Source organism: Thalassophryne amazonica, chromosome 2, assembly GCF_902500255.1.
Source record: "Thalassophryne amazonica chromosome 2, fThaAma1.1, whole genome shotgun sequence".
NCBI classification, from domain to species: Eukaryota; Metazoa; Chordata; class Actinopteri; order Batrachoidiformes; family Batrachoididae; genus Thalassophryne; species Thalassophryne amazonica.
The window spans coordinates 59,412,507-59,556,685 of NC_047104.1; the positions used below are offsets into that span (position 1 = coordinate 59,412,507).

At 41.1% G+C, this 144,179-nt stretch overlaps 1 protein-coding gene across 3 annotated transcripts; it reads left to right on the plus strand.

Moving 5' to 3' along the window:
• Window positions 1-10,356: 10,356 nt before the first annotated feature.
• ube2q1 (ubiquitin-conjugating enzyme E2Q family member 1) lies at window positions 10,357-74,537 on the plus strand. 3 transcript variants are annotated; one of them, XM_034186651.1, is made up of 14 exons: window positions 10,357-11,042; window positions 11,358-11,462; window positions 32,400-32,522; window positions 44,479-44,532; window positions 47,935-48,075; window positions 54,658-54,742; window positions 56,810-56,870; window positions 56,959-57,049; window positions 57,158-57,216; window positions 57,381-57,429; window positions 59,732-59,827; window positions 64,886-64,952; window positions 69,428-69,504; window positions 74,433-74,537. In XM_034186651.1, the coding sequence occupies exons 1-13, from the start codon at window positions 10,884-10,886 to the stop codon at window positions 69,457-69,459; spliced, it is 1,122 nt and encodes a 373-aa protein (XP_034042542.1). In that variant the 5' UTR covers window positions 10,357-10,883; the 3' UTR covers window positions 69,460-69,504; window positions 74,433-74,537. The 3 variants fall into 3 exon arrangements, with proteins under 3 accessions (XP_034042542.1, XP_034042537.1, XP_034042549.1); XM_034186646.1 differs by lacking the exon at window positions 74,433-74,537 and having other exon boundaries at window positions 69,428-73,262; XM_034186658.1 differs by lacking the exon at window positions 74,433-74,537 and having other exon boundaries at window positions 32,460-32,522; window positions 69,428-73,262.
• Window positions 74,538-144,179: the final 69,642 nt, after the last annotated feature.

Consider the following 144,179-nt stretch of genomic DNA (forward strand, 5'->3'; position numbering starts at 1 on the left):
ATGGAAGAATCATTGAGTAATACAACATACACAATGAGTTACATTCAATCAAATCTTTTACTTTAAATAAAATACCTATGCTTTGACCAACTTTCTTTGTTATGTGATCTATGTGGGCTTTCCAATTTAATTTCTCATTTACCACAACACCAAGACACTTAAATTCATTAACTCCCTCCACAGATTACCAAAAATCATATAGTTTGTTTTATCCCAGTTTAAAGCCAAATTATTTTCATTAAACTAATTTCTCACTTTTATCATTTTTATTCTCCTATTACATCTGTTATTTCCAAAACATTACTTCCTGAATAATATATGCTAGTGTCATCAGCAAACAACAAAAATTTTGCATTTTAGAAGATTCACATATGTCATTAATCAACAAAAGAAAAAGCAAAGCAGGTGATTTCACTTATTAACATCACTTTGAGTACATGGGATGACTTCATCAGTGAAATCACCTGCTGGAGTCAGTGGCTGCAAAAAAAAAAAAAAAAAAAAACCTGCACCCGCTTGGCCCTTTCTGGAATGTCTTTGGACACCACTGGTCTGGAGAGAGGAAAAACCTGTAGATTGCTCAGCTCAACTGGAAGGATTTTATACCCTCAGCAGTTTCTTTTTTTTTTTGTTCTGCCCATTTCATTCAAGGTACATAACAATCAAAAACAAGTTTGGCCCACGTTGTTCACTCAACTGCACACTTTGTAAGCTTCCATAGACGTATGTATACACCTTCATCTCTTGGTTTGTGTAGGCAATTTCTTTTTCTTTTTTTCATACAATGTCCATCACAGTGATCTCAGAGAGCGTCAGTCTCTCGTACTTCCATTGTTTCTTGTCAGCCTCTTAGGGTCACATTAAGCCCCTTTCACACTGGGCCTGCTTCGAATTCCATCATGCGGCATCATGACAATGCCAAGTTGATGCAACCTAACGCCACAATACCGTGAGGGACGCAAAGGGCGATGTGAAAAAATTAAATTAAAAATTAAACATGTTCAATTTTTTCAGCGTTGAACACAGGACGCAGAAAGGAAGTTATTTTCTCGCAAGTTGAAGCAACTTAATGGTACTTAACATGACTGGATGCCACACCCACACAATATAGCGCTACCCGACAGCAATTTATGATTCCTGCTGTGCTCTATTGTTGCCGAGCTATAAAACACGCAGGATTGTTGTTGAACTTTTTATACCGTGAACACAATGCAGTAAAACTGTACCGCTTAAAGAGCACATGTGACTAATTAAAAGAAAAAAAAAGCTCATTACAGCCTGACTGCAGCGCCTCACGCTCACCTCAAGTTCTCTCACGATTGTGTTAAAAAAAGTTAATTAAGTACCTCTCACAGATTGACTGCCAGCGACAGGACCTGTCCACATCCAGTATAACTCCTCATGGAGGACATCTCCATGTCTACTCACGGACGGCTCACGCGCGCGTTAACATCGGCTGCAGCTCCGTGGTCACAGGAAGAAATATAAACTAGAAGAGAAATCAGAATGCACACCTGCAGTGCTGCACAAGAAAAAAATATAACTTGAAGAGAAATCAGAGTGCACACCTGCTCATTTTACAGTCTGGCTGCAGCTGAGCTCCTCGGTGCTCTCGCCTCAAGCTTTGCCCCCTCTGCTGCGTGCAACTGATGCAGACATTCCTGCGTTACTAGATACGCAGCATACGCAACTTGAAGCAGGCCCGGTATGAAAGGGACTTTAACTACAAGTGACAGCAAGTGACAGCAAGCGACAGCAGGTGCCAGCTTGCCATGAACTTGTCTACAATCAGGTGTAAAGTATGGTAAAATCAATTTTGATCAATTCTTATTTTTCTATGTTTATAACAATCTGAAACCTACATATTTATGGTAATTAATTGAATTTTTGAGTATCTGAAGTCAGAAATGTTTCTATTTGCTGAGAAATCTGATATATTAGTTTAATTTTATTCATCTACGGACGCTACAACACTGACATATGTTGTTTTCTATTATTTTTATTGAATGAATTATAATATTTCCGAGAAAAATTATTCAAGCAATATTAAATAACATCAATCTTTATATACAAACTTTATACAAACAGTTAGCCAAGAATTTGTGTCTTCTTATAACTTGATAATTTGTTAAGAAGCAACATATAACACCTGATCATGTAACTTTTGCACTTGATTGTAGACAAGCCGCATTCATTTTCAATGAGAGTGGGCGTTCTGCAGTGGCAAGAGACAACGGTTACTCTAACAGCAGCAAGGCGGGGCCAAAATACACCTGAAGTCTATTTTATGCAATACTCAGTAACAAATTTTCACATTTGTCTTGTTCCTGGGTTACAACCATAATTTCCCATTTCTTCACAACCAATCAAAAGAGAACAGAGTGGTCTTGACCTCCAAACTTTGGTTTTGTGGTCAGAACAACGGAATTGCAAATTAACCAGTTTTCGCATTTCACTGAGTGGTCACTAGTAATTTCTGGAAAAGTTAAGTCCATTTGTCAGAGTTGTGGTCATGATATTTTGTTTTTGTGATCATGTCAAAAGGGTTCAAACATCATTTCAAACATAATACAATGTTGACAAAGCAATTATATTTATGAAAACCTTCCTCATTTGTACAGATTGAGCAAGAACTTTCAAGAACAGGAGAGTAATTTACTGATGTTTGAAGAATCTCCTTTGTTCATGAATATTTCACTCTTTAATCAAAGAAAATTAAACAACCTTGTGGAACATTCCAGAAATGTGTAGAATACCAATGAATGTTCTAGAATCTTTGAGAAAACCCACAACAAATCTCATGGAACTTTCTAGAAAATACCAGAAATCTGTAGAACAGTGAAGAATTTTCTAGAATCTTCTGGAATTTTCCATAATGAGATGAGATGAGATGAGATATACTTTATTGATCTCACAGTGGAGAAATTACGTTTACACTCCAGTTACCTCAGACAGCAATTAGTCCACAATTATTACTTGTTTACTGTAATAATGGCACACATCAGAATTAAAGACAGCACATACACATTTGACATTGTTATGTGCACTAAATTTGAAGAAGTCCGTTATCCGAATTGAGGCAAGTGGGTGAAGGTCACGCAGTTAATGGTTGACAAACAAGTTCAGGAATATTCTTGAGAGATCAAAAAGATTCCAGAATGCCATCATGAAAGACTGAGAAAGTTCTGGGGTGTTACGTGACAAATATTTAAACAGGGGTTCGTAGGCCAGCATTCAGTCAAGCTCGGACTACCTGAGAAGATACACCAGAAGAAGAGAGATGGCATCAAGAGGCTGCAATCATTCTCCAGATAAATTCTGCTACATCTGTGGTCAGTTCATCAAGAAAAGAGCAAACAAGGTTTCTGTGACAGCATCCAGCAAAATGTGTGAAGCCTAACCACATGCAATAATATGTCCACAAATCATGTGCAATAACAACTCATTTACAAATCCCTGCACTAATGTCACCTTATCACATCTAAACTCCATCTCACATTTTGTAAATAAGATGCTCCTATCTCTTTCAATCCCAATCATGTTTATATATATGCATATGTACGTACATATATACATGCATACATATAGGTGTATGTGTATAGGTATGTGTGTGCATGTCTGTATGCGTATATGTATATGTATGTGTATGTATATGTGTGTATATACATACTTATATATATATAAGTATGTATGTGGGTGTGTATGTAAGTGTGTATATATATCCATCCATCCATCCATTTTCTTCTGCTTATCCTAGGTCGGGTCGCGGGGGCAGCAGCTCAAGCAAAGCCGCCGCGACCTCCCGATCCACACACACCTCCCCCAGCTCCTCCAGTGGAACCCCGAGGTATTCTCAAGCCAGCTGAGAGACGTAGTCCCTCCAGCATGATCTGGGTCTTCCCCAGGGCCTCCTCCCGATGGGACGTGCCCGGCAACACCTCTCCAGCGAGGCGTATAGGGGGCATCCGGAAAAGATGCCCAAGCCACCTCAGCTGGCTCCTTTCGATGTGGAGGAGCAGCAGCTCGACTCCGAGCTCCTCCCGAGTGACAGAGCTCCTTACCCTATCTCTAAGGGACCACCCAGCCAACCTGCGGAGGAAACTCATCTCGGCCGCTTGTACTCTCGATCTTGTTCTTTCGGTCATGAGCCAAATCTCATGACCATAGGTGAGGGTCTGAACGTAGATCAATCGGTAAATCGAGAGCTTTGCCCCCCTGCTCAGCTCTCTCTTCACCACGACGGTCCGATACAGCGACCGCATCACTGCAGATGCTGTACCGATCCGTCTATCAATCTCGCACTCCATCCGTCCCTCACTCGTGAACAAGACCCCGAAATACTTGAACTCCTCCACCTGAGGCAAGGACACCCCACCGACCTGAAGAGGGCAAGGCACCTTTTTCCGGTCGAGAACCATGGCCTCGGATTTGGAGGTGCTGATCTTCATCCCAGACACTTCACACTCGGCTGCAAACCGCCCTAGTGCACACTGAAGGTCCTGCTTTGACGAAGCCAACAGGACCGCATCATCCGCAAACAGCAGAGATGAGATTCTGTGGTTCCCAAACCAGACCCCCTCTACACCCTGGCTGCGCCTAGAAATTCTGTCCATAAAGGTAATGAACAGAACTGGTGACAAAGGGCAGCCCTGGCGGAGGCCAACGTGCACTGGAAACAGGTTTGACTTATTACCGGCAATGCAAACCAAGCTCCTGCTGCGGTCGTACAGGGACCAGATAGCCCTTAGCAAAGGAGCCCGTACCCTCGAGAGGAGGTAGTGTATGATGTGTTTATAAGCCTGATGGCCTGTGAATAAAAACTGTTTGTTAGTCTTGTGGTCCTGGACTTCACACTCCTGTAACGTCTGCCTGAAGGTAGGAGTGTAAAGAGGTTGTGCTGGGGGTGAGTGCTGTCCTTGATTATATTCTGGGCCCTCCTGATGACTCTGGTGTGATAAATGTCCTGTAGTGAGGGAAAGGCTGCTCCTGAGATGGACTGAGCAGTCTTGATCACACGCTGGAGAGCCTTTCTGTCCTGAGCAGTGCAGTTTCCATACCAGACTGTGATGGCGCTGGTGAGAACACTCTCAATCGTACTCCTGTAGAAGGTGTTGAGAATTTTAGCTGGCATGCCAAATTTCCTTAGTCTTCTCAGAAAGTATAATCGCTGCTGGGACTTCCTTATGATGGTCTGTGTGTTGTGAGACCAGGTGAGATGGTCACTGATATGGATGCCAAGGAATTTGAAAGTTCTCACCCTCTCCACCTCCGTTTCACCTATATACAGGTGTGTGTGCAGCACCTGCTTCTTCCTCGGATCAACAATCATTTCTTTGGTCTTGTCTGCATTTCAAATCAAATCAAATCAATTTAATTTATATAGCGCCAAATCACAACAAACAGTTGCCCCAAGGCGCTTCATATTGCAAGGCAAAGCCATACAATAATTACAGAAAAACCCCAACTGTCAAAACGACCCCCTGTGAGCCAGCACTTGGCGACAGTGCGAAGGAAAAACTCCCTTTTAACAGGAAGAAACCTCCAACAGAACCAGGCTCAGGGAGGGGCAGTCTTCTGCTGGGACTGGTTGGGGCTGAGGGAGAGAACCAGGAAAAAGACATGCTGTGGAGGGGAGCAGAGATCAATCACTAATGATTAAATCCAGAGTGGTGCATACAGAGCAAAAAGAGAAACACTCAGTGCATCATGGGAGCCCCCCAGCAGTCTAAGTCTATAGCAGCATAACTAAGGGATGGTTCAGGGTCACCTGATCCAGCCCTAACTGTAAGCTTTAGCAAAAAGGAAAGTTTTAAGCCTAATCTTAAAAGTAGAGAGGGTGTCTGTCTCCCTGATCTGAATTGGGAGCTGGTTCCAGAGGAAGCCTGCAGTCTGAGAGCGAAGCGCTCTATTGGGGTGATATGGTACTATGAGGTCCCTAAGATAAGATGGGACCTGATTATTCAAAACCTTATAAGTAAGAAGAAGAATTTTAAATTCTATTCTAGAATGAACAGGAAGCCAATGAAGAGAGGCCAATATGGGTGAGATGTGCTCTCTCCTTCTAGTCCCCTCAGTACTCTAGCTGCAGCATTTTGAATTAACTGAAGGCTTTTCAGGGAACTTTTAGGACAACCTGATAATAATGAATTACAATAGTCCAGCCTAAGAAATAAATGCATGAATTAGTTTTTCAGCATCACTCTGAGACAAGACCTTTTGTAATTTTAGAGATATTGCGCAAATGCAAAAAAGCAGTCCTACATATTTGTTTAATATGCGCATTGAATGACATATCCTGATCAAAAATGACTCCAAGATTTCTCACAGTATTACTAGAGGTCAGGGTAATGCCATCCAGAGTAAGGATCTGGTTAGACATCATGTTTCTAAGATTTGTGGGGCCAAGTACAATAACTTCAGTTTTATCTGAGTTTAAAAGCAGGAAATTAGAGGTCATCCATGTCTTTATGTCTGTAAGACAATCCTGCAGTTTAGCTAATTGGTGTGTGTCCTCTGGCTTCATGGATAGATAAAGCTGAGTATCATCTGCGTAACAATGAAAATTTAAGCAATGCTGTCTAATAATACTGCCTAAGGGAAGCATGTATAAAGTGAATAAAATTGGTCCTAGCACAGAACCTTGTGGAACTCCATAATTAACCTTAGTCTGTGAAGAAGATTCCCCAATTACATGAACAAATTGTAATCTATTAGATAAATATGATTCAAACCACTGCAGCGCAGTGCCTTTAATACCTATGGCATGCTCTAATCTCTGTAATAAAAGTTTATGGTCAACAGTATCAAAAGCAGCACTGAGGTCTAACAGAACAAGCACAGAGATGAGTCCACTGTCTGAGGCCATAAGAAGATCATTTGTAACCTTCACTAATGCTGTTTCTGTACTATGATGAATTCTAAACCCTGACTGCAACTCTTCAAATAGACCATTCCTCTGCAGATGATCAGTTAGCTGTTTTACAACTACCCTTTCAAGAATTTTTGAGAGAAAAGGAAGGTTGGCGATTGGCCTATAATTAGCTAAGATAGCTGGGTCAAGTGATGGCTTTTTAAATAATGGTTTAATTACTGCCACCTTAAAAGCCTGTGGTACATAGCCAACTAATAAAGACAGACTGATCATATTTAAGATCGAAGCATTAATTAATAGTAGGGCTTCCTTGAGCAGCCTGGTAGGAATGGGGTCTAATAGACATGTTGATGGTTTGGAGGAAGTAACTAATGAAAATAACTCAGACAGAACAATCGGAGAGAAAGAGTCTAACCAAATACCGGCATCACTGAAGGCAGCCAAAGAGAACGATATGTCTTTGGGATGGTTATGAGTAATTTTTTCTCTAATAGTTAAAATTTTATTAGCAAAGAAAGTCATGAAGTATTACTAGTTAAAGTTAAAGGAATACTCGGCTCAATAGAGCTCTGACTCTTTGTCAGCCTGGCTACAGTGCTGAAAAGAAACCTGAGGTTGTTCTTATTTTCTTCAATTAGTGATGAGTAGTAAGATGTCCTAGCTTACGGAGGGCTTTTTTATAGAGCAACAGACTCTTTTTCCAGGCTAAGTGAAGATCTTCTAAATTAGTGAGACGCCATTTCCTCTCCAACTTACGGGTTATCTGCTTTAAGCTGCGAGTTTGTGAGTTATACCACGGAGTCAGGCACTTCTGATTTAAGGCTCTCTTTTTCAGAGGAGCTACAGCATCCAAAGTTGTCCTCAATGAGGATATAAAACTATTGACGAGATAATCTATCTCACTCACAGAGTTTAGGTAGCTACTCTGCGCTGTGTTGGTATATGGCATTGGAGAACATAAAGAAGGAATCATATCCTTAAATTCATTTCATAAATCATTTAATAAAAGACTGTTGTCATGACACCAGGCCACAAGCTCAGCCACCTCCTTCCTGTATGCTGTCTCTTCTCCGCCAGTGATCATACCAATGACTGTAGTATCGTCTGCAAACTTGATGATACTGGTGTTATTCTGACAGGTCACACAGTCGTGTGTGAAGAGTGTGTACAGGAGGGGACTCAGCACACAGCCCTGGGGGACCCCAGTGTTCACTGTTCTTGTGCTGGATGTACGACTGCCGATTCTGACTGACTGGGGTCTATTTGTAAGGAAGTTCAACACCCAGTTGCAAATGGCAGGTGTCAGTCCAAGGGCAAGGAGCTTCTCTATAAATTTGTATGGTATGCCAGTGTTGAATGCTGAGCTATAATCGATAAACAGCATTCTGACATACGTATCCTTTCCCTCCAGGTGAGTGAGGGCTGTGTGAAGGGCAGTATTGACTGCGTCATCTGTGGAGCGGTTCCGACGGTACGCAAACTGAAGAGGATCTATGGTATTAGGAATGGTCTCCTGGACCATTCCTAATACCATAACATCCTGTAACATGTGAATTTCTCCTCTGTGAGATCAATAAAGTTTATCTTATCTTACAAAACATATTTTGGAATGCCAGTTGGAGACCAAGATAAGAACTGGGCACCTCACTTAGCTTGTGAATATTGCAAGAAAACACTTGAAGGTGAGAAAGTTATGTTTTGTTGAAAAACCCAAAATCTTGTATGGTAAATATTGAATGGTCAGTCATTAAACAAATATTTTCACTCTTTTTGCAGGATGGTACAGAAGGGAAAAGAGAGCAATGAAATTTGCTGTTCCAAGAATATGGCGTGAAACCACTGACCACTCAATCAACTGCTACTTCTGCATGGTGGATCCTTTCAAACGCAGAAGTGGATGCACCTGCTATTCCTTATCCTGACATTCCATCTTCCATTGCACCAGTGCCACATAGTGCTGAGCTTCCTGTACCTTCACCTCCAGAAAGAAAACAACCAGCAGAAGAAGAAAGCACTGAATCAGAGGACGGGGAGAACAGTGAAGTGGACTGTGACATTATAGATACAGTTTGTTTTCAATGGACCACAAGTGAAGAAAATCATAGAGTACCCTGAATTTCCAAAGAAACTGACAGCAAAGGAACATGAGGCATGGAAAGGTTTTATTGATGTTGTCCATGAGTTTCTGGGCAACGACAAGGCTGACAATTATGTGGAACTGGTTGAGACTTTGGAGAGAAACTATGACCAAATGGACTGTAGGCTGTCACTGAAGGTCCACATTCTGGATGCTCACCTTGACAACTTCAAGGACATCATGGGGGCATACTCAGAAGAACATGGGGAGCGCTTCCACCAAGACATAATGGACTTTGAACACAGATATCAGGGATCTTACAATGAAAACATGATGGGGGACTACATTTGGGGTCTGATCAGGGAAAATGATTTGTTGCACATTCGCAAATCAAGGAAAACTGTTAATTTTTAACTTTGTAAAATTGTTTTCAAATGTTTGAAAATAAACCTTGCTGCAGTTATGTTCTGTATTTTAGTTTTATTGTGAAAAAGTCAGAAAATTGTCAAAAATAGCTGTTTTGAGGGAATAAAATTGCTGTGCAGCCCCAAAAAACAAAGTTTGGCATGAAAATGGGCTTTTTCTATTGTTTTGCAATAAATGTAGTTGGAAAAAGACACTTATTTGCCAGGAACAAAAATCATGTTACACAGTGGATCAACATCGCCAACGACCTTCAACTTGTCAACATATTGTTTTCTGCAAATTTCATCAAACGTGTCCACATATTTGCTTATCACTTTTAATAGTTTGGATGATGGTATCTGATAGTAAGTCACTTCGACCACTCCCTTGTTTTTCACTTTGGGACTGAGGTCAACACAGCAGATCCATGGGTCTACATGTTGACTTGGCACAAGTTTTACACCAGATGCCCTTCCTGACACAACTCCACATTATATGGAAAAATGTGGCAATGGTGGGGTTTGAATCAGGAACCTTCTGCACAGAAACCAAGCGCACTAACCACTTGTCCACCCCCACTGCCATTACATGGAATCTGATAATAATAAAACTTTAGAAAAATGCAGAAGAACGCAACACGGTTAGTCAACACAAAGGATATCCCAACAATATGGTGGACGCATGTGTGTCACCCGTATATACCTCGTAGGTCATTCGGTGAATACTATCCATAAGGCCATTGATTTAGTTCAATCACAATTCAAAAGTTCAAACCTGAATAAGCAGTTGTTTGTTTGTTATTAAAGCAAACTTAACACAGAGGATCTGTTCCAGCTGAGTACTGTTTTACACCTTCTTGTCTTCACAGAAAACTAGCAACTGCAATGTATTTATGAGGAAATCATCTAACATTAGAGATATAAACTTTTTCTTTCTTTCTTTGCTCTTCCAAAATAAATTGAAGGCGCGTTGAATGCTGGGATTCTGCGGGAACGGGCAGATCGCAGAACGCCATCTTTAAACCCCACAAGAGGCCACAGCAGCCACAGTTGATGAAAAATACTGTCCCTACGTCGGGATATAAGTTCAGCTCGTGGTAACCGTACGTTTGTCTCTCTGGCAAATAAATAATAAGGACCTGGACGGTGGGACTGAGGAGACCGACGGGAGTTACTGCGACAGCCTTAAAATGTTGTTATGATAGCCCAACAACAACAATAGACGGAAAGACAACAACGGACTGAGCTAGCTTGGCTAACAGCACTGTTTCACATGCTAACGGAAAGCTAGCCGAGGTTAGCCGCTTCATTAGCACATCTGTCTCCCTTTTTATTGCGCTGAAATTTCACTGGACGCCGTGGAGAGTTGGCGGTGGCTATCGGACTACGTTTAACCCGGCTGTCTTCCCATCTTCTGGCCACTTCTAAGCGTTTTTTGTTCTGGATTCTCTGCGCTTTGGTTTTTAGCTAACACAAAGCTAAGTCCCTGCTTCACCCCCTCCCCAGCGGCCCAGCCGGAGATGCGTGGAAGATGTCGGTGTCGGGGCTGAAGGCCGAACTGAAGTTTTTGGAGTCCATTTTCGATCCGAACCACGAACGGTTCAGGATTATTGACTGGAAGCCCGACGAGCTAAGTTGCCAGTTTAATGTGACTGGGGAGAAGCTGCTAATTATCCACTGTAACATAACGGTAAGCAGACCAACAATTCCGTTCCCAACTGCCAGAATTGTTGTTTTTTAGTGAGCTAAAGTAAGCCGGTTGACTTGCTAGCCATGTAGCATGCAAACCCAATCTGATGCTATGTGCTATGCGGGAGAGCTTTTGCGCAGTTTAATTAGCGCGTATGTATGTCTGAACTACGCAGTATGAAATCGGGCTGGTTAATCTCACATGAGCTATTATCTGATGTCGCCAGTTTACGGTCATTGTGCATGCAACCCACGATATGTTGTGTGTTGATCATCAGTTTTTATTTATTTATTTAAATTGTGATTTATCTGCTAGGAATCCTATCCATCTACGCCGCCAATATGGTTCGTAGACTCTGACGACCCGAGTTTGGCACAAGTTCTGGAGCGTTTGGAAGATGTGCGAAAAGGCAACACTCTGGTAGGTACACTGAAGACTATCTACAAAGATTTGGGGTTAGACTTTAAGATTTTCTGATGATCATGGTTTTCATTATGAAGAAAGACTTCCATAAATTATCAAAAGTTGTGTATTTGGATCCCACGCCATAGGTTGCTTTCATCTAACAGCTACATGGTCATTGTGAATCATGTTTATCTTGTTTTGGACTTGGGGTTGTCAAAAGGATGCAAGGCACTTGTCCTGCAGATTTACTGTTTTTATTTATTTTTCTGGGGCTGGGGACTTTGAACCGTGGTACAGGGTGTTACCAGGGTATGCACCTCCTAGGTTTTGTGACTTTTTGCGGAATGTGTAAGGATCTATGCACTGGGGCAGTGAAAATTTGTACTTAGTGGTTTTGTTTTGAGTCCAGTGATGTGCAAGCTCATCATCAAGGAGTTGTCTTGATGCGTCTGTGGGATTGCGATAGAGACTGAAACACACTTGGAATTCCTGTCTGCTTCCTTGGACAAGAGACCTTATCTGCATCATACCAGTCCACACAGCTCTAAATGGGCACTGGTATTTGCTGGAGAAGTAATCTAATCTAGCATCCTGTCTACAAGGAGTTTTAGAGTCTCATCTGCATTGCAGTCACAGACTGTATATATACTGGATAAAACCTGTGTGACATCCCTCATAGGTTATCTATAGAGACCCTGAAGAGCCGGTTCCATGACAAAATCCCAACCCCTTATTACAAAAGTGGACAAAATCCCAGTCTCAGAAATAAATATAAAATATATATGTATAAATATGAAATAACACATATATTCATTCAAAATATTTTCTTTATAGTTCATCACACACTTAATTACATTTTGTTTCACACTTTCAAATAGACTATCACAGTTACTTTAAACAACAATGGTGTCACCTCAAAACAGTACTCAATACTTTGAAAAAGTTGAAACCTCTTAACAAGTGAAATGAGACTTTGCAATGAGACTGGGATTTTGTCCACTTTTGTAATAAGGCGTTGGGATTTTGTCATGTCACCCGAAGAGCCAATAAGAAGAGCCCACATCTGGGCATTGTCATGTTACTAGCACATATTTGTGTACGGTGCATCCAGAAAGTATTCACAGCGCTTCACTTTCTCCACATTTTGTTCTGTTACAGCCTTTTTCCAAAATGGCTAAAATTTGTTCCCATCAAAATTCTACACACAACACCCCATAATGACAATGTGAAAAAGTTTTTAGATTTTTGAAAATTTATTAATCAATTAAAAAAAACAAAAAAAAAACAAAAATCACATGTACATAAGGATTCTCACCCTTTCTCATGAAGCTATAATTGAGCTGAGGTGCATCTTGTTTCCACCAATCATCCTTGAGATGTTTCCACAGCTTAATTGGAGTCCACCTGGGGTAAATTCAGTTGCTTGGACATGATTTGGAAAGGCACACACCTGTCTACATATAAAGTCCCACAGTTCACAGTGCATGTCAGAGCACAAACCCAGCATGAAGTCAAAGGAATTGTCTGTAGACCTCTAAAACAGGATTATCTCAAGGCACAAATCTGGGGAAGGGTACAGAAATATATCTGCTGCTTTGAAGGTACCAGTGAGCACAGTGGCCTCCATCACCCATAAATGGAAGAAGTTCGGCTCCACCAGGACTCTTCCTAGAGTTGACTGCCTGTAGAAACTGAGTGATCGGGGGAGAAGGGCCTTAGTCAGGCAGATGACCAAGAACCTGATGGTCACTTTGTCTGAACTCCAGTATTCTTCTGTGGAGAGAGGAGAACCTTCCAAAAGGACAACCATCTCTGCAGCAATGCACCAAACAGGCCTGTATGGTACAGTGGCTAGACGGAAGCCACTCCTCAGTAAAAGGCACATGGCAAATATGGCTGTAGTTTGCCAAAAGGCACCTGAAGGATTCTCAGATCATAAGAAACAAAATTCTCTGGTCTGATGAGACAAAGCTTGAACTCTTTGGCATGAATGCCAGGTGTCATGTTTGGAGCAAAGCAGGTAGCATCCCTACAGTGAAACACGGTGGCGGCAGCATCATGCTGTGGGGATGTTTTTTCAGTGGCAGGAACTGGGAGACTAGTCAGGATTGAGGGAAAGATGAATGAAGGAATGTACATAGTCAGCCTGGATGAAAACCTGCTCGAGAGCGCTCTTGACCTCAGACTGGGCCAAAGGGTCATCATTCAGCAGGGTAATGACCCTAAGCACACAGCCAAGATGTCAAAGGAGTGGCTTCAGGACAAGTCTGTGACTGTCCTTAAGTGGACCAGCCAGAGCCCAGACCTGAATCCGACTGAACATCTCTGGAGAGATCTGAAAATGGCTGTGAACCAACGCTCCCCATCCAACCTGAAGGAGCTTGACAGTTGCTGCAAAAATGAATGGGCAAAACTGCCCAAAGATAGGTCCGCCAAGCTTGTGGCATCCTATTCAAGAAGACTGGAGGCTGTAATTGCTGCCAAAGGTGTTGAACAAAGGTTGCAAATACTTATGTACATGTGATTTCATAGCAAAAGGTCATTCCATCTGAAATTACCCAAAGGCTCCTAGGTCAACCCTCAGCCCTGTTTAGCTAATTTGATATGTTATTCCTGTTAAAAAGTTACAGTGAAATGACAAATATTAGGTCTGTGTTTTGAACAGTTTAAGTTACAGCACTAGGAAGTTTTAGTGTTTGCTCCTTGCTCAGAGTTGCTCCCAGACACCTCCTGGATCACTCTTAGGCTAAGATCCTTCCAGGAATTTTTAGACTAAGTCAGGAGGTCTTTGAGAGAGCATTTAGTTGCTTTGTGGACACGGGTCCTGATATTTGACATTTCATCCTAACTTTGGAATGTGAGTGACTTATCTAAAGCCCCGTTCACAACCCACCGTGCGTTTTTTTTCGCCGTAAGTTTTCTGCGGATGCCACGGCCACTACGTTTTTGTGAAAACGTACGGAGGCAGTAGCAAGAGGAGGGAGGGAGTACGTTCAACGCACGTCTCTAGGAGTGTAACGATAAAGAGAGTTGACAATAAAGCAGTGTGTGTGGGGGGTTGCTTTTCTTTTTTATGAGCGTGACCGGAGCGGCAGGTGTTTTTTGGCGTCGGCGATGCATGAGCATGTCCAGCCTGCAGCGGTCAGTTGTACGAGTGTTTACTTGCCTCGAAAAGTTACAGCTAGTTAACAGACTGAAGCTGTGGAGTGCGTGTTGCTGACGTTTGGAAATAAAGTCCAAGTTCAAGTGAGAAGCTGCATTGTGCATGCAAGTCTGTCGGCCTCCATAGTATGTGGTGAGTACCGTAATCTGTACTGCCTACGTACGGATTTGGTTAATTCAATAGTAATTGAATGAAAATGTGCTGCTTTGAATCCATACTGAGACAGTACTCACAACGTGTGTCATCTGTGCTGCTGGTGAATCCGCAGCCTGACCGCAGCGAAAGGTCTGCATGCACTAAAACCTCTACGGCGTGTCTGCGTGCTCCTAAATTCGTACTGAGGCAATACTTACGAAGTACGGATCTCCAAATTTAGCCCACGTTTTTGCAAGTAGACTGCACGCACGTGCAAGTACGGCAGGTTGTGACCACGGCTTAATTGACAGAACAGGGCTGAGGAGTGACCTGGGAAATATTTTTAAAATTGGTTGATTTGACATGGAATAACTCCAAAGGTTGTGAGCACATGTGAATTCTCCTTTTTTATTTTTAATACATTTGCAAAAAAAAAAAAAAAAAACTTTTTCATGTTGTCATTTTGGGGTGTTTGAGTTTTATTTTGAGGGTAAAAATTAAGCGCCAATATTTTTAAAGTTCAGGCAGGTTTACATTAGGGTGTGATTCAAGCCGACTTAGATTTCAACGAAACTTGGCTCAAAGATGGAACCTACTAAGAAACAAACTTTCCCAAAATGTCTCGACTGAAAACCAAACGGTGACCTTGCCAAGGGTCATCAAAGTTCAAGGCAAAAATACACAAAAACTGATATTTCATTAAATTCCCATCTTTCAAGTGGTGTAACATTTAGCACTATCAAGTCCCTGAGCTAGTTTAACTATCAAATGACATAGGGAGGCAAACTCTTTCACCTTGTATATGTATTTGGTTGGGGGATTGATGGCGCTGAAAATAAGGGGCGCTCAAAGGCTGGTCATTTTGCATAATTGGCTGTATTTAAAGGCCCATAACCCTCTGCACTATCAAGACTCCAACCAGATTTCAATGTTGTCAACAAATATAGTCCTTACTCTATCAAATGCAACTGAAAAAACATTGGGGTCTTGTTGGTGCTGGCCACCAGGGGGTGCCAAAATACTCGACTTGCCCAATTTTGAGGAAGTTTAGCACTACCTGGTGGCCCGCGTCGTTGGCCTTTTTTAACAAAATATACAGGAATGGATAAACCAACATCTCTACTTTATATAACAGTTGGCAGAATTTTGGGGACTCTTCTTATTTTGATATGTATGTATGTATGTATGTAAGATAAAAGAGTTTGCCTCCATAAGTCATTTGATAGTTAAACTGGCTTGGGGATTTGATGGCACTGAATGTTACACAATTTGAAAAATGGGAATTTAATGAAATATCAGTTTTTGCATATTGTTGCCTTGAACTTTGATGAACCATGGCAAGGTCACAGTTTGGTTTTTGGTCAAAAAATTTTGGGAAATACACAATTTTTTCACTTCCCATCCTGATACCTGAATTTGGATATGTCGTTACCAATACTTTTGCAGATCAGATACCACTGCTCTGTTTGTTTTAATATTATTATCATTATATTGTTGATTTTATGTGAGGATTTTCTTAAAAAGGAGACCTGAAAGTTCAGCTACAATTTGTCAGAAAGTCTAAGATGAAAGCCAAGAATTGATGTTTTGGTGAGAGAAGTACTTTTTTCTCTCCTAAATTTTCAGTTTCAATGGAGCATTTGGAAAAAAGGTGTCATTTGATTTAAAATGGCAATTTGCTCTGAATTGGGAGACATATTTTCATTGTCCACGCAAGTGTTGTCGGTAAGTGCACAATCAGGTGTTACCATTTTAATAATGCGATGTTACTAACCTATATCTCATAAAATAATGTCATTAGGGACATTAGAAGCTATTGCTAAGGACCCTTGGGCATACCTTTATCTGTGCCCTGCTTTTTACAGTTTGGAAATGCATTAAAAAAAAAACTCAAAAATGGTGAATATATGGTGAAAAAATGGAATTTTTTGCATGTTACCTCGTTTCATGTGAAATTTGCTCATTATATAATAAAGCTGATATTTATCCTCTCGAACCTTTCAAAGAACTACACCAATCGGTGACATTTCCAGTATTTCTCTGGTCATGACACAAGTTACGGAATCAAAATATCTTCACTTGGAGCCAAGCAGCAGTCATTTGAGTAAAATAATAGGTTTGTAACCAGAATCCAAATTTGTCAATTCATTTGAGAAAACACTATGTTCTAAACATAAATCCTTTGATTTCATAATTCCTGTTTATTAGATTTGACACCTAAATGGATCCCCTGCAAAACAGTGCTAGTAATTTGTTTCAGTTTTATTGCTGGAACTTCTGGGAAATTCACATAATCAGGCATGTGGATGTCCCCCAAAATATTGTAGTCTCCGTAGTAGCATACTCACAGAGAGGCAACACTAGGTGCAGGAATGATACTAATATATTTCACTAGAGTGTCTTTGTCTCAACCATGATCTAGAAATTGGAAGTGATATATTTATTTTTAGTACCTCAAGAATGACAATTTGTGCCAAATGTAGTCTCCATAGAGCATTGTAGTCTCTGTAGTGGTAGCTCTATACTGGAATCACTTGTAAAACTATGATGGAGGTTTTACAGCAGAAATTTTGGTCCAGTCTTTTGACTCACATTATAGGACACAGAAATAACACCATTTCCAATGCTTTGGTGTGTAACTTTTTGGAATAAGAGTTCTTCACAAACCTAATGTAGTCTCCGTAGTACCTGTTTTTGTTCACAAGGATCAAGCACTGTCTGTCACCGAAAAAAATCTAAATGGTATTTGCTCATGAAATTCTGCATGAAGATCCCTTGGGATGTTGTTTTCATTGTGAAACAAACTATTAAGCATTATACTGAATTTCATTTTTCGCCAAAAGTGAAACACTAGTGGTACACCTGATTGTGCAATTACGGTAAGAGTAAAAAATTTAAAATTAAGTCCACGCTTGTTTGCTCTCTCACTGTTTTCCTGCTGAACAAACTTGGAACTTTTTAGAAGCATGAAGCCTTTCAACTGGAAAAATAAGCCGTAAATTTCTAAATGTGTCCCCCTCGATGCTCATGCGACAAACTGAATTAATACTGAAGGATTTTAATGGATATTTTTTCCCTTTCAGCAGACAGAATCTCTGTTCAGCTGTCTTCCTCAGCTGCACTCTGACCTGGCGTTTCAAAGTATTTCACAGTCTCAGGACGTTGAAGCGGCTAACAATTCAACACACATTTTCAGCAACAACTCAGTTCATTTTTCAGAAAATCCGTGCTTGACGAACAGACAATTTGAACCTAAGAGCGGGGCGAAAAATTTGCCGCTACCCTCAGCTTCGAACATTGCGGAAAAGAGCTCTCTCAAACAGCTCAGCTCCAGAACACACCAACCCCCCCCCCCCCCCCCCCACCTCAGCAGCAAACGAAGCAGAGAGCAGCAGCAGCAGTTCAGGGGCTCTTCTCCGGTATCGGAAAACGTCACGGGTTGGATCAATATTTTCTGATACGTGAATTACGTCTGTATCGGAAGCCGATCCCAGTGTCGGATCACTTTAACTGTGTGTGTGTGTGTGTGTGTGTGTTGTGTATATGTGTATGTATGTATGTATGTATATATATATATATATATATATATATATATATATATATATATATACACACACACACATAATACAAATAATGGATGGTAAGGAGTCCAACATAGAGACATATTGGATGAAGAAAAGTTATATTGGATATATTCATCCGATATTTCTCTCTGTTGGACTCCTTACCATCCATCAATTATGTTCTCCACCCCCCTCCCAAATTAAGCAAACAACAAAGAGTCAAGTAAATTAGATGAATTTATTTTGATGTGAACAGCATATGATTGATTCTGATGTGATGAATGCTTCTAAAATGTCAGTAGGGTGCTTGTCTTCCTTCTTAGTGTTTATGGCATCCTTGGAGTTGAATATTTCCATCAGTTCCTCCTCTGTGAACTCAGCAAACCTCGCTGGCAGACTGTTTTCTGCTGTTGTTGACATGTTTGTTGCCATTTTTTTTTCAACCAGCGTCTGGCATGCTTGGCGCCAGAAAGTTGGGCTTGAGACCAGAAGATCATGGGTTCAAATCCCCGCCTGACTGGAAAATCACTAAGGGTCGTTGGGCAAGATCTTTAATCCACTATTGCTCCCGTTGTGTAGTGAGGGCCTTGTATGGCAACACCCTGACATCGGGGTGAATGTGATTCATAATTGTAAAGCGCTTTGAGCGTCTGATACAGATGGAAAAGCGCTATATAAATGCAGTCCATTTACCAAATCGTTTTTTGTACCAGGTTGTAGACATGTATATTTCTGGTCTGAAGTTGGACACTTTAACACAGAGTCTTAAGGGAGTGTGCTGTGTTTTGGCCACAGCCTCAAGCAGGCCAGTCAAGGAACTGTAATATTTCTGACTTCAGGAAAGGTGTCAAAATACGTCATCAAAGTTTACCGCTTGGTTAGTAGCAGCAGCACTGACTCTGACAACAATACAATGAACCCATAATCAGATAAAGAGGTGGTGCATGGGTGGCTCCGTGGGTGATGAAAGACATCTGAATGCACCTCTATCTTCAAATCCACACCATTTAAGCTAATAGGCTAACCATGGTTCGTGTGTTTATTAAATTTATTTTTTGGCACTGTGGTGGTTATCATAATGGGTTGTGTTTGTGTGAGCATTAAGTTATGAGCTGCTTATTTTCTCAATAATCGTGCATTAACAGGACATAACTGATCAGGCTACCTGTAGCTGCTAAAAGTGCTCATACCGTGAGCGTACATGCTTAAATCAAATGAGAATTTCATTCTGAACGAATAGTGCAGCAGGGACTTCTTAGATGATTTGTGTGGACATTTCACCACACATACTATTCCAGGTTTTTGTAATGCAGTAATGAAAACGGCAGGCACAGCCCTCCATAATAGCTACAGTTGTATGCAAAAGTTTGGGAACCCCTGATAATTTTCATGATTTTCCTTTATAAATCATTGGTTGTCTGGATCAGAAGTTTCAGTTAAATATATCTTATAGCAGATGAACACACTGATATTTGAGAAGTGAAATTAATTTTCCAGTATTTAAAGAAAGTGTGCAATAATTATTTAAACAAAATTAGGAAGGTGCATAAATTTGGGCACCCTTGTCATTTTATTGATTTGAATACATTTAGCACGAATTATTGGAACACAAAATTGGTTTGGAAAGCTCATTGACTCTTGACCTCCTTACACAGGTGAATCCAATCATGAGAAAGGGCATTTAAGGTGGCCATTTGCTAAAGGTTTCCTCTTTGCATCTCTTGTAATGAGCAGCAACATGGGAGCCTGTAAACAACTCTCAAATGACCTGAAAGCAAAGATTGTTCAACATCATGGTTTAGGGGAAGGATACACAAAGCTATCTCGGACATTTCATCTGTCAGTTTCCACTGTGAGGAACATAGTGAGGAAATGAAAGGCCGCAGGCACAGTACTAGTTAAGGCCCGAAGTGGCAGGCCAAGAAAAATCTCAGATAAGCGAAGGATGGTGAGAACAGTTACAGCCAACCCACAGTCCAAAGACCTACAACGTGATCCTGCTGCAGATAATGTATCTGTGCATCGTTCAGCTATACAGTGCACTTTACACAAAGAGTTGATGTATGATGCTGTAATGCAGAGTAAGCCTTTTCTGCATACAGACCACAAACAGTCACTTGAGGTATGCTAAAGCACATGTGGACAAGCCAGCTTCATTTTGGAATAAGGTGCTGTGGACTGATGAAACTAAATTTGAGTTATTTGGACATAAGTGGCAGAATGCATGGCTGAAAAAGAACACAACATTCCAAGAAAAACTTGCTACCTACAGTAAAATTTGGAGGTGGTTCCATCATGCTGTGGGGCTGTGTGGCCAGTGCAGGTACTGGGAATCTTGTTAAAGTTGAGGGTCACATGGATTCCAGTCAATATCAACAGATACTTGAGAACAATGTTCATGAATCAGTGACAAAGTTGAAGTTGCGCCGGGGCCAGATCTTTCAAGAAGGCAACGGCTCTACACACTGCTCAATCCAGAAGAACAAGCACAGCTTTCTGGAATGGCCATCTCAGTCCTCAGACCTGAATATTATTGAAAATCTGTGGTGTGATTTTAAGCGGGCTGTCCATGCTTGGAAACCAACAAACCTGAGATTTGTAAAGAAGAATGGTCCAAAATACCTTCAGCCAGAATACAGACTCTCATTGGGAGCAATAGGAAGCGTTTACAGGCTGTTATTTCTGCAAAAGGAAGATCTACTAAATATTGATGTATTTTTTTTCTCCTGGGGTGTCCAAATTTATGCACCTGCCTAATTTTGTTTAAAGAATTATTCTCATCCAATTACATTTTTTTCCATGAATCTGATGGTTAATCGTGTGTGACATAATCAGGCGTATAATATCTGTCGAATGTAACAAAATATTCAACTGGTGGCCAAAGATGACTCCGTGCCCTGACCAGTGTTCTGACGAGATGTCGTTACTGTTGAATGTGATTCCTGTCCTCCGTGCACAAGCGCACACGCGCAGTATTGTTGGGACGCGGAACTTTCGAGACTCAGAATTTGTCAGAACACCACCTGCATGCTCTGTTAGCGCTGTTAGCTCAGAGTGAGAGAAAGTCGCGTGCCGCTGCCGAATGGGTAAATTTAAGCTACCGTAGGAAAGTAATGTGGATTCTGATACAGAATTACTGTTTCACATTTGATGGATTTTCACATTTGATGGATTACTCCGCACCCTGACAGCTGTTGTAGAGATGGCTCGCTCCTTCACTGTAAGCCTCGTCGACAGAATTATCTACTAAAAATAAACCGTGCAAACGATGAATTGGATTAGAATAGGAATAATCCCCTTGTGTCTGATGATGTGCCAGACGTTCATGCTGTTATATACGGTCATAGTTGTCATGGAGACACCCTCTCTACTTTTAAGATTAGGCTTAAAACTTTCCTTTTTGCCTAAAGCTTATAGTTAGGGCTGGATCAGGTGACCCTGAACCATCCCTTAGTTATGCTGCTATAGACGTAGACTGCTGGGGGGTTCCCATGATGCACTGTTTCTTTCTCTTTTTGCTCTGTATGCACCACTCTGCATTTAATCATTAGTGATCGATCTCTGCTCCCTCCACAGCATGTCTTTTTCCTGGTTCTCTCCCTCAGCCCCAACCAGTCCCAGCAGAAGACTGCCCCTCCCTGAGCCTGGTTTCTGCTGGAGGTTTCTTCCTGTTAAAAGGGAGTTTTTCCTTCCCACTGTAGCAAGTGCTTGCTCACAGGGGGTCGTTTTGACCGTTGGGGTTTTACATCATTATTGTATGGCCTTGCCTTACAATATAAAGCGCCTTGGGGCAACTGTTTGTTGTGATTTGGCGCTATATAAAAAAAAAAAATTGATTGATTGATTGATTGATGGAGGGGTAAATTAGCTATTGACAGTAAACCCGTCTTTGTACCAGGGTGTAAAATGTTTATTTGTGCTCTGAAGTTGGACATTATAACATGATCTTGAATGGAACCTGCTCGCTTTTGTAGCCAGCCTGAAGTGACCAGTCAAGGAACTGCAACCTTTTCTTTATCCAGGTGGGCTTATCTCAGCATATCAGAGTTTACTACTTGGGGGCACTACAGTAAGCACCGGACAGATGGGCCTTCTGGGAGGTCCTGTAGGACTTGAAGCTCCTTCTAATGTAACACCAACTTTGCCAATTCTATGTTTAAAGCTGGGCAGAAACTGTACGATATTTTCAATCATTGTACTTAGCTCCAGCTCAAACTGCGACAAAACCGCAGGGTGTAAAAGTTCACATCGCACGATTAATGTTCTCACACTATACGGCCCTATGCTCTGATGTGATCTGACTACTCACGTTGTATGTTCAAAAACCACACGTCGGACTCATGTTTCCGGAAGCAAAACATAAACAGAAGTCTTTTTCTTTTTTTTTTTTTCAAACTTTATTTACATTTCTTATTTTTACAAAAACTCTCAATGGGAGACATCAATGTTTTAACAAAAAAAAAAAAAAAAAAACTACAAGCGTTTTTAATGAGTTGAAGAATAATGGGGGGAAAAAGAAACAGAAGCTGCTCTCCCAAAGAGATGATCACTGTTTATGCTCTCTCCGGTGTTTAAACAGGCACAGTGCAAGAGATGCTTGTAGCGCTGCTTCAACAGCGCGAAACCCTCACGACAGCCGACCAGAATATCAAACAGGTTTGATTTTCATCTGACTATACGATTGCCAATCAGGAGGTGGTCGTGGGAGGTTAAACGCAGCTCGTTACTCCATGTATACTACATGATGCAGGACGCACGATTAAGCTGAAACTCGGGGCAATCCAAAAAATTCTCACAAGTGAAAAATCGGCTGAAAAAGGACCAAAATTTGCACATTGTAAGCCCACTTAAGCGGTATTTTTCTGTATTTTGCAAGGATTTGTGCAAACAAATACCTTGGGTTTTTGGTTTGCACCTTAACATGGTTAGGATTTGAATTGTTTACAGGAACTTTCTTTTCAAGATTTCTTTTTAAAATCTTGTGATGATGGCTTTTCTGCCTTCCATTGAGCATTCTTTTTGTTTGTTCAGTACTTCATATTCCTCTTTTGAAGAATTTCACAAAACAAAGTGGACTAGTACCAAAATCCTTTCACGAGCTGCATTTACGTCATGGTTCCATTTGGAATGGAATCTTTCTGTTTATTGAATCCTCATACATTGTCTGTATGACATAATAAAAATGATCAGATATTTACTGTATTTTTCAGGGCTATGAAAACTCAGTGGATCCAACGAATTCTGCAGATTTCATCATGGGATGAATGGGGGTGGGGGTGTTAGTCTTGTACTCTGTAATTGTGATCGTCACTGAGTTTTTTAAAATGCCTATCGCAAAGCGTTTTTTTTTTTTTCTTCCTGAAAATTCAGCAAGGTATATATTATATATTATATTCCACTTCTAAGTGGAACTATGCCAGTATACAAAGGTATATCTAAAAAGGAAGAGTAGAAAAGAGTAGGGTCATTCCATTTGAAATCACCCAAAATGAGGGATCTCCCAGCTTGATGGTCTCAGAATTACTTAGTTCTTTAATATTTTGTAGTCTGGGGTAGTAGAAGATAATAGCAGGTGGTTTTAGCTCAAATAGCTCTCTCCGTTCAGAATTTTATGGGGGTTTGAAAAAGGGGGCATGTCAGCGTTAACCATCTATGGCCGTTTGTGATATCATGTTCATTATTCAGAATATGTTTATTATGTCTCAATACTTTGCAGAAAATACAACCCCTGGCAATAATTATGAATCACCGGCCTCAGAGGATGTTCATTCAGTTGTTTAATTTTGTAGAAAAAAGCAGATCACAGACATGACACAAAACTAAGTCATTTCAATGGCAACTTTCTGGCTTTAAGAAACACTATAAGAAATCAGGAAAAATAATTGTGGCAGTCAAGTAACGGTTACTTTTTTTAGACCAAGCAGACGGAAAAAAAAAATATGGACTTCCTCAGTTCTGAGGAATAAATTATGGAATCACCCTGTAAATTTTCATCCCCAAAACTAACACCTGCATCAAATCAGATCTGCTCGTTAGTCTGCATCTAAAGAGGAGTGATCACAGCTTGGAGAGCTGTTGCACCAAGTGGATGACATGAATCATGGCTCTAACATGAGAGATGTCAATTGAAACAAAGGAGAGGATTATCAAACTCTTAAAAGAGGGGTAAATCATCACGCAATGTTGCAAAAAATGTTAGTTGTTCACAGTCAGCTGTGTCTAAACTCTGGACCAAATACAAACATGGAAGGTTGTTAAAGGCAAACATACTGGTAGACCAAGGAAGACATCCAAGCGTCAAGACAGAAAACTTAAGCAATATGTCTCAAAAACGAACATGCACCAACAACAAATGCGGAACGAATGGGAGGAAACTGGAGTCAACATTCTATGACCGAACTGTAAGAAACTGCCTAAAGGAATGGGATTTGCATACAGAACAGCTAAACGAAACCCGTCATTACACACCTAAACAGAAAAAAAGGTTACAATGGGCTAAGGAAAAGCAATCGTGGACTGTGGATGACTGGATGAAAGTCATATTCAGTGATGAATCTCGAATCTGCATTGGGCAAGGTGATGGATGCTGGAACTTTTGTTTGGTGCGTTCCAATGAGATTATAAAAAAAATGACTGCCTGAAGAGAACATGTAAATTTCCACAGTCATTGATGATATGGGCTGCATGTCAGGTAAAGGCACTGGGAGATGGCTGTCATTACATCATCAATAAATGCACAAGTTTACGTTGATATTTTTGGACACTTTTCTTATCCCATCAATTGAAAGGATGTTTGGGGGATGATGAAATCATTTTTTCAAGATGATAATGCATCTTGCCATAGAGACAAAAACTGTGAAAAACATTCCTTGCAAAAAGACACATTAGGGTCAATGTCATGGCCTGCAAATAGTCCGGATCTTTACTCCAACTGAAAATCTTTGGTGGATGTTGAAGAAAATGGTCCATGACAAGGCTCCAACCTGCAAAGCGATCTGGCAACAGCAATCAGAGAAAGTTGGAGGCCAGATTGATGAAGAGTACTGTTTGTCACTCATTAAGTCCATGCCTCAGAGACTGCAAGCTGTTATAAAAGCCAGAGGTGGTGCACCAAAATACTAGTGATGTGTTGGAGCGTCTTTTGTTTTTCATGATTCCATAATTTTTTCCTCAGAATTGAGTGATTCCATATTTTTTTTCCCTCTGCTTGGTCTAAAAAGTAACCGTTACTGACTGCCACAATTTTGTTTTCCTGATCTTCTTATAATGTTTTTTAAGCCAGAAAGTTACCATTTGAAATGACTCCAAAAACCTACATTTGTTTTAGAAGTGTAAGAAAATACACCCCTAAAATGGCTCATTTTACTGACCACGTCGATCAAATTCACTTTTTGTTGGCAACAGCACAGTCCCAAGGGGTTAATGATGCTTTGGGTATTTTCTACAAAGAATCTGAGACATAATAACACTATTCTGAAACAATGGACATACTATCTTGTTTAATTTTGAAATAAAAGCAGTTGAAAATGCTCACAACGGGCCATAGATGGTTAACGCTGACACACCCCCTTTTTTCAAACCCCCATAAAATCTGAACAGAGATATTGAGCTAAACCAACTGATATATCTTCTTCTACCACAGACTACAAAATATCAAAGAACTAAGTACTTCTGAGACCATCAAGCTGGAAGGTCTAATGATTTCAAATGGAATGACCAGTAGAGTAGAGCCACTAATGTGCCTGGTCTTGAGAACCAGGGATGGTTGACATCGTGCACGTTTTATAAATCCGCAGACACTGATCTGTATAACCGATACCAAATTGGTATCCACGGAACTCAGCAGAGGAAAAATGCCTCTCACTCAAGCCTGGCTGTTACGACGTGGCTTAAAGTGGGACTGGTTAGTTGCTACAGCGACGCTGTGTGCCTGTGACAAGACGCTGAAGTTAAAAGTAGCATGTGGACATCGCATACTTTTAGAGCCATCAAGCTTTTTAAAGAAGATTTTTGTGGCCCGTTTGTGCCATGGAGAGATGTTGGACTGGGAGAAGCTGGTTGAAAAAACAGTTTTAAAATTTTTAATAAGGACAAGAATCGATGGAATTATTGCTGGCTTGAATTTAACACATCCGAACGTTTAAAAGAAACGGGAGAAGCAAATTGCATCTTGTGCCCTCAGGAAACATGGTAATAATTTTTATTTATTTATTTATTGTCTCTGGAAGATAAAGATCGTGCTGTTCAAAGAGGATTTCAGACAAGATTGTGTCACTTTTTTAAATTAATCCAGACTTTCTTTCATTGTGAAAAAAGACTGAATTTGAAGGGATTTACAGGAATGTATACAATAACCGTGACGTTTTTGTTTACTATAAGGTATGTTACTGATATTTTACCATTGATTTTTTTAAATATTCTACAAGCTTTGACTGGGTTTTTGAAATGCTTTAACAGTCTTTTCAATCTTCATGAATTTCATGTAGTTTAATTGTTCTGAATTGATGCATAATTACAATTAAAAGGAAAATCATTCCAGGTCCTACTTCCATGTCATATTCTGTTATTCAACATCATCATTGGACAGTTCAAATGAAAGGTTGAATCTAGGCTCATATGCACTTCTTTTGAGGGTTTTTTTTTTTCTTCCAGGAGATGCTGAAAATGTGTCAATTAGATCCAAAATTACTTTTGGTTCCCCTGCCAATTTTTTTCATTTCTCAGCTGAATTTTGAAAAATGAGTTGCACTGGAGTATTATCTTATGTCTATGCAAAATGATAAGGGCCTTTATAAGATGTGTGTGTGTGTGTATGTATATGTGTATATGTGTGTGTATATATATATATATATATATATATCTAATATATATATATATATATATAGATATATATATATATATATATATATATATATATATATATACAACAAAATTTGCCCTCTGCGTGTAACCCTTCCCAATTACAGTTAGACACAGTTCAGTCACTAGAAGCAGTGACTCCAGAGACCACCTCAGATGTAGAGATACTGCCTTGGTCACGTAGATACGGGAAGAACATGCAAAAGTATAAGGGGCATAAGTAATGTGCCCCTTTCGTATAATACCTGTAAATAATCAGTTGTTTCCAGTTTTCTTCAGACAAGTCAGAGGGGATGGATTCATGAACATTTCCAAGTCACTGAATATGTCTTGAACTTTATTTACATCAGTTATGAAGAAATAAAACAGTTTGGCACTCTATGGTAAATCTGCATGGAGTAGACAGTTCTCAAAAACTGAGTGAAGAGGTTATAAGCTTCTGTGGCTGTGATTGGAGAAATTGTGTATAGTGCATGTTCTGCATTCTTTTTTTTAATCCCCAGTTGTACAGCTTCATGAGTGGAAGTGGTGTAGAGGAGGATTTTCTTTCACCAAAACATGAAATCTGGGCTTGCATCTCAGTTTACCTTCTGGTAAAATGGAGCTGAACTTTCAGGGTTTCTTTTTAAATAAATCCTCCTTCGGTTTTACTGTGGGCTTATGTTTTACTGCAGTTTTGTTAACTGCAGTTAAGTTTAATTCCTGAGGTACTTTACCTTTTCTGCATAGCTGAAGTGGGTTGTGAAGCACTATTTTTACCCGAGGGGAATATATGACCATTGGGTATTGTGAAGACTTTGCGTCTGTCTGTGCTCAGTCCAGTCCTATTACTGCCAAGGTCTTCAAATTGGCAGGGAACATTCTTGGGACACAGACCTTGGACAAGTTCAAAGATGGCTAATCTTGACCTATTTTAAGTGGTCAGCAGGTCACATTGTTTCCTGTTTTATGCTCATACAGCCAAGGGTATTTTAGCTTTGCGTTTTCATATATATACATTCAACAAAAATATAAACGCAACACTTTTGGTTTTGCTCCCATTTTGTATGAGATGAACTCAAAGAGCTAAAACTTTTTCCACATACACAATATCACCATTTTCCCTCAAATATTGTTCACAAACCAGTCTAAATCTGTGATAGTGAGCACTTCTCCTTTGCTGAGATAATCCATCCCACCTCACAGGTGTGCCATATCAACATGCTGATTAGACACCATGATTAGTGCACAGGTGTGCCTTAGACTGTCCACAATAAAAGGCCACTCTGAAAGGTGCAGTTTTGTTTTATTGGGGGGGGATACCAGTCAGTATCTGGTGTGACCACCATTTGCCTCATGCAGTGTAACACATCTCCTTCGCATAGAGTTGATCAGGTTGTCAATTGTGGCCTGTGGAATGTTGGTCCGCTCCTCTTCAATAGGCTGTGCGAAGTTGCTGGATATTGGCAGGAACTGGTACACGCTGTCGTATACGCCGGTCCAGAGCATCCCAAACATGCTCAATGGGTGACATGTCCGGTGAGTATGCCGGCCATGCAAGAACTGGGACATTTTCAGCTTCCAAGAATTGTGTACAGATGCTTGCAACATGGGGCCGTGCATTATCCTGCTGCAACATGAGGTGATGTTCTTGGATGGCACAACAATGGGCCTCAGGATCTCGTCACGGTATCTCTGTGCATTAAAGATGCCATCAATAAAATGCACCTGTGTTCTTCCTCCATAACAGACGCCTGCCCATACCATAACCCCACCGCCACCATGGGCCACTCGATCCACAACATTGACATCAGAAAACCGCTCACCCGCACGACGCCACACACGCTGTCTGCCATCTGCCCTGGACAGTTGTGAACCGGGATTCATCCGTGAAGAGAACACCCTCTCCGTGCCAAATGCCAGCGAATGTGAGCATTTGCCCACTCAAGTCGGTTACAACGACGAACTGGAGTCAGGTCAAGACCCCGATGAGGACGACGAGCATGCAGATGAGCTTCCCTGAGACGGTTTCTGACAGTTTGTGCAGAAATTCTTTGGTTATGCAAACCGATTGTTTCAGCAGCTGTCCGAGTGGCTGGTCTCAGACGATCTTGGAGGTGAACATGCTGGATGTGGAGGTCCTGGGCTGGTGTGGTTGGATGTACTGCCAAATTCTCTGAAACGCCTTTGGATATGGCTTATGGTAGAGAAATGAACATTCAATACATGAGCAACAGTTCTGGTTGACATTCCTGCTGTCAGCATGCCAATTGCACGCTCCCTCAAATCTTGCGACATCTGTGGCATTGTGCTGTGTGATAAAACTGCACCTTTCAGAGTGGCCTTTTATTGTGGGCAATCTAAGGCACACCTGTGCACTAATCATGGTGTCTAATCAGCATCTTCATATGGCACACCTGTGAGGTGGGATGGATTATCTCAGCAAAGGACAAGTGCTCACTATCACAGATTTAGACTGGTTTGTGAACAATATTTGAGGGACATGGTGATAGTGTGTATGTGGAAAAAAGTTTTAGATCTTGAGTTCATCTCATACAAAATGGGAGCAAAACCAAAAGTGTTACGTTTATATTTTTGTTGTGTGTGTGTGTGTATATATATATATATATATATATATATATATATATATATACACTGTATTTTCTGCACCATAAGGCGCACCGGATTATACGGTGCGGCCTCAATGAGCGGGTACTTAACCCTTACAAAAGGTGCACGCTAAACACATAGTCTACAAAAAAAAAAAAAAAAGGTTCACGGAAGCAAAACGGTGAGTTTATTTGAACTTTTGAGCTTTGGACTACCGGTATTTAACAATATGGTACTCACATTATTTTTATTATGGTTCTGTCACAATCCATTGAAGTGTTCATCTTCTGTGTCTGAATTGAACAGTTGGTCTTCTAGTTGTGGCCACCTTGCTTTGTTTCTGCGGAAACTCCGTTTGGTCTTTGTAACTTGGCGCAGTTCATTTTCTTGTTTCCTCTCGCAGCTGCTCTATTCCCATGAACAACCGTGTAACTGATAGCCTGCAGTTTGAATTGTGCCTCGTAAGCATGTTTCTTTGCTGGCGCCATTTCGGGGGTCCTTAGACAAACAAATGTTGTTTTGCAGGATACCGGTAGTATACGGTAACTACCGGAGGAGTGGCGGAGGTAAGTGTACATACCACGGACTCACGGACTCTTCTCTGATTGGTTTATCGCTGGCAACGTACGTACTCTATGTTACCAGCATACGTACTTTACGTCTTACGTAATGTTCTCCGATTGGTTTATCGCTGCCAGGGTACGTACTCTATGCTGCTAGCGTACGTACTTTACGTATTACGTCCTTGTGTCAGCGGGAAATGGTCCGATATTTCAACGGTCAAAGACAACGTCGGTCGTTTTTACAGATTTTGGAATTCAGTGCGCACATACGGCGCACCGGATTATAGGGCGCACGGCTGATTTTTGTGAAAATTTAAGGCTTTTAGGTGCGCCTTATGGTGCGGAAAATACGGTATATGAGCATTGTCTAAGCTATGGCATAACTGGGTCTGTTTAGGGTGCTAGCATTAAAATCAGCTCTTGGGGTTCGTAATCTCATAAAACAACCATGTGGGTTGTGATGTCAATTTGGCATAGGGTAAAGGCAAAGAAAATGTGCAAAAGAAAATTAGTAATACAACACACATTAAGCAGTATTAAAAAGCTGGGTTACACACAAACACCACACACGATAATTTATGAATGGATTAAATAAAATTTGTAGAAGCAGTATTAAGCACATAAATAAATATATATATATATTATATATATATTATATTTTGATAAATACTGGGTGTCAGACATCCAGTGTGTCGCTTGAGTTTTGAGAGCCTTAGCGGCTTTAATGTCTGAGCAGCAGAGGTGCATCAGGTACTCAGCACCATGAGACGGAGAATAAATGTAATCTTTCTATCATGAAACTTATGAATTGGATTATGTCTCTTGTCATAAATGTTGGATGAATTTACTCCACAGCATGTTGTTTTTTGGGGGGGGGTCGCACCATGTTTTGCACCCAGGATTTCAGTATTTCAGTTTTAAGTTTTGTTCATTTTTGTTGTGTAATTTATGGCATGTTGTGAAGCATCACTGTACACAGTTCTGTACATCCCTTCCATGAAGTCTTGCACCCACTTTGTATTTACTCATGTAAATGGTACAGGAATTTGCTTTTTGCTAACTGATCATCTGATGAACTGCTTCTTGTGTAATCTTTATGTTTTGTGATTACATCCTGAGCCTTATAGCCTACTTATCTCCTACTTATTTTAGAGCTTAAAATGCTTTTTTATAGATTGTCCGTTTCAGGGACAGAAATGTGTTTTGTGTCATCACATGGTCGAAATACTGTTATAGAAAAGAAAAACTGTCTTTCTGAGCAGAAACGAGTTGATCTCTTTAATCTGCATAGATATATTTTACTACATGTAGTCCAGATTTTTTGTGTATTTGAAGCCAAGAGTAGGTCGCTGAACTTGTTTTTTGTTTTGTTTTGTTTAGTACACTGTGTTTCTTCTTTATAGAGCAGGTACAACAGTCTGACAGAGTTAGGCTACCAGTATATGACCTGTGCTTGATTCTTGGTCACACGACTTCTCCTTGGACGAGGCACCTTTATCCGTATTGGCTCAGTTGAACCAGCTATAACTCGGTCCCGAAGTTGGCTTTGGAAACAACCTGCATCGTACTGGTGTCTCATCCAGGGGGATTTGGAGTCTGAAATATCTTTCATGCTGTGGAATCTGGGATAAGCACCAACTCCAGCAGGCCTTGGGACCTAAATAGGACTTAATTCTTTCTTCTTCCTACTTTTATTCATTATGCAAAATACAAACTATTTGTTTGTGTTACAGTGATTGCTTTAAATTTTTATGTAAATATTGTCTATGCTTTGCATCCATGCAGCAGGGCAATATTTGTGCATGCTGTTCTAATTCTCTCATGGTGAATGAAGATTTTTGCCGAATAAAACATAAATATCTCTGGATATTCTTACATATGGATATTCATGCATATTCTTACGTTTGTCATCTCATTTGGAAAATACAGTTTAAAATTCAGATGTCAGTGATTGTCACTTTGTTAATTTCTCATTGTTTTTGTCTGACTTTGTCACATTTATCACAGATGTGTCTTACTTTAACTATATTGAGTAAATATTATTTTTTTTCTCCCCTCTGTTACTTTTGTCTCTTTTTAGCTTTTGCAGCAGCTCAAAAAGCTAATTTGTGACCTTTGCCGGCTGTACAAACCTTCCCAACATCCAGATGTGGAGATGCTGGACCAGCCCCTGCCTGCAGGTCCTGTGGGACAAGACCGGAAGGTAGGCTTCTTATAATGTTGTCAAATAAATGAGCTTCACGGAGTTCTTCGAGCAAATAATTGAGTTGATAAAGAGCTGATCTGCCAATATATAGACCTGGGTTCGAATCTTGCGCATGCTGTTTGTCTCTGTCTTTGGACAACACACTTAACCTGATTCATGCTTCTACAACTCCATAAATCCGGGGCTGTGCGGTCATGTTAACGTGGTTGTGACCCTTTCGAAGTTCTCCGTCACATCAGTGGGTGTCACAATGCAGTTTACCAGCGGAATTGTTAGGGCAGTGCGACATGAACAAAGTAGGGACTTTCTTTTCCGCTTGCACCGGCACTGCTGCTGGTCTTATTTTTTTTCCCTCTGGACCAAGTTGCCCTTCAACAACCTCCAGATTTTACCTGCACTCCTTTATACAATCATCGACCACCAAACCAATGTTATGTGCAATTTCCGTCAATAAATTGCTGATGATTTCAGTGCCTTTGTAGTTTTTGACGCCGTGCTGTAAAGTTGGTCATATTTACGGATTTCTTCTACCAAAATGCTCCTCCATTTGATCATGATCGAAATTTAGTCGTGTGCACACTGCAAAAGCTTTTAATCCAGTGATGGAAGTTTTCCAGGAAGTCCCGAAAATTCATCTTTTTACTTAAGGTGATAGAGAGAGGTTTGAATGGGCATTAATCCTTGTTCTGTGATGTGATATGTAGCCCAAAAAATTGGTTGGGTCTGTAATGGCTCAGAACCTTCCTAAAAGGCTCTCCGAAACAGCTGTGTTACTATGCTGGGTTTAGACTGCCTTGTTTGCTTTAAATGGCGTTGTTTCGGAGCTTATTTGGCAACCTCATTATGAAATGCACGTAGGTGTTGGTGCTGATCGGTTGCCGTTGTTTGATTGGCTGCCCTTGCTCTCACTGAAAATGCTGCTCAAGAGGATTAGGAAAGTCTCCGGTTTGAACTCAGAACAGAATGAAAATGATCGCTGATTTGCTCATTTCGCTATCAATCAAAATGGATTCAGCCTCAGACAGATCATCCAATCATCATGCAGAAGCTGGGTGTCCGGGCCAGCCGAGGCCAGCCCACTGCCCCATAGACCCCCAGACACGCCGAACCTCTGATGGGCGGGACCAAGCCCAGCATTTATCCAATGACTCGTCTCGTTTTGCTGCACTTGTGTCGCTATTGAAGTCTGTGGACGACGGTTTTAAAGCACTGTGAAGCTGCGGGTTTGAGTGAGAGGAAATCCGAGTCGTTACAGTGAAAAGAAGCTGATTCTGAACAAAAGTTGAGCGCGTGTGTAGCGAAAACGAGACAGTAATCATCACTAACTTATTTAACAGATCACGTTTTCAACATTGCTGTTGAGTGATAAATCTTGTTCCTCGCCCACCAACATGAAGTCAGCCAGAGGCTGACTGTGACATAAAGTCCAGTCACAAAATAATAATGATAATAAAAAAACGATCCGAAATAAATTTAAAAAATTTAAAACAAAAGAAAATGTGATACTTACAGGCTGTACTGATTGCTGGGGTTGATTTTGTCGCAAAGTCAGAACTGACGCTCTACTGAGCATTAAATGCCGACTGATGCCAGCTCGAAATTGTGCAAGGTTTGTGAAACAGTCCTCCGTGAATGTGCAGAGCAAAGAAATAGTCAGCAGTTGTATGTACTGGGGATGCGGTTAAAATTAATAAAAGCCATTGATCGTGCACATTGCTTTCGTGGGAAGATATATAAAGATCGTAGTCCGCTATGACAGCGGGAAGGCACACCTGTAGCCGCCATTGCTCCCTTCCAGGGTAGGACATGGGTGGGCACAACCTTATGAATAATTAATTTCGAAGGGGCGGTGTGTGAAAGGGGGGTGGGTGTGGTTGTGTGTGTGGGGGGGCTATTGGTGAAAAAGTGATGTAACTTTTCTCTCAAAAACGGATTGCCTGTTTTCTAGGGGCAATTCAAAAAGGAGAAAATACTTGAAATCGAGGTCTGAAACTTGCTGGCACTTCGTGTGTATTCCCCACAGCAGGGAGACTCTGAACTAACACCAAAAACATGAAAAAGATGATTTTGATTCTCTATCCCCTTTAAGGCCCGGTCACACGGCACTTAACGAAGGGTGACGAAGCCCTGACGAAACAAGAAATCTGGACTTTCGTTGACTGTTGTTGACATCGTTTAACCTTCACGCAGCCTCGTTCCTGCAGCTGGCGCTATGTCAGGATTTTTAAACTGTTGAAAAACTTGAACGAGGGTCAACAAAAACCTCAATTCGTCTGTGTCTCGTTTAGCTCTCGTTCTTGACGTTTTTTAATCGTTGTTTCGTTTTTCTCACGTTATTTCATTTGACTTCGTTGGAGCAGCTGAACGTTTTCACACAGCACAGAAGCCAGTTTGTGAGCGCGGAGGCTGCTGCTGCTTCATGTACCGTTGGAAATTACAGGGCAAACTCAGCCTGCTTGCTTGGATTTTTTTTATCTGTGTGGGGGGGGCAGCTTCAATGGGCTCAGGCACCTTACATAGGCCAGAATTAATCTTTTGGGTGGATATAATTAATTATTTTGCCACAAGCAACTGTTGAATTTGAAACAACAAAAAATTTGTGTAATTTACGACGATACTTGAATACAACATCAGCGGCAGCAGGAGCTCCTGCGTGCGCTTATTATTTTGTATTAAATATAACAATATGAGTGTAGGAATGACAGTCCAGTCCTTCTGTACATGTGGCAACGGGTAGATGAATCAAAATGATTATATAAGAGCTGTTCTGGAAGGCAGAATTCACGTTGTGGATCAGTGATCAGCTGGTGGAAATAACCGCACATGTGAGTCAATGCGCGCGTTCACATGGACTGATTAATTACTACTCTGATATATTCAATCTTTACACTTATATTTATGTTTATTCTCCCTTTTGACAGTTTTCTGTTAGAAATAAATAAATAAATAAATATATATGGCTTATATTTATATATATTTTTTTTTTAAATTGGAGGAAGACGGAACGTGCAGCGTGTCGACAGAGGTGTGGATTCTGATAATGATGGAGATGACCCTTTTTTGTTCTGGATGAGGAACCAGAGCAGGTGGGCCACCATGCGCACAGATCTTCACAGCTTCTGTTTGCAGTGTCTTCAGGACTCAGGCGCTATGAGCTCCATCCCAGCGCTGAGTCCTGGAACGCAGAGATGCAGACACACACTGCTCCAGCTGTGGCTCCAGGCGCGTTTCGTCGAGATCATGAGCTTCGGTTTTGTTAATTTCCTCTTTCGTCCCTTTTGCGCTTTTGCTTCACAGACTGTTCGGTGATAAAAGCTCTTTCGGCCACCTTTTCTCAACGAATTGTGACGTTTTTTACTTTTTCCCTTCGTTCAGGAATCGTGTGCCGTGTGACTGGGCCATTACATGGTTAACGCCTTCCAGGTTATTTTTGATAACATACGTCATAATCCATTAGTGCTCCACCCAAACAGTTGGTGGGAATAATGTATTGTATTGGTTTGCAAACCGCAATACACAAGAAAGAAGAGGAGGAAGGTTTTTTTTTTTTTTTTTTTTTTTTTTTTTTTTTTTTTAAATATGCTGTGGACACTGCTGATGCTGGTTCACAGATCTGGCACTACGTGCTGGATAATGCTCATTGAATCACTACAAGGTTGTATTTGGTTCTTCTATTTCTGTTTAAGATGTCTTTTTTGTAAGTGCATCTTTTGTGAATCTTATTTAACTTTAATTCTCCTGTTGTGAATCTTGGGAGTGGTTAGTGTTTTTGTTAGCGGTTAGCTCGCGCTGGCTTGGCTACACGTTTTTGTTGTTGTTTTTTTTTTTGCAGTGTAATAGTTTCTTTTATTACTGATACCAGTCTAATACTTCTGTTAATTTTTCAGTGTAACTGCTGTGAATTGTAGCTCATTATTTTACTCCTGTGTGAATATTAGGAGTGGTTAGCTTTTTTTTTTTGTTAGCAGTTAGCTAAAGGTAGCTTGGCTACACTCTTAGATTTTCTGGTGCACAAAGTACACTACTTTACACTTTACATAAATCCTGTGCGATGCTGGCAGATATGGTGGCTCTTTAGAGAGCCATGTCCGTAAGCCAGAACAGCTTATTTGCTCAGTGGAGTTAGATGTTGCGAGCACTCTAGATGAGGCTAGTGTTGGGCCACCTAGCGTGCCCATTAGCATTAGCTTAGAATCGCCGGCTGTGGTTGACTGCTTTTGAAATCATGGTTAGATGGAGGAAGTCACGTAGTGCTTGGTGTCCGTTTGCAGAACCCCGATCACACCCGCCACTGTGAACTGGTTTTCTCTCTTTTGTAGAATAGTAAGGCTTTAGTTTTATTGATAACTGGCCTTCGTTTTGGGGCCGCTGTGGCTTGCTGATGCCGGATGGCCTTCATCCTACTGGGGGAAGGCTCCGCCATCCTTGTCTGCAAAACATAGATAGAGCTCTACAGGGAGGGTAACATAAGGACTTTACAGCAGGCCACTGAGCTGGTGATTAGAGACCCTGCAAGGTTTATGACAAATATGGGTGTGGAATCCATGAGCTTAGCAGAGAATAATGCAGAAAATCCCCTGTGGTGATTGTGTAGTTTATGTGCAGCGAGGAAAAATTCATCCAGTAGAGACTGCGGCCTGTTTCTGTAGATGTGTCCAGAAAAATCATAGAGGGATGTGCTTTGCAAATGTAATACCCATTACTACATTGGATGATGTTGAAATTGATGATGGCCCGCGGCTGTTCCAGTAATATGAAGTATTTTGTGTCTGCTACCTACAACCCGCATGGAATGTCTGAAACCTAAACCTACTTCCAGGCATCTTATACAGTTGTATGTAAAAGTTGTGGGCATCCCTGATGATGTCCATGATTTCCTTATAAAATCATTGGTGGTTTGGATCAGCAATTTCAGTTAAATATATCATATAGCAAACAAACACAGTGATATTTGAGAGTGAAATGAAAGTTTATAGGATTTACAGAAAGTGTGCAATATTCTTTCAACAAAAATAGGCTGTGCATAAATTTGGGCACCCCAAACAGAAAAAATACATCAATATTTAGTAGATCCGCATTTTGGAGAAATAACAGCCTCAAAAAGCTTTCTATAGCGTTCCAGTGAGAGTCTGGATTCTGGTTGAAGGTATTTTGGACCATTCTTCTTTACAAAAACATCTCAGGTTTGTTGATTTCTGAGCATGGACACCTGCTGAAAATCACACCACAGATTTGTCAGGATTACTAGGATTGGCCATTCCAGAACGTTGTCCTTATTCCTCTGCATGAATTCCTTAGTGCAACTTCACTTTGTCACTGATTCATGAACATTGTTCTCAAGAATCTGCGGATAATTGACTGAATCCATGTGACCCTCAACTTTAACAAAAAGATTCCCAGTACCTGCACTGGCCACACAGCAGCACAGCATGGATGGACCACCTCTAAATTCTACTGTAGGTAGCAAGCGTTTGGCTTGGAATGCTGTGTTCTTTTCAGCCATGCATACTGGCCACTTATGTCCAGATAACATCAAATTTAGTTTCATCAGTCCACAGCACCTTATTCCAAAATGAAGCTGGCTTGTCCAAATGTGCTTAGCATACCTCAAAGCGACTGTGTTTGTGGTGTGTACGGCAGAAAGGCTTCCTCTGCATTACAGCATCATACAGCATCTCTTTGTGCAAAGTGCACTGTATAGCTGAACGATGCACAGAGGCACTATCTGCAGCAAGATCATGTTGTAGTCTGTGGTTGACTATGACTGTACTCACCACCCTTCACTTCAGCTTATCTGAGATTTTTCTTGGCCTGCCACTTCGGGCCTTAACTAGTACTGTGCCTATGGCTTCCATTTCCTCATATGTTCCTCACAGTGGAAACTGACAGCTGAAATCTCTGAGATAGCTTTTTGTATCCTTCCCCTAAACCATGATGTTGAACAATCTTTGTTTTCAGGTCATTTGAGAGGTGTTTAGAGGCTCCCATGTTGCCACTCATTAGAAGAGATGCAAAGAGGGGAAACTTTTGCAAAGTGCCACCTTAAATACCCTTTCTCATGACTGGATTCACCTATGGAAGTAGGCCAAGGGTTATTGAACTTACCAAACCAATTGTGTGTTCCAATAATTAGTGCTTACATGTAATCAAATGCAATAAATGCCAAGGGTGCCAAAATTTATGCCCTGCCTAATTTGTTTAAATAATTATTGCACACTTTCTGTAAATACGAGAACTTAATTTCACTGATGAAATTAATTTTGGGAGGTGATGGTCTAGTGGTTAAGGCATTGGGCTTGAGACCAGAAGATCCTAGGTTCAAATCCCAGCCTGACTAGAAAATCACCTTGGGCAAGATCTTTAATCACCCTATTGCTCCCGGTGTGTAGTGAGCGCCTTGTATGGCAGCACCCTGACATCAGGGTGAATGTGAAGCATTATTTGTAAAGCGTTTAAAGCGTCTGATACAGATGGAAAACCGCTATATAAAATGCAGTCCATTTATTTCACTTCTCAATATCAATGTGTTTCTCTGCTATATGTATATTTAACTGAAATTTCTGATCCAGACAACCAGTGTTTTATAAAGGAAAATCATGAAAATGATCAGGGGTGCCCAACGTTTGTATACACTGTATATGCTACTCTAGAACCACCCCTAAATCCAAACAGTCCACCTGTCAATCCCACTGAGGTTCTTAGTCTGTGTCTCATTAACATAAGATCACTGTCCTCAAAATCATTGCTGATTAATGATATAGTTATGGATCATCACTTAGATATGATTGGGTTTTGTGAAACCTGGCTTAAATCTACAGCTGTCCTCCCCTTAAATGAGGCCTGCCCAACAGCGTACACATTTAGACATGTCCCTCATGATGCGAAGCAAGGCAGGGGTGTTGCTGATGCTGTTGTTTTCTGATGCCTTATTCTGTTTTTTTTTTTTTTTTGTCTCTGTTTGAGGTGCGGCTCCATCCAGACATGGGTGTGGTATCTACTTCTGCAAGCCCCCCGTCCTATGCACCGGCATGGACTCCCAAAATTTCCTGTATATTCGTTTTGTAAATTAACCACCAATCTCAATTCTCTTTTGTACCCCTTCCCCTTGGCCCTACCCCTACGCCCACCCCTTTAAAACAAGGGGTAAGGTGAAGGGGTATGCCTCTAGCCCTATGAATTGAGACACCCCTCCGCCTTAGGAGAAAAAAAAACTGCCTGTCTCAAACTGCCGTCTCACTGTTTAACATGGCAACCAAAATGCAACTTGTTGCAGTAGCCTGTTTGCTCTTTTATTTTCTCGCCTTTCTGTGTAAATGCAAAGAAATAAAAGTTGCAGATTTCTTGACGCATCGCAATCATGTCATGTTAATTAATGTAATTATTGTAATTTATAATAAATAAATAATAACAATAATATAATTGATAGTAGTAATTGATTAATTAGTAATTAATCATGTTAAAATAGTAATATAATCAGTATAGTAATATTAATATAGTTTGATTAATCAATAATTGATTGATTAGCATGGGTGCAATTTGGTGGTGGGATGGGGGGGACATGGTCCCCACCTTTTCAAACCGGGGGGACAGAAATATGTATGCCCCCCCCCACCTTCTGACATATATGTGTATTCTTGAAACTGCTATTCCAGTCTTATGTGCAAACCATGTCCAGAAGAGTATCTTTGTTTTTGCAAGTTTGTATTTTAGCAGCATTGAACTTGTTTACAACATGTTTCTTGTTGTCACATTTGGAATTTTCTGGGACTGCATTTGCCCAGATTGAAACCAAAAAATAATTGCCTCTAGGGACTAGGTCTACACATAAGTATCCATGGACCATATGCTAATTGACTAAATTCTGAAAGTTAGAAAAGGAAATCAGAAAAGCTATCTGGGACCATCAGAAAACCCATCTGCAATATTGCTTGATCTCCAAAATCAGTCCTATGCAAGTGAAATTAATGTTCAGCATGAGTGTTGTCATTATGGCACTTTGAAAATTAAATTCATGATAAGTAATTTATCCTAAACTTATGTTTTTTCAAACTTATGCAAAAACAAATCTTGAGAAAAAAAATACAGTATGCGATAGTTGATAATTATCAAGAGCCTGTTCTTCATATTTATGAATATATTTGACCACATTGCAGTTGTTTAATGAAAACTCAACCTATCATTCTTTTGAGTTCTACACATGTGGTGATACCTTATTTACACTAGGATGTTAAAATCAATGCTGGCTATTCTCAGAATAAAGTACTTATATCTACAGTTTCAGATTGCATAAGTCAAATGGTGTCCATTTTATGGTCTTCTCAAAACATTAAAATTACTGTTCTGGATGCTCAGAATACATCTGAGCTTATCTAGAAAACATTGGCTTCTGGGGGCCTAAAGCGGCCCCCAGACCCCCGGCCTATGTGCTTCGGCCCTGCGGCCCTCACACTTTGTCCACCCCAATTTCTAGTTCTAAATTGCGCCCTTGTTGATTAGTAGTTAATTAATTAGTATTAAAATAAATAAAACACGTGAAATATATCAGTCTGTGTGCAATGAATGTATACAAGTTTCACTTTTTGAATGGAATGACTGAAATAAATCAACTTTTCATGATATTCTAATTATATGACCTAGCGCCTGTATGTATGTTATGGGCTGCATCTAGTTCTGTTCACCTTATATTTCTTTTGTCAAATTCCTTCTCCCATTGTTTTTGCATCCACCCTATTTCCTTTAGAAATTTCCTTGACAAATATAGCAGAGTCTATTAGGACGTCAGGTTATGTGTTACACATATACTGTGTGTGTGTATATATATTTCCAACTTACTCCCATTGATGAAACTTCTCATTTTCTGGCTGAAATCATATTTAGGAGACGAGTGAGCTCAAGGGCTCCCTGTTTGTTTTACAAAGTACACACACGTTACAGACCTTGAAATCCAACAGCAGGATCGATATTACCCAAAGATTTATGAACAAACAAATTAACGTGCTTATCCTTTATCATGATTTTCTCCATTGTGAGATATAGTGTCTAATTGTAATCGTTCATGTGTATATGCCTTATACGCCTCACCGCATAAGCAAAGTTATGATATCCTCAGAACGACAATATACCAACATGCATCCAGCAGCATACACGTTGCTGTCATAGATATAGTTTTTGGCAAGTATAACTTTCTAAACAGTGTAATTTGTAAGTGAAAGCCGCTTCATTTATGCTGCCTCTTTTGGCACCATGTTTGGTTTTTTTGGAGACAGCAGTAAGCTGCTCCTACCCCTCCAAACGGAGGGGTTGTTGCCCTCCGCCTCGCTCCAAAAACAGAATTGAGACACCCCCCTGTCTCTCATTCCGCGCCAAACGGGGGGAAGGGAAGGGCTGAAGGGTAGATTGAGACTCAGCCCATGTCTGTAGCATGGGCCAAGCAGAGGGTCACCCCTTTGAGTCTGGTCTGATTGAGGTTTCTTTATCAAATCAACAGAGGGAGTTTTTTCTTACTGCTGCCACCTGTGTACTTGCTCTATTGGTTTGTAAGGTTCGACCCCAATTGTGTGAACGTCTTGAGACAATGTTGTTGTGATTTGGAGCTATATAAATGAAAATAAATTGAAATTGAAAAATGAAACGTTTGTTACTGGGAGACTATTTAAAGTTCAGGAATAAATTCAAATGGAGCTGGTTTGAATAGAAGAACCAAAACGCTTCCCAGACCTTTTTTTTTTTATTTTTAAAAGCGCCATTTATAAGAGAAAGCTAACACTCCTGGTAAATCTTGATCTTATTATATTGTGTGTTTGATAGAATTCATTGCCAATTGATGTTGTTATTTTCACACAAATCAAAATCTATTCTTGGGATGATTACTTCAACTGTCCTCCATGCAATCATGATATGTTAGCCTGCTAAATCTGCATTTTATGTTTCTTCTGGTTGCTGGGTGGAAATATTCATTAGAAGAAAATATGATAAATCTTTAACATGCTCATAGAAGTTAGATATTGATGTGAAAAACTTTGTGCGTCATTTTGCACAACAGTTTTTGCATTGTGTGTATCCCAAGGAGTGCTGACATCAACACTGAGTGGAAATAGCATTTCATTGCGTTTCCCATTTATAGAAGTGAATAAGAATCTAATGTAGACCAAATCAGTGCTTCTGAGAACTACTAGTTATATTGGTGACTTAATGAACAGTTTGTTTCAAATCTATATTATAATAGCCATGTGGTCTCCGTGTGCATGTGTATCGCTTTGATCATGCAAAAACCAGGGAGAGTTGACATTTGCTGTTTGGCATGCTTATGTATTTTGGGTCAAGGATGACACTGCGAAAACGAAAGTTGAATAGGATAAACAGTGGATGCTTTGCTGCAAAATGCGATGGGAGTTAAGAGTTTTGAGGTTTTAAATGTTATTGTGGTTTATGTTAGTGTAACCAGTGTTGCTAGTGTTAATTTTGTGTTTTGAGCTCAGTTGGTTTAGTCAGTTTAGATATGTCTCATGTTGCTATTACCATGAGTGACTAAGTTTATGGTTGGTACCATGAGTGAAATGTTTAGTGGTTTTAATCTCTTCCGTCACTTGTCTTTGTTTGTCAAACTGAAACCACCTGCTTACAGCAGCTGTGCATGCATGCGTGCATGTTGCTAACTACTTTCTGGGCTCAGGCCATTCCAGCAGGGGGTGGTAGTCATCTTTATATTAAAAGCATGAGTGTGGTGAGTGATTTAAGTAACATAATATAATTGTAAATATGTTAACATACATGGATGACACAAGAAAGTGAAAACCTTATTTCCATTGTGTCCATTTAAAAATCAAATGACAAAATTGAAATAAAATAAAATAATTGTGTATATGATAACCAGAACCTAAATAATTTATTGTAAATTACATTAAAAACAAATAATTAACAGGAATGAAAGGGTTGAGTAGTTCTTCTAAAAATTGTTGAGGTCTAAGGTACTCGAACATTCTGGGCTCACACGCCATTCCAACTCCTTATACAACGTTGCTGATATATTACCACCCTTACCACAAAAATGTCAGCTACTTATTTCATAAACACTACCTAACCTAGAGCCTGTATAATAGACAACTAGTGTGTTGCCCACAGGCAAATGGTGCCAAATGTTTAGATAAATGAAAATGCAGAACAGTACCAGTATAATGTCCAAATATGTAGGCAGATAACGGTGTAATTACTGTTTTCAAATAGTAGTAGTCATAACACTGGATTCTAATGCATGTGACAGACTTTGTATTATAGTTTTGCCATCTTGCCAATACTGGAAAATAAGAATAAGATGAACTTTATTCATCCAAAGGAAATTATTTCATTTGTCTTTTCACATAATTTTTATCGTGATGATTGCAAGTTTGTGTGAAAGACTCTTCTCTGTGGTGGAAAAATGACCTGACCCAACAAGAAATGTAAGTTTTTTGGAGGTTTTTATGGTGGTTAAATAGATCTGAAAATGCACCACAATGCATCTGAGATTTCAAATTTCTTAGGGAGAACCCCCATCAGGAGCGTCACTTTATGGCTCACTTTCATCACTGTAGTCAGACATTAAATAGGACAGAAGATAGGAGTGAAACTGGTAAAGTGACCACTCCCAGCCTGTGCGGTCTCTGTCATTTCATCAACACAGAGCTCTGCGTGGCTATGGAGTATCATAAATCAGGCTTTAATCGACATTGTCTCAGTCCACTCAGGTGTATATGGTGCTGGTCGCAGTTGGGGAAATGACCCACACTGGACTGGAATCCAGAGATAAGTGTCGGCACCAACAGACCTCAGGGCCTACATTGGACTTAATTTTTACATGGTTTGACAGCTATATTAAGTTTGGATGTTTCAGTGCCTTAAAATGATTAATATCCCAGCCACACTCTCTGAAACTAGTTGGTTCTCTTAACACTTTGTTTTATGTTTATATTTGTAGCATGGAACAGATGAGGTTACATCTGAAGAAGAGGAGGAAGAGGAGATGGGAGAGGTAAGTCTTTCTCTGGTTTAAATCCAGTGCTTACTCTTAGGATTTTGTGCTCCATGCTCAGTAATGACACTTTATTTTTCCTTGTGACTCAGTCATTTGGGTCTCAAGTGGACACCCTCCTTTCTTTGTGTTTCATTGATTTAGTCACACACCACCTCCAGAGGGCTCAACAGGCACACCTGGACCCCTCTGCTTTTACCCATCAATTGTTATCTCGCAACCCACTTGGAATTCTTCCTCTTGATCCACACCCAGATGTTGCTTTGCTCAGGAGTCTCAGAGTGGGACTTGACTGCTTGCTGAAAGGAAACTAGTTGTAGTCTTGGCAACAAACCCTTGACCCTGGAGGTCTCAAACCTATTCCAGAAAGGGTCAAGAGGATGCAGCTTTTCTTTGCAACCACCCACTCCACCAGGTGATTTCACTGATTAACATCACTTTGAGCAGATGGAATCACTTATTCTGGAATCACTTTGAGGGGTCTGCTCTACACCAGATGTCCACGTTGAACAACTTCAGCTCAAGTTCTCTCACTTTGTTGCACGTTAGATAATCTCTTGAAAATAATGTATTCTGACTTTTTCCAGAAATCCGTCTGCATGTTCAGGCAGTCTGTAAAAACAGCATGGTGGAGACTGTCCATGATCATGGCAGCAGTAAATTGGCATCCTGCGACATAAATAGCGCATCACCCACACTTTATGAATGAATTAATTTTATTCGGTGCACACTAGGGATGGGTATCGTTAAGATTTTATTGATATTGATACGTTATCGATCCGAATTCCTTATTGATTCCCTTATCGATACCTCTTGTGAATTTCTTTGTGTACTAAAAGTAGGCTTTACAGGTTTTCTATGTCAGCAGATCAAAGAGTTTTTCTTATCGTGCACCCGCTCTGTGGAACGGTCTTCCTGGCGACCGTGAGGCAGTCGGAGTCCGTGGACATTTTTAAGTCAAGACCTAAAACCTATTTTTATTCTCTTTCTTATGAATAGTTTTTATTTTTTTTAATCTGTTTTATTCTTTTACTTCTGTTTTTAATTATGTATTTGAAGTTTTTAATTTGTATTTATTTAATTTTTTTATGTTGGCTGTTCTGTGTGAGGTGCCTTGAGACAGCTTTTGTTGTGATTTGGGCGCTTTATAAGCTGATTATTGAAATTGAATTGAAATTGAACAACATTTTATTGAGTCTTAAAGTAAATAAATATGAAATTGGCTACTGGATCCTTAAACTCTGAACATAATAATCTCTGGACATAAACAAATAAAATCTGTAGTTTTTGTCAAAAGCATTTCATTTCAGACATTATTGGCATGAATGTCTTTCCATACATCTGAGCTGAGCTCTTGAAACTGGCTGTGCTGCACGAATGCAGGACATCTCATTTTGGGAGGAAAAAACATTTTAGTTGATTGTAGTTCATTGCCTGTATTGCAACGTTTGTAAAGAGGTGTCTGGTGTCATTTTATTTAAAGCGGCAGTTCGTTTTAAAGTTATTAATTCAGACTGTCTCGGCAGAGAGTTGCGCAGTGTTTGGAGCTGTGCTAATGGAGCGGAGGACGATTCTCGTTTCTTGACTGCAACAAGACAAGAGTCCCAGTTCATGACTTTAATCCACACAAGAGTGACTCATGATATTTTAATGGCTTTGAGAGGGGTTAAGAAGCGGACTTGCCACTTCTGAAGAGCAGCGAATCAAAGAACCGACGAGCCAGTGGATCGAAGCATTGTGTAAGGATGTGTAAGTTGTCCATGCCATGGGCACTAACACACCCCATACATCACAGATGTTGGCTTTTGAACTTTGTGCTGGTAACAGTCTGGATGGTCTTTTTCCTCTTTTGTCCAGAGGACACGACGTCCATGATTTCCAAAATCAATTTGAAATGTGGACTCATCAGACCACAGCACACTTTTCCACTTTGCATCTGTCCATTTCAAATGAGCTCGAGCCCAGAGAAGGCGGTGGCGTTTCTGGATGTTGTTGATGTATGGCTTTCACTTTGCATGGTAAAGTTTGAACTTGCACTTATAGATGTAGCGACGAACTGTGTTAACTGACAATGGTTGTCTGAAGTGTTCCTGAGCCCACGCAGTAAGATCCTTTATACAATGATGTCTGTTTTTAATGCAGTGCTGCCTGAGCGGTCGAAGGTCACGGTCATTCAATGTTGGTTTTCAGCCTTGCCACTTACGTGTAGAAAGTTCTCCAGATTCTCTGAATTTCTGATTATATTATGGAGTGTAGATGATGGAATCCCTAAATTCTTTCCAATTGAAAGTTGAGAAAACATTTTTCTTAAACTGTTGGACTATTTTTTTCATGCAGTTGTTCGCAAAGTGGTGATCCTTGCCCCATCTTTGCTTGTGAATGGCTGAGGCTTTTGGGTATGCTCCTTTTATACCCAATCATGACACTCCCCTGTTCACCTGTGAATGTTCCAAACAGGTGTTTTTTGAGCATTCCTCAACTTTCCAAGTTTTTCGTTGCCGCTGTCCTAGCTTTTTGAAATGTGTTGTAGGTATCCATTTGAAAATGAGTTTATATTTGCACAAAAAAGTCTGTCAGTTTGAACATTAAATATCTTGTCTTTGTGGTGTATTCAGTTGAATATAGGTTGAAGAGGATTTGCAAATCGTATTTACATTTCACACAACGTCCCAACTTCATTGGCATTGGAGTTGTACTTTTGTGCACCTGCCATAATCACAACTTTGACCATTTCGTGAATGGAAGTCATTTTTTGTACTATATGAGGTCTGTTTAGGTTTAGCAAACTATATAAGTAAAATTTGAAGAAATTATTTGCTTTTCATCACCCTGGTGTGAAATATGGGGGGATATAGCAATCAGCACATCTCTCCGCCTGTTTTCGCTTGTTAGCACGATAGCTTAAGAACCAGTTGACCAGTTTCATTCATATTTAGCATGATATGTACTTGGTTGATTCCCCGACACCAGTCAATTACGGTGACCTTGGGCCTAATTTCAGGGTCACAGCGAGATAGTAAAGATATTGTCATTGCCACCCTTGTTAGTGCAATATCTCAAGAACCAGTTGACCAATTTCATTCGTATTTAGCATAAGTGGGTACTTTGGTGATCCCCCGACACCGGTCGATTACAGTGACCTTGTGGTCAATTTCAAGGTCACAGTGAGATATTCACGATAATGTTATTGCCACCCTTCTTCACGTGATATCTTAAGAATCAGCTGACCAATTTCATTCATATTTAGCATAAGGGTGTACTTGGGTAACCCCCAATGCTATGACCCTTGTTGCATTTGAGTTTTCTGTGTGATGTTAGACTGACACTCTTCTTTTTATCCTTACTGCTTTGTTGTAATTAATTGATGGAAAAGTGTCTAAAATGCTGAATCTGAACCACCAGGACATAGAAGATCTGGACCACTATGAAATGAAAGAGGAGGAGCCTGTGGATGGAAAGAAATCAGAGGATGATGGAATTGAGAAGGAGAATCTGGCCATCCTTGAGAAGATACGTAAGAATCAGAGGCAGGACCACCTGAATGTAAGACCTTATTTGGTACAGATGTTGTGAGTAGTTGAGTAACCATGATTTTCTTTCCATCTTCTTTGTTCACAAAATGCATGTTAGTGAGCACTTAAATGGACTGCATTTATATATCGCTTTTTCCATCTGCATCAGACGCTCAAACCGCTTTGCAAATAATGCCTCACATTCACCCCGATGTGAGGGTGCTGCCATACAAGGTACTCAGTACACACCGGGAGCAGCTAGGGGATTAAGGACCTTGCCCAAGGGCCCTTCGCGATTTTCTGGTCAGGCTGGGATTTGAACATTGGATCCTTTGGTCTCAAGCCCAACGCTTAACCGGTTTATGCCTGTTGTGTTTTTTTTTTGTGTTTGTTAGTGTATATTGTCAGATCCCGCTTCATATAAGACCAGCTCTCCGTCTCTGGGGTCCGACCTTCGTGTCTCCGCGGGTATTACCCGGCGGGGCTGCACAAAGGCTGTTTAAGCTGGTGGCGAGGAGATTCGTCTAGCTGCTCACTGCCTCCATCCGGACGTCCACCCCGCTGACGCTGATCTCGCACCCCGGTCGAATAGCCTCCTTCTGGAACCAGGATACGAGCCGGCCACGCCCGTTAACGGCAGCTCTCCTCTTATGGATCAGGGCTCTTGGAATGTTGCTAGATTTTAATTTTAGTGACTCGTACAGCAAGTCCCCAGGATGCGTTAATTTCGTTAAAAACCAGACTAACCTTTTAGAACACTTTTTGATGTCATACACCCAAAAAACTTTAACTTTTACACCTTAAGAAGAATCAATAAATCCAATGTCCGAGCCTTAACACTTTAACTGCATGCTTGGAAATTTATTGCAGGTTTTGCAAGTGCTGACAACATAATCAAAATCGGTTATATGATGATAATTTCACAACAGTAATTCAAATATAATCAGAATAATGATTGGCAGAGATTTTTGTTTTGATTCAATAATGCTATCTGATCTTACTCTGACTGGACTGGATTAACTTCTCAACAAATTTTCTAGGAGTGAGGGAAGGAGGTTTTTTGATGTTAAAATCCCCAGTTTGATGAACTTGGTCTCCTCTTCATCAGCTTTTAGTTGTTAGCTGACCACGATCCTTGTGATGATGTAATCCTTCAGGAAATAAATCCACATAAGAGTTTATTCCTTCTTCAATCAACCAAAAGTTGATCTAATCCATTCTGGAAAGATGTGATGCTCCATGAGAGAGAAAGCGTTGAAACTTCCCCACTCAGACTTAAGGCCAGTGATTATTCTCCAATGCTCTGCTACTTCATGACTGGACGGCCTGAGTGGGAGTTGAAAACTCTCTCAAATAATCTCTTATGTCTCCAATCCTCTCGCGCCTCGATTCCAATTGCAGCTCACAAGATGGTCAAGTCTTGTGATCTCCTCGTAGCAGCGGAGAAGTGACAACAGCACCTCTCCCTGGAAGAATAACCCCGTTTCCTGTTGTTGTACAGTTTTTATACGAAAACTCTTGTTGTTGATAAGGTGATCTTGGTTACCATGGGGATGATGATGAGTCCAAACCTCCTCCCTTACCCCCTTCTTTTACTGGAAGCCATCTGGAGAACATTTCCTGACTGACGATAACTGATGTCCCGATTGTCAGTAAATCTATTGCGCAGGTTTCCTGTTTTTCTGTTTAACACATCTTTTCCGAGAACTCATGCTTCCTAAATCATGTTTCATCAATCACTTTAATCATATTCAATCATTCATTTCAACTCTTTTTCACATAAAAACAATTCATATGATCATATGCAACATTTCATTCATTATTATTCATTTCATATCTTGTTACATCTTATTGTTCTGAACAGTTGTTTTTATTATCAGCTCTTCTGGCCTCGCTTGCAACATCATTAACTTCCTTTTTTGTCTCTGCCTCTGCACAAAAACAACTTCTTTCAGTTCCTCTTTTCTCTGTAGCTGCACCCTTTATGAAAAACAACACTTTAATCATTCATTTCACTTATTTGTAACATACATTTTCTAATCAACTCTTTCTGTTATTACATTAATAGTTCATTTAATCATACTTATGTTTGAATCATTCTTAGATATTACTTTTAACACATTAATACTTCATTAGATCATACTTTGTTATTTTAAAATCATCTTAGATATATTCCATCGTCTTCACCACTGAGTTCATCCCGTGGGCCTCTCCATCTGCAATGGAAAAGTCCGGTATGACCTCACTTACTCCAGGAAAGTACCAAACACTGTTCAGTTTATTCCAACAACGTGTGTATTAATCCAATGGCACGTATTATATTCCAAGATGAAAACAAGCTGAAAGCAAGCTTAAAGTCATCTTTCTTGACTATATATATATATATATATATATATATATATATATCTCGGGCATCTTTTCCGGATGCCCCCTGGACGCCTCGCTGGAGAGGTACTCCGGGCACGTCCCATTGGGAGGAGGCCCCGGGGAAGACCCAGGACACGCTGGAGGTATCCCGGAGGAGCTGGGGGGAGGTGTGTGTGGATCGGGAGGTCTGGGCGGCTTTGCTTGAGCTACTGCCCCTGCAACACGACTCCGGATAAAGCGGAAGAAAATGGATGGATGGATGGACATGTGTGTGTGTGTATATATATATATATATATATATATATATATATGCATGTGTGTTTGTATATATGTGTATATATACACTCAACAAAAATATAAATGCAACACTTTTGGTTTTGCTCCCATTTTGTATGAGATGAACTCAAAGATCTAAAACGTTTTCCACATACACAGTATCACCATTTCCCTCAAATATTGTTCACAAACCAGTCTAAATCTGTGAGAGTGAGCACTTCTCCTTTGCTGAGATAATCCATCCCACCTCACAGGTGTGCCATATCAAGATGCTGATTAGACACCATGATTAGTGCACAGGTGTGCCTTAGACTGCCCACAATAAAAGGCCACTCTGAAAGGTACAGTTTTATCACACAGCACAATGCCACAGATGTCGCAAGATTTGAGGGAGCGTGCAATTGGCATGCTGACAGCAGGAATGTCAACCAGAGCTGTTGCTCGTGTATTGAATGTTCATTTCTCTACCATAAGCCGTCTCCAAAGGCGTTACAGAGAATTTGGCAGTACATCCAACCAGCCTCACAACCGCAGACCACGTGTAACCACACCAGCCCAGGACCTCCACATCCAGCATGTTCACCTCCAAGATCGTCTGAGACCAGACTCGGACAGCTGCTGAAACAATTGGTTTGCATAACCAAAGAATTTCTGCACAAACTGTCAGAAACCGTCTCATTATCCTGCTGCAACATGAGGTGATGTTCTTGGATGTATGGCACAACAATGGACCTCAGGATCTCGTCACGGTATCTCTGTGCATTCAAAATGCCATCAATAAAATGCACCTGTGTTCTTCGTCCATAACAGACGCCTGCCCATACCATAACCCCACTGCCACCATGGGCCACTCGATCCACAACATTGACATCAGAAAACCGCTCACCCACACGACGCCACACACGTTGTCTGCCATCTGCCCTGGACAGTGTGAACCGGGATTCATCCGTGAAGAGAACACCTCTCCAACGTGCCAAATGCCAGCGAATGTGAGCATTTGCCCACCCAAGTCGGTTACGACGATGAACTGGAGTCAGGTCGAGACCCCGATGAGGACGACGAGCATGCAGATGAGCTTCCCTGAAATGGTTTCTGACAGTTTGTGTAGAAATTCTTTGTATGTATATATATATATATGTATATGTATATGTATGTATGTGTGTGTGTGTGTGTGTGTGTGTGTGTATGTGTGCGTGTGTGTGTGTGTGTGCGTGTGTGTGCGTGTGTGTGCGCGTGTGCGCGTGTGTGTGCGTGCGCGTGTGTGTGTGTGTGTGTGTGCGTGTGTGTGTGTGTGTGTGTGTGAAAAGTATCCAACCTTTTTATTTTATGCAAAAAATATATGGATTTGATTCATATGTTTTTACGTCAGCCAAGCTTGAACCTTCGTGCGCATGCGTGAGTTTTTTCACGCCTGTCGGTTGCGTCATTCGCCTGTGGGCAGGCTTTGTGCGTGTGTGTGTGCGTGTGTGTGTGTATGTGTGTGTGTGTATGTGTGTGTGCGTGTGTGTGTGTATATGTGTGTGCGTATATGTGTGTGCGTATATGTGTGTGCGTATATGTGTGTGCGTATATGTGTGTGTGTGTATGTGTGTGTGCATGTGTGTGTGTGTGCGTGTGTGTGCGCGTGTGTGTGTGTGCGTGTGTGTATATGTCTGTGTGCGTCTGTGTGCGTGTGTGCGTGTGTGTATATGTCTGTGTGCGTCTGTGTGCGTGTGTGTGTATGTGTATATGTCTGTGTGCGTCTGTGTGTGTGTGTGTGTGTGTATGTGTGTGTGTGCGTCTGTGTGCGTGTGTGTGTGTGCGTGTGTGTGCGTGTGTGTGTATGTGTGTGTGTGCGTGTGTGTGTGTGTGTGCGTGTGTGTGCGTGTGTGTGTGTGTGTGTGCGTGCGTGTGCGTGTGTGTGTGTGCGTGCGTGTATGTGTGTGTGTGTGTGTGCGTGCGTGCGTGTGTGTATTTGTATGTGTGCGTGCGTGCGTGCGTGCGTGCGTGTGTGTGCGTGCGTGCGTGTGTGTATTTGTATGTGTGCGTGCGTGCGTGCGTGCGTGCGTGCGTGTGTGTGCGTGCGTGCGTGTGTGTGTGCGTGTGTGTGCGTGCGTGCGTGTGTGTGTATGTGTGTGTGTGCGTGTGTGTGAAAAGTATCCGACCTTTTTATTTTATGCAAAAAATATATGGATTTGATTCATATGTTTTTACGTCAGCCAAGCTTGAACCTTCGTGCGCATGCGTGAGTTTTTTTCACGCCTGTCGGTTGCGTCATTCGCCTGTGGGCAGGCTTTGAGTGAGCACTGGTCCACCCCTCTCGTTGCTTAAAAGGAGAAAATATCGGCAGTAGGAGTCTATACCAGGTCACGTTATCGAAGTACCATTATTAAGACTTTTGGTAGCAGTAATCCCTTCGTCATATTTTTGTTACATCAGCGCTGCATGTATCGAGCAGTTAGTCTGCTGAATCTGCAGCAGATCAGAGTTGAAGAAACAATTCGTATCGTCTCATAGTGCAGTGGTGATGCAAGGAGCAGCACACCCGTGGTGAGTTTTAAAAACCAGGGCTGTGAATACTCCGCCGACCCAAGGAATTCCACGGATATCATCATGGGGGGGTGGTTAGTTTTGTACTGTGTAATTGTGATCGTCACTGAGTTTTTCCAAAATGCCTATCGCAAAGCGTTCTTTTTTTATGACATCATACAAGTTTTATAAGCCCGCAGACACTGATCTGCGTGTTATAGATATAAATCTGTGACCTCGGATCCGCAGAGAAAAATCCCTCTCTCAAAGCGTGGCTGCTGCAGCAGTTGTAGTGAAGCAGGACTGGTTGGTTGCTATGGCGATGCTGTGTGGCTGCCCCAAGCTAAACATAGCATGTGGATGTTGCATACTTTAAGAGCCATCAAGTTTGTAAAAGAAGAATTTCGCGGCATGTCTGTGTCACGGAGTGACGTTGGAGAGAGGGAAGATGGCGAGACACAGTTTGACAAAGTTTAAGGACAAGAATCTGTGGAATTGGCGCTGGGTTGAATTTAAAGTTTGTCATCATGAACACAGATAAAAGACAAGGGAAAAGCTCACTGCATCTTGTGCCCTCAAGAAACACAGTAAGAATTTTTTTTTTTTTTTGTCTCTGTAAAATAAACGTTGTGCTGTACAAACAGGATATCAGGCAAGATTAGGTGACCTTTTTTTAAATTGTCGACTTCATTTCATTGGGGGAAAAAGACTGTTGTTTTGAATGGATTTACAGGAAATTACACAAGGATATAAGTGACTTTTTTACTATAAGGCATGTTATTGATATTTTACAATGATTTTCAAAATATTCTATAAGCTTTAGCTGTGGTTTTTGAAATGCTTTAACAGTCTTTTCAGTTTTCATGTAGTTTAATTGTTCTGAGTTAATGCATAATTTGGTTTACAATTAAAAGGAAAATCATTACAGGTCCAACTTCCATGTCATATTCTGTTATTTCATTATTATCATTGACAGTTCAAATGAAAGGTTGAATCTAGGATCATATGCACTTCTTTTGAGATTTTTTTTTCTTCTACGAGATGCTGAAAATGTCATTAGATACAAAATTTATTTGGTTTCTGGGGCCCCGCAACAGCACACGTGCCGTGCAATGAAAAATGCCTTTTTGTCTTTGTATACAATGTATTTTCTGTTTTGTTTTTTCTTTTTTCATTTTTTCAGTGTGCCTTTCATTGTCACATTAACTCAAAGTAAATGATATGGGGAGAGGGTGTTTCCAGCTTGCACATCCTCTTGTTCAGTGGCTTTGGCTGTGGGGCTGTCTCTGTCTGAATTGTGTCAAAAATGCTGTTAAATCCAATGATGCATGCTTCACACATGCTTCATTAACCATTCACTCAAGGTCAATCAGGATAAAGCTTTCTATCAAAGTACAGCTGCAGGTTTATCCTCAAGGTTGATTGCACTGCTTTTTGTCCTGTCATTACCTTTATTCTGCAGGGAGCTGTGTCTGGTTCAGTGCAAGCATCTGACCGCCTCATGAAGGAACTTAGAGAGATCTACAGGTCCCAGAGTTATAAGACAGGTATGCTCACTTGACAAACATGCACTCTCAGGGCACCATTTTTACCCAGAGAAGTTTGCCACAAGGTCGAAATGTTGCCATAAACTTTGTAACATAATGCAAGTGGACCCTGTCAGTTATTCCAATGAATTCTTTACAAAGACCTTGTTCCAAAACTGTCCATCAATTTTTACTTTGGATTTTTTAAAATGAAAACCTTAAAATTTGGTGCACAGGTTTTAATTTTTGTGTTTTCTTTTCTATAATAACCAACCAAACGAAAGGCCCTGTCATACCTTGATGATTTAGCCAGCATATGCCGATGTATGAAAAATACGCAGAATAAGCCAGCATACGTCTAATAAGTTATGGGTAAGTTTTGTGCAAATTAAGCTGATATACATCATACTGTGGAGAGTTTGTTGAAAACAAAATTTTCGACATATGCCAGCATATGGCTCACATGTCTCACATACACAGGTCTAAGTTATAGGTAAGTTATCTTGTAAGTTACTCATAGGTTGAAATATGTCCATTGATGCTGTCCATTGATTGGCTCAACATTTGAAAGCTGCATTCCTCATGCGATCAGTGACCTTTTCAAATATTAAAACGAATCACACACTGAGTAAATATAAAGTCTTTATTTTACCTGTTCATTTCAGTTGGAGTCATCATCACAGCGTGATGAAAACCTATTCATATAAAGCGTTGTGATTTTGGAAAATTCTTTTGTTCCTTGTCATGGCTGAAGAAACATAACGTTTTTAAAAAAGTCCCTCTGTGTTTTATGTGCTTCCAGTGCGTTTCAGCCTGAACAAGAAAACGCCCGCGCTTTGTACCTCAAGATGAAAATTGACTTGACACAGCGCCTCATTCATTCATGTCAGCGTTTACCACAGACTTCAGTCGACTCATCAGCATTCTTCACACGATGAACATAAACCCCACGATCCACCAAGCCAACAACAAAAAAAAAGTTAAATTACTCTGTTTGACTTGTTTAACTGTTCTGTCCCATACCATACCGCGCTGTACAGATTCGGTACGCTTGATGGAAATGGGGCTGTTGGCATATGCTGGCTAAATCATCATGGTGTGCCAGCTGTGTAACTTCTCGGAAGTATCCAATGTATTCACCAATTTTTTTTTGTAAGTCGGCATATGGTGGCTAAATCTTCATGGTGTGACAGGCCTATTACGCACACACTGTCAAAAATACACATCCACTTACTCAGAATGTGCTAAAAGCTGAAAAGTCCATTTTCAGATGTATGTTTTTTGTCATTTATTTCTTTTGTGGTTAAAGGTGTTGTCACACTGTGACTTAGTAGCAAATATTAATGTTGTTCTCTGGTGGAATTGGGGCTCTGATGGACAGATGATGTCACATTTCCATTGGCAACACAAAGAGCCACATTCAGCAGAACAAAACTGTAAACAAATGTGTAATCGGAGAGAAAGCAATCCATCTCATGTCTGCTCAAAGTTTTGAGCATGTAAAAAAGTTTCTGATGGACTTGTACATCAGATGACAAGGAGCATGTTTAATGAATGAGAAAAGACTTGGACAGGACAAAAATGAAGATAAATGGTTATCAGAAATTTGCATCAGTTCCACAAAAGTTTCCTTGATCTGACATAGTGTGATAGATGCTGAAGGAATCAAGAACATGCAGAGTATCTGAAATTGGGGCTGGGAATCATGTAGTAAATACTGTGGAAACACCACCATGTGAATCAAAAGCACATACATACACAGGTAGCTGCACAATGATAATCCAGCATAGATTTGTACACAGTCTAAGCCATATGATCCCTCCCCACACAGTCATCTTCACAAATGATTGTTAAACATTGTCGGAGTCGAGGGGAGCAGAATGTACACGTTATCAAAGGAAATCATTTGTGACATCTGTGGCCAGCTTTAATGGTTTGTTTGCCTGAATTGTCCAAGTACAGGCATATTGGAATTACTTCCTATGTAAATTTGTAAATATGTGTTGATATTCTGAGTTTAGATGCATCAGACAGTACTGACTCTTCAATCCATCATATATTATCAACTAACCTTAACTTGTTTTGTAGGCATCTATTCAGTCGAGCTTGTTAACGACAGCCTTTATGAGTGGCACGTCAAAATAAGGACGTAAGTAAATGTGGGCCCTTCACTCATTGAATTGCTGTGTTTTTGTGTCTTTGCAAATGAATCACTTACACAACTTCATGACCCACAGGGTAGACCCAGACAGCCCGTTGCATAGTGATTTACAAGTCCTAAAAGAAAAGGAAGGAATGGATTACATTTTACTAAACTTCTCATATAAAGTGAGTAAAAAATGTTAGAAATAAATTTCCTTTATTTGCTTATTTTGTCACTTTTTTCTTTTTCTTTTTTTTTAAAGTCTAAAAGTAACATGTTTTTGCTGATCATAGGATAACTTCCCATTTGATCCACCCTTTGTCCGGGTAGTTTCACCTGTGCTATCCGGAGGGTGAGTTAATCTGGCAAAAATGTTTCACATCTTCTGCCACCTGGATTTCAGTGTTGATGTTGATTTTATCGAGTAGTAATTATTATGGAGAAAGAACTGTAAAAGGACTTTTTTGTTGTACTTATCTGTTTCTGTTCTCCTTTTTGTCTTTGCCCTTGCCTTAGGTATGTTCTTGGAGGAGGTGCTCTGTGCATGGAGCTTCTCACAAAACAGGTATGTCATAGTTGATACATTGATATATATGTACCGTAATTTCCGGACTATAAGCTGCTACTTTTTCACATGCTTTGAACACTGTGGTTTAGACAGTAATGTAGCTAATTTATGGATTTTTACAGGCTTTCTCATAAGTCCAAATACGTCAGTTGATGCTGTCCGTTGATTCACTGAAAGCTGCGTTCCTTGTGCAGTGTAAATTCACACAAAAAGTAAATAAGTCTTTTTGTTTTAGTGGATTCATCATCACGCGATGAAGAAAATTATCCACATAAAGCCTCATTTACCACAGACACCAGGCAACCCTGGCTGCATTTGATGAAATTATCTCGTGATCCACAAAGAAAAATTAAAGCTAACGCAGTTCTCCGTGTGAGCGGAGGCGCCGCACGGCACCATGTGCGCGTGCTGGATGCTGCGTAAGTTGTGTAACATTTTCAGGAAAAAAAGCATTTACGGTACGTATTTAATTAAAAGTTAAAAAAAAAAAAAAAAAAAACTTTCTCTGTAAATATCTCATGTTACAATGTGGAGACCTGCGGCTTATAGACAAGTGTACCCTGTTTACAGTAGTGTTCAGAATAATAGTAGTGCTATGTGACTAAAAAGATTAATCCAGGTTTTGAGTATATTTCTTATTGTTACATGGGAAACAAGGTACCAGTAGATTCTCACAAATCCAACAAGACCAAGCATTCATGATATGCACACTCTTAAGGCTATGAAATTGGGCTATTAGTAAAAAAAAAATGTAGAAAAGGGGGTGTTCACAATAATAGTAGCATCTGCTGTTGACGCTACAAACTCAAAACTGTTATGTTCAAACTGCTTTTTTAGCAATCCTGTGAATCACTAAACTAGTATTTAGTTGTATAACCACAGTTTTTCATGATTTCTTCACATCTGCAAGGCATTAATTTTGTTGGTTTGGAACCAGGATCTTGCTTGTTTACTAGTGTGCTTGGGGTCATTGTGTTGTTGAAACACCCATTTCAAGGGCATGTCCTCTTCAGCATAAGGCAACATGACCTCTTCAAGTATTTTGACATATACAAACTGATCCATGATACCTGGTATGCGATATATAGGCCCAACACCATAGTAGGAGAAACATGCCCATATCATGATGCTTGCACCACCATGCTTCACTGTTTTCACTGTGAACTGTGGCTTGAATTCAGAGTTTGGGGGTCGTCTGACAAACTGTCTGCGGCCCTTGGACCCAAAAAGAACAATTTTACTCTCATCAGTCCACAAAATATTCCTCCATTTCTCTTTAGGCCAGTTGATGTGTTCTTTGGCAAATTGTAACCTCTTCTGCACTTGTCTTTTATTTAACAGAGGGACTTTGCGGGGATTCTTGCAAATAAATTAGCTTCACACAGGCGTCTTCTAATTGTCACAGCACTTACAGGTAACTCCAGTCTGTCTTTGATCATCCTGGAGCTGATCAATGGGTGAGCCTTTGCCATTCTAGTTATTCTTCTATCCATTTTGATGGTTGTTTTCTGTTTTCTTCCATGCGTCTCTGTTTTTTTTTTTTTGTCCATTTTAAAGCATTGGAGATCATTGTAGATGAACAGCCTATAATTTTTTGCACCTGCTTATAAGTTTTCCCCTCTCCAATCAACTTTTTAATCAAACTACGGTGTTCTTCTGAACAATGTCTTGAACGTCCCATTTTCCTCAGGCTTTCAAAGAAAAAAGCATGTTCAACATGTGCTGGCTTCATCCTTAAATAGGGGACACCTGATTCACACCTGTTTGTTCCACAAAATTGACAAACTCACTGACTGAATGCCACACTACTGTTATTGTGAACACCCCCTTTTCTACTTTTTTTTACTAATAGCCCAATTTCATAGCCTTAAGAGTGTGCATATCATGAATGCTTGATCTTGTTGGATTTGTGAGAATCTACTGAATCTACTGGTACCTTGTTTCTCATGTAACAATAAGAAATATACTCAAAACCTGGATTAATCTTTTTAGTCACATAGCACTATTATTCTGAACACTACTGTATGTACAATTCTTTTTTTTTTTCTTTTTAAAATTGGTGGGTGCGGCTTACATTCAGGTGCGCTCTATAGTCCAGAAATTACTGTGTGTGTGTGTGTGTGTGTGTGTGTGTGTGTGTGTATGTATGTATATATATATAAAATGTCTCCTTCTTTGGCAGCTCAATCTCAAAAGACCATACATAAAAAACACAATGAAAAATGGTTTGGATTCTCCCTCCGCCCCTACCCCTTCTTTTTAACCCCACTTTTTATGATTTGGGTCTCTGTGGTTGCAGGGTTGGAGCAGTGCCTATTCCATTGAGTCTGTCATCATGCAGATCAATGCCACTTTAGTCAAAGGAAAAGCCAGAGTGCAATTCGGAGCCAATAAAGTAAGTGAGAAAGTGGTGGAGGTTCTGCAGTAATGTTGACCTTGCATAAAGAATGGTGTTAGCTACAACAGGAGTACTTTGACACAGGCCTGACTACCTGACTCTTAGTGTTGACCTGTTGCACTGTTTAACAGACTGCTGATTGCTCAGCAGATGCAGCCTATGTGTTTTAATTCAGCTGCCACAAACTGCAAACTTGGAAAAATACTGTATGAGGCACTATTGAAATGTTTCTCTTTTTTCATACATACAGCACAGTACGCCGCTCCCCGTTAGCACTCGCAATCTATCGACGGTCATATTTTATGCCGTCACCATACTTGCATGTCTGACATGATGGCCGTATTACGGGAAAAAAAGGCGCAATGGTTCGTGAGTGAAATACAATGTTGTTAAGGGGAACAATTTGCTGTTTTCTTAGCTGTCTCCAACTTGTGTTGCAAAAGGGTTTCTTAAAAAGGTAGATTCTGAACAGCTTATGATTTAGCTGTAAAAAATAATAATTCAGTCATACTAATATTATTATTACCGTTTTTTGTTTGTTTTTGCTTTTAATCCCAGTGTGTGTATGTATGCATGTGTACATGCATACATATATATATATAAAAAAAAACACACACACACACACATATTTAATATGACCGTTAATATCATTTTAAGGGGTGCTTTTCTGCAAAGCACCTTTCACAGATAAAAATCACAAACTGCTTCACAAAAGGTAAAACAAATATACACAACCATGTTAAAAGATAAATAAATAAATAAACAGTGATTAAGAAAACAATCAACTAAAAGCTTGACCAAACAAAAATGTCTTTAGCTGCCTTTTAAAAGAATCCACAGAGACGGTCGCACGAAGGGACAGAGGGAGATTATTCCAAAGTTTAGGAGCCACAATTTGAAAGGACAAGTCTCCTCTGGTTTTAAAGCGGGTTCTTGGAACTGTGAGGAGGTTCTGCTCCGAGGAACGAAGGGAGTGACCAGAGATGTAGGGGCTCAACATATCCAACACATATTTGGGGGCCTGACCATGCAAGGCTCTAAAAGTCAAAACCAAAATTTTAAAATCAATACGAAATTTGATAGGAAGCCAGTGCAGGGAGGATAGAATGGGGGTAATGTGAGTCCGTCTACTAGATCTTGTCGAGTCTTGCTGCAGCATTTTGGACCATTTCAAGACGATTTAAAGCAGATTTATTAAAACAACTAAAAAGCGAGTTGCAATAATCTAAACAGGAAGAAATAAAAGCATGAATCATAACTTCCAGATCAGAGTTAGACAGAATTGGCCTCAACTTGGCAATATTTCTCAAGTGGTAAAAACAGTTTTTGACCAAGAGTCTAGAATGGCTATCAAGGGACAATGACTGATCAAACCAAACACCAAGATTTCTGATGCTCGACTGAACAGAAGAGCCCAGAGAACCGAGGTGGTTCACAATTAAAGGAATTTTCTGCTCTGGAGCAATAATCAGAGTCTCAGTCTTTTTACAATTCAACTGAAGACAGTTTTTAGTGAGCTAGGACTTTACACTTGCAAGACAATTCATTAGCTCAGACAGTTTATATAACTCTGACTCCTTAAAGGAAAAGTACAACTGAATATCATCAGCATAAAGATAAGACACATTCTTAAAATTGCTAATGATTTTACCAAGAGGACCGATGTACAACAAAAACAGGATCAGACCTAAGAGAGATCCCTGAGGAACTCCATGTAGCAAAGGAGAAGCTTCAGACATAATATTATTTACACACACAGAAAATGTTCTGTTTATCAAATAAGAGGAAAACCACTTCAGGACTGTCCCAGAAATGCCAAAGTCACAGTGCATTCTCTGTAGCAATAGTTTATGATCTACGGTGTCAAAAGCTGCAGACAAATCCAGTAGCCATGCGGATGTCATTAGACACTTTTAGCAGGGCAATCTAAGTAGAATGCATCTTCCAAAGCCAGACTGAAATTTGTCAAGCATTTCATTATTATATAGAAAAGCAGTCAACTGCTCTGCCACCACCTTCTCCACAACCTTTGAGAGAAAGGGCAGCTTTGAAATAGGTCTATAGGCCAGGCTCAGCTGGATCTAAATTAGGCTTTTTGAGAATAGGACTTATTCCTGCTTGATTGAATAAGCTTGGGACAGATCCAGTGGAAAGAGAAAGATTGATCACATTCATAATATGTGGTGCAACAAGGTCAGTTACCTTAGAAAGTAAAGGTGTAGGCATGATATGAAAAGGGCACGTCGAGGGTTTAGTTTTTCCCAGTAACCCCATAACATCCTCCAATGTTACTGGAAAAAACACACACCAGGAGCAAAAATTAGCAGATACAGGAAGTAAAGGGGGCCCCTGAAAAGGTAATACATTTGCCCTGATCTCCTCCACTTTATCCACAAAGTTTTTTTAAAAACCTGTTACAGTCATCAGTTGTGAAAACTGACACTGACGAAACTGAAGGAGACACAGTTTTATGAATTGTCAAAAACAACCTTGGGATTTCTCTTGTTTGTATTCACAAGTTTAGCAAAGTAGATAGATCTAGCATGTTTAAGCATATCATTGAGGGATGAAATCAGGTCTTTTAAATGTAACCTGGGCACCTCCAATTTTGTGGATTTCCATAAGTGTTCTATCTTACGACAGACTCCTTTGAAGAAGCAATTTCCTCATTTAGCCAAGGCTGGGAATTTTTAAAAGAAACAATTTTGGGCTTTATAGGTGCCACCATGTTCAACACAGACTCACAATGGTCATTGAAGGAATTTATATAGGTTTCTGCGTCATTACAGACCCCAGGAAAACCAGATTGGAACTGTTCAGAAAAATTTTCAACCACAGTCTGGTTTATGATGCGTTTATGGTAAACAACATTTTGAGGGCAAGTGTCAGCCCTGAAAGATATATTAAAATAAACACAACTATGGTCAGGCATAACGACATCCACAACATTCAAACAGTCTAAATCCAGACCAAAGGAGAAGACTAGGTCCAAAGTCCTGACTTTTTTCTGCATTGGAACAGATACATGTTGCTTTAAATGAAATGAGTCAGTTAAAGCCCAGAACTCAGATGCTTCATGACAAGAAGAGTCATTAATGTGGAAATTGAAATCTCCAACCATAAGCACTCTGTCCAGTTTGATAATTATAGATAAGAGTTCAGAGAACTAATTTAAAAACTCACGTGCAGGACCAGGAGGTCTATAGATTAAAATACAATAAAAAGAGTCAGTGTTTCCAGTCTTGGTCATCTGAAGCTCGAATGAGTTGAATGGCTCCAGCTTCATTTGTCTGCATGGGAAGCAATTCTTGTGAATGAGTGTCAGTCCGCCTCCTCTCTGAGCGACCCGCGGAGTTCCAAACACGGAGCAGTTCGGGGCACAGCTCGTTTAGATGGGCATATTTCTGATCCCTCTGCCAGGTCTCAGTCAAAGCCATTAAATGAAGGTGCTCCTTTAAGAATAAATCGCAGAGAAAGTGTGCTTTGTTTGCAATGGAGCGTGCATTAAAAAGAGCGAAGCACATTCGCTGTGCGCACCCAGCCAAAGGCGCACACTGCCCGCCCTGGCCCCTCTGGTGTAGGATGCTAGTTTCCACACTAACGGCTTGCAGGAAGCGTTCGCGTGGACGACGAAAACGGGCATGTCGAGCTGGAAAGGACCAATCAGATTGCAACAGGAGCGCAGAGGCAGGTGTTGGTGGTGCGCGGAGTGTGGCTGGGTCTTTCAGCATGGCAATGACCCAAAACACAGCCTGACACAAGCATGCCTGAGACTCACGCAATAGCACAAACGTAGTCGTGACAATCCCACCCGCTGTGTTCACAGCTGAACACCGTTCTTTGTTCTACTGGCTGCCGCGTGCTCTGCGCTGGACGCTGTGTATATAAAATAAATATTTTGTGGCAGATTAATCATTTTTTCTGCAAATTGGCTGTTGAAAATGGCTCTAATCACTTCCTGAATCACAGAGGAGGCTGCAGCCAGAGCCGTGCACGCGCGCCTAACAAGCTGCAGGAAGCATTTTGAACCATCTATAAAGGTAATTATTTGTCTTGTTTACATTGTCATGGCTTGATAAAACAGTTGCGTGTTCTTTCCTTCTTGTCTGCAGCTGTTAAAGTATGTTTATAACAGATTTAACTTCTTGTTATAATCCTTCAGAAGAGCTGCGCTCTGATGGGATCCGCTGCCGTCACCACTCACTCTGTTCACTTGTATACTTCACTTGACGAGCTGCATGTCATGTTGGAGATTAGATTGCGCCACATAGCATGACATTTGTGGGTGGAAGATTTTTTTTTTTTGAACATTTCAAAATTCTCTGTGCGGAATAGCACGCACCGGCGACCCTCTTGCTTCCTGTCTGCACCCCTTAAAGATGAGTTTACTCTCCAGCACGACGCATCATGACACAGGTCGTGATGCGTCATGAAGCAATGGCATACTCGTGTCAGTGCACCTTAAGGAGGGGCTCTGTAAGAAGCCTTTCAAGGTCCTGGAGTGACCTAGCCAGTCTCCAGCCCTGAGCTCAATAGAAAATCTTTGGAGGGAGCTGAAACTCAAATCCTGAAAGATCTGGAGAAGATCTGTATGGAAGAGTGGACCAGAATCCTTCCTGCAGTGTGCAGACTTGGTCAAGAACTACAGGAAACGTCTGACCTCTGTAATGGCAAACAAAAGTTTCTGTACGAAATATTAAGGTCTGTTTTTGTATTGTATCAAATACTTATTTCATGCGATAAAATGCAGATTAATTATTTAAAATCATACCATGTGACTTTCTGAATTTAATTTTTTTTTTTTTTTTTTTTTTTTTTAAGATTCTGTCTCTCACAGTTGAAGTGTACCTACGATAAAAAATTGCAGATCTCTACATTCTTTGTAGGTGGGAATACTTGCAAACTCGACAGTGGATCAAATAGTTTTGATATGTCCTATAAACAAAGAGCCCCTGTTCTCTCACAGTGCTGTGTTGGGCTGCCACCTTAGCCTCATTTGAAGCCAGGAAGAACCCAGTTTAAAGGTTTGACTTGTTTCCTTTTTTTTTTTTTCAGAACCAGTACAATCTTGCCAGAGCACAGCAGTCCTACAAATCCCTCGTTCAGATCCATGAAAAGAACGGTGAGTATGTTTATTTGCAGTTTTAGCAATGATGTGACAGGACTGCATCAGTCATTCATACAGAGGTGCAGTGTTTGGCTGGAATCCTTTCATAGTCTTTTATATTTATAATTAAATGGTAAATTGACTGCATTTATAAAGCGCTTTTTCCATCTGCATCAGACACTAAAAGCGCTTTACAAATAATGCCTCACATTCACCCCGATGTGAGGGTGCTGCCATACAAGGTACTCACTACACACCAAGAGCAACAAGGAGATTAAGGACCTTGCCCAAGGGCCCTTGGTGATTTTTCGGTCAGGCTGGGATTTGAACTGAGGATCCTCTGGTCTCGAGCCCAACGCTTTAACCCAGGGCCGGCCCAAGCCTTTATGGGGCCTTAAGCAGAATTTCATTTGGGGGCCCCCCTTCCATCACGTCAGCACCAGATGCCTCATTATTTCATAGGCTACACTGTTATGTGTGTAACGTACCCACAATCATTAGCATTATTTGTAATTATCTTACATCATACAGGTGTCATTCTTGTTTTTAACCTTAAAGGGGTAGCAAACTCATAAATATGTTTTAATTAACTACTACATACAGAGTGATGTATAAGTATGGCTCATTAATTTAACTGTTTGAAAGTAACATCAGCAGGCAGGAGACTGCATTTATAGTAAACACGTTAAATAGTTTAATTTCTTTCAGATGTGCAATGGTGTGCAAAATGTTCAATATCCAAATACAAAATGGAATCAAATGACATTCACATTATCTTACAGAAAAATAAAGTTGTAATCAAAATTAAATTCTTAAATAATAAATACAATACTTAAATAATAAATACAATACTTAAATAATCTCCAAAATGAACATAGAAATCCACAACGTAACAGCAATGTGTGTGCATAGCAGTGCACAAATATTGCACTGGGGGTTATTGCTTTAACTTTGGCCTGCAAACCATTGAGAGCTGAGCTACTTTTCCCCACCTTTTGCACCAAATTAATCTGAGGAGTTGATCTGCCCTGCTGTTTAACTCTAAGTTTTTCTTCGTAAGGAAGACTATTAAATGGCTTCGCCAAAATCCGGTCCACAACATTCAAATTGTCTGCCATTATGTGCAGCTTGCTAGCTCGCTAGCTGGGACTGGTACGAGGCTAGTGTGAAGTGTCTCCGCCTGTGAGTGCTTTGTGACGGTGGAGGAGCTCAGCAGCACCCGCCGCTTGGTAGGGACAAAAACTGCGATAGAAGTCAGAAAGAGTGATAGAAGTCAGTCTCCAAACACAAGCAGCTACAACAACAAAAAAAAACACAGAAATAGAAGCTCGATTTGTCGCTAGTTGTTTTTAACAAAGAAAATGCTACTAAGTTGATTAGGAAAGTCTCCGGTTCAACTCGGAACAGAATGAAAATGCTCCCACGGATGTTTACACCAAAAGATCGCTGATTCGCTCATTTCGCTGTCAATCAAAAAGGGATTCAGCCTCAGACAGATCATCCAATCATCATGCAGAAACTGAGCATCCGGACCAGCCGAGGCCAGCCCACTGCCCCATAGACCCCCAGACACGCTGAGCGTCCGATGGGCGGGACAAAGACCAGCATTTATCCAATGACTCGTCTCGTTTCGCTGCAAGCTTTGCGTCGCTATTGAACTCTGTCTGTGGACGCTCAGCGTCCCCACACTGTTTAAAGTACTGTGAAGCTGCAGGTTTGAGTGAGAGGAAAGCCGCGTCGTTACCAGTGATAAGAAGCTGATTCTGAACAAAAGTTGGGCGCATTGTAGCGCATATTTAGTCAATGACATGTACACACAACAGTATATATTTCATCACTTATTTTTTGACATTTTAGGGGAAGCTGATCTTCCCCTGCAGTCTTAGAGCAATCGCCTCTGACTTTAAGACACCTAAAGCACTTTACACTAAACGAACGGAGCATTTCGCAAATAATGACAACAAAAATTGTAATATTGGACATGCAAACCTACCTTTGTCTTGTTGTTTTTTCTCGTCTTCCAACTTCTTTTTTCTTTCCTCCGCTCCAGAGGGATAATTTCTTTTCTGAGACATGACTTACACTCACTTCATTCCTCATGATTAGTCATCGACCACCTGACCCAAGCGGTGCATCTAAATTTGCACAACGGTGGCAGCAGCCTACAGGAGGCATCAATTAACCTAGTATTGTTGTTTGTCAAAATGAATTTATTTTTTTCAGGTGTAATACAATTTCGTTTAAATCATTCAATATTATTTTAATTTCATGTATATACAACCCCTGGCAAAAATTATGGAATCACCGGCCTCGGAGGATGTTCATTCAGTTGTTTAATTTTGTAGAAAAAAAAGCAGATCACAGACATGACACAAAACTAAAGTCATGTCAAATGGCAACTTTCTGGCTTTAAGAAACACTATAAGAAATCAGGAAAAAAAATTGTGGCTGTCAGTAACGGTTACTTTTTTAGACCAAGGAGAGGGCAAAAAATATGGAATCACTCAATTCTGAGGAAAAAATGATGGAATTATGAAACACAAAAGAACGCTCCAACACATCACTAGTATTTTGTTGCACCACCTCTGGCTTTTATAACTGCTTGCAGTCTCTGAGGCATGGACTTAATGAGTGACAAACAGTACTCTTCATCAATCTGGCTCCAACTTTCTCTGATTGCTGTTGCCAGATCAGCTTTGCAGGTTGGAGCCTTGTCATGGACCATTTTCTTCAACTTCCACCAAAGATTTTCAATTGGATTAATATCCGGACTATTTGCAGGCCATGACATTGACCCTATGTGTCTTTTTGCAAGGAATGTTTTCACAGTTTTTGCTCTATGGCAAGATGTATTATCATCTTGAAAAATGATTTCATCATCCCCAAACGTCCTTTCAATTGATGGGATAAGAAAAGTGTCCAAAATATCAACATAAACTTGTGCATTTATTGATGATGTAATGACAGCCATCTCCCAGTGCCTTTACCTGACATGCAGCCCCATATCATCAATGACTGTGGAAATTTACATGTTCTCTTCAGGCAGTCATTTTTTTTATAAATCTCATTGGAACGGCACCAAACAAAAGTTCCAGCATCATCACCTTGCCCAGTGCAGATTAGAGGTTCATCACTGAATATGACTTTCATCCAGTCATCCACAGTCCACGATTGCTTTTCGTTAGCCCATTGTAACCTTGTTTTTTTCTGTTTATGTGTTAATGATGGCTTTCGTTTAGCTTTTCTGTATGTAAATCCCATTTCCTTTAGGCGGTTTCTTACAGTTCGGTCACAGACGTTGACTCCAGTTTCCTCCCATTCATTCCTCATTTGTTTTGTTGTGCATTTTCGATTTTTGAGACATATTGCTTTAGGTTTTCTGTCTTGACAGTTGATGTCTTCCTTGGTCTACCAGTATGTTTGCCTTTAACAACCTTCCCATGTTGTTTGTATTTGGTCCAGAGTTTAGACACAGCTGAGTGTGAACAACCAACATCTTTTGCAACATTGCGTGATGATTTACCCTCTTTTAAGAGTTTGATAATCCTCTCCTTTGTTTCAATTGACATCTCTCGTGTTGGAGCCATGATTCATGTCAGTCCACTTGGTGCAACAGCTCTCCAAGGTGTGATCACGCCTTTTAGATGCAGACTAACGAGCAGATCTGATTGATGCAGGTATTAGTTTTGGGGATGAAAATTTACGGGGTGATTCCATAATTTATTCCTCAGAATTGAGTGAGTCCATATTTTTTTTTCCCTCTGCTTGGTCTAAAAAAGTAACCGTTACTGACTGCCACAATTATTTTTCGTGATTTCTTATAGTGTTTCTTAAAGCCAGAAAGTTGCCATTTGAAATGACTTAGTTTTGTGTCATGTCTGTGATCTGCTTTTTTTTCTACAAAATTAAACAACTGAATGAACATCCTCCAAGGCCGGTGATTCCATAATTTTTGCCAGGGGTTGTATTACTTTTTTATCACAACATCTCAGTGCTTTCGGGGCCCCCTGGTGGCGTGGAGGCCCTAAGCGACCGCGTAGTTGCCGTATGCCTTGGGCCGGCTCTGCTTTAACCACTAGACCATTACCTCCCCCAAGTAGTAATTAGTAGTTTTTAACCAGCCCCTGAGATATTCAAAGGGTTCTTCTGTCCCAGACTTGTGCTTTACAGTCACATTTTCATATATATGACTACTCTTGCAAATTAAACACCAATCTATTTTAATGTGTTTTGAAGTATCATCGCTTATTGTTTTTCTCTGTTACATTGAATTCTCATTTCCAGCTTTATTTGTTCTTGAAACAAACAACAAAAAAATCTCAGGGTTGTCTTTTAATAGACATTAATAGAATATCACAAAAGATCCAAATGTACAGTTGACAGTCTTATGAACTTTGTATCTTTGGTGGTGGAGACGTTTTGTGTAGTTTTCAATCATTTGCCCCTGCTGCTGCTGTACTTTAACTTTTTTTTTCCTCCTCTCCTCCTAGGCTGGTACACACCCCCTAAGGAGGATGGCTAAAACAAACTGTTGCCTTCTTTCCTTTGCTGGGACCACATGTCTTAGGTTTTTTGCTTTTGTGCTTTGTTTTTTCTCCCCTGCTCCTCCTGTGCGACCAATACTTTTTTTGTTTGTTTTCTTTACATTTCTGTTCCCCTCCAAGTAAGCTCAAACTCCAAACTGATCTCACTTCGTGACGACTTCAGAGTCAGTCTCCCACGTGCACGCACACACACACACACACACACACACACTATGAAGTAGAATCAGGCCAGGCTATAGATGCTTGTACCCATGTTATTCCCACACACCCCCACACGCACATACAAAGTACATTTGGGTTGTTTTTTTTTGTGTGTTTTGTTTTTCACATAAAGCTCATTGACTGCAAACTTCAGAGACACTGAAGGAGCCCAGTTTTACGCTTTTGCACGCTCCACGTGGTAATCATATAATTTGTGGAGGGGGGTTAAGATGCAGATTTGTAAGTTCATATTATCAAAAATTTCGGTTATTGTTCAGAAAAGTAGCAGTTGGAAGCAAACGCGGTCATGATCGATTGAGGAATTAATGGTTACTGTTTCTCATGTTGTGCAGTGGCACATTTTTGATATGTGATAACTCAGCTTTTGCTTTTTAAATAAATATTTAAATATTGGATTTATTAAAGGAACTGGCAAAGCTGCAAAGACCATTGTAACAATTTAAGTGTTTCGGCAAGCTGCCAGTAAATCGTTGAAGTCATAGAAGCTTCGGCAGATGGTGTGACGCCTTTACTTGGAATAAGTGTGCAGTATTAATGAATCCACAAGAGGGCGCTAGGCTGTTGCACACTGTAACTGCTAACACCAGTGGCTCCAGCAACAGGCTGTATGACTCAATCACACATGCAAATATTTGTGTTTGATTCTTCATGGTCATGTGCAGTGGTGGGCACAGCTAACCATGTTAGCTTTGATAACCTCTAATTTGCTAATTGAAAAGGTAACTTTTATAACGCTAAACCAATAAACTGCAAAAAAAAAATAAATACCGGAAGTTGCAGCTAACCGCTAACTTTTAGTACTGACTCAGCACTAAGAGTGTCGGCTACTGATAATCCAGTTTCCTGTTTAAGCACCACTGAGGCTTCTGAGTAAAATCAGAAGCGATCACAAACCCCGAATGAACAATGAGCCAGAACTTCTGTCTTTATGCACGCTGTCTGCTGCTGCCCTCCCCCAAAAAAGTGTCATTTATTTTCCACATACTACAACACATCCAGTGGGCAGGAGACATGAAACGCAGAGCACTTTTCACTCATCATTTCACACTTATAAACAACTAATTTCGGACAATTTGTCAACATTAACGGTAACTGTAATTTTTACAAAGTGAAACTATCGCACTTATTTAAAGTAATGTGCTAATTCTGAAGGTTTGAGCTTTAACATGTGCCGGAAGTCATGGGGGAAAAAATGAGTCTCCTTAGCTGGTTGGTTTATTTGTAAAAGCCAACACACAAGTTACTGTAATGTGTTTTGGTTTTTACAAATAAATGTGCATTTGTAAATGTCTTTTTTTTATTTGTAAAAAAAAAAACAAAAAAAAACAGGCATTTGCAAAACTGAAATTTAGGTTTGACGTGTATTCACAACAACTCGCGACCAACGTTGGTTGCTATTCACACTCCCATCCAGTAGATGGCAGTGTTCTATGCATTTTGACCATTTCCCATAATGCTTTTCAGCGCGTGTGTCTGTTAAAGCTCAAACCTAAAAGATATGCGAGATATTTTCTGTGTAAAAATGACAGAGTTACCATTAATGTCGATAAACTGTCTGGAATTAGTTTAGAAGTAAAACCACGAGTGGAAAGTGCTTTACGTTTCATGTCTCCTGCCCACTGTATCTTGTTGTATGTGGAAAGTAAATGACTTTGGCAACAGCAGCCGGCTCCGCTCTCTACTGCTGGGGAAGGACTGAGCTCACAGCGGTCTGACTATTGCAAAACATGCAACAGGTAGGGATTAACATGTATGATTTGACCGTTAAGTTTTATTCACTATGCCAGCAAAAAAATGTTAGACTGAAAGTTAGCGGAACTAAATTTAGCAGACGCTAAGTGGTCCACCGATCGTTTTCAAAATTAGCTGAAAAGCTAATTTACGAACAAAAAAGTTAGCTTCGCTAATTAGCAGTTAGCAGATTTGCGGAACTGTGCCCACCACTGTGCACATTTTTAAAGCAGCTGCAAGCCACAAGCAGCCACACATCTCTTCCGTGCATGGACTCGCACACAGCCTGGCCTGGTGTTACTTCATCTGCACAGACACACCAAACACATCTGCTGCTCTCTTTGTTTATTCCTCTTCTGTCTGTTATTTGATGCAACTTCCCCATCGCAACATTCAGCCCATTCTTCAGGATAATGGTCAACTAAATATCATGCAAATTTCCAGTCTGGTTTTGGTGTTGAGCATGCAGAGATTACACGCTACCTGCAAGTTGAAGGGTGGAGCATGGCTTAATCTTCCAGCGGTGGCAGTCCAATGCGTCAGTGACTCGACACTGCCTCTGTGTTCAGACTGGATCAAAAAGCATCATATTGCGCTCTCTGTTGAGGCAGGGTTTGGTGGGGGGATGCTGCAGGAAAGGACGTTGAAATTCTCCTGCTGCAAAGGATCACCACATTAGTTTCCATGGCTGGCCTCTGTGATGTGCTCATATTATCTTTGCAATGTCAAGATCCCTTCTCTGGAAAACATGGTTGGAGGCTAGCTTGCGTTCACACCTCACATCTTTCAAAGGTTGAAGCCAGAGGTGCAAAAAAAAAGACAACTTCTGTAGCCATGGCAGGACAGCCCATAAAGAAAGGCAGATCTCCAGAGTCTGACACCACCTTCATCATCACGACCAGCAGCTGGAGTGCTCGCTGCAGGAAGAGTGTGTGTTTGGCTCGACTGGCAACAGGAACACCACCAGGCCAAGCATAGACCTTTTGGGACTGGATCGCACTGTAATGTAGTTGATTTTAACTCCACGTGTAAACATGTAAATTTGTATTTCTGCAAAAGGATTTAATTGTTTATATTGTAACCTTGTCTGGGGTCTTTTGGTTGGGCAGAGACTGCATTGATATATACCCTTGATTATTACCAGCAGGGGGTGCTGCAACCATTCAAGACCCTTTTAGAATTTAAAAAGGCAAAAAAAAAGAAAAAAAAGAAAGTTGCTTCATGGATGCTCTTGCAAAAGGAAACAAATGTACACCCTGTTTAATCTTAATGACTACTGCAGTTATGTTCTTTATTGGATAGAGTTGTAATCATTGTTATTGGCAACCACGACAAAACCATTCCTCTTGTTTGATGGCACCTCTTAACACAGCTACAGCAATGGCCAAGAAAACACTGTTTGGTTTCTCTCTCTGTCTCTCTCTCTGTCTTTGGTTGGAGTTTTGTTGTGTTGAAGAAAATTAGGCTTTTGACCGTAACAGTCTGCTTAGTCCTGGTTGTTGGTTCACGTTGCCACCACTAACAACCAGTCTGGGGAAAAAAGTGACCTTTACCCTTCTGACTTCTCGACCTAACAGCTGCTAAAATACAGTTGATGTTTTCAGATTCACAGCAATAGTCTAGACCATAGACCTTCTGGCTTCATACCTGGGGAGATAAACCTTTTTTTTTTTTTTTTTTGCATTTCCAAGAATATTTTTGATGAGATTTGCCACAGGAAGGGCACAGCTCTTCCAGTTTCCACCTCACTAGTTTAACTATTCATAACTACTCCAAGCAGTGCTGTACCTGTCAGCATGCCAAGTCTGTGAAGTGTTGTGAATAATACACAAAAACAAAATTTAAAAAAATGGAGAGGGGGGGAAAAACTGGCGCATTCCATTTGATGCAGTTACATGTTTGTTGTGGGTGTTCTATATCGTGGTAATTTGCGTAAGCATGTTCTAAAAACCGGCCTAGAAAGCTTGGGTATGCTAATTCATGCATTCATGTTCCTCGTTTGAGTTTTCTCTCAGTAAGAGCTTCTGTCAGTTATATTTTTAAACCAGGTGCAGCAGCTTGTTGACATTCAGTAACAGATTTGATAAGTTACAGGCTGTGGCATTTGGTGTGGTTGTTAGTGCTTCATGGATCATGTACTAATAACTTCATCTTGGCTACAATGTCAACCCCGCCCCTCCATTCTCCAGTTAAACTCAGGAATAAATACTGCACACTTTAACTCCAAATTTGGTTGCACCAAAACACATTTTTTTTTTTTGGGGGGGGGGGGGGGGGCTCAAGGTGGATGCACTATTTTGAAATGGTGCCCTGTTTTAACCAATGAGTATCACAGGCTTCATTTCTTTTCCCTTGAATACCTTTGAGGTTGACTAATTACAAGGCAGGTTTTGAAGAGCAGATGGAGTACAGGGACTGGCTCAACTATCTCAGAACTTCCCTGTGACTTTGATGTTACTGTATTATGCATGTCAATATATTTCAGTGGGTGTTTTCCCACGTCACAGCTACTGAAGGCTGGGTGGGTAGGGCTGTGAAAATATGGCACCTAACCCGCCCCAATCCCCCCATACTTGTTTGCTTAAATTGTGATTTGTAAATCAGAACACAGGGTCACCTCCCCCTGTGCTTATCAGTCAGGTACAATATGCCGTACCTGCTTGGATGCCCTTCAAAAACGTCCATCAGAAGTAGTAGATCGGATACGTGTGCCATCAGAACAACTTTTAAGCCTCTGTTTTTAACTCGTCCCTTCGAAACAAACAATGGGTGTACTCCCAGTCTACTGTGTGCTGAGTAACAGCTTTGATAGCACAGGCTTTCTAACAAACCCTGTCTGCTTTTGGTCCAATTGGTTTGGAATTATAACTTGGCCTCATTCTGGGTTCTTTCCCTTGCTTCAGTAACTGCGGTGGCTGGGTTATAAAGTTATGCACTGGTAGCATGCTTTGGACTTGGTTGGGTTTTTTTGTTTTTTTTTTAACCCCCTTTGGAGTTTTTTTTGTTTTGTTTTTTTTCTTCCCCTCCATTGCAAGGGTGGTTTTGAACATGTAAAGTAATTTGTAAACTTGCATCAAGTTTATGAATAAAGAATTTTATGATATATGGCTGTATTTTTATTTTATCTTTTTCTCCACCAGTTGTAGGCACAACTAACTTAAATGCTAGCTTTTATCACAACTAACCTGGTAACTGCAAAGTTAATTGTGATACAGGTAAACATAAAACCTGCTAACTTTAGTTACATGAATTTGGCTTTGGTGTGTTTTTGCTCTAAATCCCTGAAATGTTAGTGAATAATGAGGGTCCCCGAAAGCATTAGCTTGCCAAGACATGATTTATCCACAGTATAAAGTAGGACAAATAAAAACGCATGGAAAAAATTTAATTAATGCCTTTACATTGGTTTAACCTCTCTGTCTTCATGCTTGCCTTTGCACAATGTGACAATTTTGCTTCTTGGATATTTGTATAAGGAGCAAATATATGATTTTTAGGGTTGACAAATGTTTTTGACCATTAAATGTTACTTTTAAAAGACTCTTACTGTTTTAAAGTTTGCTGAACTATATTTTGTTTGAGATGATCAGTCTATTGGTTTCCAAAGTTAGCTGAAAAGATAATCTGCCAAAGAAATTAGTGTCATTAGCTGCATGTTAGTTGATGAGCTGAACTGTCAACCATGACTCGTCACAATGCGTGGTATACTGAACTTATTTTGCCATGTTGCAGCTGGACATGCATAGAAAATAGAAATCTTGGTTAATCTTCCAAGTGCCTTTTGGCAAATTAAGTGTCAACATCTTTGTGTTGCTCTTGTGGGAGCTGTGATGCAGTCGGAGGGTATGTACAGTCGTCCCATTCACAGCCACTGAAGTTGTCTTAGTGATTTTCCTCCTCAGTTTGCCTCACAACTGAGCCATCATTCAGCTACTATAGAGTTTTGCTGACCACCATTTTGTATACCAAACCATCAAAATACTTCTGACTGAGCTGAAGTGTTTGCATGAAGTGGAGCTCAACCATTATTCAAATTTTCTAAAGTTCTCGACCAGTCCCAGCTGCTGGGGGTTAACACTGAGGCAAAGTAACATGTAGCCAAAATGTACAAGTTATGCACTCCTTAAGAGTCTCCTGAAGTACCGGTTCTTTTGACAGTCATTCAAGTGGTCCCCAGGATCCTCCACAGAGAGGATTTGACCTATTCAATGGTAGTCTCAGAAAAGTGTGAACCCATGCCTATATGTAGCTCCTGCAAAAACATGTCTGGCTAAACGGTATCAAAATACTCGTTACGTTTATTAAGAACTCCCCCAAACACATTTTGTGTGTGTGGGGGGGTTGGGTCCTTTGTCCTTCCTTGTTTCCTGAATTCACATCAGGCCTCATGAAAATCAAACAGCCAACCTCTGGATTATGTGACAAATTATCTGTGCCCCTTCTCCATATATATGTAGCAAGGTGAGGTCCAGATTGAAAAGATGTTCCTGCTAGCTTGGCTAGCAGGGTATTCTCCTTTGGCTGACCTGGTAGAGTTTTGGTCTTCAGTTTGAGCAGTGTGGTGTTTGAATCCCACCGCCACCCCGGCCACAATAGGTCCTCCGGTCACAAACATATATTTTATTTGGGGGGGGCGTCCTTTGTCCTTCGTTGTTTCCTAAATTCACACCAGGTCTCATGAACATCAGCCAACCTCTGGTTTATGTGACAAATTATCTATGCCCCTCTCTATACGTACATACATACAGTAGTGTTCAGAATAATAGTAGTGCTATGTGACTAAAAAGATTAATCCAGATTTTGAGTGTATTTCTTATTGTTCTTATTGTTACATGGGAAACAAGTTACCAGTAGATTCTCACAAATCCAGCAAGACCAAGCATTCATGATATGCACACTCTTCAGGCTATGAAACTGGGCTATTAGTAAAAAAGTAGAAAAGGGGGTGTTCACAATAATAGTAGTGTGGCATTCAGTCAGTGAATTCATCAATTTTGTGGAACAAACAGGTGTGAATCAGGTGACCCTTATTTAAGGATGAAGCCAGCACCTGTTGAACATGCTTTTCTCTTTGAAAGCCTGAGGAAAATGGGACGTTCAAGACATTGTTCAGAAGAACAGCATAGTTTGATTAAAAAGTTGATTGGAGAGGGGGAAACTTACGCAGGTGCAAAAAATTATAGGCTGTTCATCTACAATGATCAATGCTTTAAAATGGACAAAAAAACAGACGCGTGGAAGAAAACGGAAAACAACCATCAAAATGGATAGAAGAATAACCAGAATGAAAAAGGCTCACCCACTGATCAGCTCCAGGATGATCTGGAGTTACCTGTAAGTGCTGTGACAGTTACAATAGAAGATGCCTGTGTGAAGCTAATTTATTTGCAAGAATCCCCCGCAAAGTCCCTCTGTTAAATAAAAGACGTGCAGAAGAGGTTACAATTTGCCAAAGAACACATCAACTGGCTTAAAGAGAAATGGAGGAATATTTTGTGGACTGATGAGAGTAAAACTGTTCTTTTTGGGTCCAAGGGCCGCAGACAGTTTGTGAGACGACCCCCAAACTCTGAATTCAAGCCACAGTTCACAGTGAAGACAGTGAAGCATGGTGGTGCAAGCATCATGATATGGGCATGTTTCTCCTACTATGGTGTTGGGCCTAATATTGCATACCAGGTATCATGGATCAGTTTGGATATGTCAAAATACTTGAAGAGGTCATGTTGCTTTATGCTGAAGAGGACATGCCCTTGAAATGGGTGTTTCAACAAGACAATGACCCCAAGCACACTAGTAAACGAGCAAAATCTTGGTTCCAAACCAACAAAATTTATGTTTTGGAGTGGCCTGCCTAATCTCCGGACCTAAATCCAATTGAGAACTTGTGGGGTGACATCAAAAAAGCTGTTTCTGAAGCAAAACCAAGAAATGTGAATGAATTGTGGAATGTTGTTAGAATCTTGGAGTGGAATAACAGCTCAAAGGTGCCACAAGTTGGTTGACTCCATGCCTCGCAGATGTGAAGAAATCATGAAAAACTGTGGTTATACAACTAAATACTAGTTTAGAGATTCACAGGATTGCTAAAAAAGCAGTTTGAACATAATAGTTTTGAGTTTGTAGCGTCAACAGCAGATGCTACTATTATTGTGAACACCCCCTTTTCTACTTTTTTTTTTTTTACTAATAGCCCAATTTCATAGCCTTAATCAATCAATCAATCAATTTTTTTATATAGCGCCAAATCACAACAAACAGTTGCCCCAAGGCGCTTTATATTGTAAGGCAAGGCCATACAATAATTATGTAAAACCCCAACGGTCAAAACGACCCCCTGTGAGCAAGCACTTGGCTACAGTGGGAAGGAAAAACTCCCTTTTAACAGGAAGAAACCTCCAGCAGAACCAGGCTCAGGGAGGGGCAGTCTTCTGCTGGGACTGGTTGGGGCTGAGGGAGAGAACCAGGAAAAAGACATGCTGTGGAGGGGAGCAGAGATCGATCACTAATGATTAAATGCAGAGTGGTGCATACAGAGCAAAAAGAGAAAGAAACAGTGCATCATGGGAACCCCCAGCAGTCTACGTCTATAGCAGCATAACTAAGGGATGGTTCAGGGTCACCTGATCCAGCCCTAACTATAAGCTTTAGCAAAAAGGAAAGTTTTAAGCCTAATCTTAAAAGTAGAGAGGGTGTCTGTCTCCCTGATCTGAATTGGGAGCTGGTTCCACAGGAGAGGAGCCTGAAAGCTGAAGGCTCTGCCTCCCATTCTACTCTTACAAACCCTAGGAACTACAAGTAAGCCTGCAGTCTGAGAGCGAAGCGCTCTATTGGGGTGATATGGTACTACGAGGTCCCTAAGATAAGATGGGACCTGATTATTCAAAACCTTATAAGTAAGAAGAAGAATTTTAAATTCTATTCTAGAATTAACAGGAAGCCAATGAAGAGAGGCCAATATGGGTGAGATATGCTCTCACCCATATCATCATCCTTAAGAGTGTGCATATCAAGAATGCTTGGTCTTGTTGGATTTGTGAGAATCTACTGAATCTACTGGTACCTTGTTTCCCATGTAACAATAAAAAACATACTCAAAACTTGGATTAATCTTTTTAGTCACATAGCACTGCTATTATTCTGAACACTACTGTACATACGCACACACACATATATGTGTGTGTGTGTGAAGCCATTTATTGTGTTCACACTGTGTAAATCATAACAGAAACTACACAAATGACCCTGATCAAAAGTTTACATACCCCTGTTCTTAATACTGTGTGTTGCCCCCTTTAACATCATTGACAGTTTGGAGTCTTTTGTGGTAGTTGTGGATGAGGCTCTCTAATGGTAAAGTTGCCACTGAATATGTTTCAGACTTTATTTACATCAACTGTGAAGAAATACAAACAGTATGGCATAGTGGAGTAGGGCGGAGAAGGATATTCTTTCACCAAAACAGATCAGATCCAGGCTTGCGTCTCAGATGTACCTTCTGGCAATTTGTAGCTGAACTTTCAGGTCTTCTTTATAAGAAAATTCTCCTCTATACCACTTCATCATGAAGCTGGTGTTACAAAATGCAAAGCTTGCACTGTGCACAATTTCTCCAATCACAGCCAGAGAAGCCTATAACTTCTGAGTGTCTTGGTGGCTTTCCTCACTCTTCTACTTCTTGCACAGTCACTCAGTTTTTGAGAACTGTCTACTCCATGCAGATTTACCATAGAGTTGTTTTTATTTCTTCATAGTTGATTTAAATAAAGTCCGAAACATATTCAGTGGCAGCTTTACCATCAGAGAGCCTCGTCCACAACTACCACAAAAGACTCCAAGCTGTCACTGATGTTAAAGGGGCAATACACAGTATTAAGAACAGGGTATGCAAACTTTTGATCAGGGTCATTTGGGTAGTTTCTCTTGTCATTTTGATTTAAAAAGAGTAAACCTGGTTGTTTGACAATAAATGGCTCCACCAAACCACTAACCATGAGTGAATTTTTGTGTGTATTATCATTCGCATTCTGTGACAAATGACCAAAAAACGGCACTATAACCTACCACAAGATGGTGATATTGTATTGTTTTAATAGCGAGAGAGAGAGAGTAGTTACTGCACCTTTTTTTAATGTTTTGTGCTTCTGTGTGTGCTGCAATCTACCAATAGAGGGCAGGTTATATGGACGTCACTTAACTTGTGTTCCCTTCTTGCATTCACCTATGCTTACCATCTGGTCCTCTTGGTGAAGGTTAAATAAATGATAGTCATTTATTTCAGCAAGACAGGTGTTAATGACGGGATACATTCTGATAGGAGCAGCTCTTTGTATCTCATCAGCATCTTGGAGTCAGACATGCAGTCATGATGTCATTTCAGTAGAACATCAAATGACCTCTTGAGTCTGTGTCCAATCGTATTATTGAAATTAGACATCAAGCAATGAGAGTTTTTATGATGACATGAATGGAGGTAGAGGTCTTAGATCTTCTGAGTTAATTTTTGGGTTGAGGGGGGTGTTTGTTTTTAGAAAAAAGCAGTGCTTCACTATATTCAATGAAAAAAAAAATCATTAAAATGTTATGGAGTAATTCCAAAGGTCACACAACATGCACTATTTGAAATTAAACCTTTAAAGTGGTTATGTAAAAACAAAGCAAAAATAAATCCACATAGATGGGATATCATGTTAAACATACCCCATGACACTGGTTTTTGTGCACTTTGAAGATTTGCTATGTTTGTCTTGAGTGTCACAACAATCCATAACTGACTTCTGCTTGCCGTCTTAGACATGCCCACTGAGTCATGTTTTAGATCATATTTTAATTCTTAAAATGTTATTTTTGTCAGTCACAATATTGAATTTTGCGTTGCTTGAATTCTTTCTCGAAATGTAGTGATGATTCAACTCTCTGCAAGAACTGTTTCACTCTCTGGAGGTGTAATTGTTTGTGGGTTGACTGAGAAATGAGGTATTTTCAAGGGGTTTTTAATGGTGCTGCCTTTATAGCACACTTTAAAATCAGAAGGTTGTGAGTTCAAAGCCAAACAGGCCTTTGACTGTGGTATTGATATAATCAATAACCAAGCATTAAAATGAAACTTACTTTCAAAACTCCTGCATACAACAGGTCTTGGTGTGAACCTTGTACTTCTATTCATTCAGGAATTATTGCATGTTTGAGGCCCATCTCAAAGCCAGATGAAACTGCTGTCAATGCATGGTGGTCAGTCAGCAACCTTAAGAAGTGAATGCAACAGGCGTTAAATCCAATCAATTTAAGAACTAGTCACGCTGAAAGCACATCAAATGTGTTCCTCACATTTCGTGTAGATCCACTGAGGATTTGGATGTTGCCTTCTTTTGCCTGCTCCCATTAAGGGTCGCCACAGCAGCTTGCCGGTCTTCACCTCACCTTGTCCTTCAGAGCTTCCTCTGACACACCAACTACCTTCATGTCCTCCCTCAGTACATCCATAAACCTCCTCTTTGGCCTCCCTCTTCTCCTCCTGCCTGGTGGCTCTGTCTTTAGCATCTTTCTCCCTATATACCCTGTGTTCCTCTTGTGCTTTCTGAAGGTACCAGACTTCTGGTTTAGTCAAGAACTGTTTTGTCACTCATCCAAAAATACAAAAAAAGTCAATTAAAATAAATCTCACAGAAGCTTGGAAGTGTGACGAACAACTAGCATGTTCACATTCTGTCAACTTTCCAATGAAATATTCACTGGTTTGAGTTTTGGAATATTTCTTTGCAACATTGTTTGTACATTGCTGGCTATGTTATACAGTAACTTTTATTTTATTGTAGTCCGTAATGATTACAGGCTTTATTTGAATTTTTTGTATTTTTGTCATATGGGCAGAGATTATAATTATTATTCTGTTGTTATTATTGCATTTTCACACATTATGATTACTGTGTGGCCAGGAGTTACTGTTGTGCAGCCACACATTATTACTGTGTGGCCAGGAATTATTATTTTGTAGATGCTCATTATTGTAGCCACCAGTGTTGCCAGTTACTTTGAAAAGTTAACTTTATTAATTACATTTTTAGTTGCTTTATACAGTTACTTCATTAGCATCGTTATGCAATAATTTTATTAGGAGCTGCCAACATCTTGTAACTAATAAGTAACGTAACTAGTAATCTAACTTGGTTACTCTTAAGATTGAGTAATCAACAAAGTAACTAATCAGCAAGGTAACTCATAGCTACTTTTCTGAATACTCAGTTTTAAAAATAACCAAGGTAGATTGCTGTTTACTTTATTAGTTACATTCAGCAGCTGTCGACAACTTGTCCGCAGCTGCTAATGAAGTAACTGTATAAAGTAAGTGTAAAATGTACGGAAGCGTATTGCCTTCACTGGATAAAAAAAAATTTTAACCACTGATGTCGTAATTACGAGATCTTGATCAGGTGTGTAAATAGTTTTATGTATATACTTCTGTACTTCCAGTCCCTCAGCACAGACGTGAGCTGAGCTCAGCCGATGATTACACACTATAATCAAACACAAAGTGTGGATTTTCCCCCTGAAGTGCTCCCAGATGAATATCCAGGGAGGAGCACGGGGCGACTTCCAGCTTTCACTCACACAGACCCACCGACCACTGAGGGACACAGCGGGGCTCACTCCCACCCGGGCACATGCCAGTCTGTGTGCCCGAGCTGTGCCTCGCCTCGCTGGAGGAGTTTCATTCATCCAGCAACAGTTTAGTGGGAAATCCACACTTTGTGCGCGCCGTGGTGTGGATCACAATGCAGTGTCGGAGGTTATAAATTGGCCTATTTTCGATTATTCTCACGCTTGGACTGGAAGTATGGAAACGATTACACACACACACATAGAAAATAAATAAATAAAAACAATAGCTTGATCTCATAATTACGGCGACGTGGAGCATAATTTCTTGTTATAATGTGATAATTTCTCGTTATAACGTGAAAATACCGCATCATGAAATAACATGATAATTTCATATGACGAAATAACGTGATAAATATCACGTTATAACATGAAACTTTTCACGTAATTGCATGATACTGAGCCAAATATATATTAGGGCTTGGCAGCTCAGAGCTTCTGTACGTAAGAAAGAGAGCGACGTCCAGCACGTTAGACTGGGCTTTCCGCCGGAACAATCCCAAGGACTTGAGATACCTGCAGTGTTGACATACTAATATTAATATCATCCTCATTTTTAAGAAATATCAGTATTTCTCAGTGTCTCAGACCGAGAAGGTGGTAACAGCAGATTAATTGCGACAGCGCCATCATGCCCGCTGATCATTGAGGAAGCGCGCATACGGGGAAAAAAATCGACCAGTGATCTCATAATTACGAGATCTTTTCTCGTAATTACGAGATCAGTGGTCTTTTTTTTTTATCCAGTGAATGCAATACGCTTCCGTAAAAATGTGACTGCATAAAGTAACTTTTCTAAACTACTTTGGCAACATTGGTAGACGCACATTATTACTATGTGGCCACAATCTATTATTGTGTAACCACACATTATTACCATGTGGCCAGGAGTTATTTTGTAGCCACTCATTATTACTGTGTGGCTAGGAGTTATTATTTTGTAGCCACACATTATTACTGTGTGGCCAGGAGTTATTTTGTAGCCACTCATTATTACTGTGTGGCTAGGAGTTATTATTTTGTAGCCACTCATTATTACTGTGTGGCCAGGAGTTATTATTTTGTAGCCACACATTATTACTGTGTGGCTAGGAGTTATTATTTTGTAGCCACACATTATTACCGTGTGGCCAGGAGTTATTTTGTAGCCACTCATTATTACTGTGTGGCTAGGAGTTATTATTTTGTAGCCACACATTATTACTGTGTGGCCAGGAGTTATTATTTTGTAGCCACACATTATTACTGTGTGGCCAGGAGTTATTATTTTGTAGCCACACATTATTACTATGTGGCCAGGAGTTATTTTGTAGCCACTCATTATTACTGTGTGGCTAGGAGTTATTATTTTGTAGCCACACATTATTACTGTGTGGCCAGGAGTTATTATTTTGTAGCCACACATTATTACTGTGTGGCCAGGAGTTATTATTTTGTAGCCACACATTATTACCATGTGGCCAGGAGTTATTTTGTAGCCACTCATTATTACTGTGTGGCTAGGAGTTATTATTTTGTAGCCACACATTATTACTGTGTGGCTAGGAGTTATTATTTTGTAGCCACTCATTATTACTGTGTGGCCAGGAGTTATTTTGTAGCCACTCATTATTACTGTGTGGCTAGGAGTTATTATTTTGTAGCCACACATTATTACTATGTGGCCACACCAGTGTCACCTATGGAGCTCAGTATGGTTTTCCAGTTTTAGTAAAAAACAGTTTGAAGTCCAACAGAAGCACAGCTAATGTAGCTGAGCTAATGACATGGCTTTTGCTAGCCATGAAAATTCAATAAGGTATGTCTTCTATAATACATTCCAATTCTAAGGTAGAACTCTACAAGTGTATACTAAGGTATACCTAAATAGCTAAAAAAAAAAAAAAAAAGTTTAGGTTTGTCTGAACAAAAGCGGAAGGATTTATAACTTGAGGTCCGTGTGGTAAAGATCTATGCAGACTAATGCAGCTGCACAAAGATGGCAATAATATGTCAACACGCCTTTCTATCTGACATCTTTCATTGTGTATCTCTGCTAACTTTGAATCTTTTATAGTTCCGGGAAGGTGGCAAACATTGTACAAAACCCTGCAGTGTACAAAAAAAAAAAAAGGAGGCGAGGGGGAAGACTGATGGTAATTGGCTGTTAGTGCTGCGGTTTTTACTGGTTTGTGTGCGTTTGGCTGGAATGGAGCAGGCCTCGTTATCCAGCCTCAGTCCGTTTGCGGGCCACCTCTCGTCTTGCTTCACACACTGTGAGGAGAACGACAGGGCTCAGGGCGAGAAGGAAGGCGGCTGCAGCTTTTCTGTGATTAACTTGGTCTGGTGCCCAAACTGACACAGCGCCACTCGGCTTACTTTTCCCCGTTCACGCTGAGCCCGAGCAGAGCAAACAGCAGCCTGCATTCACAATCAGCTGGAGCTGATTGATGGCCTGCAGCTTATTGCGTCTGCCATCAGAGTTTGACTTTCATTGCTGTGCCTTCCATCAGTAAGACACTCGAGTGTGAACCCACATCCAGAGCGACTACTTGAGAAAACACGGGAGGATTGTAGCCTTTTGTCTTCTCATCAGATAGCATTAGGAATTCACATTTAACATTTTCTTGTCATGGAATCTGCTTGCTTTTATTCACTTTCATGTGGTTTATAAAATCACGTTTGTTTCATTTGGGTGAATACTTTGAATTTAACTTGTTTTAAGAAACATATATTGATGTTTGAAGCTATAATATAGAAGTATCAGAAAAGTTATGAGATCCACGATTCCGAATTTCCTGATTCAAGTTTGTTTTGCTCCTGATCCTGATCTGGGTGTTTTACTATTGAGTATCTGCCAATATCGAATCTTGATCAGATTTTTGGATTTTCCTAGATGAGTGTTTCCCAATCCTGGTCCTCAGGAGCCAAAGTAATGTGCATATTGAGAAGATCTACTTTGATTAGTTCAGGGAAAAATGGAAAATTTGCATGACTTACAGGATTGTAATGCACTTGTACAGGGCACATTGCAACTAAATCAAGCCATTGCAGTGTATATGCTGGACAACTGAACAACTACAATGTATGAAGAAATTAACAAACCAAGCAGATTATTTTTTAATGGCTCATGTCAATCCAGTTTAGTGTAGCACTGCTGTAGTATTCACTTCAAAGGGGAAAGGGGAATGTGAAGATTATGACCTTTTACTTCTCACCGCTACATGCCAGACCAGCCCAGTCTCACATTTTTTTTTTTTTCGTGCTCCCGTGATGAAATGAGTCAAATTTTCGTGATAGGGTTTTTTTAACTCACTATTCCTAACCCTACTCCTACTCCCAACACTAACCTTAACCATAACCTAAACTTACCCTTTTCCCCCACCCTAACCATAACTACCCCGACTCCCCCATTTCGTGCAGCCATCACGGAATGAATTAGAATGAATTTGTGCTGCCGTGACATTTTCATCACAATATCACGAACCAAAAGATTAATGTATATTTCATGCTGCTGAGTCACAACTTACTGTGAGACCAGGTTGACAGATAGGGCCCATAGAGTGTGATGCACTCAGACCAGCTGTAAACCTTCAACACATTTTCACTTTCAGCTGTATTCATAATGTTAGATAGTCATGTACAGGTCTTATAGGGGTGTGTGCACTGGCGAACTACACTGTGGAACCGCCCTGAGTCCTGGATGGCAGCCACTAAGATAACAACCGGTACATCAAAAGTAACTATGTATCTGCCGCTGCCTTCTGCAGCTTCTGTTGTCCCCAACAATGAGGCACCTGTGTGATGAATTATGCACAGAGAAATGTGCAACATGGCCAAAATGTTGTAGGTGAAGCTCCCTCATTGCGTAAGTGAAACTCTTAATGGGCACTTTCATGTGAAAGGTTGCAAAATTGTCTTTTCCTGATCAGTGACCATGGTAGCAGACAAAGGCATTTTTGCAAACTAAGTATGCACCACATTATCAGAGTATCAGTACAAGCTATCATAACACTTGTCGGTAACACTTTACTTGAAGGTATTGTCATAATCGTGACATGACACTGTCATAAGTGTTACATGACACAGTCATGAACGTGTCATAAACATTATCTCAATGTCAGAAATGTTTATGACTGCTGTCATTAAGTGTCATTTGGTTTTTGTAATGACAAATTGATATTTTTGTGTTGTCTTAAACATGACAACTTGATATTCATCAAAGGGACATAACCAGAAGTTGTCTTTGGCTGTTTTGGTCTTCAGTTGTATGCCAACTTGTCAACTTGTCACATGCTTTTCGCCATGTGTGTCTGTAAAACGCAAAAACCTTCACAATTAGTGCATTACTTTAAAACTAAAACATAGAACTGACATTTTCACTTTGTAAAACGACAGAGGTGATGTTAATTTCAATAATTTGTCCAGAATTAGTTTGTTTAAAATTTTAACCATAAGTCAAAACTGTTTTGCAGTGCACGACTCCTGTGATATGTCTGTATGGGTGTGAAAATACATGTTTTTTTTTTTTGTTTGGTTGTTTTTTTTTGCTGCCCTTCCTTTCTCTTTGATCACCAGATCTCTTTTGCTGAGAGAAGGCTGATTTGAGACAGAAACACTGGCTCGTTGTTGTCAGTATCTGCCAGTGTATTAGTCAATACTAAAAGTTATTGGTTTAGCTTTTAGCTGTAACTTCTGCTAAATTTTTAGGAGTTTGTCGCTTTAGCTTTATAAAAGTTAACTTTTCAGTTAACGGATTAATGGTTATTGAAGCTAACTTTTTGGTTAGCTGTGCCCACCACTGCCATGAAAAGACCTCATACCAGCGATGCCTAGTTGTTGCCTTAGATCACTGATTAACATCAAAGTTTCACATCCATACACTAAAACAGCAAGCACCATGACTCTGAAGGTTTGGACCTTTGTTCTTCTGCCAATGTATCAACATGACCAAACACGTCTGTCCAGCAACCTCATGACTTCAAAAGCTCTCCTCTGGTGTCTTTCAAACTCATCAGCCAAAATTTGACTTTTTCTGGGTCATTCCAAAAAAGACCTTCATATGGGTGCCAACTTTGGTAGAAATCGGAGTGGAAAAACCTTCCTTTTGACCTTTGAGCTTAATGACCTTGACCTTACTGATTGACCTTTGGTATATTTGTTCTTGCCTGGCCACATGCAGGACCCATCTTCAGATTCCTACCAATGTTGGTGGATGGTGTAAAAATCAAAATTTTGACCACTGACCCAGACGGTTGCCAAAACATTCTGGGGTCGTCACCCTTCCTCATCAGTTCAGTGGAAATCAGCTGTAGGACCTGGGAGCAGCTGGGGAACAAACAAATGATCAAATTATAGTGTGATGGTGTAACCTGTTTTTTTTCTTTTTCTTTAATGTCATAATAACATAAAATTCCAAAAAGGTGAATCTGTACTTTATCTTTACAAAACAGGACAGCTAGGCTTCTCATTTCTTTGGTACATTTTTGTTGGTGCTTGTGAACTATTGAAGGTTTTTTTTTTCGTAATTATTTATTGTAAAGCTTGTAAAGCAACAAGCTGCTGTAATGATGTCTGGCGTGGAAAGACACAGCCGACTGTCCCACAGTGACTCTGATGATGGAGCAGAGCATCTGAAGAGCAGTAAGACAGGTGTCATCCTCACACAAACACACTCACATCACACACACAAAGTCCCACAGCTACTATTTTGTTGCACTTGGACCGCAACACGCCATCTTCTCTGCGATGATTTATCTTTTTAAAGCTTTTCAGGCTCTGGTGTTGCGAATTTGCGCATTTCAGTCAGAAACATGAGGATAAAGTTACTTCTGATGTGTTTTAATTTGGGACATTTTTGGATTTTTGTGTGTCATTTTGGGTAAACATTAAATTCTTTGTTTTGTGTTGGTGAATTACAATATGAAGAGTGTTACATTTGTTAAAATGTCTGAGTTGAGTAAATAAGTATTTGGACAGGAACCCTTTTTGCAATTTTGTCTCTGTGCTTCAAAACAACAGAGATCAAATGAAACAAACCAGATGTGCTGGAAGTGTTGACTTTCAGTGTTAATTCAAAGGGTTAAAGAAAAATGTTGCATTAATGATCCAGAAATTACAACTATTTTTGCACACAGTCCCTCCATTTACAGAGACCTTATGTAACGGGACAAACTAACATCATTTAAGGTTTAAATCATCACTTTTGCAGCCTGTTTCATTTCAGCAAGTAAGTGGATGAATACATGAACATTTATAAGTCACTGAATATGTCTTGAACTTCTTTTACATCAATCATTAAGAAATATGAACAGCCTACTCTATGGAAAATCTGACTGGAGATACTGTGCAAGAAGGAGACGAGTGAGGGAAGCCACCAAGAAACTCAAAAACAGTGAAGAATCAGGTTTATTGTGTAGAAGAATTTTTAGGTCCTTATTTGAACTATGATGAACTATCAAGTGTCCTGATCCGAACTGTATGTCCTCTGGTTGAACTAGCAGGTGTTAAACCCAAAAAAAAGGGCTCTATTAGTCATTCAGTCTGTCAGGGGCTTTCCAAGGCCTCTTAGGTGCTTTCCCGCAGGCCACGTGCGAGGGGCCTCGGGCCAGCTGCACCTGTGGCTGAGGCCACGTGCGGGGGGCCTCAGGCCAGCTGCACCTGTGGCTGAAGGTCTTTTAAAAAAATCAGTTGTAAATCCTTCACGTTTTAATGGGAGCGTTTGTCACATTGAAATAATGGCCTAACACCTGCTTAGGGTTCACTAGAGGACGCTTCCAATAGAAAACCATGTCTTGGGAATGAAATAAATAAAAAAAGTCGAAGGAGGAGCGATGCCCGCGGGTCTCCAGTAAATAGATGAGCGCGGTTGTCACATATTCAGTCTCTCTAGAGGACTCAGTTTGTCTAAGCTCTGTGTCGAAGGCTTAAATAAACTTAAAAACTCTGTGCATTTTATCTTGCTTAAGGCTGAATTATTCTAAAGTGTTGTGTCCTTTTCTAGCATATCACTTGCAATTAGTTTGTGTTATCTAAAAGACGACATCCCGAGAAGACTAAAGACGAACCACGACAGAACTTGGCGAGCCAGCTTCAGGAGGGTCCAGGGGCATTCCGGCAGCCTGGGGCAGTCCAGCTCATCCCTCCAGACCGTAAATAACAGTGATCACGACTAAAAGGTAAGCAGAAACCTTTTGTAACTTCTGCACGATCTGGAGGAGTGAGTCGGGATTTCCGCCCAAGTTGACAGGTGATATTTTTAATTGCCTCTTACCCAAAAGAACCTGGACTAAGAAAATTGATAAGAGACTAAAAAAGATAAGATTGAAAATTATCAGGCCTTGTAGATAAAATGCTCAGAAGGTGTGTGTGTTCCCTGGAAAAAGAATGTCTGTGTGAGTGAAAGGTCAGGAATGTTCATGAACTCTGGTGCGGAAAAGAGTGCATGGAGAACTAACCTGGATGCTTGGGGAATAATTGGTGTTGAAATTCGTTATTAATGTGCCGGCTGATAGCATGCGCTGTAGGGGTTAATTTAGGGGAGTATACTGACAAATAGATCCAAGGTAATACAAGGTTATTTAAAGAGTTTAACAGAGACTGAAGTGAAATAAGTGAGAAAAAGAGTTTAACAGAGAATACGTGCAGAGGAAGCACAAGATAAGCGCCTGAGGGGGCGCAGTAGAAATACCGTACGTGATAAAGAGATTTAAAGAGAAAAGTGCAAAGTAGCACAGCTGACAGTAAGTAAAAGAGCTCAATAAAGGACGTCATTTTTTAAGAAAAGAGAAAAACTATAAAAAAAAAAAAAAAGAATGAATGAAGAGTTAGTGCAGAATACATGAGAATTAATGAAGCAGAAAATAGTGCAGTAAGGCACCAAATACACGCTTGTGGGGCGTGGGAGAAGAATAAGTAATTAAGTACACAGTAATATGAGTTTTTTATAAGAAAAGAAAAAGAGAATATTTTCAGTGCAAAGGCACATTAAGCTCACAAGGAGCTCAGTAAGTGGGAAAAAGTAGAAGAAAGTGCAGAAAGGCACAGGATACGCACGCGAGGCACGGTAAGGCGTAGAAGTAAATGAAATATTGTATGCTCAGAGAAGAGCTTGTGAAAAATAATATATTAAGCACAGGATACGCACGCGAGGCGCGGTAAGGCGTAGAAGTAAATGAAATATTGTATGCTCAAAGAGTAGCTTGTTAAGAAAAATAAATAAATAAATAATATATGAGTTGCTGGCAGCGCCGGAGAAGCTGTCTAACGTGAAGAAGAGATACATACTTAAACAGAACACATTGGTGTTAAGTGAATAAAAAGGTTGTTTAAAGCAGCGGAGTAAAGGGTGGCAGAAGTCTAGATAGAGATATATAGAAAGTTGTTTTTAATAATTTTTGTGTATAAAGCTTTTGACGATTGGTGTGTGGGAGAGCGGAGAGTAAGCGGGGAGTTGCAGGCAAAGCTGTGAGGGCTTGCAGGCTGGCTGACATACAAGATTAATGTAAAGAGTACGAGGAGGAGGAGACGTTTAGACCCAACAGAAGGACTTGGGAGGTGCATGACAGGCAGAGAGGAAAGTGTGAAACAGAGACAGTGAAGAAAAAGACAGGAGAAGAGACTGCTATGTAAATACAGAGAAGGTAGATATTATTTCAAAGAAAGAAAACTAGAAGGAAAAATAGATAGTCGGGAGCAAAGACATTAGGAAGTGTTAGGGTTGTAAGAGGATTAAATAAATAAAGTTGATTATAAATCAAAAGAGTTAAAGCTTAGATTATAGTGAAAAAGCTGACAGACTGATCAATGCTTGGGACAGTCTTTGATGGGAGACTTAAGTGATGATGAAATAATACTCCCAGAACATTACTTGACTGACGGAGACATCGAAACCCAGGGAATCAGGACACATTTTTGGCTGGAAAGGACCTATTTTGACAGTGTAGGAGCAGAACATTGGCAGGACGAACAAGAGATCAATCAGAAATTATGGCAGATTACTAAGGTAGTCAATCTGAAGCAAAAGAAAGAACAATTCCCTCTAATTAATTGGGAGCTGCTGATAAGACGTCTGTGGCATCAGGGTTTAACCCCGTGGCTGGAGCTGCTTTGTGCTGATCCTAATAAAGAAATTAGCATACCATTAAATCATTTAATAACACTACCAACCGATCCAGGTGAAGAACTGTTTCCTAGGTTGACTCTGACTGTGGTCCCAAGGAAGGTTCGGTGGGAAACAGGTAAATTTTCGTATTTAGTTAAAGAAAAAGAAGACGGGCATAACAGTTGGAAATTTAATCCTTTTAAGGGTTTAAAATACAAAACAGGTGTTACAGCCGGCAAGTTATTGGTCTGGATCAGGACAGCTCCTGAGGGACTACCAGAGCACCATAGAAACATCTCACATAGCGTTTGTCAGGGTTACATGGGTAACTCTCAAGGTCAAGGTCGGGAAAGTACCCCGCTAGACTTAGTACTAAGAAAATATCCAGGAAAACGCATTAAGGCCAACCAATGTATGAGAAAGTGGCACAGAAGGTCACATGGGGGCAGGCAATGGCCTTTGGAGGGATCATTTGATCCGGTGATGTGTGAAGCAGTTGCGGTAGAAATACAGAAAAAAGAAATTAAAGATCAGCAGAAGAACGTAAATAACAACAAAAAACGCACTGAAGAAAAAGAAGTTTTGGCCTTGTTCAAGCAGGAAGCACAGAGGCTACAGCAGAAAAGAGAAAAAATGACAGAGGAAAGATCCAAAGAGACTAAAGCCAGTGCACCGAGCTGGGAAGCAGAGCCACCCCCATATAAACGTCATGATATGGGAAAGACAGCTGGACAATTTGTATTAGGAACTCGTGAAGAGGACCAAGGCATGGATGTGGAGGGCAAATTCACACTGACACTAAAAGCTCGAGAGCCACAAGGAGACAGGTCCTCAGTCTGTCAAATGGATCGTACAAGGTCTCCAAGTCCGAAAGTAGGTGGTCGCTCACCACGACCAGCAGGGGGGGCCACAAATAACAGTGACACGGAGGCAGACGAGGATAAAGAGAGAGACCTGAAGGCTCCGCCTGCACATCGAGGTCCACTGAAAACCGTCCCCTCCCACCATAAGTCAGCCGACTGGACCTTCATAGGCTATAGAGGCTCCGAAGAGTGGCACAAGAGCTTCTGTGACACACTGGATCTGGCCAGAAGAGATAATGAAGAACTAGCTGAGCAGCTTCGGCTAGCGAAGGAAAGAATACAAAGACATAGGGACGCCGAGGAAAGAAGAATATTACAACAATCGACGCCCAATCAAGGGAATCACATTATAGAGCCACCCACCCGAAAAATTTCTGGTGAGATCATCATTGAGAGTGCAAAAGAGGCCCGACTCAGGCAAAGACAACAATGTGTAGCCAAAGACATAGCGGCTTTAGAACAGAATATAACCAACTGGATGGACTGCCTGGAACCAGTCAGTCGCACTCGATCTGGAAGACAGTATGGAGCCCCCACAGAAGAAGAGGAGGACGAAGACCTCATATGCCCATTGGTGGTTAGAAATGGTCATCATGTGTATACCCCATGGAGCTGGACAGACATGGTGGGGCTGGCCAACAGGCTGCCAGACATCACCCAAGGAGCTGGGAGATGGATAACTGCCTTAGAAGAAGGCACTGCAGGGGTAACCTTGTCTTTAGGTGACATAAAAGCCTTGCTAATGCATGTAATGGGAAAACATGACACTGAAGAATTAGCAGGAAAGGTTGGACTAACACAAATGATGGGCACTAATCAACATGATGAAGTCCCCTTTATGTTGTGAAAGTGTAGGAACACGGACCCACAACAGGGGGCGCAAATGAACGGACAATGGAGGAATCAAAGAACACTGTTTTACTGTTGTGAAAAAGGCACAACGAATACAATCGATTACAATATGGAGATTGAGTCTAATTACAACGGTGTCGTGTGGGCAGGCTCGACGATAGGAGACGTCTGTCCAAGTCGAACCGGAACCAACCCAATTTCCTCTGCCACCGAACCCCGGGAATACTGGAGCCGCCAAGTCCCGAATTCCCAGGTGGCCACTGCCTCCGCTCGTCGGATCCGGTACTGCTGGCAGGAAACAGAAACAGTCAGGTGTGGATGCGGCTGCACCCAGCAACACGGAAGGTGGAGAGTCCACCTCCACCTCTCGTCAACAACAATCAAGAAATGTAGGAAGGTGAGTACTTATCCACACGCTGTCTGGTAGTCAGCTGTCCTACAGATAATCACAAGAACACAATTAAAGTCACACGTATGTGTAGGCTGAGTTTGTTACCTCTTTGGTAAGGCGATATCTCGGCAAATGAGGTGGAGATGCCGTCCTGCTGATATACCTCCTTATTGATTGGGATCAGCTGTCTCCAGTGATGGGTGACAGCTGTCATCCTGGCTGCTCCCGTAAGGCGGCAGCGCCCTCCGGTGCCTGGAGCCCGCACTCCAGGCAGGGCGCCCTCTAGTGGTGGTGGGCCAGCAGTACCTCCTCTTCAGCGGCCCACACAACACTTTAATCGCTATAGAAACTCCATGTGGGAAGGACTGAGAAGAAAGTACCCTGAGGTCTTGGATCCCTCTAAATTGGATGATGAGGAGTGGACACCTGAAGAGTGCCCAAAGAAGTTCCTGCACCGATTCCAGAAGAGATGGGCGGAGGAAACAGGAAATGCATGGAACCATTCTCCAGCAACTGAAATCCTGTTTAAAATAACTGTAAAAAAGGCTCTACCAGATGAGGTTCAGAAAGCCCTAGATGGAGTCGTGGGACTATCAAAAATGAATTGGGCTTTATACTCTGAGCATATTTGTCACCATCTTGAAATCTACAAGAAAGAAAAACAAAAAGAAGAAGATGCAGCAAAATCCCTGACGAAAAAATTGGTGCAGATGCAGTTGGGAGAGCTAACCAAAGTCAAGAAAGAAAAAACAAAGACCCAGGCACCAATGATGACCCCTGTTCCTTCTGAGCCGGCAAGCACAGGCCCTACCACAAACACTGCTGCCACCATACAGGCACCTGTGGTAACAGCCACACAGAGCCCTCAAGGAGCAGCAGGAAGCACTCCTACAGGAGAAGTCTCAGCACCAGTGGAGCATCACTATCACTACCATAGCACTGGCACACCCGGAAATGGACCCACCTACAGTCATGGGTGGAGAGGAGAGTCACGGAACTTTCAAGGTCAAAGAGGAGGGTGGCGAAGAGGATCTCGCCAACCTTCATTTGGAAGCAGATTCCAGAACTCAGCTCCCAGGAACAGTCAAGCGGGACCGCCTATGGGACCAACACCCCCAATAGGGGATCAACCCTCTAATGAGTGTTGGAGCTGTGGACAACCTGGACATCGAATGAGAAATTGTCCGGCCGGACCTTGGGTTGGACCCTCTGCCTATTGGCAATAGGGGGGCCTAGAGAAGACAGAGGGGGAAACGGTGGCATTGGCTATTTCGATGATACCTAAGGAAGAGCCAACCGTCACTGTTAATATACAAAACAGAGATTTCCCTTTCATGGTGGATACAGGGGCAACATACTCTTGCATAGGGAAAATGGGCGCTCATCTCCCCCTCTCTGGGTCTGTAATTAAGACCATCGGCTTCTCTGGGAAAACTCAAATAATACCTTTTACACGCCCACTTCCTGTAACGATTGCAGGAAAAACAATTGAAGCACCCCTGTTATACTCACAAAATACACCTGTGAATTTGCTGGGAAGAGACATTTTATGTAAGCTACAAACCCAGATAGTGTGTACCCATCAAGGACTGCAAATACACTTTCCTGACGAAGCACTCACCAACATTATGGTGCTTATGGACATGGAAAACAAGGTCCGACCTGTGCAACCCATGGTATACTGGCTGAAGTTACAACCAGAAAATTCAAATCTCCAACTGGAATGGGAAAAATGGAAGCCCTGGGCAGAACAACACTATGCAGCAGTATATACACCTAGTTTACCTTTACATGTCACCCTGATGTTCGATGCCAAACAAGAACAGGCTGACTATGCATGCTGCTGGGATGTATTGATGAATCAACAGCTGTTTCACATAACCACCACAGAAATTTATTTAGGCCCCCAAGGGGCCGCAGCTTCTGTCAAGCTAACTTCGGCTGAACAACAATGGTATCAAGTGCCGAATGCCACGCCTCATGTGACCCTTTTAGTCTCAGAAAAGTACGAATCCCATGACCTAGGTCCAATGGTAAAGACAGCCTCAGAAGTTGAAGAATGGCAAAACATGGAAAGTCCACAAGTACATCTGTCAAAAGACCAGCAGTTTATACAAATTAATTTAAAAGTAAATGATGAGGCTATAGCTCAAAAAGTGGAGCTCAATCCTAGACCAGAGGGACAGATGGTGTTATCGGCCCAACAAGAGAAATTGTTAGAGCAAATACCACCAGTGGTGTGGTCCAAAAGCAAAACGGATGTAGGACTAGTAAAAACAGCCTTACCAGTAAAAATAAAAGTAAAACCGGGAGCAAAACTGCCTCACCAAAGGCAGTATCCATTAAAACCTCAGGCTATTGAAGGCATAAAACCAGTAATTAAGGGACTAATGGCAGGTGGAGTTTTAATAAAAACTGCAAGCCCATGCAATACTCCTATCTATCCTATCCCTAAAAACAATACCAAAGAGTATCGGCTGGTACATGATCTGCGTCCTATCAATGCAATAATAGAAATGGATGCACCTATAGTACCTGATCCGCATACTATACTATCAAGCATCCCTGCTGGAGCAAAATGGTACACAGTAATCGATCTGTGTTCAGCCTATTTCAGTGTGCCTGTGCACCCAGACTCACAACATTTGTTTGCATTCACATTTCTGGGACAACAGCTAACGTATACACGGCTACCTCAGGGACTGAACCTGTCTCCAGCCATCTTTAACAAAGTCCTGGCTGATGATTTACAACACCTTGACATACCCAGTACATTGGTGCAATATATGGATGATCTCCTTATTGCATCAGAGACTCAAGAACAGTGTGAAAAAGATTCATTAATTGTATTGCATGCATTGGCAGATGGAGGTCATAAAGTAAGTAAGGACAAATTGCAGTTCTGCAAACAACAAGTAGAATACTTGGGAAGACAGTTGTGTGGGACCACGCGATGTATAGCCCCAAGCCAAGTGGAGGCTATAATCAAGGCTCCCAAACCCCAAACAGTGGGACAGATGCTTTCATTCCTTGGGATGGCAGGGTACAGTCGGCCGTGGATTTGTGATTATGCTATAAAAACTGCACCTTTGCGTGCCATGATTAGAGCAGTGGGGCAAACAAGCAATGCAGCTCTCCTCGTCTGGACAGATGAGGCAACGGGAGCTTTTGAGGCCCTGAAAACAGACATGCAATCTGCTCCCGCGTTAGGTAACCCAGATTATGGGAAACCTTTCCATTTGTATGTTACTGAAAAAGCTGGTTATGCTTGTGCTGTACTAATGCAGGAAACAAATGAAGGAAAACAACCATTGGCCTATTATAGTACAAAGCTTGACAACACTGAAACAGGATTGCCACCATGCTATCAGGGTCTAGCAGCAGCTGCCTTTGCATTTCAAAAAGCATCATCCATAATCATGGGACATGCAGTAACGTTGTACACGTCGCATCAGTTACATGCCCTGCTAACCAGTCAACGTTTTGTCTTAACACAAGCTAGACGCACTGGATATGAAGTTGTGTTGTCCGCTCCAGAAATAACAATACAACGTTGTCACACGGTGAATCCCGCCACCAAATTGACCACACCGTTAGATGGTACTCCACATAACTGTGTGGCAGAGACAGAGAAATTTTTGAGAGCCAGAGAACATTTGTATAATCACGCCATAGATGCAGATCTAACCCTGTTCGTGGACGGCTCATGCTTTCGGGATGCCGCGGGATTGCATGCGGGTATGGGGATTGTTAGATTAAACACGGATGGCGAGACCTTTGAATTACTGGAGTCCCAAGGAATTGATCAGCCTTGTTCAGCCCAACTGGCAGAAATCAAAGCCTTAACTATGGCTTGCCAGATAGCTAAAGATCAACGTGTTAATATCTACACAAACTCAGCCTACGCTTATGGCGTATGTCATGTACATGCGAACATTTGGAAACAAAGGGGATTCCTGAGAGCAGATGGCACCCCTGTCACTCATGGAGAAGCGATTTCCCAACTGTTACAAGCTCTCCAATTACCGTCTGAGGTAGCCATCATTAAATGTGCAGGTCATCAAAAGAATAATAACATCATAGCTCAAGGTAACAACCTAGCAGATGACGCAGCTCGCAAAGGAGCACAAGGAGAAAATATGTTTCCCCTGCTAACCATCCAAGATTGTGCCCCACTGGTTTCACTTGACGCACTGATAGTGGCTCAAAGTAGGGCCAGTGGAGAAGAAAAACGAATGTGGGTTAAACGAGGCGCTATTGAGACACGCAGTCAGGGGCCAGCGGACAAGCTGTGGCGCAGTAGTCATGGACATTTTGTGTTACCCACCAATTTATTACGACATGCAATCATTTGGGCCCACGGACCCGATCATTGTTCGCGAGTCCAAATTATGAACAAACTAAAAGCTGTCTGGTGGTCACCATATATGGCAGCTACAGTGGACCGTTTGTTGAATGAGTGTGAGGTATGTGCACAGTACAATGTCCGGAAATCATTCACAGCCCCTTTAGCCCACATTCCGGTCCCTGATGGGCCATTCAGACATCTTATGATGGATTTCATAGACATGGGAGCTGAAAATCGAGTTAAACGAATGAGATATGTTTTGGTAGTGATATGCAGATTCAGCCGATGGATTGAGGCAGTAGCCTCTGCAAATCAAGACCATAAAACGGTAGCCAAATTCTTGTGCCGAGATGTCTTTCCAAGATTTGGCATTCCAGATACTATCTCATCTGACAACGGTAGGGCTTTTGTAGCCAAGGTTACACAAGAAACATTCAAACAATTGGGTATCAAACAGAAGTTTGGGTGTGTTTATCACCCTCAATCAAATGGGGCGGTGGAACGGGCTAATGGCATTTTAAAGAACAAACTAGCAAAAATCATAGCAGACAGCAATGGCAAACTAACCTGGCTGGATGCGTTGCCGCTTGCTTTATTGTCAATGCGCTCACAAACTAACCGACTAACCCATTTGACACCATTTAAAGCTCTTACAGGTCGGCCGATGCCTATTCCATACCTGAGAGGACCCTACGAAGGACCATCGCTGGAGCAGCTACAAGACGAATGGCATAATTATCTGAGACAGTTAACCCAAATACACAAAACTATCTTTTTGCAGGTCAAAGGTGCTACAGAAGATAGAGAAGCAGAGATTCCACTCGAAAATCAGAGCATCCAGCCTGGTGATCTGGTTTACGTCAAAGTGTTCAAAAAGAAGTGGGACAGGCCCCGCCGAGAACGTCCTTTTAAAGTTATTCTTGCCTCACGTACAGCAGTCAAAGTAGACGGTAAGGACACTTGGTTTCATTTAAACCACTGCTGTAGGGTTGGTGGCCCAGCGCCCCTGCGGCCTCGGCAAGCTCGTCTTGGCAGAGCCGCCGGGCCAAGGGGGGAAGCAAGAGAAGCCAGAGACCCTACAGCAGCACCGAGGGACGGCCACGCCTCCCTGCAGCCAGAAGAAGCACCGAGGGAAGGCCACGCCTCCCTGCAGCCAGGCGAACACCGGCCAAGGCGCTCACAGAGACTGATTGAACAAAGACGACGCACAGCTTCAGAGAGTAGTGGATCCCTGCCAGATAGAGCAGCGACAGACTCAGATGCAGACTCAGAAACAACTGGAGACGCAGGCCAACAGACAGACAATACAGACCGACAGATAGACAGGCCACAGGAGACATCAGACTCGGACAGCAACTTAGTAGATTTACCGACAGAAGAACCACAGGAAGTACAACCCAGACAAAGCACAGATACACCACACATCCCTAGTGACAGCTCATCTAGTGACGGCTCACTCAGTAGCACATCTAGTAGCACATCTCAACAGTCATCAGAGCAATGATTAAGGAATTATTCAAGGGATTGACAATACTACTGGTGGTCAGTATGGGAGAAAATAGACATCCAAAACATACAACGGACTGTGCCGTGGCCATGGCCGCAATAGCAGCTAAACAAGGCATTCTAAACACAGGAAAAACATATAATTTGGTATACATTAAATCAAAAGCCTACAAGAACATAGGAATACAGGGAAAGCTGGGGGATTACATATTAGGCGAAGCCATTAGCATCAAATGTGAAGAGGAGGGAACACTCAACATAGAGGTAATTTGTGATAAAAGAGGATGCAGGGAAACCAAGCAAGACATAACTGTTACAGTACATGAAGCCACAAAATGGGTAAAAATCAAACCAAGGAAAAAGAGGACAATTAGAAGCCTAGAAACAAGCAGTCACTTAGGGAGATGGGATCCCAGTACAGACCTAGCCCGTACACAAGGGTTGAAGACAAATTTATTTTACCAATGGTTGAAATTTTCGGCTAGGCAGATCAGTGAAAAGCCTTGCATAGCCTGTCACCGGAAAGGTGTGATACCTCAGGCTAAACCCCTACCTGATATCAACAACTGTTATAGGAGCCCCCAACATAACTCAGACCAAGCAGAATGCTATACACAATGTGTTATGAAAATGGCAGTAGGTGATGAAAAATATGCTGCCGACAGTAAACTTTGTCCAGTGCCCCTAAGTACAGAAGGAACCGTTCCACCTATGATTAAAATAGAGAAAGGGATGATACACCCATTCTGTATAGCTAAAGGATTAGTAGCACAATACATAAGCGATTGGCAGGTAGGGACGACCCAGTCAAAACACCACATACAGTGTATGCAAAAGCAGCAAGAATACAAACCGGCCAAAACAGCATGGAACATTACCGTCTGTCACACCCTGCCAGCAGCAGGCATACAGTGTGAACAAATAGTACCGGCCACAGGGGGGTCTGTAATTGGACTGAATCCCACCCATGCTTCATGGGTATCTACTCCAAATTTAGCTAAGGGAACGGTACCCTTAGCTGACATCTTTTGGATATGCGGACAAAGAAGGAAACTCCTGTCATCGCTGTCCCCTAATTGGAAAGGCCTTTGTGCTCCTGTGATGCTCACAGGAGCTATAACAGTAATTGAAATGCCAAATTCAATACAACCCATGCCACAGAAACTTCGTAAGAAAAGAGGAATAATGACACTTAAAACAGACTACAATGTCACAGTAAGAAACGGGATACCAGAAGGGATACCCCGACAGTTAGAAGCCATAGACAGTAGCAGAGTTAAAGCAGATGAAGACGCGGATAAATGGGGATGGGCATTGGCTCTGTTCGGGGTTACTCCAAAAATCCGTTCTAGGTTCCAGGAGGTGCAGTGGATTAATTACTTGTGGTATAATCAACAAAGATATTTGAATTGGACATTGGCAGCTGTAGGAGCCTTAACCGAACAACTGCACGCCACCTCGCTAATGACAATGCAAAATAGATTAGCTATTGAGATGATGATGGCTGATGAACAAGGAGTTTGTATTATGATCAAAGCCACCGACTGTTGCACAGCTATTCCCATGCGTACAGGGGAAGACGGAAATTTGACAGAGCTCTTAATCACACTTGAAGAGATGCAACAGGAACTATTAAGTAACTCCATAGGAGGGAGAAATGAAACTGACGATTCTGGATACATTGTAGGGAATGGAATGAATATTGGCCCACTATTTTCACTGTTTGGGACTCTAAGGAGAGGGTGGATATCATGGAAAGACTGGTTATATCAGATAGGTGTAATCTTGGCACTAACAGGGGTGGCGGTCTTGCTGGTAATATGTTGTGGTATTCCCTTGATAAAATTTCTGGTCAATAAACTGATTGCATCTACAGTAGGACAGCTCCCACTGTTAGCCATCCGAGCCCTAGAAGAAAGCACAAACGAAACAGACAGAGAACCAGAATATATGGAAATGGATGAAATACCAATTATCCTCCCCGACAGCCCCCAGCTCCCTAATATTGTGGCGTATACCCCAGATAGGGAGGACTGGGATGGACCGTGCTTGGTGATATTGTAGACGAGGAAGAAGACATGCACGCACATTTACATTCACACACATGCACCCACAAAAATGAGGGATAGGATAGACAATATCTGAAAGAATGACATGGAGCTGTAATAATGAACGTATATGTATATTACTAGGACACAGGAGTATGGCTGAGAGACCAGACTCCCCTGATCAGGGACCTATGCCTGATCTGCCTCTATCAAGTCTGATTGGACTCTCAGAACTGTTTGGAGAAGAGGATATACAGGAGGGATGGTCGAGACATGATTGGTCGCCACAGCCGCCATCCATCCAGCAGCTAAACCAGTTGGCAACAGAAGGATCTTCATCGTTCCAGCACCTGGCGATGACGGCTTCACAGAATCTGCCTGCAGCAAGAGTCGGCCCAAGGACTCCACCATCACCTGAAGGACCTTTTGGACTCAGGAACACACCCCTTCCGCAGATGCCATGGAGACAGTCACATGTGCCAGTGGCAATGATACCCTCCAGGGGAGGCAGCCAAGGTCGGCCATATGCAGCAACTGCCCGAGTGCATCCTAGACCCAATTCACTGCTAGGACCTGTCCCCAACTTTCCACCCCCAAGGCAGGAGAGATATTCTGATCAGCCCAGTGCCTCTGGAGGAGGATCAGCAGGGGTGGACCTTAGCCGAACTCACCCACCAGGACAGAGGGGAGCTTTGTACAGGCTGCTAAATGCCCAGAGTGTCCCAACCACTTGCCTGTGCGACATCAACAATACTCCCCCCACACACGAAATGCCTTCCCCCTTGTACTTCCTGTCCCCTGGACTGCACAACCTTAATCTGGTCATGGTCACCCCACTGGACATGGCAATCTTGGTTCGAGAGCTTTGTCTTCCACAAGAGTCTGTTCCAAAAACCTTGGAGCAGCTCCTGCCCCTCACAAATCACATTCCCCATGGGCTATTTGAGGAAATCATGCCACAACTGAGTCAGACAGCTGCATACCTGTTAAGGATACACCGTGACAATGCCAACATCTCTTGTGCTCAGGAGGGCCTCCATACTCAACTGTGTGGTCTTCAGTCTAGTATGGACATGCTAGCCAGCATGATGGAGCAAATGGAAAGGGAACAGCTAGGGCTGGCCACCACCACCCTGAATGTGGGCAAGAATTCTCTGGGGGCCCTGTACAACCTGGCCAAGCAGCACAAGGAGCTGGAAAGATCCATCAGAGAACTGCACGACTGTCTGAAAGCCAGAATTCCTGATCCTTCCCCCACTACCCCTGAAAGGCCAACCTCCCCATATTCCCCAACTTCTCCCAAAACTTCAGACGCTGAGTAAATGCTGAGGAGCGCGGACTGACGTAATGGCACTGAACACAGACTATGATCTTGGTTCTTGAGTTTGAATTGCGGACTGGTTTCAGAAATCTGAGTGTAAATAAAAACAAAGAAGGATATATGTTAGTAACGAAGGTCGGGTAAATGTATGTCCTTACCATCATCTGCGTAACACAGATAAAGCTAAATGCGTACACATAGATATCACATTGCAAAGTTATAAAAAGGGGACCCTTACACGGCGTGTTTGTAGATTTAGTAGTAAAGATGCACCATAGGGACCCCTTTTTCTTACATTATAGCATGCCTCAAGAGACATGCATCGCCTAAATTTGGCGTCTGGCCAAAAAGGGCATTAGAAAACAAGCTGAAAAAGAAGAAAAACAAAGTGGAGAATGTTGAGAAATGGCCTATAATGAAAACCATTATATGATTGACTAAGGCAAATGACTTAAGGACGGACATGAAGGGAAACAATTTATGGTGTTTATCATTTAACTAGACATAGCTGCGCTAACCTTAGAATAGTTTCTTGATTGGTTGACTAAATAGTGGTAACGTAGGGGTTATTTGATGCATTTAAATAATAAATGTGTGACGCTTTAACAAAATAATATGTAGAACCAAGTATAATGGGTTGGAGCCTCTGGTTGAGTGAGACAATAGATGCCAGAAGATGATTGGTTGCACTGATGTCAATGTAAAGCCTTTACTTTGCCATGATTAAGAGGTTGCTGTAACTTGTTTTATGTGGCCATTCTAAGTGCCTTGAATTACACCAAAACTCAATGTTTGAATGTCACCTTGCGTTGATATAATCCAGCTAATTGATCACCTTGTGCCTTAGTAGGTAGGTTCACCTGCACTTAAACTTAACTATATTTACCGTGTGAAGTATCACTTATATTTATATCCGCACCAGAGTTATCAGTAATTCGAGTGATGTGTTTTTTCTTTTTTATTGCAATGCACAAATGAGGATGTCTTGTCAGTAAACAACCCAAGAGTATAGTTGATGTAATGGGACTCTTTCGAGTCCCAGAGGAGGGACTGTAGAAGAATTTTTAGGTCCTTATTTGAACTATGATGAACTATCAAGTGTCCTGATCCGAACTGTATGTCCTCTGGTTGAACTAGCAGGTGTTCAACCCAAAAAAAAGGGCTCTATTAGTCATTCAGTCTGTCAGGGGCTTTCCAAGGCCTCTTAGGTGCTTTCCCGCAGGCCACGTGCGAGGGGCCTCGGGCCAGCTGCACCTGTGGCTGAGGCCACGTGCGGGGGGCCTCAGGCCAGCTGCACCTGTGGCTGAAGGTCTTTTAAAAAAAATCAGTTGTAAATCCTTCACGTTTTAATGGGAGCGTTTGTCACATTGAAATAATGGCCTAACACCTGCTTAGGGTTCACTAGAGGACGCTTCCAATAGAAAACCATGTCTTGGGAATGAAATAAATAAAAAAAGTCGAAGTGTCGAAGGCTTAAATAAACTTAAAAACTCTGTGCATTTTATCTTGCTTAAGGCTGAATTATTCTAAAGTGTTGTGTCCTTTTCTAGCATATCACTTGCAATTAGTTTGTGTTATCTAAAAGACGACATCCCGAGAAGACTAAAGACGAACCACGACAATTGTCACTTCTTGATATACATCTCAACATAAACAGAAGCAAATGCCATTCTAGGCACTGCCAGGCAAAAATAGATAACATTTAAAAACAGCAAAACAAACATTCTCATTTTGTATAAAAGAGACAATTTATTAAAACAAGCTGAAAGGAAAGTTCTGGTCCTTTTGTCTGGTCCTAAACTGTTGACTTTAAAGTGTGTTTGGATGCACAATTGTGTGCAATCTCATCGTGTTGTGTTCGGGGGGGCAGCGTCCGGATTGAGTTCAGTGTCCTGAAAGGTTTGGGGGGGGTTAACATGGTCTTGCACATTTTGCACGATTGCAAAAGAGTTGGTGGTGAGAGTGGGAGGCTGCTAACCCACAAAACGTGAATCAGCTGCAAATTGTGATGCCATAAAGTTATGTATAATTAGGGACGTGGTCACTCTGAGTGACACATGCTGAGCCGAGCTCCGACTCTCATAGCGTCAGTAGCTCAAAGTCCGCTGGCAGCAGCTGCTAGCTGTTGTGGAGGGCTGTGGTTGTTGTTTTGAGCATCAAAGATGTCCCTCTTTGAACATTTGCACTGAGTGAAATTCTTATCAGATTTAATGTTGTATGCTACTGGAATTATCATTTTAGCAGCTATCAGTAGTTTTATCCATTAGGTCCTACTCATGCATGATTATTGAGAAAATAAGCAGCTCATAACTATTTGTTTTAAATGTGTTTATTGTAAAACATTTCAGTCAGCAAGGAACTTTTCCTGACGCATGTTTCTTTAAGAAGAATGTCAGAAACAAACAAAAACACCAACAAGACACACTCAAAAAAAAAGGTGGGGCAAGGAAGGGGACAGGCTAATATATTAAACATGAGACACAGTACCAATCACCTTCTCCTTAATCCACCCCTCCCCACGACCCTTTGCCATTTCTCTCCCCTCCTAGGGGTGCATTGCGACTTGGACATCTTGACTGGTTTCTCTATTCAGATAAGAGACCAAAGGTTGCCAAATTCTCTCAAAGTCCCACAGCTTGTCTTTCAGAATGAATCTAATTCTCTCAGAATGAAGTGTTTGTCAAATCTGTCAGCCAGTGTTTGAAGGAGGGTACCTCTTTCTTTTTTCCAGAGAAGTAAGATCAGTTTTTTGTTTGTCTGTTTGCAGTTACAACCCCATATGTTAGAAGGCACTGTTGTGTGAGATTCAGTTTCATGAACTCATCAGAAATTTCCAAAATTGTTAAAGTAGAATATGGATCAATCCAAACTTTGAAGACCATTGAGGGAAAAAAAAAATTATATTTCACACCAGTACTCTTGTAGTTTGGGATATAAAACATAGCTGGGTGATTCTTAGACTACGGGCACTTGTTATGTCCTTTGATCATATTGTATGAAAAACAGAAAAAGGGGGAAATTTCACACTTTTATAGTTATCTTTACAATGAAAGTGTGTTAAGAAATTTGTTCTAGTAGTCTATGATGACTTTTTCACCTTTTTTCAGCATCATTATATGCAAATATTGCCGTTTTGTGCTTGTCCCACACCCAGACTTTTGATCTTCAGTGATAAAAATGAATGGTAAAGAAACATTTTTTCTAATGTTTTCAAATATCTCTGAATAAAATATCAGTAAAATAATCAAAACATAATTGGGGTATTCAATGACATACATACATGTCATATATTGCCGTAATTTCCACCACAACACTAATGCCCGTCTAAACAGTTTTTATGAAAGATTGTTTGGGTAGTTTCTATGGAGATAAATAGTGACATCAGAGCACATGTATATAGCGCCAAATCACAACAAACAGTTGCCCCAAGGCGCTTTATATTGTAAGGCAATGGCGTGGTGGAAATTACATTTACAAGGCCAATAGTGCCCGTAGTTAAAGAATCACCCAGCTATGCGGTAAGGTAGCATCCATGGATTCACATTTCTCACACAGATGTGATACTTCTGTGAATATTATATGCAGCTTTGTGTTTGAATCATGTGATCTGTGTATTAAACAAAGTCAGGCATTAATAGAACAGTCGTGGATGTGCTCCAAACTGTCCTCGCACACTTGGGGGGTATCAAGGCACTGAGCTCTTTTTCCCCACTCCTTTATATTGTCAATTTTGGAAGGCACATACTTTGTAAAGTGTCATATAATTTGGAGATTATGCAGCGTGAGCTGGCATCCAATTTAATGACGCTCTCTAGCTTGTCTGGTTTTGCCCTCTCAAAGTAAGTTAAAATGTGATTCATAGTCTCTAATATGAAGATACCTGAAAAACTGGTTCTTGGGCAAGTTGTATTTCTGCTGCAGTTGCTGAAAAGAAACAAAAGTCCCATAAGCAAACTGTTATGAGAACCATCACACAGTCCCCCCAAAATATGATTTAATTGGACTTAAAAATAGAGGCATGTTCAGGCTTCTTTTGTCACACAACTGAGTCACCCACACTCCACCTCTTTTTTTATGGGTTTGTCGTGTCGTAGGCAGAGTCAGCACTGCTGACAGGGGGGCACCCAGATGTGGGCTTCATATCTGCTCTTCCGGGTCTCTATAGAATACGTCACACAGGGTTTGTACATATACAGTGGGGCAAATAAATATTTGATCCACTGTCGATTTTGCAAGTTTTCCCACCGACAAAGAATGGAGAGGTCTGTAAGTTTTATTGTAGGTACACTTCAACTGTGAGAGACAGAATCTAAAAAAGAAATTCTGAAAAATTACTTTGTCTGATTTTTAAATAATTAATTTGCATTTTATTGCATGAAATAAGTATTTGATCCCCTACCAACCAGCAAGAATTCTGGCTCTCATAGACCTGTTAGTTTTTCTTTAAGAAGCCCTCTTATTCTGCACTCTTTATCTGTATTAATGGCACCTGTTCACACAATCAATCAATCACACTCCAACCTGTCCATCATGGCCAAGACCAAAGAGCTGTCTAAGGACACCAGGGACAAAACTGTAGACCTGCACAATTCTGGGATGGGCTACAGGACAGTCGGCAAGCAGCTTGGTGAGAAGACAACTACTGTTGGCGTAATTATTAGAAAATGGAAGAAACACAAGATGACTGTCAGTCTTCCCCGGTTTTGGGCTCCATGCAAGATCTCACTTTGTGGGGTAAGTATGATTCTGAGAAAGCTCAGAATTACACAGGAGGACCTGGTCAATGACCTGAAGAGAGCTGGGACCACAGTCAAAAAGATTACATTAGTAACACATGATGCTGTCATGATTTAAAATCCTGCAGGGCAGCAAGGTCCCCCTGCTCAAGCCAGCACATGTCCAGGCCTGTTTGAAGTTCACCAGTGACCATCTGGATGATCCAGAGGAGGCATGGGAGATGGTCATGTGCTCAGATGAGACCAAAATAGAGCTTTTTGGCATCAACTCCACTTGCCGGGAGGATGAGAACAACCCCAAGAACACTGTCCCAACCGTGATGCATGTGGGTGTAAACATCATTTTTGGGGGTGCTTTTCTGCAAAGGGGACAGAACGATTGCACCGTATGGAAGGGAGGATGGACGGGGTCATGTATCGTGAGATTTTGGCAAACAACCTGCTTCCCTCAGTAAGAGCATTGAAGATGGGTCATGGCTGGGTCTCCCAGCATGATAATGACCCCAAACACACACAGCCAGGGCAACTAAGGAGGAGCTCCGTAAGAAGCATTTCAATGTCCTGGAGTGGCCTGGCCAGTCTCCAGACCTGAACTCAATAGAAAATCTTTGGAGGGAGCTGAAACCCCAAACCTGAAAGATCTGGAGAAGATCTGTATGGAGGAGTGGACCAAAATCCCTGCTGCAGTGTGCAAACTTGGTCAAGAACTACAGGAAACATCTGAGCTCTGTAACTGCAAAGAAAGGTTTCTGTACCAAATATTAAGATATTAAGAATATATTTTTTCTACTGGATCAAATACTTATTTCATGCAATAAAATACAAATGAATTATTTAAAAATCATAAAACGTGATTTTCTGATTTTTTTTTTTTTTTTTTTTAGATTCTGTCTGTCACAGTTGAAGTGTACCTACAATAAAACTTACAGACCTCTTTATTCTTTGTAGGTGGGAAAACTTGCAAAATCAACAGTGGATCAATACTTATTTGCCCCACTGTCTATGAGATTAATCCATTATAGTGCAGCAGATAACTGAAACAATCATGCAAATGGTGATACAAGCACCAAGGTTGGCACAAATACTCCTTAGACATTGCTCTTTTGAACAAACCAACTGGCCACTTGAATTTTCAGTAGGTGGCCAGGTAGGGGTCAATTGAAGAATTACACAGGGGTCAAAATTAAAAATGCTGAAATCATTTTGAAAACTACACCACGTTATTTGTGTGATCGTAAAGATTCCAAAAAGGTATAGATTTGGTTATTTATGACTGAATGATTAGGAGTTATGGGGTAAAAACAGCAAAAATGGTGACAAAGGTCAGTTTCAATTTGTACAGGGGTCAAAGTTAAAGTTGCTCCAATTTTGGTAAAAAATGATGCACATTATTAGTTGAGATAACAGGGTTTTAAAAAGGAATAGTTTGCACCATGTATCATGCTTAGTTATCATGTTACAGGGTAACATGTCACGTTGTTGGGAAGGTGTCGTAACACGGACCCGCAACAGGGGGCGCAAATGAACGGACAATGGATAAGACAAAGGGTAACAATTTAATGTTGTGAAACGCACAACTGGATACAGACAAAAATATATAATGCCAATTAAACACAAGGTGACGTGCGGGCAGGCTCGAAGATAGGAGACCTCTGGCGATCGAAGAGCCGGGACCCACACAGCTTCCACCACCAACGGCCTGAAGAACACCGGAGCCGCCAAGTCCTGAGTCCCCAGGTGGTCACCGTCTTCTATTGCAGACCCTGGTACTGCTGGCAGAAGATGAAAAGTTAATGGTGAGTGTGTATCCACACACCCAGTAATCCTTCACCCACAGGTCTTCAGGGAGGGAAAACCTCCACCTCCGATACAGAATCACCCGTGCAGCTCCTGACAGTTGCTCCTTGGATGGAGTGAGAGGCGAAGACGTCACAGACTCTCACTGCACGCCAATCCAATTATGACAGACTTCAGGAATACGGCTGCACACAGAACAATAATTAGTCTCAAAAAGTATGACTTGCAGAGAATTACCTTAAACGGTAGCTGATTTCTCGGCGAGGAGGTGGAGTAATAATCCGGCTTTTGTAGGGAAGGTGGTGATTGGTGACAGCTGGTGTAAATGAGTGACAGCTGTCACTCTCTGTTGTCTCGGCGCCCTCTCATGCTTGAAGCCCGCACTCCAAGCAGGGCGCCGACTGGTGGTGGTGGGCCAGCAGTGCCTCCTCTTCAGCGGCCCACACAACACGTCATAGAATCCAATGGACGTTGACCTTGTTTGACCTTTACTTTGGAGACCAAACATTCAACACAATCAAAACTATTCCATTTCTTAATCCTATTAGCTCAACCAATAATTTGTATCACTTTTTACCAAAATTAGAGCAACTTTAACTTTTGACCCCTGTACAAACTGACACTGACCTTTGTCACCATTTTTGCTGTTTTTACCCCATAACGTCTGATCATTCAGGCATAGATAGTCAAAACTATACCTTTTTTGGAATCTTTACGATCAGACAAATAATGTGGTGTAGTTTTCAAAATGATTTCAGCATTTTTAATTTCGGCCCCTGTGTAATTCTTCAATTGACCCCTACCTGGCCCCCTATTGAAAATTCAATTGGCCAGTCGGTTTGTTCAAAAGAGTAATGTCTAAGGAGTATTTGAGCCAACTTTGGTGCTTGTATCACCATTTACACGATTTTGCTCTAAATATTCTCTTAGCCGCTGCACTGTTACTACAGGTGTTTTTGAACAGTTTCCAGCCAAGCTCCATAACCTAAGATGAAGACGAATCATTTACTTTGTATCAACTTGACAGCAAATCTTTCAAAATTGAAAATGATTTGGCTTCAAATTTAGACATGTTCAGGGTTACTACACAAACAGACATTTGGGCAAACAAAGGATTTGACTTAAAGTTTTGTGTTTTTCAGAATCATTATTTCAGGAACATAAAGTGTCTCACTGGATTACTGTAAGTATGTCTGGAAACTCTCTGACTAATGTGAAAATGTTACAACAGGGTGTCACTGAAGCACCACTGCAATACAAGATTAGATGCAACCTGCAAAACTGACAAAAGAACAGTGAAGATTAAGAGATTTTATGCACCAATAGCGGTGGTTTATAATTAAAATGACAGTCTAAGAACACAGTGTGGTTCATATTTCCAGCCACCCCTGGAAGGGAAGCCCATCCTATTTAACAACAGACAATGACCTTCATGGGGTCTTTTTTTTTTTTCTTTTTTTTTTTTTACGGTTTAAAAAAAATCCTTTCAAGTATGGTCACAGTTTGTCAGGCTGCAGTTGCCCAATGCATACATTATACCAAGAGGTCGGCCTCAAAATCCAATTTTCCTGTGCTTGAAGTGCGTAAATATTAATGATCCGTGGATCTGCATTTTGTTCCACATTCTGCAGCCTTTCAGGCTACTTTGCATCCAGACGGGTTAACTCCTTGAATGAGGACATGCCGTTACCATTTTCTGTCAAACAGGATTAAGTGCTGATACACATTTTATTGCAACATTAAAAGAGCTTTGCACACCTGTAGGCTCTTTTTTTTAACCCCAAAATAAGAAAAAAAAATAAACTAAAAATATATATATATTTTTTTTACTGTTCCAGGACATCTTTATTTATTTACCTTGGATATGGTGTTCTTAGCCGGAGGTTCAGTTCTGCTGGACGACATGCTTCCCTGCACAGACTTATACTTCAAGCTAAATGGATTTCCATTAGAAAGGGCTATGACTCATTCCAGATGCTTACTCAATACTGTGCAGGCAGTGTTGCAGAAACTTTCCTCCAGATGCACCAAAAAGGACAACAAAACAGAATTCTTTCATGAAATGTTGATCTCAAATCGACATTGCACCTGACCCCCTTTCCACAGCTTCTGCATTGTATATTTTTGCAGAGCACACTGCAGTGATTACGGTCTGCAGTTGTGACTAATGCATGAGCAGTCTTGCAAGAAAGTGCACAAAAAAGGGAGATGATCGATCACCAGCTGCAGAGTTTCCACAAAGTAAGAAATAAAGCACAGCAAAGAAAGCGTAATGGGAATTAACAGGGTTGAAATGCGTGTTTGGCCAAATCAAACTGCTTAGCGGGCTCTGTGGTGTAACGTTTGTTTGTGCTGAAGAGCTCAGTGACAGAATGTTGTGCTCTGACATAAGTCTTCAGCACCCATGTGTGGACTCAGGCTGGACCTGCCGCGTACGATCAATGGGAAGAGCAATGATCTCAGTGAAATGGATCGTCCATCTTATTGTGTTTCCCTGACGCAGCTTCAGACTATAGAGAAGAGTTGGAACTGAATTATTGTCTGAGTAACAATTTTAACTGTGTAACGAAGCGGCGCGCTCTCTTCTCTTGTTACACGCTGTCTGGGATCTCAATGAAAACTGCTCATTTCTACAAAAGCCTTTAGTGGTGTGTTTGAAACTGGAGTCAGATTACTTTTGTTCTTTTAAAACTTTCAGTCTTGTCTACAGTTTAGACGATTTGATAAGTAAGAAACTACACACAGACACATACATACATATATATACTAATAGACACAAGGTGCACTGCTCAAAAAAAAATTAAAGGATTAAAGGAACACACGCTCTGATCGCTTCTGCCACCTTTTATGATGAAATAATGCTGAATTTATGTGGAAATGATTGTTGTACAAAAGCTTCAGATATCTGTCGCTGAGATAGATGATAGACAGATGACTGGAGTGCAGTTTGAAGCAGAAACAAGGTGTTAATCCATGAATCGCGTCATGGTTTGCAGAAGTAGACACCGCACCCATCTCTGGATGGAGCCGCACCTCAAACAGAGAGAGAAAAAAAAAACAGAATCAGGCATCGGAAAGACAACAAATACAGTATAGTCTGTCATCATTAAGCAACAAGAAAAACAGTTGAAATACTAAGGTAAAATGAATTTAATAGGGTAAAAAGCATAGTAGCATACTATGCCAGTATGCTAGCCATAGGAAAGGGAAAATAAGTGCGTCTTAAGTCTGGACTTGAAAGTCTCCACAGAATCTGACTGTTTTATTGATGCAGGGAGATCATTCCACAGAATAGGGGCACAATAAGAGAAAGCTCGGTGACCCACAGACTTTTTATGCACCCTAGGGACACAAAGTAGTCCTGCACCCTGAGAACGCAGAGCCCGGGCCGGTATGTAGGGTTTTTTCAGGTCAGCTAAGTAGGGAGGTGCGAGTCTGTGAAGAATTTTATAGGTTAGTAGCAGAACCTTAAAATCTGACCTCACTGGGACAGGAAGCCAGTGAAGAGATGGCAAAATGGGTGTAATGTGGTCAAACGTTCTGCTGCCCGTCAAACGTCTGGCATCAGCATTTTGAACCAACTGGAGACCCCTAACCCCTAACCAGAGAATATAATATTGCAGTAGTACAATCTAGAAGAAACAAACGCATGAATAAGGGACTCAGCATCAGCCATAGACAGGATGGGACAAATCTTCGCTATATTTCGCAGGTGGAAGAAAGCAGTCCTAGTAATATTTCTAATGTGGAGGACAAAGGACAACATAGGATCAAAAATTACCCCAAGGTTCCTCACTTTGTCAGTGTGATGTATGACACACAAGCCTAGGCTAAGCATTAGCTGGTCAAATTGATGCTGGTGTCTCATCGGACCAAGAACCATCATTTCAGACTTTCAGAGTTTAAAAACAGGAAACTGCTCGATATCCAGTTTTTCACTGATGCAAGGCAATCTTCTAAGGATTTTCTGTGGATGAGATTACCAGTAGTTATCGGCAAGTATAACTGACTATCACCAGCACAGAAAGGTAATCCCAAAACGCTGCAATACGTGCCCAAGGGGTGCTATATAAAGGGAGCAAAGCAGGGGGCCTAAGACAGACCCCTGTGGAAGCCCAAATTTCATCTCACTAAGGTTAGAGGTATTGCTATTATAAAAAACACAGTGAGAACGAGTGGTCATATATGATGTCAACCATGCAAGGGCATTCCCAGTCATCCCAAAATGATTCTCCAGCCTATTGAGTAGAATATGATGATCCACAGTATCAAATGCAGCACTAAGATCTAACAGCACCTGAACCGTAGTGGTGTCTGAATCCATTGCAAGCAGAAGATAATTCACCACTTTCGTGAGAGCTATCTCTGTGGAATGATATTTTCTAAAAGCAGACTGCAGTGGCTCAAAGAGATTATTCTTAGTAATGTGGTCCACGAGCTGCCGTGAAACCACCTTTTCCAGAATTTTAGAGCAAAATGCTAGCTTTGATATTGACCTATAATTTTTCAGTACACTAGGGTCAAGATTAGATTTCTTAAGTAATGGTTTAGTCACTGCAGATTTGAAACATTTAGGAACAGATCCAGAGGTTAAAGAGATGAATAAATCCCAGCACAGTCGGCCCAAGAATGGGCCACAGGTCCATAAACAGTTTTGTTGGTATAGGATCTAATGTACAGGTAGTTCTTTTTGTAGAGGTTACGAGTTTAAGGCATGCTGGGATATGTTTAACGTAATGTTGTCTATTTTCTTCTCGAAGTAATCCAAGAAATCTTGTGCTGTAAAAGTAGAGCGATTCACAGGTGATTGTCCATATAAGTGTTGCTAACATTTCGAACAAGAACTTGTTGATTGTTTTTGTTGATCAAATCACAGTAATAGGTCCACTTTGTAGCCAGTAATGCATGCTTAAAGTCTAAGATAGCATCACACCACACGAGGTGGAATACTTCTAATTTTGAACTACGCCATTTCCGTTCTAGACCTCTGGCCTTATGCTTGAGGTCACGCAAGTAATCATTGAACCAAGGTGACTGTGTTTTGGGCGGCGTGTTTTTAATATAAGTGGCGCAATCATGTCGAGTGTAGTTTTGAGCACTGAGTTTAAACTATCCACAAGACTTTCTACTGATTTGGCATATTCCAAATGTGAAGCTAAGCTATCAGGCAGTCTAGCTTCGAGTTTAGTCATAGTTGAGGAGTTGATGTGTCGCCGCAGTGATAAATAAGGTTGTTGTTCCACTAAACATTGCAGCGAAACTGTAAACCTAATAAGTGAGTGATCAGAGACCACTGATACAAGAGGCATGATGTCAATATTTGTGACAGCAATACCATGTGTGAGAACCAAATCCAGGGTATTTACAATAATGTGTGTCAAATCCTGAATGCATTGCTGGAATCCTAATTCATCCACAGTTTCCATAAATGTTTTGCAGAGGGGATCAGAAAGCTTATTTATATGAATTTTGAAGTCACCAATAATCAGAAAGTTATCTGCACTCATCGACAGGTTAGAGATGAATGCACAAAATTCATTCAAAGAATTCAGAGTATGGGCCCGGGGACCTATATACAGTGACAAAGTAATACGGCTGATTTTTATTCTTCTGACCTTGGCAATACGTAGCATCGTGGGCAGAGCAGAGAATCAGATGCTCAAACGAGTTACATCTGTGACCCCCAACGGCTAATAAACTAAAGCTAGATTTATAAATAAGAGCAACACCCCTGCCTTGCTTGACATCATGAGGGACGTGACTAAATGTGTACGCTGGTGGCAGGCCTCATTTAAGGGGAGGACAGCTGTACGTTTAAGCCAGGTTTCACATAATCCAATCATATCTGAACTGAATTTAATTTTTATTTGGCACACACACAAAAACTTAAAGAAATCTCTTTAAGTTTTTGTGTGATGATCCATAATTTAGATCATTAATCAGCAATGATTTTGAGGAGAGTGATCTTATGTTAATGAACGATCGCAAATCATCAGACACAACAGGGTTATTCCCTAAATAAAAGAAATGAATACAACCTTGTAGAGATTAGAGGGGCATCACAGCATCACAACAGCACAACAGCACAGTCCATCAGGAGCAAAGTTGCCAGATATGCGAGTCAGCGTCAAGAAGAGTTGTTGGCAGCATAACATTCTCCACAGCATCTTTAGACCCTTTCATGTCTGTCACATGTTCAGATTGAACCTGCTCTCATTTGTGAAATGCACAGGGCGCCAATGGTGAGCATGCCAGTTCTGGTGTTATATGGAAAATGCCAAGTGAGCTCCATGGGGCTGGCCAGTGAGTACAAGGCCCACAAGAGGACGACAAGCCCCCAGGCCACCCTTATGAAGTCTGTTTCTTATTGTTTGGTCAGAGACATTCACACCAGTGGCCTGCTGGAGGTCATGTTATAGGGTCCTGACAGTGCTCATCCTGTTCCTCCTTGCAGAAAGGAGCAGATACCAGTCCTTCTGATGGGTTAAGGACCTTCTACGGCCCTCTCCAGCTCTCCTAGAGCAACTACCTGTTTCTTGGAGTTTTCTCCAGGCTCTTGAGACTGTGCTGTACAGTACAGGTACTGCATCATGCTAGTAGTAATGACACTGACCCCAGCCAACAAAACTAGTGAAAAATCAGTCAGAAAAGATGAGGAGGGAAAAAATGTCATTGGCCTCCATTTTTAAAACCATTTCTGTTTTGGGTGCCTCTCGTGCACCTGTTGTTAATTTCATTAACGCCAAAGCAGCTGAAACAGATTGACAACCCCCTTTGCTACTTAACTGACCAGAGCAACATCCCAGAAGTTCAACTGACTTGATGCTATACTCTGATTAAAAAGTTTCCATTAAATTTTTGAGCAGTATATGTCTATATAATATTTATTTTTGCATGATTTCTCAGAAAGGTAACAACAGATCACAAGTCTTACAGAAAAGTGGAAGAAATTAATACATCCTGGAACATCATTTATAATACGACAGAGTCACGGCCAAAATTGTGTGTATGAATAAAGGCAGAAATGTGCATACACATGCTTTTTTTGTATCAGGGTTACAAAGCCATGTCTACCATAGTTTTATTTATAAATCTCAGTCCTCATGGAAGTGTACTGTATGTACATAGTGTCCACTCACATCTTTTGCCATGAATGGATATAGACACTCCCTCAAATAATCATTTCTGCATCTATCACTCTAAAAAGATCGTTCTGTCACACAGCAGATGTAGACATGGAAACACACACACACACACACACACACACGCAGTGAGAGAGAAGAATTGCAGTTATACCAAATGTGGAATTAAGACAGTCCTCAGAAAGGTTGACAAAAAAAGTAGATCTCTTTGAGTTGGAGATTTCCACTTTGCAATCATAAATTAACTCAGGTAATCAATTCCTGTACAATGCATGACTGCAACTATTTATAGCACCCACAATAAATAAATTATGAGTGGACTAATTTATTTAGTTCACGCTCATTAACAATGCAGTCTGTGAGTGGAAATTTACTTATATTAACATACTGTATGTGTATGTGAATGCATATGTGAGTGTATGTGTGTCTATTTCAAACTCAGACTCAGATTACTTTGTTGTCCATGAAATTCACAAAAAAGGAAATTCATCTTTGTTGCTGGTTTGACAAGCTTCAAGTACTGAGTTAAATTTTACTGACATGGGCATGAAAAAAATCTCAGGAAACCAATTTCCTAGATATCTGTTTCATTTTTGTGGCATTATTAGTAGAAAATAGTTGGCTTTCGATCTATAACCTTTCTGTAGTCATGAAAATATGTTGTTATTGAAAAAGTAATCGCATGAAATTGCTGTTTTTTTTAGTTGAAAATTTCAGACAGTGCCACCTATTTTGCCCTGTTATACATTTTCTATTCATATAGGCACCCAAAAACTTTGCATGAAACTCACAAATCATATTTGAAATTTCAAAACTCCAGTTTTTAGGTATTCCATTACAGTTTTTCTAAGAAAATCATTGCTAAATGACAAACAAGCAAAGTTGAAAATCACAACAAAGTTTAGACATTGGAGCCAAAAGCGGAACTTCTAATACTTGTCTACTCCAAATTATTCATGGTAAAATTTTGATATTTCACACAAACATTGTGAACATAATATGTTAATACAAATAAGACATTTTTATCTATTGGTAAATAGAGCGTGCTTATGTCACAAAATAGACAGCCAACCATATCAGAAGTTGAATGCATGAAAAAAATACTGCCCTGTGTAAAAAAAAATCATTTCAAAAGATTTTCATCCTAGCTCAATGAAAAACATATCTTTCTATTGCCAAATATATGTCAATTAATGAGATTGTATTTAGATTTCTGCATCTCCTGTATTTTTTGCGATTATTTCACTGTGGTGCTGTAGAGCTATTTTTGAGAACATGGTGTATGTCATGAGAGTTGAGATCTATTTCTGAAACAGATATATCTATCACCAGGAATGATGTTCCTGCTCACTACAGAAAAAGCACACTGCTCAGGTCAACCAATGACACTGTCATTGTGCAGTGGTATGGAAATGGAACCTTCAGCAGGATTCGGTCTTCAAATGTTGATCTCCTAGCTGAGAATAGATTTGATGCAAGCAGGGCTTCTCGCAGTTAAAATACATTGCACCTATACCATATGGCACTGTCTGAGCTGAGACAGGACTAAAATGTTAAGAATATTGTAGAATTTCAAGAAAATAAGTTCATATGTTTTGATGAATTTAGTTTAAGCAGCCTATGGTGAGACCGCTGTCTCATAGGTCTGTAAAACAGTTACTGCCAAGGTTAGATATAGCTTCGGTTAAGTTCACATAACTTTTTTTTGGATAAAGATTCTGTATTAATTCTTTCGATTATATATTGAAAAGTATTTTGTTCAGCTACAAACAGTATTTTTATTGTGTTATAAGTTTATTTTTTGCCTTCTATGTCAGTAAAATGTAACTTGAACCATGTCTTATAAAAAAGGCAACTTATAAAATACACATTGCATAGAAATGGCAATAACTTTAAAATCATAATAAAATACTGACTGGATTATACACAGGTCTAAAATACAGCGCATCCAGAAAGTGTCATGATTCTGCCCATTCTGGGCTCTTGTTATGGTTTTGTCTCATGTCTGTATCTACAGTGAGGAAAATAAGTACTTGAACCCCCAACGATTTTGCAAGTTCTCCCACTTAGAAATCATTGAGGGGTCTGAAATTTTCATCTTAGGTGCATGTCCACTGTGAGAGACATAATCTAAAAAAAAAAAAAAAAAAAAAATCCGGAAATCACAATGTATGATTTTTTAAATAATTTATTTGTATGTTACTGCTGCAAATAAGTATTTCAACACTTGTGAAAATCAATGTTAATATTTGGTACAGTAGCCTTTATTTGCAATTACATTTGTCAGACGTTTCCTGTAGTTTTTCACCAGGTTTGCACACACTGCAGCAGGGATTTTGGCCCATTCCTCCACACAGATCTTCTCTAGATCAGCCAGGTTACTGGGCTGTCGCTGAGAAACACGGAGTTTGAACTCCCTCCAAAGATTTTCTAATGGGTTTAGGTCTGGAGACTGGCTAGGCCACTCCAGAACCTTGATATGCTTCTTACGGAACCACTCCTTGGTTGCCCTGGCTGTGTGTTTCGGGTCATTGTCATGTTGGAAGACCCATTCACGACGCATCTTCAATGCTGTAACTGAGGGAAGGAGGTTGTTCCCCAAAATCTCGCAATACATGGCCCCGGTCATCCTCTCCTTAATACAGTGCAGTCGTCCTGTCCCATGTGCAGAAAAACACCCCAAAGCATGATGCTTCCACACCCATGCTTCACAGTAGCATAACTTTCTCCCATGACTCCTCTGGATCATCCAAATGGTCATGAGCAAACTTAAGACGGGCCTGGACGTGTGCTGGTTTAAGCAGGGGAAACTTCCATGCCATGCATGATTTTAACCCATGATGTCTTAGTGTATTACCCACAGTAACCTTGGAAACAGTGGTGCCAGCTCTCTTCAGGTCATTGACCAGCTCCTCCCGTGCAGTTCTGGGCTGATTCCTCACCTTTCTTAGGATCATTGATACACCACGAGGTGGGATCTTGCATGGACCCCCAGTCCGAGGGAGATTGACAGTCATGTTTAGCTTCTTCCATTTTCTAATAATTGCTCCAGCAGTTGATCTTTTTTCACCAAGCTGCTTGACAATTGCCCCGTAGCCCTATCCATCCTTGTGGAGGTCTACAGTTTTGTCTCTGGTGTCTTTGGACAGCTCTTTGGTCTTAGCCATGTTAGTAGTTGGAGTCTTACTGACGACCTCAAATAGGTGCTTCTAATTTGGAATAATAAGTGGAATGGAGGTGGACGTTTTAGAGGGTTTGTTTTTTGTTTTTTTTGCCTTCTTGCTCTCGGTCGGGCCGGTCGCATTTTTCTTTCCTCCTCCCTCCCCAACTTTCCTGCTACTGTAGCCTGTTTGTCTGTGAGGCTGCCAGCCCTGCTCCTCTGGAAATGGCAAAATGGATCTAATCAAGTGGTCTCTGAAGCAATTGACACTATTTTTTCTACAAGACACTCGGAAGCGGAGAACCTAACCTGTCCTGCCTGGACACATGTGGCGGGTTACGTGATGGACAGCTGGCAGAGGTGGCAAGTCATGTGCCTGTACATGTTGTCTGTGGAGGACGTTGAAGATGTTTACTTGTTTGGAGCTGTGGTGACCGGGTTTCTGCTGTGTGAAGCGGCCATAGCACTGGTCTACCGGAAAATTAAGAAGGTGGAGGCGGCATTAATTGGCCCGTCCAGGCTGCCCCACATGATCGATTCGATTGGAAGGGCAGTGTCAGCTCAGTCGGCGGGTGTTAACCGCACGTTGGAATCCATCTCAGGGAGAATGGCTGCACTGGAAAACCGCTTTGATCGTCAGTAATGACCACATCTCTTCTCCTCTATTCAGATGTATTTGGGAGCCACTCTGAAGTTTCAGACAGTGGAATGTTTCAGGCGTCTGTTAATCTGGATATCTATTTGGTTTCCAAACACCACCTGCCCTTCAAGGCCGCTGGGATAAAATCCTCCCCCCTGATGCCTCGCTCCTCGTCTTACCCCGCCTCTCTTGTCTTTCCCTCTCCCAGTCCTGTGATGTTGACTGTGGGACCCTGGACTCTGGTGGACTGATTCAGTACTGGGATCCCCCCCAGGATGGACAGATAAGGCCTGTTGATGGTGCCAAGGGCGGCCTCCGGGCTGTCTGGACACATTCAAGTCTCGGCTGTCGTCTGCTGTGATTGTTTACTGTTGTTTACTGTTTTTCTGTGACTGTTTTCTGTGCTTACGGGTTTTTTTTGCTTCAGTGGTGCTGTGTGTGTTCAACACAGCAGCAATGGAGTTTTTTTCTTTCCCAAACTTTCCTTGTGTGTGCTTTTGTGTGTGTTTATGTACCGGACTGGCTTATGTGTGTTGTTGTTTGTTAAGTGTGTCATGAAGCCGGTCAAGGTTTGCTCAGCCCTGCTCGTGACTCAGGGCAGGGACATACATCTAGAGCTGGGTCCTCGGGCGCCGTAAAGGCGACCTCTGCTCCTAACTGGCAATTAGGATGGGTTAAATGCAGTAAATACATTTCATTGTGCAAAGGGAACATGTTCCTATGGGCATATGACAATAAACTCCTTTGAATCCTTGAATCCTTGAATATTTTTTTTTTTATTATGTCTCTCACAGTGGACATACACCTAAGATGAAAATTTCAGACTCCTCCATGATTTTCAGACTCCTCCATGATTTCTAAGTGGAAGAACTTGCAAAATTGCAGGGTGTTCAAATACTTATTTTCCTCACTGTATGCCCTCCCTCGTTGATCCTTGGTCTTTGAAATACAGTGAAGGGATACCAAAATGTGTGTAATGTGGTCAAACTGTCTGCTTCGTGTCAAAAGTCTGGCTGCAGCATTTTGAACCAATTGGAGAGCCTCAATGCTGGACTGTGGTAAACCAGAAAATAGAACATTGCAGTAGTCCAATCTAGAAGAAATAAACGCATGGATCAGGGTCTCAGCATCAGCCATAGACAGGATGGGACGAATCTTTGCTATATTTCGCAGGTGGAAGAAAGCAGTCCTCATAATATTTCTAATGTGGAAGCCAAAGGACAACGAAGGATCAAAAATTACCCCAAGGTTCCTTTGTCAGTGTAATGTATGACACACGAGCCGAGGCTGTGCGCTAACTGGTCAAATTGATGCCGATGTCTCACTGGACCAAGAACCATCATTTTAGTCTTATCAGAGTTTAAAAGTAGGAAGTTTCTAGACACCCAACTTCTCACTGCTGCAAGGCAATCTTCTAAGGATTTTATGTGAACGGGATTACCAGCAGTTATCGGCATGTATAACTGAGTATCATCAGCATAGCAGTGAAAGGTAATCCCAAAACACCACAATATGTGCCCAAGGGGTGCTATATAAAGGGAGAAAAACAGGGGGCCTAAGATGGACCCCTGTGTAACCCCGGATTTCGTGTCACTAAGGTTAGAGTTAGTGTTACTGTACAAAACACAATGAGAACGACTGGTCAAGTATGACGTCAACCATGCAAGGGCCCTCCCAGTAATCCCAAAGTGATTTTCCAGCCTATCAAGTAGAATATGATGATCCACGGTATCAAATGCAGCACTGAGATCTAACAGCAACAGAACCATAGTGGTGTCCCAATGCATTGCAAGCAGAAGATCATTGACCACTTTAGTGAGAGCCGCCTCTGTGGAATGATATTTTCTAAAATCAGACTGCAGTGGCTCAAAGAGATTATTCTCAGTAAGATAGTCTACGAGCTGCCGTGACACCACTTTTTCCAGAATTTTAGAGCAAAATGATAGATTTGATATTGGCTGATAGTTTTTCAATACACTAGGGTCAAGATTAGGTTTCTTAAGCAATGGTTTACTCACTGCAGATTTGAAACATTTAGGAACAGATCCAGAAGCTAAAGAAAGATTAATAATTTCCAGCACACTCAGCCCAAGAGTGGGCCCCAGGTCCTTAAACATTTTTGTTGGTAAAGGATCAAATAAGCAGGTTGTGCTTTTTGTTGACGTTATGAGTTTTGTCAGCATGCCTAGAGAGATACTCTCAAATTCTGTAAATCTAGGTAATACCTCAGTAATGGCACCCACATCAATAGCAGGGTGTAGTTCCTAGGTTGAGGCATGCTGGGATATGTGTTCTATTTTCTTCTCAGTGTAATCCAGGAAATCTTGTGCTGTAAAAGGAGAGTGAACTACAGGTGGTTGTCCATGAATACATGTTGCCACCGTGTTGAACAAGAGCTTTGAGTTATGCTTGTTTTTGTTGATCGAATCACAGTAATAGGTCCGCTTTGTAGCCAGTAATGCATGCTTATAGTCTAAGATAGCATCACGCCACGCAAGGTGGAATTCTTCTAATTTTGAACTACGCCATTTCCGTTCTAGACCTCTAGCCTTATGCTTGAGGTCACGTAGGTAATCATTGAACCAAGGTGACTGTGTTTTGGGGAGCGCAGTTTTAACACAGGTGGCATAATCATGTCGAGTGTAGTTTTGAGCACTGAATTTAAACTACCCACAAGATTTTCTACTGACTGGGTATTTGCCAAATGTGAAGCTAAGACATCAGGCAGTCTAGCTTCGAGTTCAGTCTTAGTTGAGGAGTTGATGCATCGCCGTATATACAGACACACACACACACACAGTTGTCTCTTAGTATATACTGTAGAAAGTGGTTTTAAAAATGGACTTTCCCCTTTAATGCTTACAGTAAATTTGCTTAATCCTTAATAGAAAGGATTTATGTTTAAAGGACTGACTGATGAATTAATGTTAAAATTATTCATGGCTTTGTCACAAGTTAAGATTTATCCTTTTTCCAGTGGCTTGGAGCCTCTTCTGGACTGTGATTGTGATTGTCTGCTCCCATAGGTAAGGAGATGTACGGGGGAGACAAGGTGGATGTATAAAGGTGGTGGGTAAGGAAAAGGGAGAATTGAAGGAGGGATGAAGGAAACAATGGGAAAAATGGACCTCCTGGGATCCGGGAAAAATGTTCTCCACATCCTAATCGCCTGCTATTTTGAGAAACAGCGGGGAGGATGTGTGAGATGTGCGGTGGCCAGTGATAGATGATCAGACACCAACAGGGTGATCAATGGCATTTCTGCTTTGTCTAAATTTTGACACAAGCAAAGAAAAGGTGCAGCCAAAGGGGAAGATGGTGCTGATTACAGGCGGACAGCTGCTTTAACAGCATGAGCTCTTTGTGATGAAGTATTATCTGAAATGCTGCTGGCACAAAAGAGAAATGTTTCTTTAAAATGCCACTGCTAATCTTTTTCCTGGAACACTTAAGGCCGTGTCCTTCACATAAGGCCTCATATAGAAATTCAATGTTATTTGGGGTTTTTTTTCTCTCCTCTGACAAAACCTCAGAAATTTTTTAATACAGGCAGTCACCACCTGCGACCTTTTTCTACTCATGACAAGTTCTCAATATCACCACAAAGATCCATTATTTGAAATATCACTGAAGGTTGAATATGTATTTCTGCTTCTCAGATTTTTATAAATGATCACTACTCAGTCTAGATAATTTTGGTAGATTTTTAAAAATCCTTTTAAAATATTTTTTATATGTTTTAGTTGTATACTTGCTGTTGTTTCAAGCTGTTTCGCATGGTTTTTGGTCGTGTGTGAGGGAGAGAGACAGAGGGGTCTTATCATTCCAATTTTGTTCAGCTCATTCCTTTCCAGGAAGTACCTGTGGTGTAATTATGAAGTGAAGTAATTTGTTCGACAAAAGAAAAAAAAATCTCTCAAAAACATAGAAATGTATGCACCAAATAACCATAAAATCTTTTCATTTCACAACTTCCCATGAAGCACCAATGCTGTAAGTATCAAGTGTCTGTCATTTAATGTTTTAAGTTATTGTTAAAAAAAAAAATCCTCAATAATTACAAATGTGCACCAAACCATGATAATAATCTATTCAGTTCACTACCTCCCATGAAGTACAGGTGGTGTAAGTATCAAGTGTCTATCATTTATTGTTATTGAGTTTTTTTTTTTTTTTCAAAAGAAAAAAAAAGTCATCCTCGGCTGTATGCAAACATATGCACCAAATGACCCTGAATGCCATTCATCTCAAAACTACACAGTGACAACCTGTGGTGTAATTGCCACGTTCCTGTCATGTATTGTTGATGTTATCATGTTCACCAAAAAAGGAAAAAACCTTCAACATTAAAATGCAGTTTTCAAGACAAAAGTAACGGTGGTGAAGACGTCATAAACTGTTTCCAGGTACAGAAAAGCAACAAAACCAAGAAAACATGGTTTTCTGTGCACAGAGCTGAAATTCCTCCTGATAAAGGATCGGCGTCTGAGGGAGAGCAAGAACGGTAAGAGGCTTGAGAACAGCCTCTTACCGTGCAGCTGGCAGTGATAAATATCTTATCAGTTTGTCATCTGCCTCCTGAACTCTGAGGGACCTGCTGTAGTGCACAGTGTCAGACAGCTGCAGCTACCTGAAGATAAAACATGTTTCTGTTTTTACACCTTTGCACAAAGAGAGAGAAAGCAGGCCTTTGACAGTATATCGGCTAACTCATAAATCATCTGTCGCACACAGAAAGATTCAGCCTTACTGTTTATTATTGTACTGTTACATAAGAGTTTTTTTTCTGTCCTGTGTCTTATCATTTCTCCAGTTTGATAAAACAGTTGTTCCTCACCATACTGACATAAATATATTCAGTTATGAAAATTTCCCTGCTCCTTCGCTGTTGTTTAAAATCAGCTTTATGTTACTTTCCGACAAGCCGGTGGTGTCGTTTCACGTTCGCATGTGCTGCAAGTATTCCTGTCAAGCAGACATCCATCAGTAGAAACACAAGAGGGATCCAGCCTGAGTCCAGCTGATTCGGATCACACGGGGGGTCCTCCCTTGTCGGAGAGAGCAGTGTCTTGTTGTTTTCCCTCCCTGGTGTGTTATGTTGTCTCAGTTTGTCTCTGTGTTCTTGGTGTGGACTCTGGGTTCCCTCCTCTGGCCTGCCCATCTGATCCTCTGCAGCTGCTCAGTCTGTTCACCTGCAACCTATCTCCAAACAAGCCACTGCAGTATTTAACCGCAGCTCAGACATCCAGATGCCACCAGATCTTCCGGTCTCTATTGTGGTACAGATTATTGGCCTTAACACTGAGAGGATTTTTCATGGTTTCTATTTTTGGTGTTGTTTTCCCAGACATCTGTTTACCTGTTTACTATGTGCCTCAGATCCTTCATTCATATTTGACTCCTCTGCCTGTCTTGCCCAGCTGCTCATGTTTTCTGCTGTGGGACCATTCCAGCCAAGCCTGCCTAGATGTCCCCTAAATAAACTGTAAAAACTGTTCTCTGTCTGCAGGTGGTTTCTGCATTCTGGGCCATATCTGTCAGTTCCTGGGTCAACCATAACAGAATGATCTGACCCATCACGGACCCAGCAGACACATCTCCCAAAACAATAAATCTACAGAAAGCCATCTCCAGTCATGCAGTTATTTGTACAACATGAGCAACATCTCAAAGCTCTCTCTGAAAGTAGCCAAGAACTGCTAAAACAAGTAGCTGAACATAAAAAATCAAGTGTCTCTATTTATGTCTCTGCTCACTCCCTCAGTCCACCCAACTCAGCTTCCTCAGTCCTGCTGCCTCTGTGCCACCTCCACCTCTGGATTCCCATGCCACTGACCCAGAGCCTTTTCCGGACAAATGCAGAGGTGTCTTCCTGCAGTGTGCCATGGTGTTCCAGCAACAGCCTCAAACCTTCGCTTCAGACCTAAGGTACAATATTTACTAGGAAGAGGAAGAGCTTTGGCTTGGGCAGAGGTAATTTATTCAAATCAGTCGGTGGGAACCTGGTCTTATGTGGATTTTGTTCAGAAAATGAAAGCTGTGTTTGACCATCCAGATTATCGAGGCAATACATTTATCTGCCTGTTGAATGTTCGGCAAGGTAACAGGACTGTGGCAGATTATTCTGTTGATTTTTGGACCTATTCTGCAGATGCCGAGTGGAATGAAGAGGCTTTACTGGGAATGTTTGCCAATGGGTTAAGTGAGCAAATGAAAGATAAATTAGTGACCTGAGATGAACCTGCTGACCTGTGTTCTTTGGTTTCTCTTGCCATTAGGATTCACTGTTGTTTATTTGAACGTCGTGCAAATAGAGATGGACCTTCTCAATAACCAACTGCTTTTTTTTTGTCTGCCCTAAACTTTCACGAGAGTCCAGCCAGCTGTGAGTTCTCCTGTTAGAACCACTGTTTCACCTCCTGAGGAGGAGCCCATGCAGTTGGGTCATGTCCGATAATCCGGAGGAGCATGTTGGGTGAATCAGGGGTGTTGAGTGCATTTATTGTGGCCAGAGAGACCACCTTCTGGCAACTTGCGCCATTCGGCCAAAAGACAGGGCTAATCAGTAGAAGTGGGTGTATTGGTGGCCCAGATAAAGTCTTTGTCCCCAGCCAAGATTACAAATACAAGCCACAATCTGTTGTAACCAACTTGCTTGGCCACTTTTAGCCTTTGTGGATTCTGGTGTTGAGAAGAACTTTGTGGATCATAAAATAGCACACCTGTTAAACTTGCTCTTCAGGAATGGTGACACTGGTTGGAGAGGGCAGAACAGCCATTTGTGGTATGGACTGATGATAAAAATCTTGCCTGCCTTCAATCAGCTAAGCAGCTGAACCCATGCCAAGCCCATTGGACCCTGTCTTTCAGTATGTTCAATTTCACCCTTACCTATCACCCTGGCTCCCATAATGTGAAACCGCATGTCCTCTCACACCAACACATAGAAGGACACCAACTGCAGTCCAGACACTATACTCCATGCGAATTGTGTGGTAGCAGCTATAACTTGGGAGATTGAGTCGGTTGTGAGAGAAGCTCAGCAGGCTCAACTAGATCCAGGAACTGGTCCCCCTAACCGTCTGTTTGTCCCAGATTCTGTCTATTCATAGATCCTGCAGTGGGTTCATGCTTCATGGTTCTCCCACCATCCTCTAATGAATTGTACTCTCTCACTGCTCAAATGATACATCTGGTGGCCCATCATGGACTCAGACACCCATGCCTTTGTTGCACTATTTATGCCCGTGGAATTCTTCATGCATCCAGACACTAACACAAAAGGGACACGCTTGTGCAACCATCATAGTTACCCTTGGTCGCACATTGCCTTGGATTTTATCACCAAGTTACCTCCCACCAATGGTAATACCGTTGTACTTACCATAGTTGACCATTTTTCCAAGGCTGTTCATTTTGCCACGGTGCCTAATTCCTTCTACCAAAGAAACTGCTGATCATGTTTTCCGTCTCCATGGTATCCCAATAGACTTTATATCAGATTGAGGTCCCAGTATATCTCTCAAGTCTGGAGAGTCTTCTGTCAAGCCCTGAGTGCATTGGTTAGCCTCTTCTCTGGTTTTCATTCTCAAACAAACGGTCAGGCTGATAGAGCTAATGAAGACCTGGAATTAGTACTATGCTGTGTTGCGGCATCGAACCCTGCTGTCTGGAGCACCCACTTAACTTGGGTTGAGTATGCGCACAATTCTCTGTTCAGTCCTGCCACAGGCACATTACATTTTGAAGTCTCTCTTGGTTACCAACCTCCTCTATTCCCTTCCCAAGAGAATGGGTTGGCTGTTCCATCTGTCTAGCATCAACTTTGCTGGTGCCGTAAGGTCTGGAAGGACACCTGTACAGCATTCCTCTGAAACCTCCAATGGCACAAAGCGTCTGGAGGATCAGCACTGAGCACTGGCTATGCAGTATAAACCAGGTCAGACTGTTTGGTTCAAGTTCAATTTCAATTTATTTCATTTATATGGCACCAAATCACAACAAAGTTGCCTCAAGGCGCTTCACACAAGTAAGGTATAACCTTACCAACCCCCAGAGCAAGCACACTGGTGACAGTGGTAAGGAAAAACTCCCTCTGAGGAAGAAACCTCAAGCAGACCAGACTCAAAGGGGTGACCATCTGCTTGGGCCATGCTACCGACACAAATGATAAAACAATTCACAAAACGAATACACAGGAAATGTTGCCAGTGCACAGGACAGGAGGGTTTCAGAAATAGACACCTCAAACAGAGAGACAAAAACAGAATCAGGCATCAGGACGACAATAAATACAGTATAATTTGTGTTACATCACCTTTTTTGTTTGTGTGTAAGCAAGATGGTGCCTGTGTACGGCCACACCGCTGCTCGTCTGCTTTTTTGCCAATTTCTTGTGTTAATCTTGACACTGTATGCCGTTCTGCTCACCCTCATTCCCTGTGATTGTGCCTATGCCATCCGGGCTTATGATCGAAATGCTCTTTTTAACATCAAAGAGTCAATGGAGCGCCGATACAACACCTGGGAAAGCTACAAACAAACTTTCCCCCTCCATTCAGGTGCTGGCTTACTTCCTCAGAATACCTGTTTCTGTTGAGGTCTCCAGGTGGTCCTGGGAAGAGGGCGAAGAGACGAGGCTGCAGGGCTGGGGTCCAGGTTAAGCTCAGGAGTAGTGCGCGTTTGGCCGGCTTCTCTCACTTTCATCGAGGCCACAGGTGGCTGCGGATTGTTCCTCTCCAGAGGTGCGCGGATAATGTTGTGACTCCACCACTGCCGCTCCCCAGGGCCAATGACATGGCCCTGCAACAGCGCTGAAGGCAGGGTGGACTTACTACTCGGCGACAGGATCCATGCAGGTCTCCGATGCCGACACCAACAACAGAGCAACAGCTGACCTGGCGTAACAGCTGGGCATCATGTGACCGTGGGAACTGGCTGCGACCAATCCCACTGCGCTCTACCGAGCTGGAGCCGACACCAACATCTTGTTGAATGTGTTTGCTAAATGCACGCTCAATCACAAATAAAACCTTCTCTCTTAATGAGCTCTTCACCGGGGAAAGGCTGGGTTTTATGTTCCTTACAGAGACTTGGCAGAAAGATGGAGAAGTCTTTCACCTGAATGAACTGCGCCCTGTGGGCTGCAGTGCTCTTGGGAAGCCCCGCCCCGGTCGAAGAGGCGGAGGTCTAGCTGCTGTGTTTCAGGACAGATACACATGCAGAATGATTCACTGTGAACAATTCCCCTCGTTTGAATCACAGTCACAAATGATTAAGGTCGGTTCCTCAAGCAGTTTTTATGTAATTTTAATCTATCATCCCCTGGTTTTGCAGGCACTTTTATCACGGAGTTTAACAGCTTTTTATCATCTCTTATTAAACTTGAGAGACTTTTAGTTCTTGGTGATTTCAACCTGCACTTTGAAGACACTTTGTCTTCCCCAGCAGTGGAATTTTTAAAGACTATGGAAATCCATGATTTTAGACATGTATTAGGCCCCACCCACTTAAAGGGACATACACTCGATCAAGTGTACTCACTAGGCCTACACGTCACAAATGTATGTGTTGAAGATGTCCACATGAGTGATCATAATGGCATTTTCTTTGATCTTTCTGTTCCTTCTGAGCCTTGACCCGTCCGTAAACAGGCCGAACGAAGGATCATCACAGAGACAACAGCAGGCAGATTCTGTGCCTTGTTCGATTCTTACGTTTTTGAACACTGCACAGATGTGGACAGCTTCTTGAACTGTTTTAATTGGCATTGTGCTACAATCTTGGACAAAGTTGCTCCTCTCGAGACAATTCGTGCTACCCATGAACACACCTGCCCTTGGATAAATGACAGCATCTGGAGTTTAAGAAGGACGTGCCATAAAACTGAATGGCTGTGGAAATCCACTCAGCTCCAGGTCCATAGGTTGCATCTTAAAGACCTTATGTTGTCTTTAAATGAGTCTATAAAAGAGGCCAGATTTAAACACTTTCAACAATTAATAACAACAAATAAGGGAAACCCGAAACTGTTTTTTGACACTATAAATTTTTTAGTGTCTAACACTGCTCCTGCTACTCCTGTGCTCTTTGAAGCTGACAGCAATGACTTTTTAACTTTCTTTATTGTGAAAGTGCAGGAAATAAAAGACCAAATAAACTGGCCTTCATATTCCGGCCCTATTCAGAGTGAGCCACCTGCACAGATGTGGTCAACCTTCGACCCTGTGCATTTGGAAGACATTGTGGCATTGTCATCCAAAATGAGGCTGACCTCTAGCTTGGTCGACATTATCCCCTCTAAACTTTTCCTTAATATTCTTGACTATATTGGCCCATGGGTCACTGAATTGTTCAATTTTTCCCCTTTTATCTGGTGTATTTCCCACCTACTTCAAACATGCGGTGATTGAACCAAGACTCAAAAAGCCTAACATGGACCAAGCAGACTATAAAAACTACCGCCCAATATCTAAGCTTCCCTTTCTATCTAAATTACTGGAAAAACTGGTAGCCAAACAACTGACATCCTTCCTTGAGACACATAACATCTATGACAAATTCCAGTCAGGTTTTCAGAAACACCACTCTACTGAGACTGCACTGTTAAGAGTGTCTAGTGACATTATGATGTCTGCTGATGCTGGGAGGTGTACTGTGATGGTCCTCTTAGACCTGTCCTCTGCCTTTGACACGGTCGACCACACCATCATGGTCAATAGGCTGCGAGATCTGGTGGGGATGTCGGGCTCTGTGCTGAAATGGTTTACCTCCTATTTGACAAACAGGAGTTTTAGCGTTTCAGTAAACCATGTTAGGTCTGACTCAGCTCACCTGCAGTGTGGCATACCACAAGGCTTGGTGCTGGGGCCACTCTTGTTTCTTTTATATATTCTTCCCCTTGGGCAGATAATTCAGTGTTTCAGTGATGTGTCCTATCATCTGTATGCTGATGACATACAACTATACTGCTCTTTTAAAACTACGGAACTTGGGAAACTGAACTCTTTAATGAACTGTCTGTCACAGGTGAAGCAGTGGCTGAATGGAAATAGCCTTCAATTGAACTCCGAGAAAACTGAGACACTTATTGTTGCCCCTGATGATGCCATTCCCGGCATCAAGCAGCAGCTGGGTGACTTGGGCTCATCAGTTAAGACAAGTCTGCGGAATCTCGGAGTTATCTTTGATGAAGTAATGTCTCTTTCTGAGCATTGTAATAAATTAATTAGAAATTGTTTTTTTCACTTGCGGAATATCGCTAAGCTGCGACAGGTGGTATCTTGTCGTGAGCTGGAGACAATCATCCACGCCTTCATCTCCTCATGATTGGACTACTGTAACAGCCAAACGTCCAAAACTCTGCTTGCGAGGCTATTAACTCGTATAAACAGGAGAGCTCATATTACCCCTGTCCTAAAGTCTCTCCATTGGCTCCCAGTTGAGTCTAGACTCATTTTCAAAATCTTGGTCCTGACGTTCCGAGCCCTTCATCATCAGGCTCCCGGATATATTAAAGATCTCATTCAGCCTTATACCTCTGCCCATAGTCTCAGGTCTTCAGGCCAGAACCTGCTGATGGTTCCAAGGACCTGCTTTAAAACCCGAGGTGACAGATCTTTTAAAGCCACAGCCCCTCATCTCTGGAATGAACTGCCACTTTCTCTGCGTTCCCTGGAATGTGCTGAGACTTTTAAGAAGCATTTGAAGACTCTTATCTTTAATAAGGCTTTTCAGAACTGACCGATTGTTAACCCTGTCTTTTGTTTTATCTATGTTTTTATTATTTATTATTGCATTTTAACCTGTGAAGTGCTTTGTGACTTGTCTGTGAAAGGCACTATATAAATAAATTTACTTACTTACTTACAGTATAATTTGTCAGCATTAAGCAACAAGAAGAACAAAAGAAATACTAAGGTGATCACTGGCCACTAGCCCTAAGATTCACTTAAAGACCCAGAATTTAGATAAAGTTGAGGCCACAGTCCTGGTTGTCCTTTAAGGACATTCCTGTAAAGACAGATTCTAAGAAGTTGTCATCTGTCATCTTTCTATTGACAAGATTATCAGCCCTACTGTTGTCAAGTTGAGGCTTCTCAGTTCATTGCAGATCCACTCTACCTTCCATGTTTCCCAGCTTAAACCTGTTGTTGACAGTCCTCTGTGCCCTCCGGCTATGCCCCTCCACCCACCCGGCTTGTTGATGGCCATCTGGATTTTTCTGTCTGCCACCGTCTGGATGTCCATCAGCGTGGCAGGGGGCTCCAATATCTGGGTGACTGGGAGGGATATGGGCCAGAGGAGCAGTCATGGGTTCCTTGTTCCTTCATGTTTGACTCTCAGCTAGTGAGGGAGTTTCATCGCTCCCATCCCCGTCCGCCTGGTAGGTCACTGGGCGGGCTCCCATTAGTGGTGGAGTATTATATAATGGCTCAGTGGATCCTTGTCATTTGATTGGTGCTTTGTATGGCACATGACATGGATTATTTGTCTCATTTGTGTTGCATTGCATTTACAGTGCAATTTGGTTCCATTTAGAGTGCAAATTTGGTTCCATATGTTTGGTACCATTGCACTCTGCACACACACACACACACACACACACACACATGCGCGTGCATGCCCGCGGACATGCGCACTTACACTCGCACACATGCGCTCGTGCGCACTCGCACACAAAACAAATCCACAGCATTGTAAGAGACTGTTAGCAGGAAGTTAGAATGAAAAGCTGTACTAATTTCTCAGATTTTTTTTCTTTTTTTTTTTTTGCTGCACTGATGAAATACAGTCCCTTTTTTGGTAGTACACATGTGCACAAGTGTGTCCCTTTTGTGTGAGCGTCTGGATGCTTGAAGAACTGTTCAGATGAAAAGCTGACGTGATTTTTGGCTGGACTAAGGAACTACACACAGTCTTCTTTTTTATGGAAGTCAGAATTCAGTGCACAGCCTCACAGACTACACATCACAATTTGGACTTTAGCAGCAGTGGAACACCAAAATGTAAGTCCCTTTTCTGTTTGTTGGCACCTCTAACAAATATTTGCTAGACCTCACACAGAGGCACCAAGATGTAGCGAATATTCGGGTCTCACACAGGAGCACCAAAATAAAATGTAGTGAATAAGTAGTTAAACTCCCAAATTGAATTAAATTGGCTTAGGACTCATTTAATGGGTCACCAAAATAATTAATTTTAGGGTTTAATAATTATTATTTAATTTTTAATTTACTTGGGGCACCACCTATTTGAAACAAAGGTACTTTAATTTAAACATTCATTAATTCATCAGTCTCAAATTAATCAATCAGTCTCAATTGAATTAATCAGTCTCTGGTCTGAAAGTCTGAATTCTATGATACAACTGAGCAAAGGTTTCCTTCTGAACACAAAATGAACCACAGCAGAAATATTTACAGTTTATTTACAATTATACAAGGAATGAACAGTTTACTGGCACTTTTGTGGACAGTGATTAAATAAGTTTATTATGGACACAATTCTTACTAACTCATGAGACGTGAAAGAGAGATGAAGCTTAAAGACTTCAAGTAAATAAATCTGATTAGAATTTAGTGATGAAATTGGAAGCCAATTATTTTTAAGGAAATTATTAAACAAACATATGAATATGTTTTAAAAGAAAATAATAATAAAAAGAAGCTACTTTGTATCCACTGACGACAAACCCTTTTTTTGGAACCTTTAATTGGGTCACCTAGCTGGTCCATTGAGAAGATGGTTCGGACGATCCGTCCGTCCGGCATTGATGTAGGTTCTGCAGCGTGCTCACTTGGGTCAGGGGTTAACTCAGTGGTCTCCCCGGGTGATCCCAAAGGCTTGTGTCGGCTGGCTTTGCCGACAGGATGGCTGCTTGCAGTCAGGTCATCAGCTTGCTGGACCCCAGAGGTGTAAGCCGTTTGTTGACAATGGTTTCTGGTAGCTTTTCAAAAGTTTGTTGGAGCCAGATTAAAAGTCTTCATGAATTTAGAAAAAAGTCAAACTTTAAGAGTGTTGGAAAATTCCGTAAATTCGCCATTATTTTGACTTAAGTTCAACTCGGAAGTTCTCTTAAAACTTCGAAAGACTTCACACACCTTAAAGCATCAGGTTAAAATTCTCAAAAATGTAGACAGGAATAAAACAAAGAATGAATGCCATGTGGTAGCTTCAGCTAGGTTAGCTTAGCATGGGGCCTTGTTGACCCAAAAATAATTAAGCGTTTTAGAAACGAAGAGAGCGAGGCAAGAGAGACAAAGAGGAGCCAAGAAAGAGCAAGAGGGAGAGCAGCATTCTGTTCTAACTTTTTAAGGGGGACTGATGTCACCAAACTCCACCCATGTAGGGTGTGTAACATCACAGAAAACTTCATATCAGAGGCACACAAAATGATTCAACCATCTAAACACGTTAACTATTTTGGTATACTATTTGTTATAAGACATATTGGAGTGAATATAATGTTATTAAAGTCTTAAACACTCCATGTGGTTAAAATAGAATACGAGGTCTGTGAGAAAAGTATCCGACCTTATTATTTTTTTAAAAAACATATGGATTTGAATCACGTGTAATTACATCAGCCAAGCTTGAACCCTCGTGGGCATGCGAGAGTTTTTTCACGCCTGTTGGTGACTTCATTCGCCTGTGAGCACGCCTTGTGGAAGGAGTGGTCTAGCCCCCTCGTCGGATTTTCATTGTCTGAGAAGTTGCTGAGAGTCTGGCGCTGTGCTTGATCAAAATTTTTTCAAAAACTGTGAGGCACATCCGAGTGGATACCATTCGATAAATTCGGCTGGTTTTTGGTGAAAATTTTAATGGCTGATGAGAGATTTTGGATTGTTTCTATCGCTGTAAGGACCTCCCATGGAGCGGGACGTCGCGCAGTGCTCCGAGGCGACGTCGTCATCCTGTTTCAAGCTGAAAACCTCCAAATTTAAGCCTCTGTTGACCCAGGACGTCGTGAGAGAACAGAGAACTTTCAGAAGAGGTCGGAATCAGCAATTTATCCGGACATTCCACTGTTAAAGGAGATTTTTTTAATGAAAGACGTGCGGACGGATTGGTGCGTCGGCTCACAGCTGGCACGGCGCGCCCGCCACAGGAAAAACACCTCCGTTGGAAGCCTTAAGGACAACTTGGAACATGCCCTGCTGTTAAACAATTTCTCAGATACTCACTCAACTGAAAGCCACCAAAAGCCGCCTGGATTTTACAAAAAAAAATTTTAAACTTTGTTTATTTAAGTTTTAGTTTTTTCAAACATAAAGAAAACACAAATCATAATTAAACAATAGACCGATTTTAACAAAAATAAGATACATTCAGAAATAAAGATATTGAAAGCCATCATACGTTGCATCATCTCTATGTATGTCTGTGTCATTAAACAATTGCTTACATCAAGAGTAAATATATGATGTCCATTTTTCCCAAAACAGTTTCCCTTTGTCCAAAGATTGTCTCAGAGAAAAAGTTATTTTTTCCATCTCGTATATTTCGTTAACAATGTTCGTCCATTCTATAAGGGTGGGGGGGTTCTTCTTGTAGCCATCTTCGGGTTATTGCTTTTTTGCTGGCTGCCTGTAATATCTGAAGGAGGTAACGATCCTTTTTTCTCATCCCGGTAGGTATATTTCCTAAGTAAAATACACTGAAAATTTCATGTAGTCTGGTTACAGTCTTGATTATTTTTATTATGTCTGCCCAATAGGTGGCGATTTTGGGGCAATTCCAGAATATGTGGTAATGTCCAGCTGATGACTGTCCACAATTCCTCCAACAATTGCCCTGTATATGGCTTTTGGTCTGATGTTCTTTGATTTTAGGTGTTGTAAAATATCTCATTGTGTTCTTCCACATAAATTCTCTCCACAAATCTGAGCTTGAGGTTGTCGTGATAGTTTTACATATATTTAGCCAATCATCTTCTGTTAATTTAATTCCAGCCTCTTTTTCCCATTTCTGTTTTATGTACATAGTTGAATTTGCTCTTCTTATTTGCAAAACAGAATATGTGGAGGAGACATACTTTTTAGTAAGTTTCCCTTTGCATACGTCCAAGATAAGTCCGACCAAGTCATCAATTTCTTGTTTTGTATTTCTGATATTATTATTGAAGTGATGTCTCAACTGAAGGTACCTGTAGAAATCATCCTTCTCCAAGGCGTAATCAATTGCTAGTTGTTGGAAGCTTTTTATGTTGCCATCTAATATTTTCCAATACGCAGTTATCCCTTTGTTACACCAGTATTGGAATTTGCTATCAAATTTGGAGTAAATTGTGTATCATAAGCAGGCCAACGCAAAATTCGTGCAGCTTTTTCAAAGGCCTCTTTTCTAGATTCTTTAAACCAAATATTTAATGGTGTTTTTATGTAAACATTTACACTGTTTAAAAGTAATTTAATTTTCTGTTTGTCTCCCAAAATAGAGGGAAGGGGAACACCAGTCTCTGCTTGATCAATTCCTTTCCATTTGGCATCCTCAGTTGAGTCACACCACAAAACCAAAACTCTAAGCTGTGCGGCCTTGTAATAACTTTTGAGACAAGGGAGAGCCATGCCTCCTTCGCTCTTACTTAATTGCATGGAGATCCCCATTAATTTTTATCCTGGCTGTGGAGGAATGGTATAGTGATTTGAGACATTGGATGAATTGATCATCAAAGCCAAAACTTTTTAAGGTCAGAAATAAAAACTCCCATCGGACAGAGTCAAAAGCCTTTTCAGCATCAAGGCTTAAAACAACTGACTCTGTGTTTGTCATGTATTTTACAAGGTGAAGGGCTCTGCGGATGTTGTCGTGTGCCTGTCTCCCTTTCACAAATCCCGTCTGATCAGTATCTATTAATTCTGGGATAATGTGTTCTAGTCTTTTTGCCAGGATTGTTGTAAATATTTTATAATCTACATTTAGTATTGATACAGGCCGATATGAGCCGCATTCAGTTGCATCTTTCCCTGTTTTTGGTATTACAGAGATAAGGGCTTGATTCCAGGATGTAGGTATTGTACCTCCTGTGAGCACATAATCAAAGCAAGATTTAAGCAAAGGTATAATTTTTGTCTAAAATATTTGTACCACTCTGAGGGAAGCCCGTCAGAGCCTGGCATTTTGTTTCCCTTTAAGTTTGAAATTGCTTTATCGATTTCTTTTTCTGTTATTTTTTGTGTAAGTTTTTTGTTTTGTTCTCTTCCTATCAAAGGTAAGTCTAATTTTGTAAGAAAATTCTCTACTATAGTTGCATCTGCTGCAGATGGCTGAGAGTATAAATTTGTATAATAAGTAATAAAGGATGTCTGAATCTCTTCTAAATTATATTGTACTGTGTTATTAACTGGGTCTCTTATCTTGTGAATATTGCGGCTGGCTTGTAGTTTTCGTGTCCTCCAGGCAAGTAACTTTTTAGCTCTTGGTCCATTCTCGTAATAATTTTGTTTAATAAATTTTGCTTTCCTTTCTATGTGATCGTCATATAGATTGTTTAATATTTGTTTAACTGAAATAATTTTTTGCAGCGTATCGTGGTCTTTGTTTCTCATGTGTTGTTCTAAGAATTTTAGTTCAGCAGTCTTGTCTGAAATTAGTTTCTCTTTCTCTTTCTTTTTAATTGATGACCACATTATAAGCCTTCCTCTCAAAACTGCTTTTGCTGCGTCCCATATCACACTAGGTGAAGTTTCATCTTTATCATTATGATATGTGTAGTCTGTTAATTGTTCTACATATTTTTTAAGGTCTATATCATTAAGGAGGTTATTGTTAAGTCTCCAAAGGGTTTCTTTTCGCTTGGTATCTAAATGTAACGTCAAATATACTCCTGCATGGTCTGAAACATCTTGTACTCCAATTTCACATTGAATAATTCTGTGCCTGTCTGAGCTGAGCATGAAAAAATAGTCTAGTCTAGATAACATAGTACGTGAATGAGAAAAAAAGGTAAAGCATTTCTCATGTGGATGAAAATCTCGCCACACATCTTTCATACCCACTTCTTTAAGCAATTTGTTAATCAGTATTGCTGGAGGTTGTATCCTCTTATTTGTGGAAGAGTCAAGAGAAGGGGATAAATGAGCGTTCCAGTCTCCAGCACATACTAGTACTCCAGATATTTCAGTATACATTAAGTTGAATATTTTTTTTAACAAACTGCTTATCATTTCCGGGAGGGCGATAAACATTAAGTAATGTCACTTTTTTATGATCAATCAAACCCTTTACTAGCACATATCTTCCTTCAGTGTCAGAAATGTGCGAACTCAAAGTTGATTTTGTTTGAAATAAGAATTGCCACTCCTCTCGCATTTCCTTTTTTGAAAGATGAATAGTAAGTATGTTTGAACCATTTTTTAATTTTTTCATGCTCAGTGTCGTTAAGATGCGCCAAAATATCACTTCTTGTTTCTCGCGTTTAATTTTACTGATTATTTTACTACGTTTTATTGGGTTATGTAAGCCGTTTACGTTAAGGGAAATAAAATTATACTTTTGTCTATTAATTTTACTTAATCAAGTCAACACAATGTACATTATAGAGTATGTGGCTAAGCATAAACAAAAAGGTCGGTCTAGAAGAACAATAATAACAGTGATAACACTGATGAATAACATAATATAACAGTGACTTCCACAAGTGAAGTGGATTATCCACTTCGAAGTTGAGAGGAGAGTCCCTACGGAACAAGGGAGCCCCTGACAGCGCGGACTGCTGGTCCATAGCAGCGCGCAGAATGGAAAAACAAGCAATCGCTATCCAGTGTCTGGGTCAAGATTGACGTTTAGATGAGGAAAGTGTCATATGTCATTTCACGTCGAGTAGAGAAGAAGCCCTTAAGAAGCATCTGCGTCACGTCGAAACTCCTTTAATCTTTCTTGGATACTTTTGATCCTTGATTCCCGTTTGCGTCATGGAGAATCCACTTTTTGCCAATGTGGTTTGGACATCCTCACGCCCGCTGGTCTTCCCATCGTTGTTTGTGTTGGGATGTTTCCGTCTATCACTCCTTTCCGCTTCAAGTCTTCTGCTGCGTCTCTTGCGTTGTTGTAGATCACGGGGCCGGTTTGAAGGTGGACTCGTAATCGTGCAGGGTGCAGTGTCTGGAAACAAATATTTTTTTCTTTCAGCGCACTCCGTATGGGGATGTATGCTTTTCTTTTTGACAGAGTGTCTCCTGTAGAGTCGTGTTAAAAAAACACGTCTTTCCTTGAACATAATGACTTTCTTGTTCCATGCTGATCGAAGTACAAGTTCTTTAGTCTTGAACTCGAGAAAGCACACTACTATAGATCTTGGGTTGGAGTCCTCGGGAGGCTAAGGAGCATTGGAGCGGTGGCAACGTTGTATTCCCAGAGTGGTATGGGGAAGAGACAGTTCAGTTTTGATGAAATTCTCAATGAATCCCGTCATATCATTCCCTTCAGCTTGCTCCTTTACTCCGTGGATCCGGATGTTGTTTCTGCGGGAAAATGCTTCAAGTGATTCAAGACGAGTTTGAATCTCGTCCTGAAGATCAAGTGTGTAGGATAAAGCATCTTTCACATCCGTGCTGAATTCCTCCATCTCCGTTACTCGCTCCTCGGTTGCTTCGATTCTGTCTTTCATTTGGTTAACATTGTTCTCCACAATGCTGAGTCTGGAGTTCATTTCTTCCCTGAACTCAAAGAGGTCATTCTTAAGTTGTCCGGTTTTGTGACTGAGTTCTTGGACCTCCGTGTGTACTTTTTGAATTTCGGTGATAATGCTGTTTCTCATAACCTTAGCTTGCACGCTACGCTCACCTAGCTTGTTGTTATCGCTCTGGTCTCCGTCACTTTCACTCGGTGAAAAAGTCTCTTCTTTGTCAACTTGAATATTTCCTCTTGTCTTTCTTTTGTTGCCCCCTGGCATATTTGTTAAGCTGCTTTCTGATTATAATTCAGTATATAAACGCCAGGGGAAGTTGGACCCGCTGGAAGATGTAAACTTAAGCGGCCGCTCGTCTATCCGCCATACCGGAAGTCCCCGATTTTACAAATGGTTATCAACATGGAGGTGTTTTTCCTGTGGCGGGCGCGCCGCGCCGGCTGTGAGCCGACACTCCAATCCGTCCTCAGGTCTTTCATTAAAAAAATCTCCTTTAACAGTGGAATGTCCGGATAAACTGCTGATTCCGACCTCTTCTGAAAGTTTTCTGTTCTCTCACAATGTCCTGGGTCAACAGAGGCTTAAATTTGGAGGTTTTCAGCTTGAAACAGATGACGACGTCGCCTCGGAGCACTGCGCGACGTCCCGCTCTGTGGGAAGTCCTTACAGCGATAGAAACAATCCAAAATCTCTCATCAGCCGTTAAAATTTTCACCGAAAACCAGCCGAATTTATCGAATGGTGTCCACTCAGATGTGCCTCACAGTTTTTGAAAAAATTTTGATCAAGCACAGCGCCAGTCTCTCAGCAACTTCTCAGACAATGAAAATCCGACGAGGGGGCTGGACCACTCCTTCCACTAGGTGTGCTCACAGGCGAATGATGTCACTGACAGGTGTGAAAAAACTCACGCATGCGCACGAGGGTTCAAGCTTGGCTGATGTAATCACACGTGATTCAAATCCATATAGTTTTAAAAAAAAAATAAAACTGTCAGTTTCTTTTCTAATAGACCTCGTATTTCACCATCAACATATTGATAATGCAGAAAGATCACACTTAAACTCACATCAGTTACAATGAACACATGTCAATAAAATGGAATGATTATATGCAAAGCATTTCATTTGATTAATCAATACAACAACATTGGAAGTCTTTATATATATATATATATATATATATATATATATATATATATATATATATATATATATATATATATATATATATAATCAAAGAATACTGATCCAATTCTTTTATTTTAAAAGAATGTCTTTCTTCACTTAGACCTAAAGATAATAGCTGTTATCAAGACGCAAAGTTTTATGGCCACGTGTTATCATTGGGAAGGTCCTCTGGCAGTGTGGAGAGTTTCTGGCCTTGTGTGAAGTCGTAAAATTTGGGTTCTCCTGGCCTGGAGAAACTCAGATTATGATGCGAAGCCATTATAATGTCATGTAATTCATAGTGACCGAAACTTTTTCCGTTAAAAAGGCAAGGGCTCCCTTTGAACAACTTTGAGTTACCTCCTGTTTTGCTGTGAAGCCCAGTGTTGGCCCATGGGGGATGTCTCCAAGCTTATCTTAAGATCACCAGATGACTTAGGGGCCTGTCACAGTGGCGTATTCATAGAGATGCTCATTACAGCGTATCGTCTACACTGTAATGAGCAGCTCTCCGCCCACTTCACGTGGAGTTTTTTCTCAATATGTAGCAGTATGTTGAGGGCTACGCACGTAGGATGGAAGAAATTAAACCTGTTTAATTTTCTTCGGTGTACAGCACAGCATGGAGCCTTCACATGAGTACACGCAGCACCGTGCTACTGTCCGCTATTGTGAGCCCGCCCACGCTGCAACACGGTACTGTGTACCACTTCACATCTCCCTGTTCTTCTTCTGGAGCTATAAATACTTCAAGATCGTTGCTTCACTTTATCATACTGGACTCATTATATATGAGGACTGTTTCACTGTGTTGCACTGTTTCATAAAATCGCTCTCTCTCGCGCTCTCTCTCTCTCTCTCTCTGTGTGTCTCTCTCTCTCTCTCTCTCTCTCTGTGTCTAATCACAGCTGTGACTCTTTAAAATAAACGCGCACTTGCTGCATGTCGGTGCGCTCATCAGACGACCTGATCGATCAGTCTGATCAAAGCTGAAAAGAGCTGTGACTCTAAAATAAACGGGCACTCGCTGCATAAAATAATAATAATAATGTTAAACGACTATTTTTGAGCCGCACCACACCATGCAGTAGAGAACACAGCGCATTTCCACAGAGGCAGAAAATAGCATTGAAACTGGTGCGGTATGGTACACACGACTGTGTGCACACATTAAAACACGAACACACAGCTGTATGTGTGTAAGTATGAACGAACACTGTTAAAGGCTGAGTACGTGCGGATTTCGGGCGTATTTAAATGAAACACAACGCTGGAATGTCTCAACTGAGAGTGAAGACACCGTCTTTGTCTGCAGTTCAAAACTCAGGGTTTTGTTGAGACAGCATTAAAGTATTTATTTAATTAGGGTGAATCAAGGCCATGTGCTACACGCCATATGTGCATGAATGACTTAATAAAGTTTGTTTCTTGCATAATTAATGACAATTATTATTATTTTGCACATTTACTATCTAGTGAGTGTTGTCATAAAAGTTTGCATTTGTTAATAGATAATGTCATTGTGTGGTGCAGTGCTGTGGGGGGAGGGGCGGAAGGTGCGAGAGAGTTTGGGGCACACTCTCACGAGCGCCACTAGCTTAGTTTATGGCAAGCTAAAAGTGGATGCTCTCATTATGGCCGAACAACGTTCCACAGTTTCTGTGGATTCTGTGTTACTACGCGCCCACGGCCAATGTGCTTGATTAATTCCTGCGCAAAAAGTAGTTCCCATATAGTTGTGATTTATTCCTGTGAGATAATGAGTATATCTCATCTTAATCAATTCTAAAATTTACCAGTAATAAAATTATAAACAGAACTTAAGTTTTAAGAGTGGCCATAATAAATATTTAAGAACCTTAAAAGTTTCTGAGCAACTTCATCTGCTATTGCTCAAGCACATTGTAAACATTGACAGGATGGAGTTTGATGCGGAAGAGTTCAGAAAGATACGATTGGAATGGTTTGATTACCATTTACAGTTGGCGATGAAAGACTTGGGTGTTAACTTCATGTTAAAGTCAGAACAAGAAGCTGCACTGAAAGAGATCTATCTGAGAAGAGACACATTCTGTGTGTTGTGACTCCAACAAGAGCAGCGCACTGAACAGGGTGGCGTAGTCCGGCGAGCTCAATCTGTGGGCGCGAGCTATCCCACAATGCTAAAATAGCAAAGATGTCGGTCCAATGAGAGCGGCAGTCTGAGCAGGGTGAGTTCTGACATTGGTGTCAAAAGTACACACATTTGTTACTTAAGTAGAAGTATAGATACTGCAGTTTAAAAACACTGGTAAAAGTTGAAGTATTAACTTGACGTCTTTACTCAAGTAAAAGTGAAAAAGTATGTGCTCCAAAACCTACTTAAAGTATAAAAGTACAAGGTAACCTTTAAAAAAAAAAAGTAGATGCCACTATATGAATTGAAAGCTTAATTTAAAAACTGATTCGTTCTACATGTGGCCCAAGACCCAAAACCCAAAATTACCCCCCAACACCACCTGCATGAAAATGTTTCAATTCTAGAAGCTCTGAAATACAGTCTGGGACTATTCCAGACAATAAACTGCAGTGAGTGCAGCATCCATTTAGTGAAGGAAAAAAAAAAAAAAAACCACAACTTTCCTTATTCAAATTCATTCCAGTAGTATTCTGCTCTTACTAGGATGCAGCAGTTTTCTAGTTTGGCAGATAGTTCCCGAGGAAATCACTGAAGAAATTAACACATAGAAAATATGGTTTGACCAAAACAAACTGTCATTAAATAAGACAGGGATGAAGTGGAGGTGTAAGAGTCACTAGGTGTTCACAGGAAACATTTATTTATGTATGTATGTATTTATTTATGTATGTTCATTGTTAGTTGCTTTTATATTTTCTGTTGTGTTTCTATTCAGGTTCTTTTTGCCTCTTTCTCTAAAATTGTATATAATAATCATTAGATTATTAATATATAAACAAAAATAAATTTAAGAAATATTACAATCTGAAAACAAATGCACCCGAACGTGATGAGAGCTGCAATTGCTTAATGCTAAGTTTTAACATTGAAAATGCCATAGACATGCTAACGCGTTAGCATCGCTCCTGTTTTTAAGTTATAAAATACATCTATCAACTGTTTCAGAAGACCATAACAGGTCGGTTTAACATAGAAAAGGTAAATAATACTCACAGAAGTATGCTCTTTAGGGTTTTAGCGGGGGAAAATTAAGCGAAAGAAAGAAAGAATAAACGAAGCAATAGGTCGAAGCATTGCTTCAATCTGCGAACCACTGCTTCGATTGGTTCACGGTTCAAAGCAAAGCCGCGCTGCAGAAAAGTTGATTACAGGCGCACATGACGTGAAATTAAACATTAAACTGAAGCCAAGAGTAACGAGGCTGTTTGTTTTAAAAAATGTA

Excerpts from the sequence above, each read along its gene's own strand:
- ube2q1 (XM_034186651.1), top strand. The coding sequence starts at position 10,884 with ATGTCGGTGTCGGGGCTGAAGGCCGAACTGAAGTTTTTGGAGTCCATT. Across the intron at positions 48,076-54,657 it reads AGAGGCAGGACCACCTGAAT|GGAGCTGTGTCTGGTTCAGT; the intron begins GTAAGACCTTAT and ends TTTATTCTGCAG. Across the intron at positions 57,217-57,380 it reads TCACCTGTGCTATCCGGAGG|GTATGTTCTTGGAGGAGGTG; the intron begins GTGAGTTAATCT and ends CCCTTGCCTTAG.